General features: G+C 34.9%; 4 protein-coding genes across 5 annotated transcripts in view; 3 read left to right on the top strand and 1 right to left on the bottom strand.

The window, feature by feature from the left end:
- The first annotated feature begins 65,678 nt into the window (after nt 1-65,678).
- LOC136024985 (uncharacterized) lies at nt 65,679-70,017 on the top strand. 2 transcript variants are annotated; one of them, XM_065700595.1, is made up of 3 exons: nt 65,679-66,669; nt 68,026-68,103; nt 69,110-70,017. In XM_065700595.1, the coding sequence occupies exons 1-3, from the start codon at nt 66,558-66,560 to the stop codon at nt 69,622-69,624; spliced, it is 705 nt and encodes a 234-aa protein (XP_065556667.1). In that variant the 5' UTR covers nt 65,679-66,557; the 3' UTR covers nt 69,625-70,017. The 2 variants fall into 2 exon arrangements, with proteins under 2 accessions (XP_065556667.1, XP_065556668.1); XM_065700596.1 differs by lacking the exon at nt 65,679-66,669 and adding an exon at nt 66,734-66,774.
- Nucleotides 70,018-70,096: 79 nt separating this feature from the next.
- On the bottom strand, nt 70,097-73,908 carry LOC136024984 (uncharacterized). Its single transcript, XM_065700593.1, has 2 exons — nt 73,718-73,908; nt 70,097-71,453 (listed from the first exon to the last, which is right to left on the bottom strand). The coding sequence occupies exon 2, from the start codon at nt 71,446-71,448 to the stop codon at nt 70,210-70,212; it is 1,239 nt and encodes a 412-aa protein (XP_065556665.1). The 5' UTR covers nt 71,449-71,453; nt 73,718-73,908; the 3' UTR covers nt 70,097-70,209.
- A 105-nt stretch (nt 73,909-74,013) lies between these two features.
- Nucleotides 74,014-119,182, top strand: LOC136025488 (uncharacterized). The gene is made up of 4 exons (XM_065701520.1): nt 74,014-74,093; nt 94,214-94,391; nt 113,748-113,947; nt 118,942-119,182. The coding sequence occupies exons 2-4, from the start codon at nt 94,239-94,241 to the stop codon at nt 119,180-119,182; spliced, it is 594 nt and encodes a 197-aa protein (XP_065557592.1). The 5' UTR covers nt 74,014-74,093; nt 94,214-94,238.
- Nucleotides 119,183-123,868: 4,686 nt separating this feature from the next.
- The window catches only part of LOC136025487 (uncharacterized), a 61,283-nt gene continuing 40,972 nt past the window's right edge, over nt 123,869-144,179 (top strand). The window contains exons 1-4 of the mRNA XM_065701519.1: nt 123,869-124,391; nt 128,379-128,554; nt 134,650-134,757; nt 136,119-136,275. Of these exons, the coding sequence (XP_065557591.1) occupies nt 123,869-124,391; nt 128,379-128,554; nt 134,650-134,757; nt 136,119-136,275 (964 nt within the window). The remainder of the gene's footprint in view (nt 124,392-128,378; nt 128,555-134,649; nt 134,758-136,118; nt 136,276-144,179) is intronic.

Below are 144,179 nucleotides of genomic sequence, written 5' to 3'. Positions count from 1 at the left end.
AACCAGACAGACAGACCGGACAGACAAACCAAACAGACAAGACAAACAGACCAACGAACAGACATACAGAGAGACACAGAGACAAACCACAGAGACCACACCAGACAGACAAGACGGACCAGACAGACCGGACAGAAAGACCGGACAGACGGACAGATTGTCAGACAGACCAGACGGACCAGACAGACAGACAGACAGACAAACAGACAGACATACAGGACAAAGAAAAAGACAGACAGGCCAGACATAAAGGACAGACAAAAAGACAGACAGACCGACAGACAGAAGGACAGACCAGACAGACAGACACACAGACCATATAGACAAAAAACAGACCAGGCAGACTGGACCAGACAGACAAAACACACAGACAGACAATTAGACAGACAGACAGACTGGAAAAATAGAAAAACAGATCAGACAGACAGACAGACACACAAGACAGGCAGACAGAAAGATCAGACAATCAGACATACAGACCAGACATACAAACCAGACAGACGGACAGACGGACAGAAAGACAGACAGACCAGACAGACCAAACAAACATAACAAAGAGACAGACAGACAGACAGAAAGACAAGCCAGACAGACAGACCAGACAAACAGACCAGACAGACCGGACAAAACAGACAAAACTGACCAGACAGACAGACAGACAGACCAGAAAGACAGACGGACAGACCAGTCCAACAGACAGACCGGAACAGAGAGACAAAACATACGAGACAAACAGACAGATTGTCAGACAGACCAGACGGACAGGACAGACAGACAAACATACAGAAAGACAGAAAGATAGACCATACAGACAGACCAGATAGACCAGACAGACCGGACCAGACAGAAAAAACATATCATACAGACAGACAGACAGACGGACAGACAGACAGACAGACCAGACACACCAGACAGACAGACAGATTGACTGACAGGCCAGAAAGACCAGACAGACAGACAAACAGAGAGACAGACAGAGAGACAAGAAAGACAGATCAGACAGAAAGACAGACAGACCAGACATAAAGGACAAACATAAAGACAGAAAGACATACAGACAGACAGACCAGTCAGCCAAAACAGATAGACAAACAGACAAGACAGACAGAAAGATAACACAGACAGACATACAGACCAGACATACAAACCAGACAGACAGACAGACGGACAGAGAGACAGACAGACCGAGTGACTAGACAGACAGACAGAGAGACTAGACAAACAGACAGACAGACCAGATAGACCAGACAGACAGATGAGACTGACTGGACCAGATAGACAAAACATATCAGACAGACAGACAGACGGAAAGACAGACAGACAAACCATACAGACAGACAAATTGACAGACAGGCCAGAAAGACCAGACAGACAGACAAACAGATAGACAGACAGACAGACACGAAAGACAAATCAGACAGAAAGACAGACAGACCAGACATACAGGACAGACAGAAAGACAGACAGACATACAGACAGACAGACCAGTCAGCCAAATCAGACAGACAAACAGACAAGACAGACAGAAAGATAACACAGACAGACATAAAGTCCAGACATACAAACCAGACAGACAGACAGACGGACAGAAAGAAAGAAAGACAGAGAGACCAGACAAACAGACAGAGAGACCAGACAAACAGACAGAGAGAAACAAAGACAGAAAGACAGACATATAGGACAGACAGAAAGAAAGACATATAGGAAAGACAGAAAGACAGACATACAGACAAACAGACAGAAAGAAAGACCAGACACACAGACGGATAAACAGACCAGACAGACCGGACCAAACAGACAAAAGAGACCAGACAGATAGACTGATAGACAGACAGACAGACAAGAAAGACAGAAAGACAGATCAGACAGACAAACAGACAAATCAGACATAAAAACCAGACAGACAGACGGACAGAAAGACAGACAGACAGACAGACCAGACAGACCAGACAAACAGACCAAACAGACAGAAATAAAAACAGACAGACAAGACAGGTAGGAGAGACAGACAGACAGACATTCAGAAAGACAGACCAGACAGATCAGACAGACAAACCAGACAGATAGACAGATTTACGAAGTTACAGTATTCAACGTTTATGTGTGCATTAAATGTTTTTGATAACAATGGGGAATATAGAACAACCCACTGGTTATCTACTTCGATGGTGGTGCCGTTACGCTTCTTTATTATTGCTGTTTTACCGCCATCTTCAGTAGATCTTCTTCTATATTGTGGGTAACCATCATTGCTAGTAATTGTGTTGGATACTAAAAGTCGAGGATATTGCTTTGTGCACCTTCCTTTGGCCAGGAAGGTGAATTTTCGTTCAGTGCACCGCAAGGTCCATGTATCATATTTTTTACAATAATATCATATAACCCCTTATCCACATTTTCATCAGATATTTTAGCGAAAATCCCATCATCAATTTCGTTCGAAGTAATTTTATAATGTAGCCAGATTAGTATATGTGCGGGTGGCAAACCTTGATTTTGCCATTCCACTGAGTACATCCAGCATCGCACTGACCCAAACACTTCAAGTTTTTTCCATGTAGTTTATCAGTGATTTAAACTTTTGCCGGAAGACACGGGTCGTATTGTCATGTCCTTGAACCACCGATTATCCTTGAAGTAAAAGCTGCTGTATCTCGTCCCAAGATTGATTACATGTAAATGTAATAAATAAATCTTGACGACCATAGAGACGAACATACGCAATAGCATCTTGAGGATATTCATGCATATGACGGGGACTGCAAGCATATGACGAAGTTAAAATTGTTAATCTTCCAACGTGTGTGGTATTACCGTCATTTACAACTACATCTCGCAAATGAATGTATTGTTCAGAGCGAAGCTTGGTCTGATTCAGGCGGATACATAGCAAACGTACTGATTCAATTTTAGCATACATATCAACGACATATTGGTGAAACAATTGACGGCATTTTAAAATATAATTGTCTTCATCCTGCCGAATCATTAGTCGATAGGAATAATAGTGCATTGCACTGCATTTCTTATTCATTTCTTTGTTAGTGGTTGGATTCATAAATTTAATATTTAAGTGATAGCCGTCGGCTCCATCCCAAAAAATGTTAGGATATTGTAGGGCATCGTAGCATCGATGAATTTAAGCAATTCTTAACAACTGAGCGTTTCGCTTCTGAAGAATAATATATCGAGGTAAAAACTGATCACCGACCATAACGATTGCCACTTCGTCGATAGTTGGAGCATTGTATCTACGCACATGTTTTCCAGGAGGCGTTATGTCAGCGGAAATAACAATTTTATGCGTATCAGTAGGCATCAAATCAATGGCTGTTTTGAACAGACGCAATAAATTATTATTTTCATGGAAAAGATGTTGCAATTGGGAAACGATTGTTCTTTCAACGTTGGGAGAAATTTCGCAACGTGCATTCAATTCAGAATTTCAATCACTGATGAAGTACAATTGTAAAAATTTATGATTCTCGCCTGAGAATGGTAGAAGGGACCCTACTCTATGATAAATTTGCCCTTTTACTTTGAAAGTAGACATAAATTGATCTGGATTTTTGATTTGGGCTCCAAACGATGTCATTTGGAAACATGAGTTATATTATCTGATTTGTGATAAAAACGCTTAGATTCTCACGTAGTTCCAGTAAGCAAAGTCTTCAATGATTCTGGTGGTGCAGCCAATAGAGGAAGTTTAACTTTTCCCGAGGCGCAACACATTTCCATTGTTTCACCAAGGAATTTCAAGGCCTTGCAATAGGGACAAATTTTAGACATAGTCCCGGTTTGAACACATCTACTCAAACTATAATCATCGATTGGGCTGTACCTGAATGCCAGGCGATAACTTTCAGGTTGCTCCGAATCCTCGGCTCGCTTTCTTTTCTTACTTTCTCTATAAGCAGCAAGCCTGATTTCTTGTTGTTCTTGTGATTCCTCGGCACGTCTTCTTTTTTCACTTTCTCTTTTAGTAGCAAGTCTGGTTTCATGTTGCTCTGGTAGTTCCTCGCATTGCGTTCTTTTTTCACTTTCTCTTTTAGCAGCAAGTCTGGTTTTGCGTTGCTCTGGTAGTTCCTCGGCACGCCTTCTTTTTTCACTTTCTCTTTTAGCAGTAAGTCTGGTTTCGCGTTGCTCTAGTAGTTCCTCGGCATGCTTTCTGTTCTTTCTTTCTCTATCAGCCTCAAGTCTGTTTTCTTGCTGTTCTTGTGATTCCTCGGCACGCTTTCTTTTCTTACTTTCTCTATCTGCAGCAACTTTTTTGGCATAGAATCTTTGAGCATCTTCCTCGGCTGATGCCATTGTAAGTTCATCAATTATTTTACACTTAAACATTAATAGATTTTTCCGTGAACGAATGTCTGAAATACCTTTAATGACGTAACTGTCATAACAAACATGACGACAACTAACTTCATGACGTCAGTCGACAGACCCACACACACACACACAACTTATTTTTATATAGATATATATAAACATATATATATATATATATATATATATATATATATATATATTATATATATATATATATATATATATATATATATATATATATATATATATATATATATATATATATATATATATATATATATATATATATATATATATAAATATATATATATATATATATATATATATATATATATATATATATATATATATATATATATATGTATATATATATATATATATATATATAATTACTTCGTATATGAAAGGGGCTGCCTCCTCATCAATGCCCCGCTCTGTAACCTAAAGTTTTTTACTGTTTTAAAAAGAAGAGTTGAGAGAAAGAGTCAAACTTTAGCGTAAAGAGCTAAATTTTCATATACGAAGTAATTTCTGTTCGTTTTAAGTTTTAATGTCGCTCCTTACTTTCAGTTGAAAAAACTTTTTATTTATTTAATATTAGGAAGATAAGACATAATTGTTGATTTTACCAGAACTCTGGGTCCACATAATCCTTAAAATCTTGATTTTTTGATTGTTTCCCCTACAATTAAGCATAAAATTGTTTCCATAAGACGTTACCGTAAGATTTTCCTATGGAATATTCTATTTTTCTGAGTTGTAGCCCCTCATCCCTTCATTCACCCCACATCGCTCATCTCATCATTCCGTTTCCCCTCACAAAAAAAATCCTGAGTAGGTTCTGTTCCATAAACATTACATATTTCAAAGAAATCTTTATAATTCATCACTTAATGATAATTTCCAAAACAATGGAAAAATGGTTTCTTAGATAGTAAAGGCTTTCAAACACAACCTTTTTCCAAAGTTAGAAAAGAAGTTTAGTGGATTGTATATCAGTATTTTTTAACATTCACACTAGCCTGACGAGAATGATTAAAAATGGCAAAGATATGATGGCTAAATTTTTTCTACTAATAATCGATTACTTTCTACTTTCTACTTTTTAATTTATATTTTTATTTATCCTTTTTTTAATTTATCATTTCATTCTGTTATATCAGTCACTGAGATTTTTAATACTCCCAAAGCACTAAATATTTCTAGGATAAGAGGAAAAAAACTTTAATCGACTGCTTTGACTTTCTTAGTTTATGTTTCAACATTTTTGAACACGAAAATATTAACTCATTTTGTTGTCTAATCAAGCAGCGGTAACACCGCTGCTTGATAGTCCTTAACTGTTCAATATTGAGTAGCCTTAGAGACTATAAGCGTGTATTGTTGTCTTTAACATTTTTTAAGTGTTTACCAGTTATTCTTGCTGCTTTATTTTGTTGAATTTAGGCACGCTTGTAATTAATATAAAAGTTGCTGCTCCAAACTAAACATCCGTATGATATATACGGGTAGATTATTGCAAAAATATATCGTGCAAAGAGTACATTCCGGCAAAATATGCTTCACTCTTCTGAGGATGCCAACTCTACGTGCAGTTTTGGAAGAGATAATGTCACTATGACGCTTCCACGATAGATTTAAATCAAGATGGAAGCTATGGTACCACAGGGATTTAACTTGTGTAACGGGGTTTTCACCTAATATGACTTTACTACTTACATCAGCAGAATCACCCACTCTACAGAATACCAGTAAGAACGTTTTCTTTTCATTCACGCACAGCAAACTTAACTTACAAACACCTCAAATCTTTTGAGAGCATCAAAAACTTTTTCCTTTAAATCATCGACAGATTTTACAAATACTGTTATCACATGTCTTCCGCAAGAGAAGTAATACATGCATCCTGCTGATAAAAGTGAATCATGTCCTCGTAAAGTAGATAAAGTGAAGGGCCCAACACAGCACCCTGAAATACCCACACTTCACAGGAAAAACAATGACACTCCATCACTTAAACGACTTTAAGGGACCTACCGTAAAGATAGCTCTCAAAACATCTTAGAAAAATTTAATCCATTTCTCTAACACTCTAATTTAATCCACACTCTAAAAATCTATTTAGTCCAAGACTTTTCATTTGATGAAGCAGTACTTGGTAGTCAATCGTGGCAAACGCTTTTCTAATGTCAATGAAAAAGATATAGGTACGTTACCCGAGTTTAATTCATAGTTAACACTTTACACCAGGTTTCGTAAGGTGTGCGGCGTGGAATGACTCTTACGAAACCCAAACGGTGTCTGACACAAAAACTTATTCATCTGAAGGAAATTATTGAGCCGTTTATATACCACTTTATCCAGTACCTTTGAAAAGATGGGTAGAATTGATATAGATCAATTCTGGTGAATTCTATTTGACTTTTGTCAAATGGAATGACCTTCGCCTTCTTAAACTGCACCTGAAAACTTCCCTTTTCTAGGAAAAGATTGGTAATAAAAACTAGACAGGGAAAAATATATCATAAATCACTGTAAGATCTCTAAGGGACAAACCATCAACACCGGCAGAATTAAACTTCAGTGACTTCATAACTTTACACACTTTGTAATTCTTGCACGGCTGAAATTCCATATTTAAAGTTTCACAAAGTTTAATCTGAAAATTTTGCCACATAATTAATCAGTGAGAAGGCTAACATTTAATTTTTACGATTATTCTCTAAATTTTCCTAAACGATCGTAAAATATGGGGGTGCACTAGAATAAAAAGCTTACCTTAGTATTTTTTCATTAGGATGTAATATGTCTTACTCTCTACTGAAAATATAGATCAAACAGTTCGTGGTAACGAACTGTAGTAAGGAGTGACCTGGCTCAATAGTAACCAAAAGTCTAACAAATGGAATTTTGGTACCAATAGCTACATCAAAAGAATCGCATTTTAATGCTGATTTTAAATATATAACTTTTAGGGGGTGTTTTATTTTCTAAAATTACGCAAATTTTCTCAGGTTCGTAATTTTTGATGGGTAAGACTAAACTTGATGAAACGAACGGCTCTTTACGCTAAAGTTTTTTTACTGTTTTAAATTGTAGAGTTAAGAGAAAGAGTCAAACTTTAGCGTAAAGAGGGGGGCGTTGAGAAGGAAAAGCCCCTTTCAAATACAAAGTAATTTCTGTTCGCTTTTAGTTTTAATGTCGCTCCTTACTTTCATTTAAAAAACTTTTTTTTATTTAATCAAGATAGAGGTGATCCATTCAAGATAGAGGTGATACACACTATGTTACCTTTAGAGGCATAGTTTTGGATTATCAACTTTTCTGTTTAAAACTTCCCTTCGGAAATTTTGTCGGATTTAATGTCGGGCTACTCGTTGTAAGACATTCAATTACTTATCAAATATTCCGTTTCGTCTCTTAAATAGGCACAGAACTTAGAATTTGCTAAACTTGGTTATGGAGGTGCAGAATTCAGAATTGGCGGTCGAACGGCTGCTATTTTTAATTTCTGTAATCATCGATTGTGCACAATAAGGTGGGGGGAAATTAGGCATGGAAGATATATTGTCCTTTGTCAGTCTACACTTGTGCGTAAGCTATTATTCATTCTTGTTTGAATAAATCATAGTCATAATTCAAATCATGTCAATTATGTGATATTAATAATGTGATTTTATTAACCATATGATTAATTCAAGAAGAAAATCTTTTGAGCCAACATAGATAGATAGATCAACCAAGACTAAAAAAAATATTAGAACATATCGAAAATAAAATAAAAGTTTAGTTAGTATGATAAAAAGTATATCATCCAGTTTATGGTATGCACTCACTTTCTGGACAATATTTCTTTTATATTTAATAAAAAAACAGTAAAACCGGGCATTTTAAACTTTCATGAATCGGCTGAAATGTCAATTCTTAGAAGTTTCATTAAACAAGTTCAACTACTTTCTATATACATATAAGAAGATTTTCCAGAAAGCGATGTTTTACCCTAATATAAAACATAAAAATATAAATAGAGCACACGTCACTCATAGCTTGGCCTATACCAGTATTTAGAAAATGGTTAATTTTTTTCTTAGGAAATATATCCGTGAGAATAGAAGTTACGATTTTATCAAGTGTTTTGGCTCTAAATGCTAAAAAAAAGGATAGGTGGTTGCTATACAAAATGGGCTGGTTTCTAAAAGTTGGTACTATGGCTATATATTGTCCTACAAAGCATACACTCAAGTTATCTAATACTAAAATTTCCAATTTAGTTAGTAGAAGTCCAATTAATACCGGCAGTGGCAACTTCAGGACAAAATCCCTAATTTTCAGCTATGAAAGCAATTGTTAAATGTTCATACTATACGGCTGTTCTCACTCAACAGCTAGTATCTGCTAATTTAAAGGTTTTGAGAAAAGTGCAAAACAATGCAGTTTTTTGTTGGTTTACCTTTGGAACAGATGAAGTAGATAAAAACACAGAATTTCTTTAATGGACTTCCAAAGTCCTTTTCCTTTCTGTCTTTGCCATTTCGTTTTCTGATGGACGTAGGTGGTAATTTAAAGTTTTGGCAAAATTCTTTTTTTATCATTAGAACCCTTTCTCCCTCTAAGTAAACTTCACTGGCATCTCGGTTTCTAGTCCTCACAAGAGAGAATAGGCTACGTTTTTTTTATTTTGTGCCTTCCGTTTGTCAGCCTTTACTGCTAGTTGTTAGTGATTTTTCAATGGGCTTGCATTTCTTTCTTTAAAGACCATTGCTCGAAATGTGTTAGTTCAAGAAGCCCAAGAAGATCCATATAATGAGTTCCCAGACACAATGAGAGTTGGGAGTTAAGAACCTGGAGGTTCAGCCAGGCAGGCTTCCTGCTCTTGCTAAATAAGTGACATTTAAAGAATATTCAACATTATATTTTTTGTGCTAGGCAAGAAGGTGCTCCGATTTATTTGTAAGTAAGTTAATGGGAAAACACTGGGTAATGTTTCTTTGGGATGTTTTAGAGCATTGGGGAAGGCTTTGGGCAGATTCCCGGGGAACTTTTTTGTTGCAACTATATAATAGAAAAAGAAGAGAATTAAGTTAGACAAAGAAGTCAACTAGACGAGGAAAAGATTTAACAGTATCAATTGTATTAAAGCCTGCTACCCCCCCCCCCCGCCATTCCCCACCCATGAATGGTGGTGAAGGTGGCTTTACTTAGTACATGATGTATGCATTGATGTAATTTGAGTTCATCCATAATAAAAGTGAGTTACATTCTGCGGTTTTCTGTTATACTCAGGCCTTATCAATACTAATGAAATGAAATGAATGAATAACTTGGAAAATAGCTATTTACAAATTTTGTTGAGGGGTGGAGGGGGTGGGTTTCCCATTTTTATATATTATATGCAGTTCATATATCTTTTGAGGGGTGGAGGGGGTTGTTTTTCCCTTGTGTATGTTATATGCAGTTCATATATAACAAGAATGGGATATATTCTGCACTTTTTCTATTTCAATACTTGTTAAACAAAATGAAACAATAGCTTTGAAGAAATAGCTATTTTTGAATATAGATCAGGGGTGGTAGGTTGCCTTTGATATTGCAGGTAAGTTGAAAAAAACATCGTGGTGATGCAAAGTTCTAAGACAAAGAGTAAAAACTGATCAGAGATGGTGCTTTAATATGTGTTTAGTGAGCCAATTTATAGTGATTGTCATGAATATTTTGAAGAAGTAGTATATATCGGCCCATTGAACTTTTCCTATCCCACAGATTACGAATTCTGCAGTAAAAAAAATACACACACACAAAAGAGGCCAATAAATTGTCAATACACGTACACAGCTGTTGTGTGATTCAAAAGGTGTTACATGGCATCTGTTTTTAAACTTAGAATCAGAGCCCAATCCCTCAAATACATTAAGTTCACCACCTGCATGCTCCCTTATCATTATTCAGCTCCGTAAATTTTAAATAATTTTGCGATGCCATTTAAAAATAGTTTTAAAATTTATTTTTTGAATGGTTAACAGGTGTTTTGTTTTCGGTTTTTGTTTATGGAGTGATTTAGCTACTTTAACTTTTGATTTTATATATCTACTAGCTGTTGGGGTGGCGCTTCGCGCCAACCCAACACCTAGTTGGTGGGGCCGCTTCGCACCCCCCCAAGCCCCCCCCCCCCGCGCGCGCAGGTCGTTAAGCGCCATATTAGTTACGCGCCCTTGTAGTTGTGTCCCTATGTCCCACCTGTGAATATGGATATATATATATATATATATATATATATATATATATATATATATATATATATATATATATATATATATATATATATATATATATATATATATATATATATATATATATATTTCCCATGGACCATTATATGTTGCATTTTGAAGAGTCGATAAACTTGATAATCTATTTATATGCACAGACAATGGGACAGCAAAGAATGTTGTATATTCGCAAGTTTTACTTAGTTAAAAACACATATATATATATATATATATATATATATATATATATATATATATATATATATATATATATATATATATATATATATATATATATATAAATAAGTTGTCTGTCTGTGGATCAGGTGACGTCATGTTTCTGTGTCGGCTGACGTCATGAAATTAGTTGTCAGGTGACGTCATGTTTCTGTGTCGGCTGACGTCATGAAATTAGTTGTCGTCATTTTTGCTTTGACGGTGACGTCATTCAAGTTATATAAGACATATGTTGACGTAGAAATCTATTAATGTTTAAGTTTACAATGACTGATGATGATGCTCAAAGAGTCTATGCCAAAAAACTTGCTGCTGATAGTTCCTCGGCACGCTTTCTTTTCTGACTTTCTCTATCAGCAGCAAGTTTTTTGGCATAGACTCTTTGAGCATCTTCATCAGTCATTGTAAACTTAAACATTAATAGATTTCTACGTGAATATATGTCTTATATAACTTGAATGACGTCACCGTCAAAGCAAAAATGACGGCAACTAATTTCATGACTTAATTTCAGAACTTAATTTCTGTGTTGACTGACGTCATGAAATTAGTTGTCGTCATTTTTGTTATGACGATGCTTAGTATATTGTAAAACACATTAATTTGGTTAATAATATACCATTTAAAACACCAAAATGAACATGCTGGAGTAGTCACTCGGTGAGAGAGGGTGTCAGAACGGAGAATGAAGGTCCCAGGTTCAAATCCTGGTTAGGCTAAAAAAGGTAAAAATCTAAAAACTAAAAAAAAAACTGAAAAAACTAAAAAAGGCAAAAACTACAAAAAAAACTAAAAACTAATAACAAAAAATTAAGAATAAAAATAAAAAAAAATAAAAAAGATAAAAACTAAAAAAAAGTAAAACGAAAAAACGAAAAAAACTAAAAAAGCTAAAAAAAGGTAAAAACCAATAAAAAAATGAAAAGAAAAAAAGGAATAAAACTAAAAAAATTTTCATCTAAAAAACTAAAAAAAACTAAAAAAGGTAAAAACTTAAAGAACTAAAAAGAAAAAAAAACTAAAAAAAGGAAAAAAACTGAAAAATAAAGGAGAAAAAGAAAACTAAAAAAAATATAAATAAAAATAAAAAAACTAAAAAGATAAAACTTCAAAAAAAACTAAAAAGAAATAAGAAAAAAACTAAAAAACCTAAAAAAAGGTCAAAACCAATAAAAAAAAAACTAAAAGGAAAAAAGGGAAAAAATTAAAAATTTATTTCATCATATACCAATTCAAAAACGAATGTATACCGGGATGACGACCGGGACACAGGGAATATAAATGACACAACTACAACGGGGACGCCGGGGGGCACAGGGGGATATAAATGACGACCGGGACACCGGGACACAAGGAATATAAATGACGCCCGGGACACTCAAAGAGAAATCAGAGACTGGGACACCGGGACACAAATGACGACCGGGACACAGGGAATATAAATGACGACCGGGACACAGGGACATAACTACAAAGGGGACGCCGGGGTGCACAGGGGGATATATAAATGACGATGGCGACTCAGGGAATGGTCGATTAGCAATCACCATCAACAAAGCTCAAGGGCAATCATTAGAATCATGAGGTATAGATCTGAATACGGATTGTTTTCCCATTGACCATTATATGTTGCATGTTCAAGAGTCGGTAAACCTGACAATCTATTTATATGCACAGACAATGGGACAGCAAAGAATGTTGTATATTCGCAAGTTTTACATAGTTAAAAACATATATATATATATATATATATATATATATATATATATATATATATATATATATATATATATATATATATATCTATCTATATTCACAGGTGGGACATAGGGACACAACTACAATGGCGCGTAACTAATATGGCGCGTAACGACTTACGCGCGCGGGGGGGCTTGGGGGGGGGCGCGAAGCGCCCCCACCAACTAGGTGTTGGGGTGGCGCGAAGCGCCACCCCAACAGCTAGTATATATATATAAATAAGTTGTCTGTGGATGTTTCTGTCAGGTGACGTCATGTTTGTGTGTTGACTGACGTCATGAAGTTAGTTGTCGTCATTTTTGTTATGACGGTGACGTCATTAAAGATATTTATATCTATTAATGTTTAACTTTAAAATGACTGATGAACTTACAATGGCAACAGCCGAGGAAGATGCTCAAAGAGTCTATGCCAAAAAACTTGCTGCTGATAGAGAAAGTCAGAAGAGAAAGCGTGCCGAGGAATCAAAAGAACAGCAAGGAAACAGACTTGAGTCGGATAGAGAAAGAAAGAACAGAAAGCGTGCCGAGGAACTACCAGAGTAACACGAAAGCAGACTTGCTGCTAAAAGAGAAAGTGAAAAAAGAAGGCGTGCCGAGGTACTACCAGAGCACCATGAAACCAGACTTGCTGCTAAAAGAGAAAGTGAAAAAAGAAGGCGTGCCGAGGAATCACAAGAACAGCAAGAAATCAGGCTTGCTGCTGATAGAGAAAGTATGAAAAAAAAGCGTGCCGAGGAATCAGAGCAACCTGAAAGTTATCGCCTGGCATTCAGGTACAGCCCAGTCGATGATTATAGCTTGAGTAGATGTGTTCAAATCGGGACAATGTCTAAAATTTGTTCCTATTGCAAGGCCTTGAAATTCAATGGTGAAACAATGGGAATGTGTTGCGCCTCAGGAAAAGTTAAACTTCCTCTATTGGCTGCACCACCAGAGCCATTGAAGACTTTCCTTACTGGAACTACGTCAGAATCTAATCGTTTTTTGTCACAAATCAGAAAATACAACTCATGTTTCCAAATGAAGTCGTTTGGAGCCCAAATCGAAAATCCAGATCAATTTATGTTTATTTTCAAAGTAAAAGGGCAAATTTATCACAACTACCTGCAGATTTCTGTAATTTAGTGACGTCCAAAAATGAATTGATTGAAAAAATATTTCCGAATATTCTAAAAAATTATAAAAATAATAAATGGCTAAGTGAAAGAACGATTCTCGCACCCAAAAATATAGACGTCCACGAAATCAACAATATTGTTTTGACCAAGATTCAAGACCAGGCAGTCCTTTACAAGTCAGTCGACACAGTTTTGGAACCAAATGAAGCGGTTAATTATCCATCTGAATTTTTAAATTCCGTGGATCTTTCAGGGTTTCCACCACACGTGCTTCAACTAAAAATAGGCGTACCAATAATACTTTTACGAAATATCAACCCACCAAAGCTTTGCAATGGCACGCGACTTGCCGTAAAAAAAACAATGGAAAACCTAATAGAGGCCACAATCTTGACAGGGCCTTTTGAGCGTGATGCTGTTCTTATTCATCGCATTCCCATGATTCCAACGGATCTGCCTTTTCAATTTAAAAGATTGCAATTCCCAATTCGATTAGCATTTGCAATCACCATTAACAAAGCTCAAGGTCAATCATTAGAAAAATGTGGTATAGATCTTAATACTGATTGTTTTTCCCAAGGACAATTGTACGTTGCATGTTCGAGGGTCGGTAAACCTGACAATTAGTATAGCTGTTTGTGTCTCGCAATATTTATTCTAAGAGATCTGTTGTGTTAGGACTGATCTGGTAAATTAAAATGTGTGAAAGGCTTTCTTTAACATCTCCATTAGTTCTAAAAAGTACATTTAGGTATATTAATGTGGTTCAAGTCACCTTCAGGGGTCTGTAATAAGTGTACCACTAAATTCATTTTGTGATAAATTTGTCAAGATATTTGAAGCTGAAACATTACGATTATTTATTGTCCAATCACCGCTTACGTTGAAACGAGCTAAAGGAACACATAAGTTCCAGTTTCGTACTTGCTTCTGAAACTCTTTAGAGAGCAAATAATGATGTCTCCTAACAGGTCAATTAAATTCATTTGGAATTTGTTGATATACAATAATGCAATTCAACCAAGCAGGCATTAGTCCCCAAGTAAATCATGTTTGTTGGCTACTTTGCCTGTGGGATAATGGAGGACTCCGTAGTGAATCCATAGATAGATGAGAGGTATGAATGATTTGTAAATAACATTCACATAGTTTACGTCATCTTTTCAGGTTTTTCATAGGTTTTACATCAACGTTTGTTCGCATTGCAGATTGCAATGGTATTGTTCTTCTAACCTATTTATTTTCTATGTCTGTTTTTTATGCAAGTTCATGTTTTAGTCGTTTTCACTCTCATTGTCTTCTGACAGGTCATGACATCTTCATTGTCATTTTTTTAACTTTCTGATACTCACTTTAGTGTGTCTTCTAACCCTAACTTTGTTCTTCACTTTCATTTTTGATACGTTTTGATTACCACTGCTGCTTGTAAGTCTTGCTGCTGATTATCTTCCAACTTCATATTTCTTTGTTTTCATTGTTGTTTATCTTATAACCACACATGACTCTATTTTTCATTCTCATTTTGATCCGTTCTGAACTTCATGGTCACATGTCTTGTAACCGTATATTTTTTTTGTATTTCACTTTCATTTTTGAGTCGTTGTGATTCTCAGTGCCATTTATCACTCAATATCACTCAATACCACTCATATTTCTATGTTATTCAGTTTCGTTTTTAAACTGTTCTAATTGTAAGTTTCAGTAATATCCTAAGTACATATTTCTTGTATCTTTATTTTCGCATTACCTTTGCTTCACATCAATGTTCAATGTTAAATCAGTGTTCATTATCATATACATCTACATTTCTTAGGCTGTTTTCTTGATGTTGTTTCATTTCATGGTTCATTTTGATAAGTTAGAGCGTACGTTCCTGTTGTCTTTTATTCTTTTTTATATTCATTGTCTGCTTACATTAATTTACTTTTATGTCCCCTAGATATTATGAAACTACTCAAAATACCTTTGTAATTCATATTACCGATTTGGGGCACATGAATTCACTTATTTCTACTTTTTTTCTGAAAATTCTTCTTAAACAGTTTTAAAGTCTATTTTCCTTTCATCTTTACTTTCAATCAACACAATTGATAAGCTATTCTGAGATTTATTGTCCACAATTGCCCTGATTTATTGTTGATATCGAATAGTTTTCCTTATTGGTTTAGCCTGGAAAATCATCTTTCTCCAGAAGAAAGCTTATTAGAATTTTTAAAAAAATTTCCAAATTTGCAAAATCAATTGTTCATTATTTTCGTGGTAACATAGGACCCTTTTCAAACACAGGGCCCGATTGGGCCAAATCGCTTCTTTCGTCCTTTTTCTAGCCCTTACCTTATGACTTAAAACTAGTCGATAATTGAGCTATCGCTTTGTTTTGGATTAAATATCTGAGAGGGTATATGCAATGGGCCATCCCTAATTGTTATTGAATTATATAGCCTAACAATGTCATTAAGAAAAAAGGGAAAAAGGAGTTTTTTTGTATCTATGACTTAATGCGAAATTGTAAGATGTATAAAACCGAACAACTAAAGAAAAAGGTATGGGAAAATGTCTGAGGTAATCATGGACAAAATGAAGCCCAACAAAATATGTGATTAGGAAACAAGCAATTTCGTTAGAAATAACTTTATTATGTAGCCAGATTAGTATATGTGCGTGTGGCAAAGCTCGTTTTTGCCATTCTACTGAGTACATCCAGCATCGCACTGACCCAAACACTTCAAGTTTTACTATGTAGTTTATCAGTGATTTCAACTTTTGCCGGAAGACACGGGCCGTAATGTCATGTCTATGAACCGCCGATTGTCCTTGAAGTAAAAGCTGCTGTACCTTGTCCCAAGATTGATTACATGTAAATGTAATAAATAAATCTGGACGACCATAGAGACGAACATACGCAATAGCATCTTGAGCATATTTATGCATATGACGGGGACTGCCAGCATATGACGAAGGTAAAATCGTTAATCTTCCAATGTTTTTGGTATTACTGTCATTTACAACTGCATCTCGCAAATGAATGTATTGTTCAGTGCGGAGCTTGGTCTGATTCAGGTGGATAGATAGCAAACGTTCTGATTCAATTTTTGCATACATATCAACGACATATTGGTGAAACAATTGACGGCATTTGAAAATAAAATTCTCTTCATCCTGCCAAATCATTAGTCTATAGGAATAATAATGCATTGCACTGCATTTCTTATTCATTTCTTTGTTAGTGGCAGGATTCATCAATTTAATATTAAAGTGATAGCCGTCGGCTCAATCCCAAAAAATGATAGGATATTGAAGGGCATCGTAGCATCGATGAGTTTTAGCAATTCTTACCTACTGAGCGTTTCGCTTATGAAGAATAATATCTCGAGGTAAAAACTGATCACCGACCATAACGATTGCCACTTCGTCGATAGTTGGAGCATTGTATCTACGCAAATATTGGCCAGGAGGCGTTTTGTCAGCGGAAATAACAATTTTATGCGTATCAGTAGGCATCAAATCGATGGCTGTTATGAACAGACGCACTAAAATATTATTTTCGTGGAAAAGATGTTGCAATTGGGAAACCATTGTCCTTTCAACGTTGAGAGAAATTTCGCAACGTGCATTCAATTCAGAATTTCTATCACTGATGAAGTACAATTGTACAAATTTATGATTCTTGCCTGAAAATGGTAGAAGGGACCCTGCTTTATGATAAATTCGCCCTTTTACTTTGAAAGTAGGCGTAAATTGATCTTTTTTTTATTTGGGCACCAAACGACGTCATTTGGAAACATGAGTTATATTTTCTGATCTGTGATAAAAAACGCTTAGATTCTGACGTAGTTCCAATAAGTAAAGTTTTCAATGGCTTTGGTTATGCAGCCGATAGAGGAAGTTTAACTTTTCCTGAGGCTCAACACATTCCCATTGTTTCACCATTGAATTTCAAGGCCTTGCAATAGGGACAAATTTTAGACATAGTCTCGATTTGAACACATCTACTATAATCAGGGACTGGGCTGTACCTGAATGTCAGGCGATAATTTTCAGGTTGCTCTTGTGAATCCTCGGCACGCCTTCTTTTCTTACTTTCTCTATCAGCCGCAAGCCTGTTTTCTTGCTGTTCTTGTGATTCCTCGGCACGCCTTCTTTTTTTACTTTCACTTTCAGAAGCAAGTCTGGTTTCGCGTTGCTCTGGTAGTTCCTCGACACGCCTTCGTTGACGTAAATTGCACATTCTTAATCTGGCCCTATCTCTTTGAAACGCAAGCCTGGTTTTGCTTTTTGGTAACATTCTATCTTTTTCAATGTTTTTCAATTTGTCAGTGTTCATTCTAACATTGACTGTTAGAAAAAATTTTTTGTGCCAAGCATTCTAACACTCAACAATTTATAATAAACCTCAAATTGTAAATATCTGTGATAAGGTTTTCCAATTACTTTAATATATTGTCAAAATATATAGAAATATTTATGCAATTTCCAGTTTCTACATTTTTAGTTTCAGTTTGCTTTTCAGTTTAGTTTCATATTTATATATAAATAGGATATAATCTGGCGTAACGGACAGACAACTTATTTTTATATATATATATAGATTGTGGTAAAAAATATGATACATGGACTTTGCGGTGCACTGAACAAAAAGTCACCATGCACGGCCAAAGGAAGGTGCACAAAGCAATATCCTCGACTTTTAGTACCCAACACAATTACTGGCAATGATGGTTACCCATAATAAATAGAAGAAGATCTACTGAAGATGGTGGTAAGATAGCAATAATAAGGAACCATAACGGTACCACCATCGAAGTAGATAGCCAGTGGGTTGTTGCATATACCCCTTTAGTATCAAAAACATTTAATGCACACATAAACGTTTAATATTGTATCTCCGTGAAGACAATCAAATACATACGTAAATACGTCAACAATAGCAGTGACATGGCAGTTTTGGCTTGCAGTCCGAAATCAGTGATATCGATGAAATCGTACAATATCAGGCTGGAAGATACATAAGCAGTAATGAAGCCGTTTGGCAAATTCTTTCAATTCCGATACAAGAACAAAGTCCAGCTGTTGTTCACTTAGTGGTACATTTACAGAATGGTCAACATATTTATTTTTCGGAGTCCAACGTGCAACAAAGAGCCCTGAACTCACCGAATACAACGTTAACTGCTATCTTTTCGTTATGCCAAAATGATTCTTTTGCAAAAAAACTGCTTTATACTGAAGTGCCTTCGTATTGCACGTGGAATACTAAAAATAAATCGTTTTAACGTCAAAAACAAGGTAAGTCAGTCGTAGGCCAACCTACCATCTTCAAAAATACTACGATAGGAAGACTTTACACCATTCACCCCAATCAACATGAATGCTTCTTTTTACACCTGCTTTTGGTGAATGTACCCGGTCTGACGTCCTTTGAGTTTTTTAGAACTGTAAACGGTACTTTACATGACACTTACCGTAGTGCAAGCCAAGCTCTGAATTTATTGGAGAATGACCAACACTGCGATAACTGCATCAATGACCCGGGCGAAACGTCAACTCCAAGTCAAATTCGTGCATTGTTTTGAATCATACTTACAACTTGCTCTCCTTCAGCTCCTACAGAGTTATGGGAGAAATTTAAATCGAAAGTATCCGAAGATATACTCCATCGAAAACGGTTAGAGACGTCAAATATGACTTTTGATTTTACATCAGAAATTTATAACTACATTTTTGTTATTATTAAAGATTTGTGCTTTTGTACGGCAGGATTTGGGAATGCCTTCACCTAATCGTACCGCTGCTGTTTCGAAATGTGTAGAATTGGATCCTGAACAAAGTTACAACACGAGTGATCTGTTGTCGTATGTACAAAATAATATTTCTAAGTTAACGTCTGAGAAAAAAGTCATTTATGATACGATAATGCATTGTGTCGATAACAACGTTGGAAGAATCTTCTTTTTGGATGCACCAGGTGGCACTGGCTAAACGTTTGTGATAAAACTGATTCTCGCATCAATTTGATCAAAAGATGATATAGCGTTGGCGATTGCGTCGTCTGGAATAGCTGCAACGTTGCCGCCTGGTGGAAGAACTACTCATTCTGCTTTGAAATTGCCTCTGAATTTGCATTCTACAGAAACTCCCACATGCAATATTTCCAAATCATCTGGGATGGGTAGAGTATTGCAGCAATGCAAACTTATTATTTGGAACGAGTGCACAATGGCACAAAAAGAATCGCTTAAGGCTCTGCAGCAATCATCGCGAGATTTGAGAGGAAATTCGAAACCCTTTGGCAGCATATTAATATTGCTTGCTGGAGATTTCAGGCAAACATTACCTATAATACCTGGATCAACCCCTGCAGACGAAATGAATGCTTGCCTGAAAAATTCTAATTTATGGGCACACGTAAAGACATTAAAATTAACTACAAATATGCGTGTCCGATTGCAAAACGATGACTCTGGTCAAACATTTTCAGATCAATTGCTGGCAATTGGAAACGGAAAGCTCTCAGTAGACTCAATCTCAACTACCTGCTTAATTCTTTCATTTAGTGACGTCCAAAAATGAATTGGTTGAAAAAGTATTTACGAATATTCTAACCAATTATAAAAATCATAAATGGCTAAATGAACGCACGATTATGGCAGCCAAGAATATAGACATCCACGAAATCAACAATATTTTTTACCTAGATTTTACCTAGATTCGAGACCAGGCAGTCCTTTACAAGTCACTCAACACACTTCTGGAACCAAATGAAGTGGTTAATTATCCATCTGAATTCTTGAATTCCCTGGATATCCCAGGGTTTCCACCAAACGTGCTAAAAATAGGCATACCAATAATATTGTTACGAAATAGATGATGGGGTGGCATGAATCGCCACCCCAGCAGCTATTTTTTGTATATATAGATTTAGTAACAGACGGACAATCAAATTATTTATATGTAAATAGATGACTTTCAAACTGTAGAATATCATAAACTTTTGACTGAAAAAAAGAATAAACTTTGACTGAAGAAAACATAAACTTGTGACTGAAGAAAGCATAAGCTGTGACTGAAGAAAACATAAATTGTGACTAAAGAAAACACAAACTGTGACTGAAGAAAACATAAATTGTGAGTGAAGAGAACATAAATTGTGACTTAAAAACATAAACCGTGGCAGTAAAACTAAAGATAACATAGACTGTTATTGAAGAATAGATAATCTGTGACTAAAGAAAATTTAAACTGTGACTGAAGAAAACATAAGCTTTGACTGAAGAAAATATAAACTGTGACTGAAAAAATATAGACTGTGTCTCTCGAACTGAAGATAAAAAAAACTCTTACCAAAGAATATATAAACTGTGATTGAAGAAAAAACAGACTGTGACTGAAGAATACATAATCTATGACTAAAGAAAACTTAAACTCTGACTGAAAAATACTGTGAACTGTGACTACAGAAAGTATAGATTTTGAAATTGCGTCATTAAAGCCTCTGAATAAAATGGACTTGGAATGAACCATTCACCAAATAACCAGTAGCAAAAGATTTTGCAATTGGAAACGATAGTCCTTTCAACGCCGGGAGAAATTCCGCTAAGTACATTCAATTCAGCATTGCTGTTACTGATGAAGTGCAGTTACAAAAATTTGTGATGCTCACCCGAGAATGGTATAAGTGAGCCTCCTCTGTAAGAAATTAGCCCTTTTACTTTGAAAGTAGGCATAAAATGACCTTGATCTTCAATTTTGGCACCAAACGATGTCATTTGGAAACATGAGTTATATTTGCTGATGTTTGATAAAAAAAACAATTCGACTAAGGTGTATTTCCAGTAGGCAAAGTATTCAATGGCTCTGGTCGTGCAACCTGTAGAAAAAGTACAACTTTTTCTGATGATAAAAATATTCCTATTGTTTTGCAATTAAATTTCAATGTCTTACAATAGGGACAAATTTCAGATATAGTCCCGATTTGAACATCTTGACTCAAGCTAAAATCATTGGAAGGGCAGTACTATAATCCCAGACGATTATACAAACGTTGCTTTTGTAATACATCGACACGCTTTCTTTTCCTAATAACTCTGTCAGCCGCATGCCTGGTTTCACGTTCTCTAGTGGTCCCTCAACGCGTTTGTTTATCTAAAGCCGAAAGCCTGGTTTTTTGTTGCTCTGTTAATTCCTCGATGGCTTATTTTTTACTATCTCTTTCAGCTGTAACAATGTATTACAATGACATTGTCAAAATTATTAAAAAAATTGAAGATCTTCATGCGTGGAAAGGTTTACATTAAATTGCTTAAAGAGCAAGTAACTGGTTATTGCATAAATATTTGAATATTTTGACAAGGGATTCCAAAAATTCAAAAATCTTAAAAAAGAAAATCAAAAGGTTGAAGGTGAATAAAAATAGGATTTATTCAATAGTCAAATATTTATGATAAGACCCCAATATGAAAAGACATTAAACTGCGTAAAGAGAAAAATACCGGTCCAGCTTTACTGTCTTTCTTTACTGGAATACCTTGTAAGACTAATCCAACAAGGGCATCTAAAGTAAATAACATTGGAAAGAGTCTCAAGTAATGAAAATTCAAAATGAAAAAGAAAGACGAATTGGGTTAAAAGATAACTTACAGTGGAGTCGAAATGTGACAAAATGAAAAATGATAGTAATGATAATTGGGTTTTGAATTTTGACATTGATATGGTCAGCAATGTTTACCATGTCCTTGTTAAAAAAAAAGTTTATGTAATATATGTTTCATAATGACAAAGGCCAGGAAATAGTAGACAGTCAACAATATATAACAACTCTAAGCAATAATATAGCTATGAATAACAACATTAGAGTTTGCAAGGACATTAGCCAGGAACCTTTTTCTGCATCAGCCTCTTTCAGATAACAAAGGTTCGAATGACAAAAGACAAGCAAGGGTAAAAGTTAACTTTCAACATTTATAAGTGTTTCAAGCAATGATATGCCTACAAATAGTTATTTTAGAGTTTATACGAACTTTAGCCAAGAACCTGATACTGCATCTGTCTCGTCCGAGAATAAAGGAATAATTTCTTTTTGTCTGGTACTAGATAGTTTACTAACAAAAACAATCAGACTACACAACTACAAACCTTATAGTTTATTTTAATTGTCATAGAATAGGCTCAAATTGAATCAGGAAAGCAGTGTCATCTTCATGATTTTATGAAAACTTTGAAAACACCTGCATCTATGAATGCCTCAGTGTAATTAAACTCAATTAGAAGCATTTTTCTAAAAACAAAACTTCTATTAGATATACAGTTTTTATCTTCTTCTGTTTATTTTTTGCCAGTAACATGCACCTTATTAAAAATACTGAAAAGTGTCAAATACTCATACAACAGGCACTCAAAGAATACAACAAGGTAGATTTTCTCAGGCTCGTAGCTCCGATGAGCGAGACCAAACCTTATTAAACTTACATATTCAAAATCAGCATTAGAATTTAATTCTTTTCATATGTTTTTTGAGTATTTGACACTTGTCAGTATTTTTAATAAGGGGCAAGTTACTGGCGAAAAAATAAACAGAAGAAGATACAAAGTTCGCTCCTAACTATTGGTATCAAAATTTTCTTTTTCCAGAGTTTTGGTTAAGAGAACATAAACTGTTATTAAAGAAAACATAAACTGTGACTGAAGAAGACATAAACTTTGAAGAAGAAAACATGAACCGTGACTGAAGAAAATGAACTATGACTGAAGAAAACATAAACTCTAACTAAAGAATACATACACTATGACTGAAGAAAATAAAGATTGTTACTAAGGGAATCTTCAACTGTGACTAAAAAATTATAAACTGTGACTGAAGAAAATGATAGCTCTGACCGAAAAAAAATTAACTTTGACTGTAGTAAACATAAACTGTGACTGAAGAAAATATAAAATGTGACGAAACATGAACTTCGACTGAAGAAAAAATACACTTTGAGTGAAGGAAACATAAACTATGACTATCAAACTGAAGAAAACATGAACTTGTGAATGAAGAATGCATAATCTCTGACTAAAGAAAGCTACAACTGTGAATGAAGAAAACATAAACTCTGATTGAAGAAAACAAGAACTTTGATTGTAGGAAACATAAACTGTGACTGAAGAAAATAAAGGTTATGCACTCCTATACATTCTAGCATATTGTGTTGATCCTGCTTGTCTTCTGTTTACAATAACATTTTCAATAATGTTTGCTGTCTTACCATCAGGTGAATATCATGGCAACTTATTTGCCATTTGTTAACCAATCACCGTATTGGTTTTAACTAGGTTGTTATAGTTACAAAATTGCAAAAGCCTATAGCAATTACTGTTTTCTTTTCCTACACCAAAAATACCTAGGCTACGATACCATGTGTCCCTATTTCTACTTACCTGGCCTCAGGATTAGCAGTTTTGGCCTCAGGATAAGCAGTGATACCGGATACCAGTACAGGACGGAACCAACATCTCTTCTACACTGAACATATCTTCTACAACAAGTCTACACTGAAGCGCTTAAGCTGGTTTAGAACCTGACAGCAAGAAGTCTATGGGATCTCCATTAAGTTGGAGGGTTTGTGCAATCCTTGGTCCATCTTGGTCACAAATTGGTTTTCAGCACTTGGCGAAGCTCTTCTATCAATAAGAGTCGAAATCTTGCACAGACAGTCCCAAGCCTATAACCTCCGACTCATTATATTGTGACTAAAAAAAACATAAACTCTGACTGAAGAAAGCATAAACTGTGACTAAAAAACACAAATTATGACTGTCAAACTAAAGAAAACATAAAGTGTGACTGAAGAATATGTAAACTGTGACTGAAGAAAACAAAGTCTGTGACAGAAGAATATATAATCTGTGACTAAAAAAAAAACTTAAAGCTATAACTGAAGAAAACATAAATTGTGACTCTAATCTGTTGTCATAATATTTCCAAATATTTATGCAATTCCCAGTTTTTACATTTTAGTTTGTTTTCTTTTTCTCCTATATTTTTCAGACGTCATATGCAAACCCGCAAAAGAAATACATACAATTTTTATATATATATATACTATTTAGTTTTTTCAGTTTTTTTTTAGTTTTTAGTTTTTTACCTTTTTTAGCCTAACCAGGATTTGAACCTGGGACCTTCATTCTTCGTTCTGACACCCTCTCTCACCGAGTGACTACTCCAGCATGTTCATTTTGGTGTTTTAAATGGTATATTATTAACCATTACGTCACCTGATCCACAGACAGACAGACAGACAACTTATTTTTATATATATAGATATATATATATATATATATATATATATATATATATATATATATATATATATATATATATATATATATACATATCTATCTATATATATAAAAATAAGTTGTCTGTGTATCTGTGTGTTGAGTGACGTCATGTCATCAGGTCGCCATGTCGTCATTATGACGATGACGTCATTATAGGTATTTAAGACATTCGTTCACGGAAATATGCTTAATATTAAACAGGCTTGCGGCTGATAGAGAAAGTAAGAAGAGAAAGCGTGCCGAGGAATCACAAGAGCAACGCGAAACCAGACTTGCTGCTAAAAGAGAGTGATAAAAGAAGGCGTGTCGAGGAATCACAAGAACAGCAAGAAAACAGGCTTGCGCCTGATAGAGAAAGTAAGAAAACAAAGCGTGCCGAGGAATCACAAGAGCAACCTGAAAATTATCGCCTGGCATTCAGTTACAGCCCAGTCGATGATTATAGCTTGAGTAGATGTGTTCAAATCGGGACTATGTCTAAAATGTGTCCCTATTGCAAGGCCTTGAAATTCAATGGTGAAACAATGGGAATGTGTTGCGCTTCAGGAAAGTGGCAATTGTTATGGTGGGTGATTAGTTTTTACCTCGAGATATTATTCTTTATAAGCGAAACGCTCAGTTGGTAAGAACTAATGAAAATCATCCATGCTACGATGCCGTACAATATCCCATCATTTTTTGGGATGAAGCCAACGGCTATCACTTTAATAATAAATTGATAGATCCATCCACTAATAAACAAATGGATAAGAAATGCAGCGCAATGAATTATTATTACTATAGACTAATGATTCGTTACAATGAAGATAATTATATTTTAAAATGCCGTCAATTGTTTCATCAATCCATCATTGATATGTATGCAAAGATTGAATCAGAACGTTTGCTATTTATCCGTCTGAATCAGACCAAACTGCTCTCAGAACAAACCATTCATTTGCGAGATACCGTTGTAAATGACATTAATACCACTAACGTTGGAAGATTAACGATTTTATCTTCGTAATATGCTGGCAGTCCCCGTCATATGCATGAATCTGCTCAAGATGCTATTGCGTATGTTCGTCTCAATGGTTGTCCAGATTTATTTAATACATTTACATGTAATCAATATTGGGACGAGATACAGCAGCTATTGTCCTTTACTTCAAGGACAATCGGCGGTTCATAGACATGACATTACGGCCCGTGTCTTCCAGCAAAAGTTAAAATCACTTATAAACTACATAGTAAAACTTAAAGTGTTTGGGTAAGTGCGATGCTGGATAAACTCGTTGAATGGCAAAAAGAGGATTGCCACACACATATATACTAATCTGGCTGCATGATTAAATTACTTCAAATGAAATTGATGATGTGGTTTCCACTGAAATACCTGATGAAAATGTCGATAAGGGCTTATGTGGTGTTGTGGTAAAAAATATGATACATGGACCTTGCGGTGTACTGAACAAAAAATCACCATGCATGGCCAAAGGAAGGTGCACAAAGCAATATCCTCAACTTTTAGTACCTAACACAATTACTAGCAATGATGGTCACCCACAATATAGAAGAATATCTACTGAAGATGGCGGTAAAACAGCAATAATAAATAAGTGTTGAATATTGTAACTCCGTGAAGGCAATCAAATACATATGTAAATACGCCAACAAAGGCAGTGACATAGCAGTTTTTGGCTCGCAGTCCGAAATCAGTGATATTGATGAAATCGTACAATATCAGGCTGGAAGATACATAAGCAGTAACGAAGGTGTTTGGCGAATTTTTTCATTTCCAATACATTAACGAAGTCCAGCTGTTGTTCGCTTAATGGTACAGTTACAGAATGATCAACGTGTTTATTTCGGAATCCAGCGTGCAACAAAGAGCCCTGAAACCACCAGATACAACCTTAAATCCTCTCTTTTCGTTATCCAAAATGGTTCTTTTGCAAAAAAACTGCTGTATACTGAAGTGCCTTCGTATTACACGGGGAATACTAAGAATAAATCATTTGAACGTCGAAAACAGGGTAAGTCAGTCGAAGGCCGACCTACCATCTTTTAAGATACCACGATAGGAAGCCTCTACACCATTCACCCAGATAAACATGAATGCTTCTTTCTACGCCTGCTTTTGGTGAATGTACCCGGTCCGACGTCCTTTTAAAACAGATACTTAAAAGTTTGAGGTATATTATAAATTGTTGAGCTTTAGCAAGCTTGGCACGTGAAGATTTTTCAAACTGTCAATGTTATAGAATGCTACCACAAAGCAAAACCAGGCTTGCGGTTCTAAGAGAAAGGGCCAGATTAGGAATATGCAATTTACGTCAACGAAGGTGTCTCGAGGAACTACCAGAGCAACGCGAAAACCAGACTTACTGCTGAAAGAGAAAGTAAAAACAGAAGGCGTTGCGAGGAATCACAAGAGCAACGTGAAAACACGCTTGCGGCTTCAAGAGATAGTGTCGGATTAGGAATGTGCAATTTACGTCAACGAAGGCGTGTCGAGGAGCTACCAGAGCAACGCGAAACCAGACTTGCTGCTAAAACAGAAAGTGAAAAAAGAAGGCTTGTCAAGGAATCACAAGAGCAACGTGAAAACAGGCTTGCAGCTTCAAGATATAATGCCAAAAGAAAGCGTGCCAAGGAGTCACAAGAGCAACGTGAAAATTATCGCATGGCATTCTGGTACAGCCCAGTCAATGTTTATAGTAGATGTGTTCAAATCGGGACAATGTCTAAAATGTATCCCTACTGCAAGGCCTTGAAATTTAATGGTGAAACAATGGGAATGTGTTGCGCTTCAGGAAAAGTTAAACTTCCTCTATTGGCTGCACCACCAGAGCCATTGAAGACTTTGGTCACTGGAATTACGTCAGAATCTAAGCGCTTTTTATCAAACATTAGAAAATATAACTCATTTTTCCAAATGACGTCGTTTGGTGCCCAAATCGAAAATGCAGATCAATTTATGCCTACTTTCAAAGTAAAAGGGCAAATTTATCATAGAGTACGGTCCCTTCTACCATTCTCAGGCGAGAATCATAAATTTTTACACTTGTACTTCATCAGTGATAGAAATTCTGAATTGAATACACGTTGCGAAATTTCTCCCAACATTGAAAGAACAATCGTTTCCCAATTGCAACACCTTTTTTTACGAAAATAATAATTTAGTGCGTCTGTTCAAAACAGCCATCTATTTGATGCCAACTGATACGAATAAAATTATTATTTCCGCTGACAAAACGCCTCCTTGCCAACATGTGCGTAGATACAATGCTCCAACTATCGACGAAGTTGCAATCGTTATGGTCGGTGATTAGTTTTTACCTCGAGATATTATTCTTCATAAGCGAAACGCTCAGTTGGTAAGAATTGATGAAACTCATCGATGCTACGATGCCTTGCATTATCCTATCATTTTTTGGGATGGAGCCGACGGCTATCACTTTAATATTAAATTGATGAATCCAGCCACTAACAAAGAAATCAATAATAAATGCAGTGCAATGTATTATTATTCTTATAGACTAATGATTTGGCAGGATGAAGACAATTAAATTTTAAAATGCTGTCAATCGTTTCACCAATACGTCGTTGATATGTATGCAAAAATTGAATCAGAACTTTTGCTATATATCCGTCTGAATCAGACCAAGCTCCGTTGTGAACAATACATTCATTTGGAGAGGCAGTTGTAAATGACGGTAATACCACAAACGTTGGAAGATTAATGATTTTACCTTCGTCATATGCTGGCAGTGTCCGTCATATGCATGAATATAATCAAGATGCTATTGCGTATGTTCGTCTCTATGGTCGTCCAGATTTATTTATTACATTTACATGTAATCAATCTTGGGATGAGATACAGCAGGTTTTATTTCAAGGACAATCGGCAGTTCATAGACATGACATTACGGCCCGTGTCTTCCGGCAAAAGTTGAAATCACTGATAAACTACATAGTAAAACTTGAAGTGTTTAGGTCAGTGCGATGCTGGATGTACTCAGTGGAATGGAAAAAACGAGGTTTGCCACACGCACATATACTAATCTGGCTACATTATAAAATTACTTCTAACAAAATTGATGATGTGATTTCCGCTGAAATACCTGATGAAAATGTCGACAAGGGGTTATATTATATTGTTGTAAAAATATGATACATAGACCTTGCGGTTCACTGAACGAAAAATAACCATGCATGGCCAAAGGAAGGTGCACAAAGCAATATGGCAATGATGGTTACCCACAATATAGAAGAAGATATACTGAAGATGGCGGTAAAACAGCAATAATAAAGAAGCGTAATGGTAGCACCATCGATATAGATAACCAGTGGGTTGTTCCATATTCCTCATTATTATCAAAAACATTTATAATCAAAAACATATATTATCGTTTTCCTTTTTAGTATTTTACCCTTTTAAATTTTTTTTCTCAGTTTTTTTTTTCTTTTTAGGTTATTTTATTTTTTTACTGTTTTTTTCTTTTTTAGTTTTTCCTTATTGTTTATTTATTTATTTATTTTTTTACTTTTTCTCTTTTTTTTCATTTTTAGTTTTTTCTTTCATTTTCTTCTTTTTTTCATACGTCATATGCAAACCCTCAAATATACATAAAAACAAACATACTTTACTTTTTTTTTCCTTTTTTAGTTTTGTAGCTTTTATAGTTTTTAACCTTTTTAATTTTTTTCTTTTTTTACCTTTTTTAATTTTTTTCTTTTTTTAGTTTTTTTCTTTTTAGGTTTTTCTTTTTTTAGTTTTTTCTTTTTTAAATAATTTTTTTGTTTTTTTCTTTTTTTTAGTTTTAGTTTTTTTCTTTTTTAGTTTTTTTTGTAGCTTTTTTAGTTTTTTAGCTTTTTTTCTTTTTAGTTTTTAACTTATTTTTTTATTTTTATAGTTTCTTTTTTATTTTTTTTTATTTTTTAGTTTTTCTTTTTTTATTTTTTTATTTTTTGTATTTTAATTTTTTTTAGTTTTTACTTCTTTTAGTTTTTCTTTTTTTAGTTTTATCTTTTTTTTCTTCTTTAGTTTTTTTTCTTTCTTTTTCAGACTAATTTGAAAACCCTCAAACATACAAAAAAAACAAGTTATAATTTTAATTTTTTCAGTTTTTTTTTAGTTTATTAGGTTTTTTAATTTTTGTAGCTTTTTTTTCTTAGATTTATTATTAGATATTATTTTTAATAATATTATTTAACACTAATATTAGAAAATATTATTAATAAGTAATACATAAAATTATTCTGCAAACTGCATAAATATTTTTGTTGTCTGAACAATAATTCAAACTAGAAAAACTCATTGAAAAATTTAAAGTTTTTGTTTGTTTTAAGTATTATCTTATTTAGTCTACTGACATTGCAAAATATTACTACTTCTAAACATACAAAATGGCGCTTCTATTCAATATTAATATTGGTGGGTTGGAAAAATTTATAAATTGGTCAATGGAAAGGCTAGGCCATATATGAAAAGGACTAAATATGGAAAACGTATAAGGTTTTTTTTTAAGAAAAACACTCATTTATGTTTGGATTGTGAGAAACATCTTAGCGGATGGTGAAGTGCAAGAAATCAAAGAGATAGTTAAAATAGCAAAATTTTTCAGGTGGATTCAGGGCTCTTTGTTGCACGTTGGTTTCCGAGAAATAAACACGTTGACCATTCTGTAAATGTACCGCTAAGTGAACAACAGCTGGACTACGTTTATGTATCGGAAATGAAAGAATTCGCCAAACAGCTTCATTACTGCTTATGTATCTTCCAGCCTGATATTGTACGATTTCGTCGATATCTTTGATTTCGGGCTGCAAGACAACAACCGCCATGTCACTGCCTTTGTTGCGGTATTTACATATGTATTTGATTGCCTTTACGGAGTTACAGTATTCAACGTTTATGTGTGCATTAAATGTTTTTGATAATAATGGGGAATATGGAACAACCCACTGGTTATCTACTTTGATGGTGGTACCGTTACGCTTTTTTATTATTGCTGTTTTACCGCCATCTTCAGTAGATCTTCTTCTATATTGTGGGTAACCATCATTGCCAGTAATTGTGTTGGATACTAAAAGTCGAGGATATTGCTTTGTGCACCTTCCTTTGTCCATGCATGGTGAATTTTCGTTCAGTGCACCGCAAGGTCCATGTATCATATTTTTTACAATAATATCATGTAACCCCTTATCGACATTTTCATAAGGTATTTCAGCGGAAATCACATCATCAATTTCGTTCGAAGAAATTTTTTTTATGTAGCCAGATTAGTATATGTGCGTGTGGCAAACCTCGTTTTGCCATTCCACTGAGTACATCCTGCATCGCACTGACCCAAACACTTCAAGTTTTACTATGTAGTTTATCAGTGATTTCAACTTTTGCCGGAAGACACGGGCCGTAAGGTCATGTCTATGAACCGCCGATTGTCCTTGAAGTAAAAGTTGCAGTATCTCGTCCCAAGATTGATTACATGTAAATGTAATAAATAAATCTGGACGACCATAAAGACGAACATACGCAATAGCATCTTGAGCATATTCATGCATATGATTAGGACTGCCAGCATATGACGAAGGTAAAATTGTTAATCTTTCAACGTTTGTGGTATTACCGTCATTTATAACTGCATCTCGCAAATGAATGTATTGTTCAGAGCGGAGCTTGGTCTAATTCAGGCGGATATATAGCAAACGTTCTGATTCAATTTTAGCATACATATCAACGACGAATTGGTGAAACAATTCACGGCATTTTAAAATATAATTTTCTTCATCCTGCCGAATCATTAGTCTATAGGAATAATAATGCATTGCACTGCATTTCTTATTCATTTCTTTGTTAGTGGCTGGATTCATCAATTTAATATTAAAGTGATAGCCGTCGGCTCCATCCCAAAAAATGATAGGATATTGTAGGGCATCGTAGCATCGATGAGTTTCAGCAATTCTTAACAACTGAGCGTTTCGCTTATGAAGAATAATATCTCGAGGTAAAGACTGATCACCGACCATAACGATTGCCACTTCGTCGATAGTTGGAGCATTGTATCTACGCACATGTTGGCCAGGAGGTGTTTTGTCAGCGGAAATAACAATTTTATGCGTATCAGTAGGCATCAAATCGATGGCTGTTTTGAACAGTCGCACTAAATTATTATTTTCGTGGAAAAGAGGTTGCAATTGGGAAACGATTGTCCTTTCAACGTTGGGAGAAATTTCGCAACGTGCATTCAATTCAGAATTTCTATCACTGATGAAGTACAATTGTAAAAATTTATGATTCTCGCCTGAGAATTGTAGAAGGGACCCTGCTCTATGATAAATTTGCCCTTTTACTTTGAAAGTAGACATAAATTGATCTAGATTTTCGATTTGGGCTCCAAACGACGTCATTTGGAAATATGAGTTGTATTTTCTGATTTGTGACAAAAAACGCTTAGATTCTGACGTAGTTCCAGTAAGGAAAGTCTTCAATTTTTCCTGAGGCGCAACACATTCCCATTGTTTCACCATTGAATTTCAAGGCCTTGCAATAGGGACAAATTTTAGACATTGTCCCGATTTGAACACATCTACTCAAGCTATAATCATCAACTGGGCTATACCTGAATGCCAGGCGATAACTTTCAGGTTGCTCTGATTCCTCGGCACGCTTTCTTTTCTTACTTTCTCTATCAGCAGCAAGCCTGATTTCTTGCTGTTCTTGTGATTCCTCGGCACGCCTTCTTTTTTCACTTTCTCTTTTAGCAGCAAGTCTGGTTTCATGGTGCTCTGGTCGTTCCTCGGCACGCCTTCTTTTTTCACTTTCTCTTTTAGCAGCAATTCTACTTTCGCGTTGCTCTGGTAGTTCCTCGGCACGCTTTCTGTTCTTTCTTTCTCTATCAGCCTCAAGCCTGTTTCCTTGCTGTTCCTTTGATTCCTCGGCACGCTTTCTTTTCTGACTTTCTCTATCAGCAGCAATTTTTTTTGGCATAGACTCTTTGAGCAGCTTCCTCGGCTGTTGCCATTGTAAGTTCATCAGTCATTTTAAAGTTAAACATTAATATATATATATATATATATATATATATATATATATATATATATATATATATATATATATATATACATATATATATATATATATAAATATATATATATATATATATCGCATTGTCATTTAACCATTAGCATAGCTGTTTGTGTCTCGCAATATTTCTTCTACGAGATCTGTTGTCTTAGTACTGATCTAATAAATGAAAATGTGTGAAAGGCTTTCTTTAACATCTCCATTAGTTCTAAAAAGTACATTTGACCATATGAACATGGTTCAAATCACCTTCAGGGGTCTGTAATGGGTGTACCGTAAAATTGATTTTGTGATAAATTTATCAAGCTATTTTGAAGCTGAAACATTACGATTATTTATGGTCCAATCACCGCTTACGTTGAAAGGAGCTAAAGGAACAAACAAGTTCCAGTTTCGTACTTGCCTGTGAAACTCTTCAGAAAGCAAATGATGATGTTGCCTAACAGGCCAAACAAATTCATTTGGAATTTACTGATTTACAACAATGCAATTCAACCAAGCAGGCATTAGCCCCCAAGTAAATAATGTTTGTTGACTACTTTGCCTGTGGGATAATGGAGGACTCCGTAATGAATCAATACAGAGTTGAGAGGTATGAATGATTTTTAAATAACATTCGCGTAGTTTATGTCATCTTTTTAGGTTTTTAATAGGTTTTACACCAACGTTTGTTTGCATCGCAGATTGCAATGGTGTCGTTCTTCTAGCCTATTTATTTTCTATATATCTGTTTTCTTCTGCACGTTCATGTTTTACTCGTTTTCATTCTCACTGTCTTCTGACAACACAGTTCTTTGATCTTCATTGTCATTTTTACACTTTCTGATACTCACTTTAGTATGTCTGCTAACCCTAGCTTTGTTCTTCACTTTCATTTTTGACACGTTTTGATTACCACTGTTGCTTGTAATTCTTGCTGCTGATTATCTTCCACCTTCATATTTCTTTGTTTTAATTGTTGTTTATGTTATAACCACACATGACTCTATTTTTCATTTTCATTTCGATCCGTTCCAAACCTCATGTTCACATGTCTCCGCATATTTTTTTGTTTTTCACTTTCATTTTTGAGTCTTCGTGATTCTCACTGCCAATTATCGCTCAACTACATCTTTCTATGTTATTCAGTTTCGTTTTTAAACTGTTCTAATTGTCAGTTTCGCTAATGTCCTAAGTACATATTTTTCTTATCTTTATTTTCGTTTATCATTGCTTCACATGAATGTTCAATGTTAAATCAGTGTTCATTATCATGTACATTTACATTTCTTAGGTCGCTTTCTTGATGTTGTTTCATTTCATGGTCCAGTTTGTTCAGTTAGAGCGTACGCTCTTGTCCTCTTTTATTCTTTTTTGTATTCATTTTCGGCTTACAATAATTTACTTTTATGTCCCCTAGATATTATGAAACCACTCAAAATGCCTTTGTAATTTGCATTACTGATTAGGGGCAGATGGATTCTCATATTTCTACTTTGTTCTCAAAATTCTTCTTCAACAGTTTTAAAGCCTATTTTCCTTTCGTCTTTACTTTCAATCAACACAATTGCTAAGCTATTCTCTGATTTATTGTCCACAATTGTCCTGATTCATTGTTGATATCGGATAGTTTTTCTTATTGGTTTTAGCCTGGAAAATGATCTCTATCCAGAAGAAAGCTTATTGGAATTTTTAAGAAAATTTCTAAATGTGGAAAATTAATTGTTCATTATTGTGGCAGCATAGGACCTTTATCAAACACAGGACCCGATTGGGCCAAATCGTTTCAATCTTTCTTTTTCTAGCCCTTACCTTATGACTTAAAAGTAGTCGATAATTAAGCTATTGCTTTGTTTTGGTTTAAATATCTGAGAGGGTATATGCAATGGTACATCCCTAATTGCTACTGAATTATATGGCCTAACAACGTCATTAAGAAGAAATATAATTACTGGGGAAACGCTCAAAAGGAGTCTTTTTCGTATCTATGACTTAATGCGAAATTGTAAGATGTATAAAACCGAACAACTAAAGCAAAAGGTATGAAAAAATTTCTGAGGTAATCATGGAAAAAACGGAACCCAACAACATCTGTCATTAGGAAACAAGGCATTGAACAGACAACAGTGAGAGTCACATCAAATGCGAATGAAAATGTTGTACAACAAAATCTGCGGTATGAAGACAAATTAAAATGGAATTAAGAAGCGCGTTATTTTAGTGATTATTAAGGAAAAATAGGAAGGTTGAATGGAATTCACACAAAAATTTCTTATTTCAATTAAAATTGCTGTAAATGATTCCGAAAATCTAAAGCAGAATGCGTAGAACACGTGATAGTGGGAATCACATTAGATTTCAAACAAATAGTTTTTTTTAGCAAAATCTGCGGTTATAGCGTGGAAAAAAACAGGTTTCCCTGGCTTCATGCAAAATTTAATAAGATGATGAATGAATCCAAACAGCGAAGAGAAAATGGCATGGGAAAATATCTGAGGTAATAATAAACGAAAATGAACTACGAAATATATAGTTAGAATATATGTAATGCTTATATCATTTTTAAACAAAATTTGTGGTTATAAGAAAAGCAATAACTAGAATCACAATGGTTTACAAGAGAAAACAACTCCAAGGAAGAAGAAATTGAAATCACGCCAGAGTTTCTTAAATCTACTCAAATTTAGGATTTGCCACCTCATTACTTAAAACTAAAGAATAAGACAACATTTAAGCTAGTTTTAAAATTGGGAATATGATATATACAATCGTGCCAAGTGCCAGGGCCCAAGCAAAACATGGTGTCCGAATATGTATACAAGGAAATCCCGAAACTCAAAAGAATCGCGCACCATGAAGCTAATGAAGTGACAAAAAGTGAACGATCCTTTAATACAATCGGTTCATCAAACTTTTCTTTAGCGCAAAAGAAATGAGATCAACGGGACTACAATCCCTTTCATGTAAAGGCTAATTTCTGCTCACCCTTAGTTCGAATAGTACTTTTTGTTTTCGTCTGCAAAAGCTTATAGTCAAATTTAGTTCACACAGAATTCTTGGATTCTAATAGCAATGGTCGGGCCATAGAATTGCATGTATCTGCTCTATAGATAATAATTGTCAAATTGGGCTTATTTTATCTGTATTTTGAAGAATATTGAATGTTAAGTTTCAACTCATTTAGTCATCGTTACAAAAATAAGGAGTCTTAGGGGATACTGCTTGAGACAGGGAGTACTCCACAAGTGGCTTCATTTCGAGGATCTTTGCATTTGTGATAAGAAGAAAAGCTTTCATTTATGGTTAAAGTTTAAAGATGGGCCACTCAGGAATTTGATTTATGAGAATTTGAGCAAAAATGAGCTGACTTTTAAGAAAAAACAAACTGGTTCTTAAGAAGAGAAAAATTGGCTTTTATGCAACGAAAGCAGGATATACGCATTAAAGATGGGATATAACAACAGTTTTTTGAGTGTATATTCTGCAAGAAGATGTAGTTTCAGGTACAAAAAAATTTCAGATCACTTTTATAACTAACAGAATTATATTTGTGGAAGTACATAGGTGACAGTAATATCTTTTATATCGAACAACTAGTTTTACTTCTGAATCCGGAATTATTACTACAGAGTGACTCGAACTTCAATCTTCCGTCTCAGCTGGAGCATTCTGTAGCCGCTATACCGTAGCAACTGTTACTAGATGAGTATTTTTATGGGTGGTGATATTAAATATCTGGACGTTACCAACGCAGTCCCAGGGTTAAATGTCATAAGTTATGAAATTTGAACATTGAAAATTACACTTTATTTTCAGAAAAGCATGAAATATTCACCATTGGATGTGAATTATCTTAGGCGTTTGTTCATCTATTTTTTTGAAAATTATAAACATTATTGAATATAAATATGATTAAGAAAATCGACAAACGATCAAGACAAAGTGATTGAGAGGATTCAAGAGTCGAAAAATAATATCTCAAAGTTAGATAAAGTCCTTGAAATAGTCGAAGCAACTAAAAATGATATTTTAAAAATAAAAATAGAAATCGTTGACATTAAATATGGTTTGGAGTCCCTAAAATCTCGCGTTGAAGATTTAATAATTAGCAAGAGCCTCCGAAGGAAATTAATTATCTAGTATCAAGCAGGAAATATCGGCATTATGAAACCAGACTGAAAAGGAGTCTGGTTTGGGTGAATTACCATCTACATTCCTTGTGTTAGGAAACATAAATAAAAGAAGGAATATTATTATATGAAATATAAAAATTAAATCTAAATCAAGGGGTAAAGACAATGTTGATACCTTAGTTTTCCACCTTGGAATTAATATCCAATTTGAACTACTTGAGTTTACAGATCGATTTATAAAAATCCAACTTCAGGATGATAAGGAAAAATTCTGTATGCTTCAGGAAAATAAGAAATTTTGTGAAAACCCGTTCGGAAGAGTAGCCGGATGTGAATCCCCTTATATCTATATAACAGATGATGTAACAAAAGAAGTTCGTGACACTCGCAATTCTCTCAGCATTAAACTAAAAGAATTTAGAGTAAAGGGAATTAGTGCTGGTATCCTCCAGCGATCCTACCTGTATTATACTTAATTTTTAATCTAGAAAAAGTAAGGCTTAAGTGGTATATAGGCCTGTAAGTGAGATGCATGTATGAAAAATAGATTGAAAAAGTCGCTTAGTAATTTTTAGTGGATTTATAGTTTATCATGAGTATTTGCGATTTGTTTTCTGGATTTATGACTGTAAACGGGATATGATCTTGCTCATGTATCCGTGTTAAATTGTGCTTTCCGTCATATGATGATGCGAATAATGGCTGAAACAAAAAAGAAGGCAAAAAGAGATTATGTTCTTCTTTTTCTTTTTTGTTGTTGTTGTTCTTATTTCTATTTTATTCTTCTTTGTTCTTATTTTCGAAATATTCGTCTGTTTCTCTACCTTTTTACTTTTCTTTCCTCTTTTTGTATTTACATCGGCTCACTGAGATTGGATATGACATTATTATTGAATTTGGATTATGGATGATTTAAGTATTTTACAAATGGCGGTAGGTTGGAGGAATTGGAAAAATATCCTCTTGATATAAATTAAAAAATTTTAAATTTTGTGACAAGATCAAGATTTGTCAGCTCCTTACATTGCACATAAAAATTAATATTTATGTATTCATGATCTTCTACCTTTGAATAATCATATGAAACAAATGTCATTTTGGAATTGTAGAGGACTAAATAGCAGCCTAAATTTTTTGCATGATTTTTCATAAATATCTTCAACAGATGTGTTAGAAATTTTTGAAACATTTCTTGATGAAAATAGTACATTTTAACATGATGAAAATTATCGATTTTTCGGTGTTGGTTGCAAACAGACTAGGAGGGGAGGAGTAGGCATTTTTATACGAGATGACTTTCCATCTTCTTTACGTAATGATTTTATGATTTGGAATGTTGAGATGCTATTTGAGAGATGTGTTGTAGAAGGGAATGATGGAAGAAATACATGTTTGGTAATTGTAGTACATCAGCCACCATCGTCTAGTATTAAAGAGTTTTTAAGACAATATGAGCCATTGTTAGATGCTCTAACCCAACGACACCATCCATTTTACGTAATAGGATATTTTAATATTGGTATAATGCGTCAATATGCTTTGACATCTAATAAGGGATTCGAATTTTCAAACATTTTATTTTTGCATGGTTTGTTACCTACTTGCTTACTGTCGTCAAGAATTTCTAATAACCATTCAACTCTTATTGATAACATTTTCACATCGGAAAATTTCTTTTATACATATATTATTTTAAATGAAACGTCTGATCATTGTGTTGTTGTTTCTGACTTCTTTGGATCAGTAATGGAGCATGAAAACAGATCAAATAAAAGTTATAAGAGGGTAATTAACCATAAAAAAATAAACGGGATGAAAATAAAATAAGATATATAGATTGGAGTGATTGAAGACCCGAATCAGTCAATTATTTTGTTTTATAGTAAGTTTAACCAAATATTTGACCGAGTTTGTCCTTTCGTATTGAGAAAAAGTCAGGACTTACCTCGTAAGCCATGGATTACTCAAAGCTTGTTAAATAGTATAAAGGAAAAAAATTGATTATATAAGGTGAAGATACAGTATCCAAATGAAATTAATATTTAAAACTTTAAAAAATATGAAAATATCGGTTAACTTTTGTTCTCAGAGACGCAAAAGCAAAATATTACCAAAAGAAATTTTGTGAATGTGATTCACCGTGGAAACATGGAAAATAATAAATGAAAGAATAAATAATGTAAAAACAAGAAATATTCTATCCCACATTACAACTAATGAAGGAGTTAAAATAACGGATGAATATGGTAATGGATAACGAATAACGTAATGGCAGAAGCATTTGTTAACCATTTTAGGAAAATTAGACGTGATCTGGTGGATCAAATTTCTGCTGAAACACCTAATCATAGAAAACATATTCTAAATAAAGTAGGTACGACTATATTTATGTACCCTATCCATTTCTTGGAATTTCAAAGAGCTGTTACTAGTTTGAAAAATGGATTGTCGATAGGATATAACGGTATGTCGACTTCTTTGTTTGAAGAATTAGCTGAAGTACTTTGTCAGCCGCTTTTATTTATTTTTAATTCTTATATGGAATTTTTTTTTTCAGTTTATCTTGAAGTAGCTAAGGTTTTATCTTTATTTAAAAAAGGCGATAAACATAATCCAGATAATTATAGGCCTATTACTATTTTTTCACTTTTTTCTAAAGTTTTTGAAAAAATTATATAGAGTAGATTTACTTCATTTCTCGTAAAGAATAGTTTTTTTCTCCCAATCAGTTTCGTTTCTTGCGTGGTAGGTCGACAAAGCAAGCAGTAGCTGCTTTACATAATTTCTTATCAGATGCTATGGATGATAGATATTTGGCGGCAACTATATTTTTTGACATTAAAAAAGCTTTTGATGCCATACAACATGGAATTCTTTTTGATAAGTTGGAACACATAGGATTTCGTGGAATAGCTCTTAATTTAGTGAGATCTTATTTATTAGAAAGAAGTTTTAAAGTACAAGTTGGTGAGTAGTCATCTTATATTTTTCCTTTAGAAAACATAGGTGTTCCACAAGGGTCTGTATTGGGGCCGTTACTTTTTTATATACATAAATGACCTTCCAAACTGTATGCCTTTGGATAATGAATTACCAATACTGTTTGCAGATGACACACAGCAATTAGTTTGAAGGTGGGCAACGAGGAGGGCGTACGAGCGGCCGTTGAAACTGTTGCTTTTAATATAAATTCTTGGTTTCAGGCTAATCGACTAATACTTAACCTAGAGAAGTCAAAATTCGTCGTTTTTGGGAAAAGTTTGAGAGTAGTGAAGCACGTGTCATTTAAAACTATTAGTATTGAAACTTCCTCCATGAAAAGAGTGAATGTACATCATATTCATCAGTACATCATGAAAAGATGTACTCCGTTTGAGGTGTAATTACTTCTTTTTTTCTCTCTATTGTTAAAGGAGACAAAATGAGTTGCATCCCTGTCTGCTTTGTATAAGATTTATGTATATCGTTTCTTGCTTGAGTAAGTCAAGTGAAGTGAAATTTGTAAAATATGTACTTGGCTTATCTTGATTTGAATGTATAATAAACTCTACCCAATAAACTCTTGGAACGATTTTGGCAGTAAATTTCGTAAGAGGTGAAAATAATTTACCCCAAATTAATAAAAATTTGCTGGAAAATTTGTTTTTTAATACGATTAAAGCAAAAACGTAAATGCTGGGAGAACCAAAAAAAGAATTTTTTTGTATGTATGATGTCATCCGAAGTTATACAAGATGATGAATGAACCTGAACCACTAAAAAAAAGTCATGGAAAAATGTCTGACAATGATGAACGATGATGAAGCACAACGAGTAATGCTGTTAGAAGACATGTGACAACAAGCATCTCAATGAATCATAAATGAAATTGATAGACAGCAAAATCTGCGTTTGGAAGATAAAAGACAGGAAGGATAACATCTAATCGTGAACATTTTTTGCAGAAATGACGTCACTTCCATATCCATTTAAAGAGCAACTCACTCCATTTTTTCCGAGGGATAGTCTTGATGATTGTAGCATGTATGAGGCATGTCAAATTATTCTCGATGAGGAATGACTCTGAAGAATTAAAACAAATGGCATGGAACTCGCGATAGTTAAAATCACGTTAAATTGCATCAAAAAAATTTTTCACGGCAAAATAAAAGGCTTTTTGAATGAAAATGATATAAAGCATGAATGAAAATGAACAAAAAAATTTGCGGTTAGAACACAATTGACAGTGAGAGTCGCAACAAAGTGGTAACGAAATATGCGGTTAGAAGGGAAGCAGCAGCAAGAATTATGATGAATCCATGCAGAGTACAAATCCTATAAAATGTATGAATCCATGAATCATAATTAGGAAGGATGAATTGAATGCATGCCAGAGTTTCTTAATTCAATTGAAATTAATGATTTGTTTACTCATGACTTAAAACTGAAAAATAACTGAAGATAATTAAAAAGAAGTTAATTATCTTAATATATAATTTGAAAATGTAATATATCTGCAGTTACCGGTTACGCCTACCGCGTGCTGAGTGCCATGTCATCCGCGAAGGCGTAGCTATTATGCTTAACAGAATGGTTTTCTCAAGATTTTGATGTGACAACTTTGGAAAAAAATGGACGTTTGTGGGGGGCTAGTTGCCCTCCAATGCTTTTGGTCACTTATGTTAAGCTTTTTTGTTGCATTAGAACTTAAAGAAATCAAAAATCTTGTCTAAAATACGATGTCTAGATAAACATAAAAACTAGATAAACATAAAAACTGTTGGTTTTTTAGTCTTATGATATTAATGTTGGATTTGTATACCTTTTTGCATGAACATTTTCATGCTATGATCTGTGAAATATGACAGACACGGAAGTACTCACAAATAGAAGCATCCTAGATGAGCTACATCATTACGTGTTTTTTTCGACCAATTACAAGCAAATGACTGATTGTAATTGGCCTTGTATATGCCAATAATAGTAAATTTAAGGTTTGTTTGCATTTGCTTCAATGTCTGGTTATGTCAAAAATAGACTTCTAATGAGCCTCGTTGTCCAATATATACCAAATTCTCCTGTTTGTTTTTTTTTAAATCTTGCATTGGAATAAATGTTGCCCGGATAAATGAATATTCAAGCACTGAAAGACATAACTATTTCTTCAGATTTCCTGACCAAATAGTCACCAGTAAACTTCAGTTGGTGTAATGGAGCCTCCATCTACATATATTGCTTCTTCAATATAAACCAAACACCGTTGAATTTCGATATCATTTATTGAAGTGCGATTATCTTTGTAGATGTAATTGTATAAATACGTTGCCTGACTCTTCCTGCAAACATATTCAACATTGATGTGGCATTGGATTTTTGTTTTAGTAAACAAGCATTATATGGTGCCACATGACGATTATATCGTGCCACTCGGCCATAATCGCTAATAATCCTCGGCAATAATGAAAGGTTATGTTAAAATTCTTCTTGATTGTTTCAGTCCAATTTGAGTTATAACAACGAAGATACTTAGGTTACCCTCAACCGCTACAGATGTAATTGATCTCTACTGCATTGAAAACCCCAAGTGACGCTCAAATTTTCAGTCTTATTATATGTACAGTAGGCACTTAGATTTAACTCTGGAAGGTGGTAGGTAAGGGTCTCCACACAATGGTAAATATTTTATAAACTGACAATATTATTAAACCCCATATGTGTATACCATCGAATTTCAAAATCGTTGACTGTTACATTTTCATCTGTTGTTCATCGTGATTCATGATAATCGAATCCATAGTCCAATGGGAATTAATTATCTAATTTCAGCTGAAATTCCAAAACTTGTGACACTGTATTTGAAAATTTAATGTTAAATTGGATTATTCATAATCCATGCACAGTGGAGTTTAATCCAGACGCCAGATGATTGATTAATAAAGATGAAAAACTACACTACACTCCGGTTTTCCAATGCAATCCAAAGAAATTGTATTTCTAGCAGATGATGAACAAGCAAAGCATCGCTGCCATTTTGACCCCAGATTGAACCAAAATAATCAAGAAAAGTTTTCACATTACCTTGCAGTGTTCCAAAAGACAAAGATAATTACAGAGTCACACAATAAGATCGTCATGTCACACACCACATATAATAATTATTTACTTAAAAACTTTTCAATGCGGTATCACTGTTGAAATTGTTGGCAAAATAGGTCCGGTAAAATATTTCTATAAATACGTCTAGAAAGGACATGATTACACTTCGATAATTGTTGTAGGAAATCAACAGAGTAAGATATACAATGATGGTAACACCAACGGTGAAGTTCACTGCATTACAGCAACAGAACCCTGCTGGTGATTATTTGGGTAACGATATCCAATTTTGTTTTCTTCGGGCCAAATTTCTTCTTGGTTTCGGAGACCCTTTGGCCCAAATACTTTAGAATCCAAGTTTCAAACCAATAAAATAAAAATTAAATGGCAGTTTTTAGACACCATTTTCAGGGGCACTTCCCCCAGCTAATCTTTTTTAAATTAGAATACCCTCGCCCAAGGCTTTTCTAGGGATAAATTTCAAACCCATCGGAGACAAAATTTGTTCGGCCTATCTTTGGGCCACCTTACACCCTCCCGCTCTCCAATAAAATAGAATGAGATCCCCTTGGTCCATGAAATATTGACTGGTAATTTAAAGTTCATCAGGAAATAAAAATTTGGTTTGTTTTTGAGCTCAATTTTTGGTGTGCCGACGTTCCAACCTGAGAAAAAAATGGATTTTACATGCGGAGGCCTTGTAAAAAAAAATTGTTTACGATTTTAATTATTGGGTATACCAAACTTTGCTTCTATAAATTTATTTTTTTGTGAATTGGGTCCCCTTGTCCCAATGATGAACAGCTGCAACTTTTGAAACATTAGAAAAACTGAAAAGTTCACTGGTATTTTTTTTCTTGGAACCTGCTTTCAGTATAATTAAAGTATTTTTTTAATATCTATTTTGTTTGACATTTGGGTTCCTTGGCTCAAGAACTTACAGATACTAGTTCAAACTTGATAGAGGAAAAACATAAGCCCTTTTTCAAGATATATTTTTGGAGGGTTCATTTCCCCTATCTAAGTTTTTTTGCATAATATGGCACCCCAAGGAATTGCGGATGTAGTTTTCAAATCCTTCGTTAATAAAAATTGTGTACCCTTTATTGGGCCTCATATTCGGCAAATCAATATTTTGTTTATTTTGTTTGTGCATTAGGCTAAATCCTCTTAGCTTGAGAACTTACATATGGTTTTCAAGTACAAGAAAATTTTAATCAAACAGTTCGTGGTAACAAACTGTAGTAAGGAGCGACCCGGCTCAATAGTAACCGAGACTCTAAAAAACAGCATCAAAAAAATTGTATTTTAATGCTGATTTTAAATATATAAATTTCATCAAGTTTAGTCTTACCCATCAAAACTTAAGAAACTGAGAAAATTTGCCTTATTTTAGAAAATAGGGGGAAACACCCCCTAAAAGTCATAGAATCTCAACAAAAATCAGATCGTCAGATTTGGCGTATCAGAAAATCCCACTGTAAAAGTTTCAAGCTCCTATCTACAGAAATGTGGGATTTTGTATTTTTTGCCAGAAGACAGATCACGGATTCTTGTTTATTTGTTTGTTCATTTCTTGTTTTTTCCCAAGGGTGATCGTATCGACTCAGTGGTCCTAGAATGTTGCAAATCATTCTAATGAAAATTAAAATTTCTACTGCCCTTTTTAAGTGACCAAAAAAATTGGAGGGCATCTAGTCCCCCTCCCACGCATATTTTTTTCCCAAAGTCACCGGAACAAAATTTGAACTAACTATTCTGTTCAACTTGGTCGAAACCCTAATAACTATGTCTTTGGGGACAACTTAATTTTCCAGAGTTCCCGGGGGAGGTGCTGTAAGTTACAAACGGTGACCATTGTTTACAAATATTAATGGTTATTACGAAGTGAAGAGACGTTTTCAGGGGGACTTTTTCGCACTGGGTTGGGGGTGGGTCGAAGAGAGGGTATTACGTTGGAGGATCTTTCCATGGATTAAATTTATCATGAGGGAAGAGAAGTTCCATGAAGAGAGTGCAGGATTTTCTAGTATTATTATTAAAAAAAAATAATGAGAAAATAAATAGAAAAATTTTGATGGAAGCAATGAGTAGCATTAAAACTTAAAACGAAAATAAAATATTACGTTTATAAGGGGGCTCGTCTCCTCCACAATAAAATGCTCTTTACGCTAAAATATTTTTAGTAATTTTGACTATTTTTTCTACAGCCTTTGCATATCAGGGGTCTTTCTTAAAGATTTGGGGTAAAATTCAAGCTTAGTGTAAAGAGCGAGGTATTTACGAGGGGGCAAACCCCTCATATATGTAATAAAAATACAAAAATATAGAAGTTCGTTACGTTAGTAAATTCGGAAGTTATGTGTATTTTTTACTAATAAAAACGTTCGTAAGAAATTTAAGGTTCTAGCTTTCTTGCTTTTGTTTCAACAAACCTGCTCTCTTCTTTTTCTTATCTCCGAAGTGCGAGCAACAATAATTTCCGCAAGTAAAATTTTTTTTTTCTCAGGTTGGGACGTCGGCACGCCAAAAATTTAGCTCGTAAACGAACCAAAGTTTTTTTTTATTTCCTGATGAGCTTCAAATTTTCAGGGAACGTTTCATGGACCTAAGGGATCTCACATAATTTTATTGGAGAGAGGGAGGGTGTAAGGTGGCCCAAAGATAGAGTGATCAAATTTTGTCTCTGATAGGTTTGAAGTTTACACCTAGAAAACTTTTGGGCGAGGGTATTCTAATGTGCCCCTGAAAACAGTGTATGAAAAACTACCAATGAATTTTTATTCAATCGGTTTGAAACTTAGGTGCTTAAGCATATAGGCCAAGGGGTCTCCAAAGCAAAAAAGAAATTTTACCCGAAGAAAGCAAAATTGGATATCGTTGCCAAATAATCACCAACGGAGTTCAGTTGTTGTGATGCAGCGACCTTTAACATAGGTATTAGCATCATTGTAAATCTTACTCCGATTTTCCACAATTTCTAATGCTAGGATTTTCTAATATACTGAATCTGATGGTGTGATTTTCATTAAGATCACTTGAAGCTTTAAGGGGGGGGGACCTCCACCTATTTCAAAAATTAGGCAAATTTTCTCCGGCTAGCAACTTTTGATGGCTTAATGTTAATAAACTTTATATATTTTGAATCAGCATAAAAATTTGATTCTTTTGATGTGTCTATTGTCATGAAAACTTTGTTTTTTAATGTTTCGGTTACTATTTAGCCACAACGATCCTTACTTGCAGTTCTTTACTACAAACTGTTTGATAACTTTTAAGACTAATTATATCAGTTGCCAAATTTTCTAGGTAATTACATATTGCTAACAAAATCACCAGACGTTACAATATTACTTGACCTAATAGTTTTTCATCAAAATTGTCTCTTATTGAAATACAAAACAAGCGTCTTATAAGTTAGTCTGTCAAACTAAAATCCGAACCCTAAAAATTTTCTCCTTGTCTTTTACTAGTAACTTCACCAAATCTTATCAGAAAACTGCTTAAGAAGGACAACACTTTAAAGTCTAAACGATCAAAAATCAAGAAAGCATTTGTATTTCGCTGTTATCTTTCCTGCAGATTGTTGCTGACAGTTGCATTTCAGCTGATTTAGTCAGTGCTGTCAACAGCTGTACAATTGTACCATTTTGTCATATCACATTTCACCTCTGAAACTACATTCTGGTACAATCAAAAACTTCCTGGTACATTTTACAAAATGTGTTACTATGTGGTACATTAAGATTTGACTTGACGTCAGGACACAGTGGGTGGAGGGAATTTTTTGTTCCCTTCTAAAGTTTTAAAATTTACTTTACACATTTATTTAACTGCCTGTTGTTTTACTTGTCCAATGGGATTTCTACTTATCGGGGTTTAACCCCTTAAAGATAACAACAAATACTTATCTGGCCACGTGTCACTTGAAATGGCACGAATAACTACGAGAATAACAACATTTTTCACATGTAAAATACATGGCTCTCAAATTGACAAATTTTGTGTCAAAATGACACAATTTGATGTTGCGTGACACAATGACACATTCAGACGAAATGATGACACAATCGACGAAAATGACACATTTTTCAATAAAAATGACGCAATCGACAAAAATTACATAATTTTGTCATCCTAGTCTTGATTTTTAAATGGTAATAAGAGAAAAGTGAAATTTCAATTTTCTACCTCCAAGCTACAAATTAATGGAAGGGAATATCGCTGCCTAACGGTGGCAGTAGTACATAAACAGTGCAGAATACAGGACAGAAGCCATCACCGTATTTAAAATTTAAACCACGCGAAACAAACAGCCATAGGCGGAAATTTCAAATCAAAATGCACGCTGAATACTTCTTGATTGAATATTTGATGTAGCCAACTGGTAGGTACTTAATAGTAAAATTAAACAGCATGCAGTTTACCAGAGCTGTGTGCATAAGCAGCAACTCCCCTTTTTAGGAGTACAGGAGGGGTATCCAACCTCGGACAAGATTACAAATTTCCAGAGATGTCTTTCCTTCAGAACAATCCATCTGGCCTAAAAAGGCACCAAAAAATATGACAAAAATACTAGATTGAAGCTGGTTGAATGGCTTACACATTGAGTTAACAAAAAGCTTAGCCAATAAAGCCGATTATGTATAGAGCCGATTACGATTACGACATCATACGAAAAGTCTATTTTCAATTTGCTGTCGGAATTGATTGTCCCTAAAACTTTTATAAATGTAAACTTGCCTCGTTGGCCGCCCAGACACAAATTCATAGTGTATAACATTAAATTAATCGAATGTTTCTATTTCTTTCATGACGTCACAAAAAGGTCATGATCCCAAGATAATAGGATAAGGTTAAGTTTACTCCTTTTTGAACTGATTTGGAAAAGATTACATATTCAAAACTCTAAATAAAGATTTGACAATTAAATATGATACCACTTGTAGCAAAAAAAATTGACACATTTCGTGAAACATTATGGAATCTGAGATGACACAAAAAGCACACTTTCGGAAAAATATGACACACTCCTTAAAAAAAATTTGGCAGCCGTGGTAAAATAGCCTATATTATTGCTTTAATGCTATGTGAAGTTCTGACAAGGAAGAGGCTGGGGCTTCGGGCCTGTTTCTAATTTTACAGGCAAATGCACATTCAGCAATTATTTCAAAGCTGGGTAACCTAATACAATTTGTGGCCAGAAGTTTAATTGTAAGATTGCAAATTGTGGTTGTCATTTACCCTTTTTTAGTCATTCCATTCAAGATGCTTTGGATATTTTTTATTGTGTTAGATTGTCTTAATGCTCTGAAAAGGGAAACATATTTCAATTGCATAGGATAGGAAAATTTCAGTAGACTAATCAATTTAAAGTCCTAAATTAGCCAGGGAAGTGTTTTTTTTTTCACAAAAAAATCACCACCTTCTTTGAACTCCAATTATATAGCCCTGTTTTTGAACCCCTTGAGCCCATATCCAGTTCCTGATTGCCATTTAGACTAAATTTCACTTTTTCTGTAACTCATTTCTTGTCAATATTACTAAGGGGTCATAGTTAAGCACTAGAGAAGTCATAGTTAAATAACATGTGCTTATGTATATATAGCTTTTTGCTACTTATTCTTCTCTGGGTATATAATGCTTGATGTGGTATAAGCCAAGAAAAGGACCTGTAGACCTATAGAAGAAGACCTGTTAAAAAAAGGTGATTCTTTGTAATTTACATAATAATTATATCTAACACATTCTAAATGTAGCCCTGCTCTACTTTAGCCCGAACCCTCTAATATGGAAATCTATAGCTGAAATTATATATTTTCTATTGATTCTGCCAATCTATCCATCAACCATAGTACCTGTTAATTGAAGCAACTGTGGCAAAACAAGAACTGGAAAAACAAGTAAAAGGTGGCAGAAAACATTGGAAATATATAATTTGGGCTATAAATTTGCAAAATAGGCATGTAAGGGGTAATTTTTTTGTTGTTCATATTTTGTCTTACAAATAAAGTGAATATACCACTTGACGCCTTTTTGTATGTTCTAAACAAATATAATAATTGCTTATTTTCCTATATCAAATTTAGGCACTTTTTGACCTTACTTAACCTAACAAATTTTGGCAGTGAAAAACATACATTATTTTGTCAAAAATGACCAAAACCAGATCCTTTAATTGAAAATTTGGCATCAAAGAAGAAGAAAAACAGCATGATATTGTAAAATTTATTAATCCAACTTAATTGTGGAAAATCAGTGCTCATAGATTATACAACATTTAAAAAATGGATTAATAATGAAACAGTAAGTTTGAGACCAATTTTTTAAGCTTTTTTATACCCAAAAACTATTTGGGTATATTTTGGTCATTTTCAAATGCTCAAAAAGTGCTTAAATTTGAACTTGCAATTAGAGCACTTATTATGTTTGTAAAGAACATAAAAAAGGCATCAAGGGGTATGTTCAATTTATTTGTAATACAAAAATATGAACAACAAAAAATTTACCAATTATTAGTATAGCTGCATGATTTTCCCCTGGGTATGTAAGCTAAAGGCCTTTTTTCGCGTCAACCAAAGAGACTGTTTGAGCTCAACCACTCGGTGTGGTTGAGCTCAACCGCTGTTTTTGCGTGAAACAGTGACAAACCAGGTTGTCATGAAAAGTGATTTTGCGTGAAACAATTGACTGGTTGAACTCTAATTTAACCAGAACTGTCATTGTTTTTAACTGTAGGGTTCTACTATTCATAATTGTTGGTTGACCTTTTCAGGCGTAGATTTCGAAAAGAAGAATTTGTAGGCTATAAATAAGTCTATATAAAATAAGAATTATAAGCTGACAAATATAATTCTAGCCACGCAAAAGTAAGGTTTAATTTTGTTTTTTTCGTATTAGGGCTATTTGGATAAATGTTGGGTTATATCCTGCAATTTGATTCCCATAGGCCTTAAGACAGGAAGTCAAGAGTTTGAATATGCTTTTGAAAACTTATGTAGATACTTGGAAATCTTTGTTTCATCCTTGTGATGCCCTAGGCTTGACCTTAGCTTGGTAATTTGGCTTCAGAGATAAAACCTTGATGAAGCAAGACCCTAGTGGTTATAAAGCATTGTTAATCCAATTACTATTCTTACTAGATGCTTCAAGATGTGTTGCATCTTTGTCAGAACTCTTTACATTTCAGCCTTACCCTATAGGGCCATGGATAAATTTTCAGGTCAAACTCTAGTTTGGCTACTGTTTGCTATCTTAGAAATGGGTTAAGTCAGGAAAATAGAACTTCCAGTATTGAATCCAAAGCAAAAAATACGTAAAATTCTAGTTTAGCTAATTTTCATTATCTTGGAAAGGGAATAGGTTACAAGAATGAAACTCAGTAGGCTAATTAATCCAGGGTCAAAAACACTCTGGGAAGGTACTGCCAGGCTTCTATGTCAACCCTTTTCTGATTTCTAAGTCTTAGATAATTGCTTACTCAAAAGGTCTATACCTATACTATTGAAATTTTGACAAAACAAGATTTACCTTAATTTTTTATTATCAGTTTCTTTTACTCTGGCTTTAGCTCTTAAAATACAATTCCTTTTATTTGAGTAGCATTTTAAGCCATATCAATATTTTTTTTCAAAATTTAGGAAATGTCTTTGCATATCTTTAAAACCTTATAAAGTGGATTGAGGAAAGCTGTGAAACAGTTTCTTTGTACTCCATGTAAGCAGACCTTCCCAGAACATACTTTAGCCTTTAGACCCATCCCTGAAGGCTTTTTTTTCAATCTCACCCCCTGGTGCTCTTTTACACATTGTATAAATTGTGAAGAAATGCCTGCCCCCTTGCTAAAAGTCTTAGAAGTATCTTATATCAAAATACACCTGATACAGTTTAATTTTTTAGAGATGACACAGAATAGCATTAAAGCTGAGTATTTACTTTGCAAGAAATGTGTCCCTTCTGTTGTAAAGCATTTTGGATAGTCACTAATCTAACCATGGGCGGATTGCTGTTGCAAATGGTTTTGCATAAAATGGTTTGGAAAACAAATAGCAAATGTAAATTTGCTTTTTTATCATTATTTAAGACTAGAATATCACAAAGCTATGCAATCACATTGCTTGTTGTATCTTAAGTAAATACAATCCCTGATGGAGTTTTGTTGATACCTGTCTTAAAATTAATTTGTCTAAATAAAATATATTGTTTATGGGACAGTAGAGAAAATGGCAGCAACCATGAATTGAGTTTTTTTCAATATTTCTTTTTTCAAATAATAGTTCTCTGGTCACATTTGTGTTCCTTGCTAAGTTGTTGGCACTCTGGTTTGGGAATCCTTTGTCCAAGGGGTACAGGTTTAATTCCTGGCATTGCTAGTGTATTTGGTTTTTACCAGCTAAGTATTCACCATGCTAGTTTGCATCTTAAGTAAAGCAATCCCTACTGGAGCTTTGTTGACACCTGCCTTACAATAACTTGTCTAAGTAAAATACAATGTGCATTGAAGATTAGTGAAAATGGCTGTAAATCCATCTTGGTTTTTTTTTCAATATTTTTTTTTTAATAGTAGTTCTACTCTGGTCGTAATAATGTTCTTGGCTAAGTGGAAAGCACTCTTAGTAAGAAATCCTTTGTCCATGGGGTACAGGTTTGATTCCTAGTATTGCCTGTTTATTTGTTTTAAATGGGGGTCAGTGATGTTAGACAGATCTAAACCAGCTCTAAATAGGCAAATGGAGAAATATGCAAAAGGTAAGCAGGGAGGGTGTACAAAAGCACAAGGTTTCTGGCCCCCAGCCCTTAATTGCAATTCTTGGCCAAAGGGTCACAAAGTGGAAATTAGCACTGCCAGTTTAGACCTTGATGTGTCACTGCTGCCATACTTACTTACTTGCATATTGGTGTTGAGTTGCCCACATTTTATCTTCATTACTATCTAAAATCATTTAGACATTTAGCAAACTGTCTCAAAGCACAATTAGTATTGAATAGTTTTTGGGCCTTACTGACTTTCCCTTTATAGCAAAGGTTTATTGTTGTGTATAATGTAGATATTTTAAAGTAATCAATCATTAAGAAGTCCCTTTTAGTTTTATCAAGTTTTTGAGTAATAAACCTTTTTAATTACCTTAAAATATTTATTCAGGTCCTTTACTATTGGCTGCCCTTTATATTACAATAATGATTGAAATATATTGTGGTAACTAAAAATTTGGATAATCCAACCTATTTTACCATCTTAAGGTTGTTTACAAAGGTGTATGAAATATTTAAGTACTGACTTAGCTACAGAAAACTTCTAGATATAATAAAATGTAAGCAAGATGGCTCTTACTTTGACCATATCTATGGAAGCACTAATGAGAGAGTGGGTCATTTGATGCATTTGTAGGATTGAGTGAGATGAGAAATGAAGTGTAGATTTGATGAGAGATGGCTGGTGAATGTGATGAGGGATGAATGTTTTGCAAGATTTTAAAATTTTGGACAATTTCTCATGTTGACAGTAGAGTGCAGAAGTAAAATTTTGTAATTTTTTTTCTTTGTTTCTGTTATGTTAGACAATGTTGAATATTCTAAAGTGAAGTTTCTTTTTTGTTTGGAATTGTGATGGCCCTAGGGCTTTAGTGCAATACAAATTACTAATGTTTATTCACTTTCTTTAAACAAACACAAGGTCTATGTCTCCTAGCTTTAACAAAGTCTAATGTAATTTTAAGACCAGGGATTTCAAAGTAGGTCAAATGAACTTCTGGTAAAAATGAGCAATTTATGAAACATCTAGATTAAAAAAAAGTCTCTTAGACAACAAAGAAGACAATTGAATAAAGAAAAGTACCTTATATCATAATTGTTGTGCACCCTTAAGATAGAAATGAACAAAGCTTCAATTAAGATTCTGTTTTGTTTAAACAGACAGAAGGGACAAACCTCCAAGCTTTGACAAATACAATCTCACTTTGTGGCTCCTATCTTTTCAAAGGGGACTTTCTTTGGATTTTTTCTATCCAACTAAAACTGAAAAGGACAGCATGATATACAAGTGACCTTCCAATTACCCTACATAGCAAGAGAAAATCATTAAGTTAGGCTATGCTTTATCTCAATCCCCCTCCCAATGTGCAGAAATATGGCTCAAATTTCATATTTTCAATGCATTTAACCTCCTGTCACCTGTTTTTCTAGTTATTGTTTGTCACATTTGTTTAATTTACAGCTACATGGGATGAAGTTAGAGAGACAGATTGACAAAACAAATGAAAAATAGGAAATTTCAGCAATACATTTTTATATTGGGAGGATTGAGGGGTAAAGTAGAGCAAAGTTGAATATAAAATGTGTTACCAGCTATTATTCTAAAAATTATGAAGCATGATTTTTTTTTTATTATGTTTCTTTCTCTTCAGGTCCTTCTCTAGGGCTTTACCAAATCAAACATTCTATGCCCAGAAAAATTAGCAACAAGGTATAGTCTATATACAAAGGCTTATGTTATTTAACTATGAATATGGAATTTATATGGCAATCAGGAACTGGATACAGGCTAAAGCAAGTAAAAAAGAAAGAAAAAACTTCCCTAGTTAGCTCAGGAGACTTTTAATAGATTACTCTTCAGATAATTGCCTATGATAGATAATTTAAATATTTACCCCTGTACAGTAGGGCGTTAAAACAATCTATCACAATGTAAGATACAGTATATTTAGATATGATGCTGATTTACAAATTCCAGGATTCTTTGTTGTAGTTTTCATAATTTTGTTGATAAAGTTTTATATATTCATCATATTTTATTTTATGTCACTAACATTAGCCAAACTAAACTTCTCAATAGAACTTGGATGTGGTGGCTATAATGCACAAGTACTGCAAAATCTTACAACACATTATATGTTATGGTAACTGTTCAGTGAGAAAAAAACTATTTTCCTAGTTTAGCTTAATTTGTTATATTTTTGTTCTTATCAGAAATATTTTGTTAATTTTAGGCAGCTGTCCCCCCTCAAAAAATTCTTAAACATTTGCTGGTTTATACTTAACTAGTATTCTACTGAAAACAAAAATTAATATATTTTGTATTGAAGAAATATAATGCCCTTTGGATTTTTTTTTTATTAAGATTAAGCAGTTTGCTATTTTCTTTTGTTAGGCTAAGCCTGTAATAGTGCTTTATTGTGAAGAGTCAAAATTTGTAGGGATTGCAAAGGCTAGCCTGAACAATATGTTATTACAAATTATTAGGTTAAACTTCTGTTTGGTAAAATTCTAGTTTAGATAAATTTGTATTATCTTGAAAAAGGTTTAGGTTAGGAAAATGAAACTTTTAGGGATGGGTCTAGAGACTAAACTATATCATGGGAAAGTATTTTGGAGCATCTAACTCTACTCTTTCTCTCTCTTAAAAATGTTTGCCTTAAATTACCTTAAATCACATTGTCTAATGAAATAAGGATTAAATCCTGTAGAATTGCTGGTTAGTGATGATGACAGTTGGAAATCTCAATATTTGGTCCACACCCTTAAAAATGCTTGTGTTATAAAAGTGAAACCCTTGCAAAATAAATCTTCTACTTAAATGACAAGAAAAAAGCGTTTTTAGTGTCATAACTTTGCTCAATTTCAATTTATGAAGTTTCCAAGATTTGGAAACTTTCAGGATATACATTTCCCTATATTTAAATACAAAATACTGATATGGCTTAAAATTCTACTCAAATAACAAGAATTGCATTTTCAGAGCTAAAACCAGAGAAACAGAAACTGCTTGCTGAAAATTAAGGTAAGATGTCGTTTTACCAAAATTTTAATAGTTACAGACCAGACCAGTATGCAAAATTCCCAGATTTAAAAACAGAAGAGGGTTATCACATAAGCTTAGCAATAGCTTCTCAGAGTATGTTTTTAGCTATGGAGTAATCACTGAAAGTTTCATTCACCTAACATAACCCCATTCAAAGATAGCAAAAAGTAGCTAAACTGGAATTTGACTGGAAATTTAATCTATAGCCTGGTAGGCTAGTAGAATTCCAAATCAAAACAAAAAGAAGTCAAACTAGAATTTTATCCTCTGTTTAGGGTAGCTCAACAAAGCTAAAGTCTTATCATTTAGGACTTTTTTATAGATAATTTTGCTTTTACAGTATGAATACAACATTTTCCAATATATAACCTGAACAATTTAACCAAGGATTCCACTAATTCAGACCCTTCCTATCTCTTCAAATATACCAGAGAGTATGCTAGATCATTTTTCAATTCTCTCTGATCTCAAACTAATGTGAAATATGTCAAATCCGGAGGAAATTAAGCCAGTGCTAAATCATTTAATTATAATAGAATGACACTCTTAACACTATACGGATGTTTTATGTTTGAAATTTTTTGCCCAAACCAACAAGTAAAAAAAGTGTTTTCGCGAACCAGTTTTGTTTGAGCTCAACCATATGTAATTTTTTTCCGTTTTTGCGTTAAACATACAAGCTGGTTAAACCAAAGCTGTCATTGGTTTAACCAGCTGGTTGACGCGAAAAAAGGCCTTAAGTGGAAGGTCACTTATACTTGATCCCGTCCCTACTGTTTTTACTTGGTTGAAAAAAATCCAAAGAAAGTTCACATTGAAAAGGAAAGAGACCAAAAGTGAGATTGAATTTGTCATAGCTTGGAGGTTTGCCCCTTCAGTCTGTTTAAAGAAAACAGATTCATAATTGAAGCTTTGTTCATTTCAATCTTAGGGATGATCTACATTTGTGACACTTCATTAAATGGTTGTAAAGGGATACTTTTATTTATTTGTCTTGTTTGTTTTCTACATGATTTTTTTAATCTTTAAATTGATATACATTTCTTACAAATTGATTAGTCATACCACAGTTCCATTTGCAAGTTTTGACCTACTTTGTAACCCTGGTCTCAAAACTGCATGTAAATTTATTGAAGCTAGGAAACATAGAACTCCTCTCTGTTTAAAAGAAAATGGATGGACATAAGTAGGTTTTAATACACTAAAGTCCTAGAGCCATGGCAATTAAAACAAAACAATGAAGATTAACTTTTAAATGCTTGACATTACATAAATATAACATTCACAAAGAAAAACCATTCACAAAATTTTACTTTTGTTCTCAGTTGCCAGCCTGAGCAATTGTCCTAAGTTTTTAAACCTTGCAAAACATTCACCAGCCACCTCTTATGACCTACACTCTTGTCTGTACAATTTGCCCATGGTTGGCTTAAAATATCTCTAACATGCTTTAAATGGAAGGAATTTTAAAAACAATAATAGCCTACTGATCAGCAAGAAGAATGTCATAATCAAGAATCTCAAGAATCTTTGTCATGTTCATGTCAAAATAAACAACATTAAAATGTATCAGATGTATTTTGATATAAGATGCCTCAAAGACATTTAGTTAAATATATGAAATGAAGGGCCAGACATTCCTTTTCAATTTATACAACATTTAAAAAGAACAACAATTCAATTTTTTCACACAAAAAAAGCTTGATTAAAAAAAATTAATATATTTTTAACAGAAAGCAGGTGACATCAATGAAATAAAACAAAGCAACAGATCCTGGAGAATTAGCCATATATTTCACTTACAAGAAGGTTGCATAAAAGAGTATTCCTAAATTTAGAAAAACTCAGTGTTATGACTCAATATGTTATGACTCAGTGTAAAGTTCTACTCAATTAACAGGAATTGCCTTTTCAGAACTAAGGCCAGAGAAAAAGAAACTGATAACCAAAAATTAAGGTAAAATGTTGTTTTGTTGAATTTTCAATAGATATAGACCTATCATATAGGCAAATTTCAGAGCCATCTATACCCCTAGCTTCCTATTGCACTTCCTGGCTAAAGGACCACCTGGTCCTTTACTGGCCTACTGACTTAGCCATAGAAGCTTTCTTTTAAACCAATTAGATATAAGTACAAAGGAAGAAATGCCAGTAAGCGAGTCCTTCTTTTTCAATAAATTGTTGATGTATAGATAAGAGTGTGGGTCATGAGAGATGGCTGGTGAATGTAATGAGGGTGAATGTTTTGCCAGGTTTAAAAATTTAATGCAATTCCTCAGGTTAGCAGCTGAGCAAATTTCAATGAATTGTTGATGTATAAATAAGAGTGTGGGTCATGAGAGATGGCTGGTGAATGTAATGAGGGTGAATTTTTTGCAAGGTTTAAAAATTTTATGCAATTGCTCAGGTTAGCAACTGAGCAAAAAATTAAAATTTTGTCAATGGTTTTTCTTTGGGGCTGTTATACTTGTGTAATATCAAGTATTTTAAAGTTAATATTTATTGTTTCGTTTTAACTGCCATGACCCTAGGACTTTAGTGTAATAAAACCTACTTATGTCTATCCATTTTTTTAAAGAGACAGGAGTTCTATGTTTCCTAGCTTGAATAAATTTATATGCAATTTCAAGACCAGGGGGTACAAAGTAGATAAAAACTTGCAAATAGAACTGTGGTATGACTATTTAATTTGTAAGAAATGTAAATCAATTTAAAGGTTAAAAAACAATCATATGGTAAACAAACAAGACAAATAAATAAATAGAAAAATCCCTTTACAACCATTTAATGAAGTGTCACAAATGTAGGTCACCCTTAAGATTGAAATGAACAAAGCTTCAATTATGAATCTGATTTCTTTGTACAGACTGAAGGGGCAAACCTCCAAGCTTTGACTAATTCAATCTCACTTTTGGGCTCTTTCCTTTTCAATGGGAACTTTCTTTGGATTTTTTCCAACCAAGTAAAAACAGTAGGGATAGCATCAGGTATAAGAGACCTTCCACTTAGCAAACATACCAAGGAGAAAACCATGGAGCTCTACACTAACAATTGATGAATTTTTTGTTGATCATATTTTTTACTTACAAATAAGTAGTGAGCATACTACTTGATGCCTCTTTTTATGTTCTTTACAAATATAATAATTGCTTCAATTGCAAATTCAAATTTCAGCACTTTTTGAGCTCTTGAAAATAACCAAAATATTTCTAGTTTTTGGGTAGAAAAAAAGCTTAAAACATTGTTTTGTTTTTCAAAAAAAAACTTTTTTTTTAAGTTTGATGAAGTTTTTTCACACTTTATCACACAGAAGTGTGATGAAGCTAGCATCACTATGCCAACTTATGTTATTAAACTTCCAACTGAAGTTCCAGTGTTGCCGGCTGTGGCCTATTCACAATTAGCCTCAAAAGTTTCCAAAGTTCATCAGCTTGTTCAAACTGTGTCATCGAAGTTGGAGAATTATAGCATTAATTACCCTCAGTTACCAGAACCTGTAGGCTCTAATGCCAGTTAACCACTATTGTTGTCTCTCAAGTGTCGTCTCATTTATCGGATCCTATTAAAATGAAAGACGCTATTGATAAAATCAGTGGCAATGAACTTGTTTCCAGTATTCGCCCTGTTCATGATAAGTGGTACGTAATATTGACAGATCTGCTGCCGAAGACTTCCGTGCATTTGTTCCCGTCATTGTCGTCGGTACGTCAACCAAAGAAATTTCTAAGAAATATTTGGCCATTATAAGAGGTGTTCCAGAGGATTATGCGATTCAGTCTTTCACAAACTGTAGCGGTATTGTTGCTGCCAAAAGACTGGGCTCTTCGAAAACAGTTAAGCGTGATTTTGTGGATTCTTTTGCTAAAGCTGCTTATTTAAAAGACGGTGTACGAATTGGTTTTGAATTCTTTAGACTGAGCGAGTTTAAGGAAATTCCAAAGTGTTGTTTTAAGTGCCGATCGCCCCATCACTTCCAGTATTCTTGTCCCAGTCCTGCGCCCAAATGTGCTCGTTGTGCCGACCCTCATATTAGTAAGACAGAAAATCCATGCAATGCATCACCAAAATGTGCCAATTGCAATGGTGAACACGTGTCCTTTAGCATGTTATGCTCCGTTCTCCGTGGTCTTGCAAGTCAACAAACTTCGAAATGACTTTACAAATTTCAATCATATTGCACAATATCAATGGCACAAAAAATGAAGATACTAGTATTGACGATGTGTACGAGAACTTTGACGTTATCTACCTGCAAGAAACCTTGTTAACTGCCTCTAGCAGAAATTTCCTTCATCAAAGCTCTATTCATTCGGTTTTTACTTCTGATGCAGTTACCACGCGTGGCCACCCTTCTGGAGGTCTGGCCTGTATTTTTTTTTAAGTATTGATCTTTCAAACCCATCCCTTTTTTATTTGGATAAGAATATTCTTGCTGTTAGAGTAAATAGTACTGTGTTTGCTAATGTTTATTTTCCATATAAAAATAATACAGTGGAGTCAATGAATAGATTTTCTAGTACATGCAAGTCTTTAGAGTCCGTGATGAATCGTATCAAGGAAAATAAACTTGATTTTAAAGTTCTTGGTGACTTTAATACGGATTTGGATGAACAAAGTTATCGATCCCGAGAAATATTGGAGTGCATGCCCCCTTACGTGATTCTGAAGAAAAATTTATCATACTCCTACATCCATCGATCTGGTAGTGTTTCTAATATTGATCATATAATCAGATCGTCACAGCTAGAATGATCGATTATTCATGTTGATATTGAGACTGATGACATTGACCATCTATCGCTTTCATTTACTACTAAATTGAAACGTAACCTTTGCAATGTTGCCCCTATTGGGAATTCTAAATGGTTTAAATGTAGTAATTGGAAAAGAGCCGATATTGCTTTACATATATTGTCTATCTACATTGCTTAATTGTATTCGTGTGCCTTATCATCTACTCCAATTGTAAGTATAGGGTAGTAAGCGTGATCTTGATAGATATTATGATGATATAATTAGATGTATGAAAGAAGCTGAAAAATTGCGGTTCCTGAAGAGCGTATTCGTATAAAAACGCGGAAATCTATATGGGCTGCCGATCCTGAATTAAAGAATTATAAAAATAAGGTAAAACTTTGGCTTCGACTTCGGGTTGATTGTGGTAGACCTACAACGGGGTCCGTTGCGGATATAAAGCAGAAAACAAAGACTGATTATAAAAAGTTCCTTAAATCCATTCGTTATAAAGGTATAGATTTGCCAGCCTCTAAAAAGGATTGGTCTAAATTGATCAATTCTGAGAAGCTGGATAAAAGTCATCTTTATAATAGTGATTCGATTTCTAGTTCAGCTTGGTATGTTTACTATTCGGGAATTTTTTCCAAATTTAATTTTTTCGTGCAATCAAATTATTCTCGGTTACTTTCTAAAATTCTTCCGCCTTCGCTTCATCAAGGCCATATTATTCCAGTATCAATAACTGCTGTTGAAAATGCAATTAAGCAATTGAAATCTTCATCCATTGATATTGATGGTATTAGTGTAAATAATATAAATCCAAAGTGTGTTGTTCTTTTGTTTCATTTGCGGTTGTTGTTCCAAATGTGTTTAACATCTTCTCTCATTCCAGATAGCTTTCTTTGTGGAACTGTCACCTCAATTCTAAAGCGGGGAAAACTCCCTTCTCAATGTTCATTTTATCGCCCTATAACCACTACGTGTAACTTGAGTAAAATCCTTGAATATATTTTAACTCCTCATTTAAATGAAAATATAAATTTCGGATCGAATCAATTCGGGTTTCAGTCTGGTATTGGTTGTCAAAATGCACACCGTGTTCTTTCTTCCGCCCTTAAGAATAGCATGGCTGAGGGGTCGCCACTTTATATATGTACTTTGGATCTTTCTAAAGCTTTTGACAACGTAGTTCACAGTCAAGCTTTTTTTCCCTTTTTAATAATGGTGTAAATCTTTCAGTTATTTTTCTTCTTCGTTTTTGGTATGAGAATTCTTTCCTCCGAATTAATAAATCTGGATCTCCGTTTGTCCGTTTATGTAGGGGTGTCAAACAGGGAGGGGTTTTATCACCTAGTATTTTCAAAATGTGTATTTCTGGTATTTTAGATGAAATTAGATCAAATAATTTTATTGGACTCTCAGATGTTTCTTATCTTGCTTATGCAGATTATCTTTTACTTTTGTGTAAAAATAGGCAAGGTCTCTCGTTTATGGTCTCAAAAGTTTCACGTCTATTTTCTAAAATTTATCTTTCTCTTAATGTTGAGAAATGTGAATTTTTAGTTTTTAATGGTCCGAATTTTTCTAATGCTCCCTTAGCTTGTCGCGGTTTTTCTATACCCTTTGTTTCCGCCTTTCGGTGGTTGGGTATTACTGTTTCGAATTCAATTTCTTGCCTATGGCGGTGCACTGTTCGTGATGTTCAAAAGAAAATTCAAATGGCCTATTCCAAGATAGTTGCTAATCGAGGGAAGTATAATAGACATGCACTGGGTAGGCTATATGCTACATTCTGTGATCATTCTGTCCTTTATCTTTCTGGTCTTTATTCCCTTCTAAGGTTAAAAGATGTTAATCCGATTTGGACTTTTTATTTCAGATATTGTAAATTTTTACTTTATCTTCCCCTTTGCAATAGGAAGATAATTCGCAAGTATGATGTCCCTGATATGAGTGCAAAGGTGGCCCTTATGCATGGAAAGTTGTCGGAATCAGCTTTTTATCGTTTATCGCCTCATCATCCTTTGGTCCGTCTGTTCGGTTAATCTCGTTGTAGTGTAGTGTTTTTGTATTTGTAGTGTAATTTATTTGCAGTGTATTTCATTTTTTTTTCTTTTTGTTACTCCACAAGTGCCATAACTTGTTATGATGTGGGTTATAAATAAATTATTATTATTATTATTATTGGTCTCAAACTTATTGTTTGTTTATTATTATTAATCCATTTTCTAAATGTTATATAATCCACAATTATTGATTTTCCACAATTACGCTGGATTAACAAATTTTACAATGTTATGCTGTTTTCTTCTTCCTTGACATCAAATTTTTGGTAAAATTCTGATTTGGTGACTTCTTGCTATCTTGGAAAGGGGTTAGGTCAGGAAAATGAAACTTTAGGGATGGGTCTACCAGCTGAAGTATATCCTGGGAAGGTATTTTAAAGTACCAACCTCCATTCCTACTCCCTCTAGAGGACCCTGAAATTCACCTACATGACAGGCCTATACCTATTGAGATTTTGACAAAACAACATTTTACCTTAATTTTAAGTTACCAGTTGTTTTTTCTCTGCCTTTAGTTCTGAAAATCTAATTCCTGTTATTTGTGTAGAATTCTGACCCATATCAATGTTGTTGTTTTTTTTAATTTAGGAAATGTATTTGCATATATTTAAAACCTTATAAACTTGGATTGAAGCTGAAAACAATTTTGTTGTACTTCACTCAAGTAGAAGATCTATTTTGCAAGATTTCACTTTTATAGCACACATTTAAAATGTCATCAAAGGTCAGAACCCTCTAGAGGTAGTGGAGGTAGGTACTTCAAAATGCCTTCCCGGGACACACTTTAGGCTGTAGAACCATCTTTGAAAGTTTTATTCTCCTAACCTAATCCCTTTCTAAGATAGCAAGAAGTCACTAAACTAAAATTTTACCCAAATTTTCAACTAAAGTATGTGTTTTTGGTCATTTATTACAAAATAATGTACTATGTTTTTCAGGGCCAAAATTTGCTTGGTTAGGTCAAAAAGTTCTTAAATTTGAATTTGTAATAGAAGCAATTATTATATTTGTAAAGAACTTGCAAAAAGGCATCAAGTGGTATATTCACTTTATTGGTAAGTCAGTTATATGAATTGCCATAATTTTACTGATAATTTAGCCTAGGCCTATCACTTGACAATACTTGTAAAGGTTATAGGCTGAACAGTTTAAATTATATTCAAGTATTCCCTTTCAAACTTGTCTAGTAAATGTTCAGTTTTGTCACAAGCTGTCTAAACTGGAATCTATGCTGCAAATCAGCATAGTTTCCAGTTTAGAGCACATAGAAATGCTAATTCTAGAAGTGTGTCCTTTTTTCTAGCTTTTTAAAATCCATTTTTTAGCTTTCTAAAATCCCCCTTGAACAAACTAAAATGTGTAAAGTGGGCAGGGTTTTGAAGCCAAGCAAAATGTTGGGGTTGTACAATAGGAATGAAATTATATTTTAAATACTATTTCCAGTCATTACTGGTAATTTCTGGTCATTTCTCACTGGTTATTTGTAAGTCAAAAATATGAACAACAAAAATATTAACCCCCAACTTGGCTAATTTGCAAATATATAGCTCAAATTATATATTTTCAATGTATTCTGCAACCTGTTACTTGTTTTTCTAGTTCTTGTTTTGCCATAGTTGCTTCAATTAACAAGTACTAGGGTTGAGGGATAAATTGGCAGAATCAATAGGAAAAATGTAATTTCCATGAACGCCAAATTGACACAATTTGTGTCAAAATGACACAATTTCATGTTGCATGACACAATGACACATTTGGACAAAATGATGACACAATCAACGAAAATGACACATTTTTCAATAAAAAATTACACAATCGACAAAAATGACACGTTTTTCAAAAAAGTTACACATTAAAAAAAAAATGACATATTTTTGTCATCCTAGTCTTGATTTTTAAATGGTAATACAAGAAAAGTAAAATTTCAATTTTCTACCACAAGAAAAGCTACAAATTAATGGAAGGGAATAGCGCTGCCTAACGGTGGCAGTAGTACACAAACAGTGCAGAATACAGGACAAAAGCCATCACCGTATTTAAAATTTGAACCACGCAAAAAAACAGCCATAGGCGGAAATTTCAAATCAAAATGCACGCTGAATACTTTTTGATTGAGTATTTGATGTAGCCAACTGGAACGTACTTAATAGTAAAAATTAAACAGCATGCAGTTTACCAGAGCTGTGTGCATAAGCAGCAACTCCCATTTTTAGGAGTACAGGAGGGGTATCCAACCTCGGGCAAGATTACAAATTTCCAGAGATGTCTTTCCTTCAGAATAATCCATCTGGCCTAAAAAGGCACCAAAAAATATGACAAAAATACTAGATGGCTTACATATTGAGTTAATAAAAAGCTTAGCAAATAAAGCCAATTGCGTATAGAGCCGATTACAATTACTACGTCATATGAAAAGTATATTTTCAATTTGCTGTCGGAATTGATTGTCCCTAAAACTTTTATAAATGTAAACTTGCCTTGTTGGCCGCCAAGACACAAATTCATAGAGTATAACATTAATTTAATCGAATGTTTCTATTTCTTTCATGACGTCAGAAAAAGGTCATGATCCCAAGATAATAGGATAAGGTTAAGTTTACTCCTTTTTGAACTGATTACATATTCAAAACTCTAAATAAAGATTTGACAATTAAATATGATACCACTTGTAGCAAAAAAATATGACATATTTTGTGACACATTATGGAATCTGAGATGACACAAAAAGCACATTTTCGGAAAAAATATGACACACTCCTTAAAAAAAATTATGCAGCCGTGGTAATTTCACCTATAGATTTCTATATTAGGAGGGTTGGGGCTAAAGTAGAGTAGGGCTGCATGTAGAATGTGTTAGTTATAATTATTATGTAAATTATAAAGAATCACCTTTTTTAACAGGTTTTCTTCTATTGCCCTATAGCCTAGGTCCTTCTCTTGCCTTATACCACATCAAATATTGTATACCCAGAGACAAATAAGTAGCAGCAAGCTATGTAGACATTAGCATATATTGTTTAAGTGACTTCTCTAGTGCTTAACTATGACCCCTCAGTAATATTGACAAGAAATGAGTAAGAGACAAAATGAAATTTAGGCTAAATAGTAATCAGGAACTGGATACAGGCTCAAGGGGCCAAAAACAGGGCTGGGTAAATTTATAGCAAACAGTGTAAGTGGCTTTAGTATAAAATGAATATACCACTTGATGCCTTTTTTATGCTCTTTATGAATATAATAATCGCTTCTACCAGAAGTTCAGATTTAAGCACTTTTTAACCTAACCTAAACTCACCTTGTTATAAATAATCTTATCTCTGAGAAAATGTAGCATTATTTTATCAATGGAAAAGATGGCGATGGGAAAACGTAGTATTATTAGTTTCGTCTGACACGCGGTCAGACATGTATTTGTTGTTATCTTTTAGGGGTTAAACTGGGATAAGTGGAAATGCAATCGGACAAGTAAAAGAACACGGGTACATAACAATGAAACAGAGCTGTGTTTCTCTTGTCTCCGCCGACCCACGCGCGGACTACTTTGGAGATAAATATCGTTTTTCTTTGTCCGCTAGATCTCTGAAGTCGTTTTTGTTGCTTCTACTTACCTAAGTCGTCCGCTGGCGTGCTAAATTTTTATCCGCTGTGAATGGGGCCGACGTCCGTCGGATCAATAGAAAGAAGCACTGAATTCAAAACTTCTGAAAGGTGAAAATTGAAGTAAAGAGGAAAAGTAAAGAGTAAAGAAAGGAAAAGAGGTAGGGACTTAAACAAGACTTTAAAAACAAAACCTCCAAATAGTTCCATTTTTTATTTCTCACAGTTGCAGTGAGTTATTAGTAGTAATGTTGTGTATCTCATTAAGATGTTATGAAAGGGATATTTAGAAAGTATCTTGTTTGCTTTGTTTATGTCATTTAGACTATGATGAGTGTGGCTTCAAATGTTATCTAGACCTATCACTCTTTCTATTTGTTAGCTTTTTCTGAATGTTAACAATATCAGTTTTAAGCTTTAACTATTTCATAATAGGTGTTTAAGAGATGTATGTATCAGGAACATTACACATTTAATGAAGGTATTTAGAAAATTTCTGATGCTTTGCAGCAGAGAATACTGATTTCAATTCATTTTTTTTTGCACTATAACAGAACTCTTTGGAGAATTCTTGAGAGAAATCTTTGATCTGCTACTGGGTTATAAGTTTTTTTTACTGGGGGATAATTTTTTCCATGTCATCAAATAAGTATATATTTGGAACTGCTTCAACAATATTGGAAAAAACAAAAACAGTTTCAATACAATATGGCAAAAGTTATGCAAGTTTGGTATGAATCTAACCTCAGAAGTTTGACACTGATTTTCAATATGCAGCACATTATATTGCACAACGTGATTGTTGAGCCTCCTTTGTGAGGCTCAACTTATTGGCTAAATTACATAATACTCCATGACCTTGATATGCTATTTTTTCCTTAATATGAACTCAAAATGTTAAAAAAAAACAAGGGTCTTTTGAAAATGGTTTTGAATTCCAAGGGTCTTTTGAAATTGATCATTTAAACAAAAGAAAAATTTACATTTTAATATGTAAAATCTAGGATATCAAAATCTTAGTTTCTCAAATATCATGGCATGCATAGCATAAACAAGTCCCATATCTGTTTTAGATGGACCTTCCAACATGGATCCAATGTTCGGAATGTAGCAAGATGTTCCAATCCGAGAGTGAGTTTGCTGGACATTCCTGTCAATGGACAGTTAGCCTTTATGCAGAACCAGGTAAATTCTACAACTGTCGTGCTAGAATCAAATCTTCATGTGACTTGAGAGCTGTTTGGTGATTGAAAAAACAATAAGGCATGAATTTGAAGAAACTAAGAAAAAGTATAAGCTTAAAATAATTGCTCAAAATTAATAGAGAAAGGAAAATCCCAACCTTCCTATCCTGCCTACTGGTAATAGGCCAGCACTTGGATCAACATTTTTGAGGTAGCCATTTTGTTCAGCATACTTGAAAGGCCAAACACTTTAAGTTACAAAATTTTGCAGGTAGGGGGGAGGCATATTTTCTGCAGATGGGATCTTCCACAGGGAGGGAAGTTTGCAGGGAGTGAATTTTACACTGAGGGAATTTGCCAGAATTCCTGTACAAAATTCGCCATGTCTTGCTTTCCCTTTGTCTTCTCAATTTAATGCATTGAGATGTTAAGGGCAATTGTCCAGTGTAAATTTTTACCAGGATTGAATTGTCTAGAAAATAAATCTGTAGAGAGGAGAGATTTTCCCATGAAGGTGTAGCCAGATTTCCTGGCATTTATTAAAAAACGATCAGAAAATAGATAAACAAAATAAAGTTTTTCTACTGAAAGTAAGGAGCAACTTTAAATATTAAGAGAAACAGCAATTACTACATATATGACAGGGTTGTTCATTCTCAACAGCTCGTCCTTAATGCTTAAGTTTGAATTATGTCCCAATTCTTTAAAAACAACTCCTGAAACACTATGTGTGTTTGTTAAATAAGAACAATAAGAAGCTTTTTTTTAAAGTACTAAAAACTTTAGCATAAAGAGCCAGGTGCTGAGGAAGAGCAACCACCTTATATACATAATCATTTCTGTCCGTTTTAAGCTTTTGATGTTGCTCCTTACTTTCATTTGTATAAAGTTGTTTTTTATAAATTTGTATAAAATTTTTTATATATGTTTTTTATAATATTATTATAATTTTATAATGTATTTTGAATTCCAAGCTCATTTATTCGGAATAAATAAGTTCCAGAAGTGGCATGACTCAATTTTTTTATGCATTATTCTTTGCAAGACTCATGGACAAAATGGAACATTTTTATAGGTTGATATAAAACAGCTTTACGACAAAAGATAAAAGTAGACAAAAAAAAACTAAAATTTAACCCAGTTTATACACCTTATAAGCGTCTGGCTAAAGGTGCTGCACCTTAATAATTTGGACAAAATTTCTGGGATCATTGACAAATTGTATAACTGGTATTACTTTTAAGCTTCTTCTTCTTTGAACCTGAAGGCTACCTTTCTGCTCTAAAATTATAACCCTTAACTTCTAAAGGCTTCCAATTCTGACAGTCCTTAAATATTTAGTATAATCCATTTTTAGGCCCTGAAGACCCCTGTATTGTTGTTGAAGATCCTGGTACAAAGGAAAACGTGATTCCTGGAAGCTCTTGCAAACCTGGTAAATCTTAAGATTATTTCACCACAATTAAGGGAATGGGATGTTCATACAGTTTATTTTCCAGAGAAAGGGGCTGGGAAAATTCAAGAAAAAAGCAGTCTAGGCTTTAAAATTTATTAGAATATGAAAAAAGGGACTGTATTGCTTATATACATTGGGAAAGAGAAAACAACTCTTTTTTTTATTAAACCTAGGGGTATTTGCTCACCCAAGGTTTTTTAGGGGGTTCAAGCTTCCATCACAAATGACTTTTTTGAAATCCTAGCGATTAAAAGCACCAAATACTGACATATTCGTCATAGTTATATTGTGCTATAGAGCTTTATAGAGTCTATCTTTTAAAATAGAATCCATTCAAAAAAGAGCATTGAAAATAATACTTGGACCAGTATACACCACTTACAAAAATGGGCTGGAACAACATAAATTTTTTTTTTAGAGACTTATAATTTTTTTCACAAACTTATTATGCGAATTGGCTGTAAATGCCTGAACTCTAAGATCATTCAGTCATACTACCTGAATGCAAAAACTCCTCAACTGATAAGAAGGACACATGACTAAACAGACAGAATGCTAATAAATTAGAGCTGACCCAATATCCATTTTAAGCTAATGAAAGATATAATGTCATTTGTCCTTTATTTTATTGAACATTGCAATTCTTATATTTTTTTTATTTGTATTCAGTTTTAATTTTTAATGAGATTTGATGAGTTTTATGACATTTAAGGCTTGTTTTTTTAATATGTATATTATACTTTATTATATCATTCCTACAAAGAGACATTTATATGTCTTGAAACGGTTTTGTAGCCTACTCATGCTAGTACAGGCTATTTTTTATTTACTTGCCCTTGAAACCTCAACATTTTGAATATTATACTGTGCCTAATTAATCTGGAGTATTTCAAGTTAATGATGTGCAAGCATTTTGTCCACAAAGCTAACTTTCACATTTTACAATACAACTTAACTTTTTTACAATTAAAACTTTTTTTTTTAGGCATTTGGTTTGGACGAAAAACAGAGGATGACAGGGCTGCAACAATTCAGCTTCTGAGCATAATAAAAAGCTCGGAAATGCTCCCAAAATTCAAAGGAAAAGGCTTTGTTGACAGTTCTACCTGGAAAGTTGTTGCTGGACTTGTAAGTGAAAAATATGACCTTGGGTCTAACCCCTGCAGGAAGGTTCAAGACCGTTATAATTATTTGCTAAAAAACTACCGAGCTTGGAAAGACAATTCCACAAAGACAGGTGCTCGCTCTCTAAAGAAACCTGATTTTTTTGACGAAATTGATGACATAAAGAGGGATGATCACAGCGTGTCTCCTAAGTTAGTGCTCGATTCGACCAAACGAGCTGACCTAAAAAAAATGAGAGAGCAATTGGGAGAGCCAAGAGAATCAGCTGGAGAAGGTTCTAGTATGCAGGAGGAAGGTGGAGATGAAGAAGAATGGAGTCACTCGGCTGAGCATAAAGGCCAAAAGTTTCAGACTAAAGGACAGCCCCCCCCTTAAAAAAAAAGAAAAGCGGTCAGGAATCAAAGATGCATTACAGTTACTTGAAGTGACCACAGTTCTTATGCAAGAGGACAGTGAAAAGGCTAACAAATACAGGAAAGATATGAAAGACCTATATGAAAAAGACATATACATGAGGCAGGAGGCATCAAACCGTCTTCTAACAGTATTTGAAAGCTATGTAGATATAATGAAAGACAGAAAGCAGAAAAGACGTCGGTCCCGAAGTCCATCAAATTAAACTTGTGCAATATTGATGTCTCATTTACTTGAAGTTTTTACCTATACTTTGTTTTTTATTACCTATATTTTTACCTATACTTTTATTTTTTCTGGTACAATGAGAAGTCAATATGCCTTTATCCTAAGTTTTATGAATAAAAACTCTGAAATTTCATGTTTGATTTAACTAGCTCATTTGTTTTCAACCTTTAATCTTTAAGCTATTTTAAAACCCAATGAATAAGTAGAACAATTTAGATTTCTTTTTGTTTACTGATCAATGACAAAAATTGTATTTTTACACTCATAGAGTGTAAAAATACACTCTATAGTCTTGGTAGGATGTAGGATAGGAATGTGTCATAGATTTTCCATGAGAGAAGCACGTTTCTGCTCTGCAAATCTGATGTTGGTCCTTGAAAATGTATCATTGCAGTAACCATCAGTGTTCACTGTCAAAGGTGTAGTGTCTTCACTAAATTGCCATTCTTCAACAAGGTCACCATCCATAAGACATAGGTTGTGTAGGACACAACAGGCCATTATTACATAGGGCATGAACTCTAGGCTTACATTTAAATGTTGCAACACCCGCCAGCGACCTTTGAGCAAGCCAAACGCATGCTCTACTGCAATACGTGCAGCTGAGTGTCTATAATTGAAGTGTTTTTGTTGTTGCGTAAGCCTTCCACTGTCACGATACGGTGTTATCAGCCATGGTAACAATGGATAGGCAGAGTCACCCAGAATGTACAATTCCCTATTGGGGAACCTGCTGATAGGATTTGATGAAGTGTCTTCATACAGCCCAGAGTTTCTGAAGACTCTAGCATCATGTACACTCCCTGGATAACCAACAAAAACATCAATAAATAATTTGTCACTAGAAACCACTGCTTGTAGTATCATAGAGGTCCAGCACTTTCTATTTGTATAGCTATGTCTGTGTTTTTCTGGGCAAGAGATCTCAATGTGGCAGCCATCAATGGCACCTACAGCTCCAGGAAATCCCTTGTTGAAAAAACCTTGCTCACTTGATCTTAAATGTTCATCAGACTTTGGCCATGTAATGAATTTATGCTTAATTGCTGTCAAGAACATGCAGAATTTGTGTACACATTTAAAAACAGTTGACTTGGCAACACCAAATAAGATTCCACCAACTCTCATTGAATCAGGGTTTGCCAAGTACCACAATGCAATGAGGATAGCAGTCCCCATTCTGACAATCTCAGTTCCAGATTGTGGAAAAGTAAATTCACCCTCCTCAGCATTCACTGCTGCTTTTTCCCTAGGGTAGAAAAGTTCCATTAGGTCTTCTTTTGATCTCATCACCTTTAACAGAGCATTGTATGTTTGTCTTTCAAGCCTGAAATTTTCTTTGAATGTTTTATCTGACATTTGGTTGACAACACTGACAAAGTCATCAACTTTTGTGTGAGCTTCATTCAAACATTCTACAGCTATTTCTGCTGCAGCTACAATATCTGCTAGAGAATGAACTCTGATATCTTCAAAAACTTCACTTGGAACAGGGCTGTTAAGAAGGCTGAACATTTCATAGACTATATGCAAAGGTAGAACTTCTTGGTCTTCCATTGGGCCTGCAAGAAAGCAACAATATTATCTTTTTTTAAGCCAATGTAATATATGCTGAAAGGGAGGTCATTCTCAAATTTATATAGGCTAATATATATGATATACACTAGAATTACAGCCATCATTATGATGGAAACCTTATAACAAAGAAATGAATTGTTTAAAATTGTAATTTTTAGTTAAGAGCTATTTGTAGATTTGTGAGTCTCAGATTTTCAACAAGAGTCAAATATTGCTTTCAAGAACTCCTAGGTAGCAGATTCCATGATTTACAGAAGTTGGCAACAATGCAGGTATCTATACAGTAACGAAAGTTCATTATAAAGATGGAACATAGTTACTAGCACCACAAAAGGGGGAGAGTGAGATCTGAGAGGAACTAGAATTCTGGTGACAATAAACCTCCTATCACATGATATGTAAAACCATGCAGTATTTCCTACAGAGTTGATTAGATAACCCAATCATATGTATCTGCATGCAGATTAAAAAATAATCCTAATTTTTTTAGTTTGAAAAGCAGATAGATCAAATAATTCTCTCACAGCATTGACTTCATTATCTGCAGCTATAAGTACTAAAATCTGATGTAGAATAGAGAATTGTTTCAAAGATGTCTTGTTTTCCACATTGGTAGTCTTTTTCTCTTGCACAAATTGATGTGCCAAACTGTGCAGTTTCTTGAAAATGCAGTGTTTTATCCATCATGTAATGGCACCATGCAAGTTTCCTGCATTCATCATTGCCATATATTGCCAATGACATGTAGAAGTTTGTAATTATCATTTGATTTGAGTGAATAGGCAGGCAAGGAAAAGTTTACCATCTCTGGAGCCTTGAGACTATAAATTATAAGTATTCAATGGAAAAGACAGAAACTTGCATTGCTTTTTAGGTTACCTATGCTATGTTGTTGGCAAACCATGGAAAAATGCAGAATTGCCCCCTGGACCCCAGAAGGAGGCTTTAAAGTAGCTTAGGTCATACTACATAATATTGTTTGTTCTGAACCATCACATTTTTTTTCTAGAATTTTATACCTTCCATGGAGACTTGTGACTCCTTTTTACCATTAACATTCTTGTGTGGGCTCATTATGCTTGCTAGATAAATAATAGCCAAAAGTACACCTATGATGGAAATGAATATTTAGATAGTGTTGAGCTAAAAATCATATAGTATGTTTATTTCCTAGCTACTGCACTATTCACCTCCAGTACTAATTAGGGGCATACTTCCAGAAGGGTTGAATAATGCAATAGTCCAGTTAAGAACAAACATGTCCCTAGAGACAGAGTTTGAACAGCAAATATAGTGGTAGGTTTCAATCTGGTATAACTCATTAGTTCTCATTATTTGACAGATATGATTAGATATCTTCATAGGTGAATACATGACTGTCCATATTATTGACTTACCAATAAAGTGAACATACCTCCTGATGACTTTTTTATGCTCTTTATGAATATAATAATTGCTTATATTGCAAATCTAAATTTAAGCACTTTTTGACCTAATCTAACCCAACCTAAAATAACCTTAATATAAATAATCTTGGCACTGAGAAAATTTAGTATTATTCTGTTGAAAATAACCAAGAAAACAGTGCTGAAAAAAAGTAGCATTATTTTGTCAGAAAACAACCAATAACTCATATTTTAATTGAAAATTCATCATTTTTAAAAGCTTGAAAAGTGCTTAAATGTGAATTATGCAATAGAAGGAAGTTGCAAAAAAAGGTATTGAGTGGTATCTTCACTTTATTGGTAAGCCAATAATATGGACAGTCATATATTTACCTCTTCATCTGTTGTCCACAACACAGAAGAACTTATTTCTCACAGTGCATTATTTAGTCTGTTGAGTTATAAAGGTGCAGATTTGATGCCCAATAGAGGTAGCATATGGAATAACTAATGCCTCAATAGGACAAAATTACATTCACTTTAGCCTAGCCTACTGGGAAGTACAACTACACCTGTCCTTTATAGGCAGCTCTCCTGCACCTCTACTTGTGATATTTATATTTAGATAGAATGGACAGCAAATATAGTGGTATGCTTAAATCTTGTATATCTTGGTTTTCATTATTTGACAGAGATTATTAGTTATGTTCATCTGTTGTCAACTGTCAAAGGCTGGTCAAAAAAGCAGGAGAGCTCACCACAACAAAGAGCAATTTATTTCTCACAGTGCATTATTTAGTCTGTTGAGTTATAAAGGTGCAGCTTTGATGCCCATTAGAAGTAGAACATAAAATAACTTATACCTCACACTATAGGCTATTATATTCAGTTTAGCCTAGGCTGCTTGGTAGTACAGCTACACCTTTCTAAATCTTTCAAAGTTTATTAAATCTTTCAACGTTTTCTTGGATTTGAATAGTCTGCTTAGTCCGTCGCTTCTTCACGTTTTTCTTAGCACTGCCAACTGATGTACGCTATTGTACTCTCCGCTGCAAGAAAAACGACTTTTTGGATCTCCGCAATAGGTCAGTCATCCGTGCGGACTTTAAGAGAAACACAGCTCAGGTAGGGGCATAAAAAAAATTCGAAATTCAAATCTAACAAAACGTGACATTGATGGTTTACCGCGTGGCGTTTATCTAATCAATGGTAGCCACTGAGCCTAGACAATTGAGCAAGGTATGCATACAACAAAACACATGAACTTCATGCCATGACGCACTGGAGCAAATTATCCCCGTATGAAGGAGCATTAAGCTTAGTAATACACAAATCCTCAAGGCTTGAATTATGGGATGCCTAGAAAAATTTGTTCGAATCTCAACTGTAAATATTCTTTTTCAATTGGATTATAACATTCCCTTGAAACATGACATGGTGCCCCAACATTATAAATATGAGTGTAATATTGTGGTGCCTCAATATTGTTGGGTTGCAATATCTAAGAACAAGAGTTTGTGTTTGACTGGATAGGTTACAAAAAATCAAATGCAAAGCACAAAGCCTTGACACAGGCACTTTGTTTTAATTCAAATAGTTCCTATGTCTCTAATTTTGGTTCTTGTTAATTAAGAAATTTCCTTCTAACACTTACAAAGCCCCACTTTGTTCTGTATGTTTGAGGATGGATCCTATCTTGTAAGTTCAATCAGTCATCACATAACTTTTTGTTGGAGATCTTGTGGAAGGGACCATACCATATACTTAACTTAGCAGTAGAAATAGTACCTAGGCTAGGCAAATCAGGATTTTGCAGGGAAAGTCATGGTCAAAACCAGGTGTCAGTTCTAGCTCATCTGAGATATTCATTTGCACTTTCAAAGTCTCAAATATGATTTGTAGTCCACTTAGGCTGAAGCAAGATTTGGGTAATTTATTTTTTCTGCCTATGAACTTGTTGGATGCAGTATGAAGAATTTGAACCTTTTATGTTTACTAAGCTGAAGAGTTATGTTATTTTTGCATTGGGTGTGATTATAAAATATATGCTAACCTTCTCTTTGGTATTGGGGAGTCCACTGGCATAAAACAACAATATCAAAGAGTTGATTAAAAATATAGAACCCTTTGACTCTGTTGGCCTACTAGGCTACAGTCAATAAATACATTGAAATAATTATGCTTACATGGTAATAAAAGAACATTGTTACTCTTGATTTTTCCTTTTTTTAGATAGCACCAATCAAATTCTGTTTTGGGAGTATGCCAGTCAACCACAAATCCCTGATTTTTGGATACCATTATGTCAAACTCTGAGTATATCTGACATTTGACATAGCCTATGCACAAAGCTGGATACCCTATGCCAAATGCTGGATAGCTGTTGGTACCCTAACCCTGAACTACCTCACTACAGATGAATTATGATTTGTGAAATTCTGACCATCTCTCAAATCATGAATAGTTTATTGGGTCACAGTATCCAGCATTTGTCATACACAATAGATATACCCAGCATTTGACACAGGCTTTCCCCAAATTGGGAGTTAGTGACTCCCCCCTCACAAAACCTCATCCCAAGACAAATTTCCTTGCTATTTTCAATTGAAATGCCACCTTGAACATAATCAATGTTATTTGGGTTATATTAACTCCATTTTTCAGTTTTTGTGTAAGCAATTAGTTATATTGTAAAATTGGATCTGAATAGCCATATGCATCAGTAACAACAATCAGTATAGGCTCAAGGTGGTATCTTTGTTTTTCTTACTAACGTTTGGCAGAAGTCAGCCTGTTTGGCTTTATTCCTGAATGAACATTCTGAGTATAATAAAAAGAAGCGATTGTGAAATATTCTTTTGATTTTTGTTTGTTTTAGATGAGCAAATAACAGCCTTCTATTAACTGCTTTTTCAAGCCTGTTGAGAAACATCTACCTTAAACCAAACTGCAAATGTTAGTAAGGATCAGCCTCTCATTCCTAAAGGCCCTATTTCTCAGCCCTCTTGCAACAGACAAGAAACTGAAAGTTCTGAGAACAGAATTCCAGAAATGATTAGAAAAATAAAAAATATATTGATCAACAATAGTGATACCACTGAAGAAGACAAAAGCTCATATATTTCAAAAAATATTAGAGGCCAATCTTCCCATCTTGCTATGAGGAGGGTGTTAGTGACTCAGAGGTGAGGCAGTCTGTAAGTCTTGACATAGAAAGAGAAACAGAATGTCACCCAAAGACCTCAATTGTAGATGCTGTTGCTGATAGTCTTGCATCACTCCCAAAGACAAAGAATCATTAGTTGCTTAGGAATTGGTTGCAGAAGCTCAATGTTAAAAAGCTTCCATAGCAAAGAAGAGTGCCAGAAGTAAGAAATTAGACAAGAGAACTGCAATGTTGGGACCCAGCTAAATACCCACCCTGCTTGCTGTCTGTGGTTATTGCATAGTGCTTATTTATTGCTTGCTTTTGCTTATTGCTTTATTTTTTTTATAGGTGCTTGGGTTTCCAATTAAACTTAAATAGAAGAATTGTTCATGGTGTCAGAACAATGGACCCATCTACACCCTCTCCATTCATCAACTGGAACCAGCCTAACTTGAAAGATGCCTGGACAAGGTTCTCCAAGCATGTGGAGTTAATGTTCAGTGGCCCCTTGAATGGAAAATCTAATACAGTGAAGTGCTCCTACCTCCTCATATGGGTAGGAGAGAAGGGCAGAGACATTTTTAGTACCTTTGTTGTTCCGGATTCCAGTGAAAACAATCCAACTGAGTACCTAAGACTGTTCAAAAACCATGTTGAGCCCTCTTCCAATCCCATCTTCGAACGCTTCAAGTTCCACAGGCGGAACCAGAAAGAGTTTGAAACCATTGAACAATACATTACTGATCTCAAGCTAATTGCACAGAATTGCAGCTACAGCCAGCAAGATGAGATGGTGAGAGATCAACTCATTTTTGGGCTGAAGAATGATAGGCTCAGAGAAAGACTTCTTGCTGAAAGTTGGAGCCTAACTTTGGACAGAGCTGTCCTGATATGCAGAACATTCCAGGAAACCCAAGCACAACTACAAACCATGCATGATGAAGCAAAGCAGACTCTCAAACAGGAAGTTGATGTAGTTAGTAGGAGAGTAACTGATAGCAGAGCAAACAAAGATTGCTATTTCTGTGGTGGCCCATACAGTAATGAACACAGATGCCCTGCAAAAGGAAAAAAAAATGTTCGAAATGTGGTAGATTAAACCACTTTGCCCGTGCATGTAGGAGCAAATCAGTCCATAATATCCAGCATGATCGACTGATGGTTGTTGAAGACTGTGTGGCAACCTCAGAATTTTTCATAGACTCCATAGACAGTGCTGCTGAGAGCAGCACGATTGCTACCATCAGACTAGTTGAACAAAACACTTGTGTGAACTTCAAAATCGACACTGGCGCTGAAGTCAACGTGCTACCGTCACAAATCTATAGCATGCTAAACCCACAGCCATCTACGCTTCACACCTTTGATATACTTACTTCCTATTGTGATGGCAAACTCAAAGTACTAGGAACCTGCAACCTGAAACTCCAAAGAAAAGACAACCAAGATCCAGAGGTCCACAAATTCTACATCGTCAGTACCGCTAAACAACCTCTCTTGTGCAAGAACTCAAGCGTCTCACTAGGCCTGATCAAATTCTTGAATGAGGTTACCAAGAAGCCAGATCAAACTGTCGACAGAATCCTTTCTGAGTACGAGGACGTTTTCCAAGGGATTGGAAAACTAGAAGGTAAATGCCACATTTACTTGAAGAAGAATTGTCAGCCTACAGTACAGCCACCAAAAAGGATCCCTATATCCATGCAGGATCGATTCAAAGCAGAGTTTAGCCGTCTCGAAACCCTTGGCGTTATTGAGAAAGTATCAAAACCGACGGAATGGGTTAATTCAACAGTCATTGTTGAGAAGCCCGACGGAAGTCTCCGTTTGTGCCTGGACCCTAGAAACCTGAACAAATGCATCAAGAGACCGCACTACCCAATACCAACATTTGACGATGTTGCCATAAAATGCGCCAATTCCAAGAAATTCTTTAAGCTTGATGCACGCCATGGCTATTGGAGCATGGAACTCGACGATGAGTCAGCTAATCTAACTGCCTTTAACACAGCATTTGGAAGGTTTCGCTTCCGGCGATATCCCTTTGGTCTGAATTGCGCCCAGGACGACTTCCAAAGAAAGATAGAGGAACTATTTGCTGAGCTTATCGATACGGCTGGTCTGGGCCTCCTTATCGACAACATTGTTGTCCATGGAGCAACAGACAAGGAGCACAACAGCAACCTGGAGAAAACTTTACAAGTCGCGCGTGAAAAAGGTGTTCGTTTCAACAGAGAAAAATGCATCTTTGGCAAGACAGAAATTCCATACTTTGGGCACATATTGACCTCGGAAGGTATCAAACCAGACCCAAATAAAAATTTTGCCATTCGCCAAATGCCCAAGCCTAAGGGACCTGAAGAGTTACAATCGCTGCTGGGTATGGTCAACTACCTTGACAAATATATCCCGAATATGTCAACATTGAACCACCCACTCAGAACTCTTTTAAAAGAGCACAGAACTGACGGCAGTTTCCAGTGGACCTCAGAGCACAACAAAGCGTTCGCCAATGTCAAGAACAGCATTTGCGAAAACCTAAAATACTTCAACCCAACTTCTGAGGATGTCGTACTGAAAGTTGACGCGTCGCAGCATGGCCTTGGAGCTACATTAACGTGCGACGGTGGAATCTGTGCCTTTGCATCAAGATCGCTTTCATCAGCCGAGCAAAAATACTCACAGATTGAAAAAGAAGCACTGGCCATTGCCTTCGCATGCAAGCATTTCCACCAATGTGTGTATGGACGGCCAGTCAAGGTTCTCTCCGATCACAAACCACTTGAATCCATCCTATCTCGAGGCATTTCAGTTGCGCCTCCACGACTGCAACGTCTGATGCTACAGATCCAGCCGTACAACTTGTCAGTTGAACATGTGCCCGGAACAAGCATCCCTGTGGCCGATGCTCTTTCACGCCTCCCACTCCCTGAGACGGACGCAGAATTCGAACGAGAGACAGAAGTCTTTGTTCACACCCTATTCAAGAACGTACCGATGAGTGACAGTCGACTGTTGTGCATTAAATCATCAACCGAATCCGACCCCGAACTATCCTCTCTAACCAGCACCATCATCACTGGATGGCCAGAAACCAGATCCAGCTGTTCTGAGAAAATTCAGAAATACTGGAACACCCGTCATGAGCTATCGATAGCCAACGGTATTGTTCTAAAAGGAGACAAAATCGTCATCCCGGTGACAATGCGCAGAGAGATCCTGCAACAACTACACCACTCACACATGGGAATGGAGAAAACGAAACAACGGGCCAGATCAATCGTCTACTGGCCTGGTATCAACAGAAACATCGAAGAAATGATCAGCCAATGTATCACTTGTGGCCGCTTACAAATGCAACCTTGGAAGCACCCTCTGATCAACACGGAGCTACCTGAATACCCCTGGGAACGTATCGGAGCTGACATTTTCTCGTTCAGGGGGGAGGAACATCTGATCATAGTCGATTACTATAGCCGCTATTTTGAAGTGGACAAACTCACCAACATGACCTCCAAAGCAGTCATCCAAAAGATGAAGCCACATTTCGCACGTTTCGGCATTCCCAGAATGTTAATGACCGACAATGGCCCACAGTTTTCTTCAGCCGAGTTCAGTACATTTGCAAAAGAGTGGGGAATCAAACACATTACTTCCAGCCCCCACCATCCGCAATCTAACGGTTTAGCAGAAAAAAACTGTACAAACAGCGAAACGGATTATTGAAAAATCCTACCAGAGTGGAACTGAGCCATACCTTGCATTCCTTGAATATCGGAATACACCAGTTGATAACCTGGCATCCCCTGCTCAACTACTTATGAGCAGACAGTTGAGGTCCATGCTGCCAGCTCACCCCAAGCTGTACAAACCAAAACTTGTCCCATCAGTACAGTTTAAGGAAGCTAGATACTACCATCAAAACCTGCAAAAAAAGTATTTCGATCGTGGAACAGAAGATACGTGCAGCCTACAACCTCGGCAACCTGTCTGGATCAAGGTGGTCCCAGGAAAAGAATGGGAACCAGGAAGAGTCCTGTCAGCAGCTGATGCCCCCAGATCATACCACGTCGAAACAGAAGCTGGGGACATATACCGTAGAAATGCGAAAGATACTATCCCACGCTCTGAGCCTGTTTCGGGAAACCACCAAAGGATGGATCTACCCGATAGTCGCGAGAAAGCGGGATCGATGTCACCTACAACTCTCCCGCCTCAGGGGAAGGTACAAAGCTCACCAGCTTCGAGATCTGCAAACCCTGGCGTTGGTAAAAAGCTCTCCAAAGCTAGCAGCCCACCAGCTACTGAATCCGAACTCCTGCCGATTGTCCGCCATGTGCCCCAGACACTTGGAACAGAACGCCCTGCTGAATCTCCTCGCAGATCTGCGCGCGATCGCAAGGCCCCTCAGAAGTTCCGCGACTACGAGCTCAACTTGTGAAGAAGGGAGATGCAATATTGGGACCCAGCTAAATACCCATCCCGCTTGCTGCTTGTGGTTATTGCATAGTGCTTATTTATTGCTTGCTTTTGCTTATTGCTTTTTTTTTTTATAGGTGCTTGGGTTTCCAATTAAACCTTAAATAGAAGAATTGTTCAAGAACATTGACATCTAACTGGAATATTGACCCCAAGGGTAAATTTTACATCAGTAAAGGTCCCACAGGAAAGCCATGCTGTATTTTGTGTAACATTGACTTGTCAGGCAGTAGCTTCCATATTAGGTGCCATTTGAGGAATCCCGCACATTTGAAAAAAGTGTTGTTGACTCTTTGTGTAGTTTGCATAGACCAGTTTAATACCAATGTTCTGGAAGCAAACAAGGTCAGACCTTTGCATAGCCAGAAAATCAGACAGGTGGAATTAATTTTAAGTGGATTTGTGGCGCACCATAACTTACCAATCAGCATCATGAAGGAGGTACCTGAAATCTTGAAGACAGCTTTTCCTGACTCTGAAATTACAAAGGGAGTTCAGTGTGGTCACACAAAAACCACACACGTGATTAATTCAATAATTGAAGAAGCTGCATTTGATTACTTGTGTTGCCTCATGACAAAAAAACTGTTTTCTATAATAATTGATAAGAGCATTGATGTGAGTAATTTTAAAAGCCTAGTGGTTGTAGTTTGTCATGTCAATGAAGTGAAGGGAGATCAGAGTGGTGGATGGAAGAAAGTTTTGAAAGACTCATTCTTGAACCTGATTGAAGAACGGCAGTGCACTGCTGGAGATCTACACACAGCATTAACAAACCTTCTGTTTAATGGCTGTTAAATTGCAGTGCCAAAGCACAATCTGATTGGCTTTGTATCAGACAATGCATCTGTCATGATGGGAGGACAAGGTGGTGTGTAAACAAAGCTTTTGCTTGACTTACCAAAGCTATTTGTCCTTGGGTGCACATGCCATTCATTCCATATGTGTAATAGTGCAGCAAGTCAGAAACGACCTGAAGACATCAAAGAATTCTGTCAGGACATCTATAATTACATTAGCAGAAGCCCCCAAATTTCTGGAGAAGTCATTGAAATGCAAAATTCATTGAGCTTGATGAGCCTAAAATTCTGCACCATGTCACAACTAGGTGGCTTTTTCTGGAGGGCTGGAGGGAGAGGAAAAATTGAAAAAATGAGGTGTTTTTAACTTACAAATGGGTGATCGGATCTTAATGAAATTTATATTTAGAAAAACCTCGTGTTTCAAAGCTCTTATTTTAAATCCTGACCGTATTCGGTGATATTGGGGGGAGTTGTAGGGGGAAACAGGAAATCTTAGAAAACACTCAGAGTGGAGAGATCAGGATGAAACTTAGTTGGAAGAATAAGCACAAGTCCTAGATACGTGATTGACACAACCGGACTGAATCCGCTTTTTTTTTTTGGGGGGGGCTGTTAATTCAGAAAAATTAGAAAAATTGAGGTATTTTTAACTTACTAACGGGCGACCAGATCTTAATGAAATTTTATATTTAGAAGGAATTCATGTCTCAGAGCTCTTATGCTTAATCCCAACGAGATCTGGTGACTTTGGGGGGAGTTGGAGGGGAAAACCAGAAATCTTGGAAAACGCTTAGAGCCGAGAGATCGGGATGAAACTTGTTGGATAGAATAAGCAAATATCATAGATAAGTGATTGATGTAACTGGACTGGAAAAGCTCTCTTTTGGGGAGTTGGAAAGTTCCAGTGCATTGTTGAGTTCGTTGCTTCTGGAAGTGCTAGGACGATGAAAATTGGTAGGCATGTCCGGGATCTGCAAAAGTTGACTTGATAAAGTCGTTTTCCCCGGTTTGACCATCTAATTGATGGTGTTGATGGTTTCCTTCTTCGAGCTCTTAAAGTGATTCTAGGATATATTCTTCCCTGTCTTGTTTTTCTCGTTAATCTTTCCCTGGAAAAGGGCAGCTTCTCAATTTTTTTAATTTTTCCGAATTAACACCCCCTCCAACTCCCCCAAAGAGAGCGAGTCCATTTCGGTTATGTCAATCACGTATCTAGGACGTGTACTTATTCTTCCCACCAAGTTTCATCCTGATCACTCCACTCTAGGCGTTTTCCAAGATTTCGACCCCCCCCAAAATCCCCCCAACGACACTGGATCCGGTTGGGATTTAAAACATGAGATCTGAGTTACAAGGTCCTTCTAATACGAATTTTCATCCGATGAAATTCAAGATCCGATCACTCCTTCGTAAGTTAAAAATATCTCATTTTTTCCAATTTTTCAGAATTAACCCTCCCCCCAACTCCCCAAAAAGGAGTGAATTCGTTCTGTTTGTGTCAATCACGTATCTAGGACTTATGCTTATTTTTCCCACTAAGTTTCATACCGATCCCTCCACTCTAAGCATTTTCCAAGATTTTAGGTTTCCCCCTCCAATATCACCCGATCTGGTCGGAATTTAAAGTAAGAGCTCTGAGACATGATATCCTTCTAAATATCAAATTTAATTAAGATCCTATCTAATTTTTCCTTACAAAATAATTTTTCTCTGGGAATGGAATATTTGGTTGAAGGTTGGCTTAAGTTTGACTTATTTTGAAAAAGGGTTACTTCCAGGCTTTTGGCAAGCCATGTGTGGAAGCAAATATAGGCCCTACTAAACTGAAGGAAAACTCGACTTTTTTAAAACTTGAAACCCCCTCCTCCTCGCCCTGTTTTTGATAAGGCTTGTTATATCAGAGCTCAATATGAGCCCGGATCCTAGACATCTTTGGTCTAGCTTTCATTTGGATCCGTTGCTTTATTCGAAAGTTATACTGAATTAAACCAAAAGCTTCACTGAGATCCATCAATCTCTCACAAGCTACACTGAATCAAATGAAAAACTCAACTTTTAATTAAGCTTGGGTCTCCATCCCAGAACTCAATGCATACCATACTCTTGGGCATCTTTATTCAATTTTCATCGAAATTCATCTCCTAATGCAAGTTACAGTGAATTAAATGAAAAATTCGATTTTTTTTAACACTTAAAGCCCCATCGCCCTAATTAAGCTCGATTTTAATTCAAATAATTCAATTTCAATACAAATCTGACTGGCGGTTCTCCCGCTATACTCGATTGCACAGGCGGGTGGACAGACAGACAGATCTCAAAATCTATCTTGATGGATATTTTCCACTATCCAAATAGGTGATGATACCTGGATGATAATATGCAATTGTTTTCCTTTTTTTGGGGCCAATTAGCCAACATTGCTACCTAAGACGTTGCAAAATCCGTCCGTCCGTCTGTCTGTCTGTCCGTCCGTCTGTGTAATCACGTATAGGAGGAGAAACACTGGTTGGATTTGGATGAAAATTTTGATGGCCAGATTTGGTGCCAAGGATCATGAGACACATCTAGTTGAAAGATGAAGACCCTAGCTGAAATAAAACAGGGGGGAGAGGGCTTTTTGTGTGTTAAAATAGTTTTTTGTTTTATTCAGAGTAACTTGCGACTGAAGTGATGGATCTGAATGAAAATTGAACCAAAGAGGCCTAAATCATGACACATATCAAGTTTTGAGATAAAGACCCTAGCTCAAATTTAACAAGGGGGAGTGGGTTTTAATTCCTGAAAAATTTAAGTTTTCTGTTTAATTTAGTATAACTTGCAAATGGAGTAACGGATCCGAATGAAAACTAGACCAAAGATGCCTAAGATCAGGGCTCATATCAAGTTCTGGTATCACAAACCCTATCTCAAATAGGGCGAGGGGGAGGGAGTTTCAAGTTTTAAGAAAGTTGAGTTTTCCTTTAATTTAGTAGGGCCTATAACTTATGAATGGAGTGACAAATCTGAAGTCAGATTCGTCTGAATACCTAAATTTGCTGGAACGAATTTGACAAAATACTACTGCATTGGATCCAGCTAGAATTCCCTAAACTTTTTTATTGCAGACAGCATTTAGATGGGCAAAGATTCATAGCTTCAGTAGTTTTACCAATAATATGGTCCTGAAGATGATGGTATGGTAGAAATCTGGTTCAGTTGACGAGATGACAAAGCCTAAACACTAATGTCGGAAATATAAGCCAAAATGGACTACAGTATGCAACATTTAGCCCAAAACAAGGGATTTTAGCTCACTTTCGACCAGTGAACTGTGAAATAATTTCAATTTTCTTTGTTATATAACTTTTAAACAAAAATTAAACCAGATGTTTTCTTGTACATTGCCAAAGCACAGACACACAAAAGCTATATCCGAGTTTGCTCTAAATCTAAAGGTGATGTTTTCTTGTACATTGCCAAAGAACACACACACACACAAAATTTTCGTGTCAAAGGTAAAGTATTTGAAAAACAAGAACATTAAAAGTATCTTAAGTAATAAGTATTTCGTTATCTTACTTAACTATCAAGTAATAAGTACACCCTAGAGTTCGTACTTAAGTACAAGTACAAGTAATGGACAATTTTACTTAAGTAGTACTTCAAGTAAAAGTACTTCAAGTAAGTAATAGCACTGATATATATATATATATATATATATATATATATATATATATATATATATATATATATATATATATATATATATATATATATATATCGTTTGCCTTACTCGTTTGCTTTAGTTTATCGCCTTACTCGTTTGCTTTAGTTTCTTGTTCTTTCTGTTTTGTGTAGTGTTTGTTTTGTTTCTTTTATTGATACTCCGCTTTGATTTTTTTGTAGCGGGTCAAAAATAAATTATTACATATATATATATATATATATATATATATATATATATATATATATATATATATATATATATAAACAGTATCTATCTATATATATATATATATATATATATATATATATATATATATATATATATATATATATATATATAAAGTTATAGTTTCAACATTTACTGAACATGCTGAATACCAGCACAATTTGCCATGTACTATGCTATATTTGACTCTCCCACATTTGATTACATTTTGATATATATATATATATATATATATATATATATATATATATATATATATATATATATATATATATATAAAATGATTTTGCACTGATGTCCAAATAATTCCAAATAAGTTTTACCATACAACTGTTTAACCAAATAAATAGGCTTATGTTAGTAGTAATCAAAATGTGGGAGAGTCAAATATAGCATAGTACATGGCAAATTGTGCTGGTATTCAGCATGTTCAGTAAATGTTGAAACTTTGGTTGATTTGACAGTTGTTAAAATAAATTATTACACATATATATATATATATATATATATATATATATATATATATATATATATATATATATATATATATATATATATATATATATATATATATATATATCAAATGATTTTGCACTGATGTCCAAATAATTCCAAATAAATTTTACCATACAACTGTTTAACCAAATAAATTGGCTGAAGTTAGTAGTAATCAAAATGTGGGAGAGTCAAATATAGCATAGTACATGGCAAATTGTGCTGGTATTCAGCATGTTCAGTAAATGTTGAAACTATAACTTATATATATATATATATATATATATATATATATATATATATATAGATAGATACTGTTATATATATATATATATATATATATATATATATATATATATATATATATATATATATATAAAATGATTTTGCACTGATGTCCAAATAATTCCAAATAAGTTTTACCATACAACTGTTTAACCAAATAAATAGGCTGAAGTTAGTAGTAATCAAAATGTGGGAGAGTCAAATATAGCATAGTACATGGCAAATTGTGCTGGTATTCAGCATGTTCAGTAAATGTTGAAACTTTGGTTGATTTGACAGTTGTTAAAATAAATTATTACATATATATATATATATATATATATATATATATATATATATATATATATATATATATATATATATATATATATATATATATATATATATATATATATATATATATATATATATATATATATAAAATGATTTTGCACTGATGTCCAAATAATTCCAAATAAATTTTACCATACAACTGTTTAACCAAATAAATAGGCTGAAGTTAGTAGTAATCAAAATGTGGGAGAGTCAAATATAGCATAGTACATGGCAAATTGTGCTGGTATTCAGCATGTTCAGTAAATGTTGAAACTATAACTTTATATATATATATATATATATATATATATATATATATATATATATATATATATATATATATATATATATATATAGATAGATACTGTTTATATATATATATATATATATATATATATATATATATATATATATATATATATATATATATATATATATATATAAAATGATTTTGCACTGATGTCCAAATAATTCCAAATAAGTTTTACCATACAACTGTTTAACCAAATAAATAGGCTGAAGTTAGTAGTAATCAAAATGTGGGAGAGTCAAATATAGCATAGTACATGGCAAATTGTGCTGGTATTCAGCATGTTCAGTAAATGTTGAAACTTCGGTTGATTTGACAGTTGTTTTTTTTTCTGAAGGATGTCTGAGAGTTTTTTCTTGTAGAAAGCCGCTTGGTTGAGGGAGTTTTTTTGTTTTGTTTACTTAGCTTGCTTTTTGGATTGAGAGCACTTATTTTGCTGAGTACTGGGGAAGTTCAAGCTTAAAAATAAGTAGTTGAAGAAAAAAGATAATATGGGTCATTTTTATGGTTGTTGATGCACATTTGATCCACAAAAAAAAGATTATTTCTTCTATAGAGTTTTTCCGAAATCCCTCTCTTGTACTAATGGCTTTATTACTCTCAAACAAAATGCTAAAGGTGATGATTATAGGTCATTTACATTAATAGAACTAGACTCTGGTCAGTTGTGACTGACAGCTGTCCCAGCTGGAACTTCCCAGATTTCCTGTTCAGAGCTAATAAGTGCAAAATTTTTGAAAGAAGCTGTCTATAAAGCTGAAATACTTCTTTGCATGAAGTGTCGTGTATCAGATTTTCCTTGCCGCATTTGCGATGGCACCAGTGGTTTGTTCAAAGTGATGTTTCCTTGTGATGTTTCAGAAAATTCACATTGAGCTCTTCCAATTTCAAATATCTAGTTAATGAGGGGCTGTACCCGTATTTCTAGAATGAATCACTGAAACCCATCAAGGACTCTGATTATTACGTATTAGAATACGACGAATATTTCAATCCGTAAAGAGCTTCACATATGCATAAGGTACTTCCCTCGTCAGCAAGACAAGGTCGTTAGCAGACATCTGGAAACCTCTTTTAGTAGAGAAGCAACAAGTGAAAAGTTGAAAGAGGATTTACTTAAGGCGGTGAATAAGGCTGGTCTTCAGCTGCAACAGATGAGCACGTGAACAGAAAAAATTCAAGTTGATTGATTAACTGAAAAACCAAGATGCAGGAAAGGCTCTCTTGGACATGGGCACAAGCAACCTGCCGGTCGTGAATAACGTATATGACAAAGGCCTGCAGGTTCTCGGTGATCATATTGCAGGCAGAGTCATTCAAGAGTATTACTTTTTTCACGAATGGCCCTTAAGATGCAGAGATTTTTAGTCCGGTCAAAAAGATGAGTCAGTACCCCAGCACAAGCTCGTGAAGCACGTTCCAACATATGGCTAACCCTTGTATAAGCGGCAGAAAGACTGAATTCCGTGCGAACCTATTTTCTTGATTTTGACCCAAGGGAAGATCATCCTTAGTAAGTAGCGCTCAGTATAAAAAGATAGTCTCTTTGGTTAAGTCGGAGCTGGAAGTCGCTAAGCTGCACTTTGTTGTCTTTAGTGCTGCCCCATATCAAGATCTTTGTTCCTATTTTGAGAAGGACTAGCATCTAGTTCATACTTTAGATTTGAAGCTGCGGGACCTTGTTACCTGTGTTCTCTCCCATGTGTTGAACTCACAGCAGCACCAAGCTACCTGAGGCCAACCCAGCTACGCAAACTCTTCCTTCACCCTAATCTATTCAAATCCTACCTTTTACAGCCTCCAAAGTCCCATGAAGTTCCCATTTCCTTTAAATCTTTGTTTACATCATCCTCCTACCCTGACCGCGTTCGACATGCTTTCTGTTTAGCCGTAGACGGTTGGCCGAAAATGACAATCTTGGGTTATCTGTTATCCTTCATCCGCAAAAAGTTCCCAAACAATCCCAACCTTTCGTTCATTATAACCCTAGAAAGTGGGAATGAACAAAACTTTTTGCATACCCTTCTGTTTAAAATACGATCAGTCATCGGGCTACCCAAAAAAATCCTTAGACAATTTCTCTAGGAAACATCTAGCATATATTCTTCTGTTTTTTGGATCGCCCAGGCTTCAGAACCATATTTGATCACTGTCACCACTGTAGCTTTCAATATTGTAGTCTTGGTTCACAGAATAATTTTCCTATTTTCCCAGCTTTTTTCAACTGTGAAAAAAACACCCTGAACCTTGGCTTTTGTACTTTAAATGTCCTCGCTGTTCCCACCGTCTTCATGTATCATAACCCTAGCAACTTAGTATTCCCATGTTAATTTTCAGACCTATACTAACAACCCTGACTTCTTAAAACCTCTAATAGTTCATTCAATTTACTCACTCTTTCATCCAGGATTCTTAAATCATCAGCATCATTGTAAGTCTAGGGAAGTATTTCTTCCTCGTTTTATTCCCTATTCTCCCTTTAACTTAACTGTTTTCCATAGGTTGCTAAAAATTATGCACTGTTTCCATCCTTATGAGGTTAAATATTAAGCAAGAGGTCGTTAAGACTGGGAATTTCAGGTAAGTAAGCTTATGTGTCTTTGGGGCAACATGGTTAGCCTTCCTGATTAGGCATCCCTTAGGCACCAGGCGCGTTCCAAGGTGATGGATAGGGGAAAGTCTTGGAGATATAATACCTCAGTAATACTCAGCACGGAGGATATAAATTAGTGCACAGGAGAAAGGAGACCCCTGAGATGGTGATGCACAGGGCCCACTGGCGTGTGGACATGTCCCGGCAGACGCCAAGCCTCCTCTCATCAATGAGAACAACTGCAAAGGGTGGATGAGGTCGTACACGAGTCAACGGCCCCTGCTCGAGATAGAGAGCAACAGCTTGCCGCCGTCTTTAAATCTATCTGAGTGTCTTTTCTTCTCAGATGTCGTTCTCAAATTATATAATGATTAATACAAGAAAACATACAAGACCCAATGTTACCGTGTTGGAGGTTTTACCCGAAGACCGTGCAATACCATCTACCGCGTCCGGGGTAGCCGACGAACCAGATACCGCGTCCGGGATAGCTGATAATGTGACAACCGACTCCGCTGGGAAGATTACTGATGACCTGACGATTGGCTACGCCACAACTGCAATTTCCAACGTAACAAATCCTGAATCGGATCTTCCGCCCCTTTTTACCCCTAAGAAAACATTGGCAAGAATAACTCGAACCGAAAGGACCCGGCTAAGGAAGAAAAGAAGGATCTACTTGTACGAGAAATCAACAGGTATAAGTGGGATATCATTGGTATGCCAGAAACCCATCTTCCAGTAACTGGTGTTGAATGATTGGAGACACAACACTACTTTTGTCTGGTCTTAGCAATGGATTTCATCGCCAAAGAGTAGGATTTATTTTTTTGAAGCAAGAAAAGAAACCACTTATCTCCTCAACTCCAGTCTCCAAACTTTTCGTTGCTATCTGGCTGAAAGGTTCGACTACGAACCTGGGCATCATCCCTGTTTATTTGCCAGATTCTTCCCGTAGTGATAAAGACTCAGAGTAATTTTACAGCCAACTCCAAAGCCTCACAGACTCCATTCCAAAATTCTCATCACAACAGACTCCAAAATTCTCATCATTGGAGACTTTAATGCAGTAGAGGGTGGAAATTCCGACGGTAATAAAGACGTCAGGGGAAATTTTGGTCATGGTATCAGAAAAAGAAGAGGTGAGCACCTTCTGGAATACTCGAATACTTCTGGAATAGTGGCACTCGTCCCGAAACGCGCAAAATCTAGCGTGCTAGACACAGTCGTTCTTGCAGGAGGAGACTTTGACAGCGATTGCATGTTTCCGCCTCTGTCTGAAGTCGGCAACAAAACTCCAGAAAAAGGTCCGAGATTCCGTACTGAGCTTCTGAAAGACGGGTCAAATCGCAACCTTTACCGGATGAATCTTGATTTGACTCTCAAAACTCTATTAGAAAATTCTTCAGTGATTCCGAGGAAATGAATTTAGACACCCTAGTCGACATGAGTACCAAGATCTTCATACAGACAGTCGAGACAGTCCTTGGAAGAACTAATGACTCTGAAAACTTATGGATCACTGAAAAGATCATTCAACTGTTTAAAGAGGTAAGATCCAGAAAACAGAGACATTTTTAAGCATCTTAAGCGACAAACAGAAAAAATGATCAAACGCGTTATAACCACGTACATTCATTATAAATGTGACCAATGCAAGCTTGAATTCTGAAAAGGTAATACCCCTGCCGTGTACAAAAAAATTCGAGAGCTATTTAGGTGAAAAACTACACTTATAAATGTAACCCTGGACAAGAACGGGACTCCCATTAATGACGCAAAAAGAATAAGAGAGAGGTGGAAATAACATTTTCATGAAAACCTAAAGCCCCCAATTAATCCTGAACCTGCCGTTCTTAGGAATTTAACCATCCCCCTATTAGAACCAAGCCCACCACCACTCATAAGCGAGGTTGAAGCTGCCTAGAAGTCACCCAAATCAAATAAATCACCTGGACCAGATAGATTGCAAGCAAAATTCCTGAAAGTCGACTCAGAAGTCGTAACAGACCTCTATCACAGAATTGCCACAGCTGCTGGGCACACGAAATATTTCCCGAAAACGTTCGGTTCCGCTACCATAATTCCTCTCCATGAGAATGGGTCCAAATCCGAATATCACAATTACCAACCAATCAGCCTGACAAGCCAACCTGTCAAAGTTATGACCAAGATACTACTAGACAGAATAAAAGCATAAACCAGTCACATAATCCCTTAGTATCAGGTAGATTTTCGAGTAAACCGCTCAACGATTGACCAGATTTTGTCATCCGTCAAGTGATGGAAAAATACCTTGAATACTCTTAATTGACTTCAAACAAGCTTTAATCTTAATTTGGAGAGAAGGACTTTTGCATATGTTACTGCATTACGGCATCCCGTCAAATATCGTATTACTCATTTATAGCATGTGTGAGTGGTTCAGAAGCCAAGTACAAACATTTGAGGAAACGGCAGAAGAATTCCAAACTTCTGTTGGTATTTTGCATGAATTTATCCTCTTTCCTCACATGGTTAATTGCTTCTACCACCGTAAAATGCCGCATATTGAAGTAACCAATGGGGCAATAACAGAAGGGATCGTAATTGAAAGGCACCCTCTTGGTCACCCTTCAGAGTGCTGGAAGGAGAACTTCTTCAACTGCTACCTCCCTGGTCTTCTCAGATTGGCACTAAACATAGAGCAGTATAGGAGACAAATACATTCGCTCATGAGGAGAGAGGCCCCGAGACGACCACCAAGACCAGATGGGACTTAAGTCAAGTAAGTGAAGATGTGAGTAATCTAACATTAATCCAATTTTATATGGTCTTTTTTCCGTAAAAGATTCTGTAAAAAAAAAAAAAAAATACAGTATGAGAAAAAAGTATATGGAAACTAATTTTGAAAGCACTAGGAACATCGTTGCGACTTAAGAGGGTCCAGAACTTGTTATTTTACTGTACCAACGCCATCTAAAAATTGCATGTGTCCATGTTTGTCTATTGGACGAATTTGAGAAGATCATTACAGACTAATGACCTGTTAATAATCATAAAAATGCTACAAGAATGCTACCAGTATGTTCAATGTGCCATGACCCGTTTTCGTTTTTTACCAAAGATTTAAATAAGACACTTTTGAGTAATTGCACGAGGCTTTCCCCTAGTGGCTTTTCTGTAATATATGGAGGTTCCTCCTCCTGTAATTCTCCTGTTTATGCGGTTTGTCTAGGGACGTCAATTTCAAATAATCTGGATTTTCAAACCCTATAGTCAAAGCCCAAATCCATTTAGTGGCTTTTTGCGAAAAACTATTTAATATTCCTACTTAATATGAGATATTGAAATGAAAAAAAAAGTGAACGAAAGAACGTGAGCTTGAATGAGCGTGACTATGAGAACGTCCGAGAGAACGTGGATTTACCAACCTGAAACTTAATCTTTGTTTTTCAGCTTTGCTCAGTAAAACTTGTAAATCTTATTTCCTTCGATTTCAGATGCAGTATTTAGGGAGAGGGAGAGAGCAAGATGGTCCTTACTTTTGCCCGATGTGTGGAAGTATGAATGAGAGTGTGGGTCATGTGATGTATGAGTTTGAAGAACTGAGGGAGTTTGGAGATGAAAAATATGGAAAATGTTTGATGAGAGATGGCTGGTGAAATTAATGAGACATGATAACATAACATGGTTATGTTATGTTTATTTAATAACAGTTACTTAAAAATAAATTTCCTTTTTATTATGTTATTACCATTTTCCTAGGGCTTTTGGTGCAAATAATCATTGCAAGATTTTTTGCTAAAATTTAGTGCTTATACTAAGTTCAGTCACAATGGTAAAACGATCTTCCTGCCTCCCAAAAAAGTTGATTGGAGCAGAAAACGCTGCTTTTAATCCTTTTTTCTTTTTTAGCAATAAAGAAGCCCAGCTGACTGCTTTTTTTCCTGTTTCCTTATGCACACATCCAATTATTCTTTAGTTTATCAGGGATTTCTACTGTAGACGCTGTTTTGGTTTCAGAAATTCCTTCCGCATAGTTTTGAAAAAATCGAACGTCTTTTTCGTGACCATTGTACAGAATCATGGACCATTTACCATTGTATTTTACTAGCCACCTCCACTTAGAGGGTATTTACTTCTCTTGGAAATACTTTTGCTCCCATCATTTTTAGTTCTACGTTAACACTCAAGGACAATAAATCACATGAAATTCCCAATTTTATTACTATTAAGGACCTGAAGTTTAACACTCATATTATAGATATCGTTAAACAAAACAATGTACTTTCCTTTTCTTTAAAATTTGAATAAATCAAATTCTGTAGGATATGTTCTTTCGATTTCTACGCGTCCTTTATTATTGGAATACGCCTGTATGATGTAGGGTCTTTTGAACACACTTAATTAATGCGTTCTGATTGGCTTCCTTTGGTTACGCACAAAGAGCTTAAAACTCCTATTTTATTAAAAACTATAGGCACTATAAGCCACCACAGCTAGTATCCCTGCTGATTTATTGACTGTCACAACCCTATTAAACACGACAGTTCTTGCTTATCCACCCAAAAATGAAGAAGAAGAAAGAAATCACCTATCTTTGTCCTTACTTTAAGGAAGTGGTGAAGCATGACCTCCTTTGAAATAGAACGAAATAGAATCAAAAAATACTTTCTCTTTTTGCCGTCACATACTCACATACAGTGCTTTATTATCATATGTAAGCTAAACCTTCAACATGTGTTTAATTTTTTTTTTATACATATTATGAAGTAAGAATTATTTCCTTATCACGTCTCCTTTTCAATATGCCAAACTCTTGGCTAATACCAATTACTGTAAAATATTGTCAATTCAAAAAAAAAAACAAAACAGAAATACCTAGTCATATAAGAAATAAAAAGATATAGAAAAAGAAAATTGAAATTAAATTGATTTCAAAGTGATTACTTATAGCCTTTGGTTTTTGATTCTGTTTCGTCTAGTGCTATTTCTTTTCATGTGGATTTTATTTACAGTTGTAATTTCACTCCAACCAGAAATATGCAAGAGGACATAAGCCAGCCAAATCTGACAATTGGTTTAGATTCATTAGAGAGAAAGTTTGGAGATGTTTGTGGAAGGCTTGAAGCAGGATTTGCCAAATTTGCCTGCTCGGACTCACCACCACAATGGTTTTTGAAATACATAGAAGCAGTGAGTCATCAATCTATCGTTTTCTCTATCCCCACTTAAGTCGTTAGCTTTCGTAATTATTTTCGAGGATGATTTTTAAAGATTCATTTACAACTAAATTTATTTTGATTATTTTGATTATAAGTCATAACATTATTTATTTAAAGAGTAATAGGATAATAGTCCTTTGTCAGCTAAAAAATTTCTCGGTCTGACTGCTTGGGAATGCGTCATTTATGAGTTTTTGGATGAGGGTATCACGAGGGTTTCTTTGAGGGCCACTAATCATTTCCATTTTTCTCATTTAGAAAGTTTTACACTAAGAAATGGATTGACAATTTCTTGTGAAGACACAGAATTTTTCTTGGATATAGAGGGTAATATATTATAATATCATGTTGAAAAAAAAGACTAAATATTAATCAGACAAGTTGCAACGGATGCTGTAAAAGATGTAATATCTTATAGATCAAACGATAAACGATTCAAATTGAAAATTAAATAAAACAAACTAGTTTTTTTAACTGAAAGTAAGGAGCAACATTAAAACATAAAACGAACAGAAATTACTCCGTATATAAAATGGGTTGTCCCCTCCGCAATCCCTCGCTCTTTAAGCTAAAGTTTTTAATTTTTTTAAAATGTAGAATTGTGGCAAAGAGTCAAACTTTAGCGTAAAGAGCGAGGGATTGCGGAGGGGACAACCCATTTTATATACGGAGTAATTTCTGTTCGTTTTAAGTTTTAATGTCGCTCCTTACTTTTAGTTAAAAAAACTATTTTTTTATATTTAATTTCTGAACGTTTTTGAATTAATGCATGTTTGATTTTGGCTCTCTGTACATAGATTATTAAAATGAAATTTGCATATTAATTCTTTTTTTGGCTAAATGGCTTTCCCTTAGTTTTGATCAGACGATTTTGAGAAATAAGGGGTGGGGAAGGAGGCCTAGTTGCCCTCCAATTTTTCAGTTACTTAAAAAGGCAACTAGAACTTTTTATTTTTAACAAACGTTATTATTAGTAAAAAAATATACCTAACTTACGAATTAACTTACGTAACAAACTTTTATATTCTTATATTTTTGATTATATATATGAGGGGGTTTGTCCCATTGTTAATACCTCGCTCTCCGCACTAAATCTTAAGTTTTGTCCCAATTCTTTAAGAATGACCCCTGAATCAGAAAGGCCGTAGAATAAATAGTTAAAATTACTAAAAATACTTTAGCATAAAGAGCGAAGTATTTATCTTCTCCTAAATACCTTGCTCTTTATGCTAAAGTATTTTTAGAACCCCTCATATGCGTAATAATCTCTTTTCGCTTTAAGTTTTAATGCTACCCCTTACTTTCAATTGAAAAAACTTTTTCATGTTTATATTTTCATTGTTTTTGTTTAATAGTAATGCTAGAAAATCCTGCGCCGTTTTCATTGAATTTCTCTTCCTTCATGAAATATTCCTCCTAGGAAAGATCCTCCCACATAGCCCCCTCCCCTCAACCCCACATCCAAACCAAAAAAATCCCCCTGAAAACGTCGGTACACTTCCCAATAACCATTAATGTATGTAAACATTGGTCAAAGTTTGTAACTTGCAGCCCCTCCCCCAGTGACTGTGGGGGAGTAAGTCATCCCCAAAGACATAGTTATTATGGTTTTCGACTATGTGAAACAAAATTGCAATCTCAAAATTTTGATCCGTTGACTTTGTGGAAAAAATGAGCGTGGGAGGGGGCCTAGGTGCCCTCCAATTTTTTTGGTCACTTAAAAAGTGACCATTTAAAAAGAAAAAAGTGAAAAGTTAAAAAGTCACTTAAAAAGTGAGCAATTAAAAATTTGTACCGATGAATTAATAAAATTAAAAAGAGAAAATGAAGATTCAATGTGTCGGATTGTGAAATTGAAAGCCGCCAAGTTAGAAAATAATATCATCATATAGAATGCAGTTTGTGAGGATATTGATAACGCTAAAGCTTTATTCACAGAAGTTGTTTGCCATGGATTAGAATTGCCTGATGTAAATTTTACATTCTCGCAATATGACAGAAATCGTAAATTCTTAAAGGTGACACTAAATAAAAAAGACGACAAGTTTTCTATTATAAAAAAAAGGCATTTCATGGAAATAATGGCAACTTAGTGATTTGTGATGATGTGCCAGCCGAAATTCGTAAAATACGTAAGCCGATTTTAGCGAAACGGGAAAAATTGCGGAAGATTCCTAGATATGAGGCATGGATATCAAAGGGGATTCAAACAAACTAAATATTCATTTAGTGATAGCATACCAGAGGTTGACGACTTTCCGAACGCCCAAGGACATGTATATCATAGTTTTCCAAGTGATGTTTCAGTGAAATAAAATCATGTCGCCTAATAGTAAAGCGCCCTGTTAGTATGTTTTAAAATATACAAGTAGGAAGCGTTTAATCATGTTTTGTCTCGTATTTATTTGTATTTTAGTTATCTTCTCACTAATTTTTGTTGCTCCATATATTTATTACGATTCTTTCTCTTTAGTTATCTATTTTTTTATGTTTTTTTTCAACTGCTTGATCTGAAGCAAACAGGGGTCTTTATGAATAGCGGTAGAATATTGACAGAATTTGTCTTAGAATGAAGACATTTCTCTTTTCTGTTTTTAGTTGTTTCCGTGTGAGTTACCTTTTATTTCTGTTTGTTGGGCGTATGGGTCGTGGTGTGGTTATTTTTGACATGGTGGTAATATTTACTAATGGATAGAGATAGTGATGGAATTCCATCATCAAGGTTAAAAGAATTTGAGCGAGATTCTCTTTTGTTTCATTCAGTTTTCCAGAACATTGTAGCTAGTGATAATGAGGAGAATAGAAGCATATTAGATACACCAGAAAATCAATATTTATTTTTGAATGGATTGTCAAAGAAAAATTCTAGAACAAGGAGGATATCGTTTTGGAATTGCCGGGGCTGGAGGACTGCAAGGGATACAATTGATACTTTTGTATCGACATTAGATATGGACATATTTGGTTTATGCGAAACTTTTTTAGATGAGTTTTCAATTGAAAGTATTCATGTTGATGGTTATCAATTGTTTCATGTTGGAAGGAGTATGCAAAAGAAAGTTGGCCTTGGTGTTTTAATTAAAAGTTGCATACCAGCCCGTGCAAGACTAGACTTTTTGCCGATGAATATTGTAATGTTATTTGAATCTTGTGTTTTTGAATGTTTTTTTCCAAATAATGAGAAGATTCTAATCGCAGTTATTTACAGTAGTCCGTCAGCTAGTCAGAGGGAGTTTAGGAATTGTTTTGAAAAATTCATGGATAAATTAGCTAGTCTTAATACTTCTTATCTAGTTACGGGAGGTTTTAATATTGACTTAATGAACCTTGTTTCTGCTGATCAGAATAGACTGGATAGTAACACTTCGAAGTTTTTGGAATGTCCACTATCTCATGGATTATATTCTGTAATATAGATGTCTTGTACCATCCAGAATAACTGATACGTCATATTCACTAATTGATAATATTTTTTCACCTGAAAGTGTTGTTAGTACATATGTTATTCCTGATGATTCATCTGATCACTGCATACTTATGGCTGATTTTTTGCGATATTTCCCTTCTAATGAAAAGAAGTCAACAAAGCGAAGAGACTTTGGGGAAATTTTTTTGTTAAAATTAAAAGAAGCACTCGGTGATGTAGGGTGGAGTTCAGTAATTGATGGAATGTATCCAGATCAATCCTTAGATAACTTTTATAATATATTGACTGAGAAGCTTGATAAATTTGCCCGTATAGAAATCTGAAAGGAAAGAGGCTGAATTTGCTGAATTCCATAAGATTATCAAAAATATAAACATGGTAATTCAGTGTGACATGATGAATTATCAACAAATTTGTTAAAGAGTATTGCCGGAGTTATTTTTGAACCACTTTTCCACATTTTCAATTTGAGTATCAATTCAGGTATATTTCCTAGTAGATGGAAAATCACCCGAGTAATTCCGTTGTATAAACAAGGCGATAAATCTGATGTAAGTAGGTATTGTCCAGTTGCAATTTTATCGCCAATATCTAAAGTGTTTGAAAAAATTTTAAAAGAAAGGATTTCTAGCTATTTAGATAAAATAAATTTCTTTACCAAATATCAATTTGGATTTAGGGCAAACCGTTCGACAGAACAAGCAGTTACAGCTCTTTTATTAGAAATAAATGATTGTTTAGATGATAATTTCCATGTGGCTACTGTTTTCTATGATATAAAAAAGCATTTGAAACTTTAAACCATGAAATTCTTCTTGACAAAATGATAAATTCCGGCATAAGAGGGAAAGGATTGCAAATTATTAAATCATACCTATGCGGACGCAAAATCACAGTAAATGTTGGTGGAAAAATGACTAATTTAAAAAGTCTTATTGATATTGGTGTCCCCCAAGGCTCAGTATTAGGTCCACTCTTATTTATGATTTATATTAATGATCTTCCCCGAGGTTTGCATGAGAATATTAGCCATGCTGGTCTTTGCAGATGATACAGCTATAACAGTTAAAGCTAGGGATTCACCGACATTGACCGAAAATCTGACTATAAGTATTACCTCAGTTAATCGATGGTTTGTTTCTAATAATCTAGTACCGAATTTTAAGAAAACTAATTTTATGGTTTTTGGTCGTTCAAAACGTTCCACTCGAGAGATTTCTTGGTGATTCTTTGGTGATCAAAAAATTTTTAGGGTCCAATCATATCGTTATTTAGGAGTTTTTCTTGATCCCCTTTTGTCATTTCATAATCATATTGAGTATTTAAGATTAAAACTTGCTCAAAATATTGGGTCGATGTATCGTGTGAAGAATAATTTTCCTTTTACCATTTTAAAAATAATTTACCACTCTCTAATTACTTCTTATTTGAATTACTGCTCAGTTGTATATCTTAATACATTTTGGAAGCATATAAAACCCTTACAGGTACTACAAAGTAGTGCAATAAGAATACTTGGAAATTTCTTACATTGACCCTCAAAACTTGAAAATGTTTCAGAAACTAAAACATTATTCCTCTTCTTAAATTTGTTGGATTTAAATGATATACGAACATTAAATACTTCCATATGACATTTTCAAATCCAAAATTCTAAAAATTGTCTCTGTGACAAATCTCTGTTAATTTTACTTCCTCCTTCGGATTGTCGGAGGTCCAAGATGTACCGAATTCCTTTTATAAGTTCTGAAAGGTCATGGTTTTTGATTAGATACCAAATACCCTTCATTGCTAACAATTATAAGCTGAATGATAAAATTCTGTTAGATCCATCGCAAAAATCTCAGAAAAATTTCAGCTAAATTTAAAAAAGCAAATATTAAAGATTGTTTGCTAAAATTTTGATTATTTACCATCGATGATGGAAAATTAAATTATTTGATCTTCTTATTTGTGTGTTTGTTTTTGGGTCCCTGTGTCTGGGATGGCTTCCCACGCTCCTCCTGCCCGATATTTATTTATTTACTTGTCTTTTATGATTTTTTTTCTATTTTGTTTGTCTTGTACCGTATTATATTTTGAAATCATTATTGCGATGAGATGTTAATGTTTTTTCTTGTGTTTTTGCACTATCCCAGCCTTACGAGCTCTGCTCTCTGTTGGGTTCAAGTTCCTTTTATTATCAATATCCATCCATTTATAAACAAAAATATCCCAACGGGCTCAATGGCCCTTTATTTGGGAAAAAAACAACAAAACAAAAAATTAATATCTATTAACTACATTCACACTTAAAATATATTTAGAGTCTACTCACCAATCTTCACCCGAGTACAACCGGTCTCCGCAACACCTACTTAAAAAAAAAAAAAAAAAAAATATACATTGAGGATCCGACACTCACCCTACCCAAATCTAAATAATTAATTTCAATCTAAATAATTAATTAAATAAATTAAATCTTGATAACTAAACAATATAAATAACTGATCAATATTATAATTTAATTTTTTTTTAAATTAAAAAATTCTTCAACCGTTTCTTGAAGGAGCCTATGGTACAGGACCGTCGAATCCTAACAGGAATGGAATTCCAGGCACGTCCGACAGCAACTATCAGACCAAAGTCCGAGTGCACTGCAGGGGTGGATGGCACTAGCACATCATCCCTGTTTCTAGTTTCATAAGGACTGACATTTTGAACAATTTCAAGAAGCCCGGAAAAACTTGATGGAAGGTCTCAACGGAAATACTGAAATGCAATGAAAGAGAGGTGTAATGTATGAATGTATTTAATCTTCAGAAGTTCAACACAAATATGGAGGTAGACTGAAGGAATTTTGCTGCTTTCAGTTGGAGATTATGTAAAGGTGTAAGTACAGATGGAAATGTTGACATCCACACTGACGAGCAGTAGCATAAATAAGGGTAAATAAGAGAGAAGTGTAATAGAAGAAGGATAGAGAAAGGAAAGACTCGCTTCAGCTTCCGAATAATTCCGAGGCCTCGAGAAACCTTTAATCTCATTGATTCAATATGCCGTTTGAAAGATAGATTTTCATCCAGAAGTATCCCAAGGAATCGAATAAACCGGTCAGCTGGGTGGGATATGGATCCCTTAGATGTTTTAAGCTCTGTCACTGTAGGGCAGCTTTTGCCTATGTGGGAGAATATAAGAAGAAACGATTTTTTTACATTCAAAGCTAACAAATTTGCATCAAACCAACGATATATGTTTTCTGTCATCAATTGCAGATTGAGGATAAGAGATGATTCATCAGGTGCTGCTGCCCCCAGGGTGGTGTCGTCGGCGAATGCAAAGAGTTCTTCATGTTGACCAGGCGTATCCAAGGCTCCAACCACAGCATATCCTTTCTGGCACAAATGACAACAGAAATCAGATCGTGGGCAGCTAAATAGTCGGTAGAGGTCGTTGACATATATGAGGAAAAGGGATGGCCCAAGAACTGAGCCTTGTAGTACTCCATATTCAACTGGAACATGCTCATCAGAAGCTTCAACTGCAATGGATCGGCCAGTTAGGAATTAAGAAAACCAGGACAGAGCTTCTCCACGAACGCCTTGATGCGACAACTTACCAATAAGTATCTCGTGTGTGAGGCTGTCAAAAGCTTTCTTCACATCAAGGAATATTGCCGCTGGGATAAGGCTGAAGTCTAAAGACTTTCGTATAAAATGAAGAAGCATATTACATGTGTGTTCTGTTGAGCACTTCTCCCGAAACCAAATTGGTGCCGATGAAAAAACTTCTACGCGTCTAGGAAACTCAGCAAACGCTTTAGCATAGCCTTTTCAAATATTTTAGAAAAAACAGACAGAAGAGATATAGGCCTATAGTTCCCCGGGTCCTCCCGGTCACCTCCTTTAAATAGTGCTATCACTCGTGCCAACTTGAGACGCTGAGGGAATATTCCGAGCTTGAATGACTGGTTAACCAAGTGGCACAGTGGTGTAATAATTGAGGGAAGAATCTATTTAATTAATTTGGCAGGAATTTGGTCGAATCCAGATGAAGAATTTTTCAATGACGAAATTATTATTATCAGTTCCTGCTCCGTAACTGACTCAAGAACCATCGACTTTGAATAGGAAGGACCGAGGAACTGCTTCCAAGATCTAGAACTTGAAGAAGGAACCACACCTAACGCCGTTGTTTTCCCAATCTCAGCAAAAACTTTAGTCATCTGATGTCGCACTTGGTCTTCATCCAAGAAAAGCTGATTCTGAACATTAAGTGAATTAGGGAGCTTTCTAGGTCTTGCCGATGGTTGCGTAACTTCCTTAATTACATCCCAAGTTTTCTTAATATTTTTGCCGCAATCCACAAACCTTCGTGAAAAATATGTAATTTTAGCTTTTCGAATCAGAGTTTTAAGCATCTTCCGGTATAGTTTAAAAGCCTCTAATTTAGCATCACGTGGTCTATTCCTATACTCTTTCCAAAGGTTCTGTCTCCTCTTTATTGACTTCAGTATTCCAGCTGTAGTCCATGGGGCTATGGGTGTTCATCTCTTAGAAAGACTTGGTTGGGGTGTTCGGCAATGGTGGATAAATTTCTCCTTTACTGTTTCATAAAAAAAAAATCAATTACCTTATTATAATTTTCTAAGCTTACCCTCTCAGGTATTGTAAACTCCCATGACCTAGTGAATAAATCATCTTTGAACTTTTCGAAGTTTGCTAGTGTATATCGGAATCTTGGTTTATTATCAGGGGCTTTTCGGCGGGCAAGCCGGGGTGGGGGGGGGGGGGGGTGGTGGTGGAAGTAAAACTCCTACTGGGAAATGATCCGATGTATCTGATAGTAGCACTTCATTTTTACAGAATGTATAGATGAGAACACATTGTCAATTAAGGTTGCAGATTGGTTCAAAATTCGTGTAGGGATATTTATACAGGGAGTTAACCCGGACGAGATTACTAGTGCCAGTATATCACAAGCCTGACTCGATGACATATCCATCATGTCAACGTTAAAATCACCCATTAAAATTATTTCTGACTTTTCAGACAATACTTTCCCAAGAACATTCTCTAATATTTCCATAAATTGTTTCATTGATCCGCTTGGAGATCTGCATATTTCGCCAATTGTTATCTTTTCTTTGGAGCTAGTAGCTAATTATGTGAACAGAGATTCAAATACCCGTTCAACGTTTATAGACAGATCATCTCTTCTTACAATTAAATAAAAAAACAATTTTTTTTAACGGAAAGTAAGGAGCGATATTAAAACTTAAAACGAACAGAAATTACTTCGTATATGAAAGGAGATGCTTCCTCATCAACGCCTCGCTCTTTACGCTAAAGTTTAACTCTTTTTCTTAACTCTACTTTTTAAAACAGTAAAAAACTTTAGCGTAAAGAGCGGGGCGTTGATGAGGAAGCATCTCCTTTCATATACAAAGTAATTTCTGTTCGTTTTAAGTTTTAATGTCGCTCCTTACTTTCCGTAAAAAATACTTGTTTTTTTTATTTAATTTCTGAACATTTTTGAATCAATGCATGTTGTGATTTTGACTCTCCGCAGATGAATAATTAAAACGAAATTTGCATTTTTTTTTTTACTAAATGGCTTTCTCATAGTTTTGATCGAATGATTTTGAGGAAAAAAGTAACGGGGGAGAAGGCCTAGTTGCCCTTCGATTTTTGGTTACTTAAAAAGACGATTAGAACTTTTAAATTTTTTTACGAATGTTTTTATTAGTAAAAGATATACGTAACTTAGAAATTAGCTTGCGTAGCGAACTTCTGTATTCTCATGGTTTTATTACGTATACAAAGGGATTCACCCCCTCGTCAGAACCTCACTCTTTACATTAAAGCTTAAATGTTGTTCCATTTTCTTAAGAATGACCCCTGAATCACAAAAGCCGTAGTTGAATAAATAGTTGAAATTACTAAAAATACTTTAGCTTTAAAAAAAGCGAGGTATTAGGAGGAGGGGAGCTCATCATATGCGTAATAATTTCTGTTTGTTTTAAACTTTAATGCTTCTCCTTACTTTCAGTTGAAAAAACTTTTTCATATTTATTTTTTCATTGTATTTTTTTAAATAATGTCAGATAATTCTGCGCTCCCTTCATGAAAATTTTCTTCACCCCCGACAAATTCCTCCAAGGAAAGTTCCACCAACATATCTCCCTCTTCTCAAATCCTCCCCCCAACCTAAAAATCCCTCTGAAAACGTCTGTACACTTCCAAATAACCATTACTATATGTAAGCACTGGTCAAAGTTTGTAACTTGTGGCCCCTCCCACGGGGACTGTGGGGGAGTAAGTCGTCCCCAAAGACATAGTTATGAGGTATTTTGACTACGCTGAATAAAATTGCTATCTCAGAATTTTGATCTGGTGAATTTGGGAAAATAATTAGCGTGGGAGGGGGCCTAGGTGCCCTCCAATTTTTTTGGTCACTTAAAAAGGGCACTAGAACTTTTCATTTTCTTTATAATGATTCCTCTCGCAAGGTTCTAGGACCACTGGATCGATAAGATCACCCCTGGAAAAAAACAAAACAAAAAAAACAAACAAACAAATAAACACGCATCCGTGATCTGCCTTCTGGCAAAAAATACAAAATTCCACATTTTTGTTGATAAGAGCTTGAAACTTCGACAATAGGGTTCTCTGATATGCTGAATCTGATGGTGTGATTTTCGTTAAGATTCTATGACTTTTAGGGGGTTGTTTTCCCCTATTTTCTAAAATAAGGCAAATTTTCTCAGGCTCGTAACTTTTAATGAGTAACACTAAACTTGATGAAAATTATATATTTAAAATCAGCATTAAAATGCAATTCTTTTGATGTAGCTATTGATATTAAAATTCCATTTTTTTGAATTTTGGTTACTATTGAGCCGGGTCGCTCCTTACTACAGTTCGTTACCACGAACTGTTTGAAAATTTTGTCCCAATTCTATAAGAATGACCTCTGAATCACAAAGGCCGTAGAATAAATAGTTGAAATTACTAAAAATACTTTAGCGTAAAGAGTGAGGTATAACAAGGAGGTAAACCCCTCGTATGCTTAATAATTTTTGTTCGTTTTAAATTTTAATGCTGCTCCTTACTTTCAGTAGAAAAAAATTTTCATATTTATATTTTCATTTTTTTTTTTCAAATAATGCTAGAAAATCCTGCGCCCCTTTCATTGAAATTCTCTTCCCCCATGAGAAGTTCCTCCATTGAAACATCCTCCCGCGTAACCCCCCCTCAACTCTCCCCCCTAAACCAAAAAAATCCCCTTGTAAACGTCTGCACACTTCCCAGTAACGATTACTGTATGTAAACACAGGTCAAAGTTTGTAACCTGTAGCCCCTCCCACGGGGACTGCGGGGGAGTAAGTCGTCCCTAAAGACATAGTTATTAGGTTTTTTGAATATGGTGAATAAAATGGCTAACTCAGAATTTTGATCCGGTGACTTTTGGAAAAAAATGACCGTGGGAGGGGGCCCAGGTGCCCTCCAATTTTTTGTGTCACTTAAAAAGGGCACTAGAACTTTTAATTCCCGTTAGAATGAGCCCTCTTTTGACATTCTAGGACCACTTAGTTGATACGATCACCCCTGGGGAAAAAAACAAACAAACAAACAAATAAACACGCATCCGTGATCTGTCTTCTGGCAAAAAATGCGAAATTCCAAATTTTTGTAGATAGGAGCTTGAAACTTCTACAATTAGGTTCTCTGATACGCTGAATCTGATGGTGTGATTTTTGTTAAGATTGTATGACTTTTAGGGCATGTTTCCCCCTATTTTCGAAAATAAGGCAAATTTTCTCAGGCTCCTAACTTTTGATGAGTATAACTGATCTTGATGAAACTTACATATTTAAAATCAGCATTAAAATGCGATTCTTTTGATGTGACTATTGGAATCAAAATTCAATTTTTTAGTGTTTCGGTTACTATTGAGCCGGATCGCTCCTTACTACAGTTCGTTACCACGAACTGTTTGACTGCCGGATTACTCAATACATAAAATCCTAGCCCCCCCTTTTTGCTATCTTTCTATTTAGAAATATTGAATTATATCCAGGAATATTCGTAATTAGCTGGTTCTTTTCATTTAGAAAAGTTTCACATAAGCCAATAATTCCTGGGCGAGAATCCCTACATATAAGCTGTATATCATCCAGGGAAGAATTCAGCCCTTGAGCATTCAAATGCACAACCCGGAGGACATCCTCCCACCGAACTCCAACATCCCATAACCCAAACTCCTCCACAAAATCACTATCAATAATATTTTCTAAATTTTCATCAAAATTCATATTCGGTGTTCTTCCTATCGGATTATTCAAAATTTCATTAAACTTTACTCTACGACTTTTATATTCATCTAATTTCCTTCTCGTGAGATTAGCGTCAGTCCTCGATGAAAACTCAATTTCATATATTACTACTTACCAATATAGGTGATGAATAGAGACCACGCTGTAGTCGAGTGAACACGGGTGGCGTAGACATCCTAATGACAGCAAATTCATAAGGCGAAGGCACGAACTTGGAGTTTTTGCTCTGGAACGGAAAAACATTTACAAGTAAAAAAGTAAAAAAAAACTAGTAAATATCATGGAAAGAGAGAAATGGAAATATAATAAAAAAAATAAAAAAAACATAGATACGCACATTACACAAGAAAGCAGGAAAGGAGTAAATAATATAGTAAATAGATAAAAGGAAAAATAAGACAATAACTAAAAAAAACACACAGATACGGACGTTGCAAAAAAAGAGCAGCAAAATCGCATCGCCTCACTTTACTGAGGCGAAATTACTCGATAGTTTATGTCACGCGTCAGAAGCACCATCACTAATAACTGCGGATAAAACCAAGGCGAGGGGGTCATGGCCTGCATCACTGAACTTAACCCAGTTTGAGCTAGAAGTTTTTTTGTTTCTAGCCATTGTTTTGTACCCTGTTGCATGGCTGAAGTTTGAGATACTTTTTCAGCGGTTATTTTGGAATTTCGAAGCTTGTAAGCCGTACTCAAAAGCTCTTTCCGACGCTTTGCAAGTTCAGATGGTAGGTCATTACTGATGCTCTTTCCTGTGCCTTTTAGGCTACCAACACAAGCCATGATACTATCTTTATGCCTAAGATTCAGAACAGAGACAAAAATAGGGTCCGAAACGGGGCGAGAGTTCGAGCGGGAAGGGTACTTGGTCTTGTTTCTAATTCTGTACATTGCCGTGAATTTTATATCCTTCGAGTTTCGTACTGGGACTGTCTCTTCAATTTTTTCACTATCCTTATTAGGAATTCCGTGGATCAGCAGATTTTTGTGTACGTACAATTCCGTACTCAAAAACAGATCTTTAACCGCTATAATTGCATTTTTCAAATCAGAATTCTCTTGTTTCAGAGCTGAATTCTCTTTACGAAGGTTTTCGACCATTTGCTTTAAGTCATCCATACGCTCGTCGAAATGCTTTTTTGTGACCGACATCGTTAATTATGCAGTAAAAATTCGCCTCCGTAAATCAAATTAGCAAAATGACATTTCAAAGGGACTTACAGGCATGGGCCCCTTTCTTCATATAAAAATCTAAGGGGCCCCGTAACAAACAGCGCAAAAATTGTGAAAAATCCAGATGCTGTTATTAAACTCTCACAGTCACAAGCTAGGTCTTGCCTTGATGAATCCTAGATCGCTACAGATCCAATAGCCGGTTCGTAAGTTAAAAATGCCTCATTTTTCCTAATTTTTCCAATTAACCATCCTTCCAGTCCCCCCTCCCCCTGGTGGTCGAATCGGGAGAGCGACTATTTATAAGCTGATCTGGTCTGGTCCCTACTACGCCTGCCAACTTTCAGCGATCGCTATATTGATCACGTATCTAGTTTTGGATCTTCTTCATGTAAAAATTGGGATGATCTTGGATTCGAACCTGAGACCTCTCGCACTCTAATAGAAAATCATACCCCTAGACCAGCAATCCACACTTAAAAAGAACAATCATTTGTTTTATCGGCAAATGAAGTTCTTCTGAACTATCTCGTTTGCTCGTTCCCCCTCCCCCCAGGTGGTTGAATCAAGGAAGAGACTATTTCTGATTTAATTAAGTCTAACAACTTTTGGGAAGTGCCCGAATCAGCGAAACTGGGACCGGCAAACAGACAGACAGACCGACGGACAGTAATTGCGATCGCTATATGTCACTGGGTAAAAACCAAGTGCCATACCAACACGTCTTCTTGAACTTTGAAAGAAGTTGAAAATGACTTAGAAAATTCGTTTGTTCTGTGTATTATCGCATACTATTGTTTTTGTATAATGACTTCCCTCGCCTCCCAAATCTGCTGCTTATGCCCATCCATGCCAAATCACCCTCTTTGTTCCCTATTATTTTTCTGAGATCTTCACTGAGTGAAACTAATTGACCAGAGAATCATTTGCTTAATCGGTCCATGTTATTTCCTTTTATCACATTTATTGCTGTTTCTATTCAAAGGAACAAGTTTAAGAGTCTATAAGTTTAAGAGTTTAAGAGTATATTTTAGGAACGAGAATTATTTTTAAACGAGTAAAGATTAAAATTTGATATTGAGTAGCGAAAAAGCAATCTAGTGGATAGCTTCTCTTACCTAGTTTGTATCAAACAGTTCATGGTAACAAAGTATAGTAAGGAGCAACCCGGCTCAATAATAACCGAAACTCTAAAGTACGGAATTTCGATGCTAATAGATACAAAAGAAAAATCAGATGTTAATGCTGATTTTAGATATATAAGTTTCATCAAATGTAGTTTTACCCATCAAAAGTTAAGAGCCTGAGAAAATTTACCTTATTTTTAAAAATAAGAGGAAACACCCCCTAAAAGTCATATAACCTTAACGAAAATCACACCATTGCATTCAGCATAACGGAAAAACCAACTGTAGAAGTTTCAAGCTCCTATCTACAAATATGTGGTATTTCTTATTTTTTGCCAGGAGACTGATCAGGGAAGCGTGTTTAATTGCTTTTTTTCTCACCAGGGGTGATTGTATGGAATCAGTGATCCTAGAATGTCGCAAGAGGGATCATTCTAACAGAAATTAAAAGTTCTAGTGCCATATTAAGTGACCAAAATATTGGAGGACACCTAGAACCCCTCCTACGCTCTTTTTCTTTCTATAGTCATTGAATAAAAATTTTGATAGCCATTTTTTTCAACATGGTCGAAGACCCTAATAACTATGTCTTTGGGGATGACTTAGTTCCTCACAGTCCCTGGGGGAGGGGCTGCAAGTTATGAACTCTGACCAGTGTTTAAATATAGTAATGGTTATTGGGAAGTTTACAGACTTTTTCAAGGGATTTTTTTGCTAGGAAGGGGGTGAGGGGAGACGTTACATGGGAAGATCTTTCCATGGAGAAATTAATCATGGGGGAAGAGAATTTCCATGAAGAGGGTGCAGGATTCTCTAGGATTATTTAAAACAAACAAGAGCTAAGAGTATATTAGGCACTTGTGACGAGAGATCGGATCCGGTCCGGTTATGTCAATCATGCATCTAGAACTTGGGCTTATTCTCGAACTCGCCGAAGCACTGGAAATCCCTTTAACTCCCTCAAAGAAATCGGATCTGGTCTGGTTATGTCAATCACGTAAATGGAACTTGTTCTTATTTCCCCCATCAATTTTCATCCAAATCTCTACACTATAAGCGTTTTTCAAGATTTCCAGTTTTCAGGATTTTCGTTTCCCCCTCCATCCCCCATTGTTTCCGGATCCGATCCGAATTAAAAATGGAGCATTTGAGACATGATATCTTTCTATATATCATGTTTCATTAAGATTTGATCATCTATTCGGGAGATAAACATACCTGAATTTTCACGATTCAGATCTAGTTTCGGATCTTCTTCATGTAAAAATTGGAACGGCCCAGTATTCAAACCATAAATCTCTCGAACTTTAAGCAAGAATCATACTTCTAGACCAAAAAGCCAAACTAACAACAATCATTTGTTAGCAAAACCGGGACCGACAGACAGGCAGAAATTGTGATCTCTATATGTCATGCGGTAAATACCAAGTGCCATAAAAACAATAAAAAATACATATGAAAAGTTTTTTTTAACTAAAAGTAAGGAGCAGCATTAAAACAATCATTGGTTTTATCGGCGAATAAAATTCTTGTCAACTATATTGTTCACTCGCTCCCCCCCTCAGATAGTCAAATTGGGGAAGCGACTATTTTTAATTTAGTCTGCTTTGATCCCTGATATGTCAGGCACCTTTCATCGTCCTGAATCATCTGGAAGTGTTCGAACTAGCAAAACCAGGACTGACAGACAGACAGAAATTGCGATCGCTATATATCATTTGGTAAATACCAAGTGCCATAAAAACAATGAAAAACTAAATATAAAAAAGTTTGTTCAACTAAAAGTAAAGAGCAGCATTAAAACTTAAAACGAACAGAAATTATTACGCATATGAGGGGCTCATCAACTCTTAAAAACCTTGCTCTTTACGCTAAAGTATTTTTAGTAATGTCAATTTTTTTCTACGGCCTTTTTGATTCAGGGGTAATTCTTAAAGAATTAGGACAAAATTTAAGCTTTACTGTAAAGAGTGAGGTATTAACGAGGGGCAAACCCCTCATATACGTAATAATAATAAACGAATATAGAAGTTCGTTACTTAAGTCAATTTGTAAATTACTAATGTTTTTTTTAACTAATAAGAACGTTTAAAAAAAAATAGTTATAGAAAATTAAGTTTAAAAATATTTAGAAAATTAAAAAATTATAGAAAATTACGTTTAAAATATTTAAACGTTAATAATTTATTATTACAAAATAATTAACATGCACATTTCATTTTAATCATTCATGTGCGGAGAGCCAAAATAAAAACATGCCTGAATACAAAAATATTCAAAAAAAAAAAAATATATTTTTTAATTGAAAGTAAGGAGCCACATTAAAAATTAAAATGAACAGAAATTACTCCGTATGTGACAGGGGATCTTCCCTCCTCAACGTTCCGCTTTTTACGCTAAAGTTTTTATTGTTTTAAAAAATATACTTATGAAAAAGAGTCAAACTTTACCGTACAGAGAGGGGTGTTGAGGAGGGCACAGTCCCTTTAATTTACGGAGTAATTTCTGTTCGTTCTAAGTTTTAATAGAGCTCCTTTACTTTCAGTTTTAAAAAAAATATTTTTTATTTAATTATTAGTAAAGACGGTGGGTGCAATGAGGATGTTAAATTAGAATAACCCAGGCCGAGGGTGCTTTTTCACAGTTGAAAAAGGTTTGGAAGAATAAGCAAATAAGTCTTCAAACTAGAGTCTGCTAGGTATTTCCCAAAGAAGCTGCCTACGAATTCTTTTGGAAACCCGACTGTATCTCATACAGTATATTGTACGAAAAGTGTGCTTCTCGTTTTCTAGGGCCTTATTGAGAGTAAGATTGAGCCTGGCACGTTCTACGGATAAAGGAAGACAGATCGCCAAAAACTGCATTTTTTTTGGCTGACTGGGGATGGCCAAACGAAAAGCAGGTCGCCCCCAGTTGGGGTTAAAGGATGTCACAAGGAAAGATTTAAGGGAAGTGTGAAGCACATGGGAATTTTTAAAGAGGGGGGCTTTCAATAGATTGGGATGGAGGAAGACCGTATGCTGCTGCGTTGGCCCCAGGTGGCTTGGTGCTGCAGTGAGTCGCTGTTAATAGTAGTAATACTTAGTTTCGTATCAGAGATAGAGATATTCAGATTTATGAAACTTACATCATTAGAAAGCGTTTTTTTTTTGTTTTTTTTTTAACGAAGCAGAATTTTCTTTTCAAATATCAGTAAAGGGCATTCCCTAAAAGTATTCTAGTGTACCTGCTTGGAAAATATTAAAATCATCTCAAAAGAAGTCTCACGGAATAATTTGACAGCTTTGGAAGTTTTCTGTGGTGCTAACTGCTTTGATTGAAATCCTTGCGGACAAGGGATGTACATGAATTATGTTGTACCTGCATTAACTAGACAGCATACGGCTTAGCGATCAGTAAGAGATTATGGGTTTACTTTGCCTTGAACTACCCTGTCGTTAGCTTTTCCAACTGTTGGCACAACTAAGGCCTCCTATCAATTTTTAACAAAATGGCTTCGGAAGCTCCCTTTGATGCTGGAAATTCTTTTAAGGGCTCCTATGTCTTTGAAACTTTCAGCCAACATCAAGACTCTCAAAATGCCATTTTTGGTGCTAAACGTCCGTTGTATGAAAAATATATTGTGAGTAAAGCCGGGCATGTCCTAAATATTCTCAAAGATAAAATCAATAATATACTCCTGGGTATTCTTATGTATGTAACGACGTTTTGCACATCCCATCTGAAATATTCAGTGAGATATGAGGTAAAACTTACATTTAGAATCTTGTTTTAATGAAAACTGACGTTGAAAACGCATAAAAGCATTAGTTTGTGTTCATTTTTTTTTTACATTTTTATGACTCAGACAAACATTTCAGCGGTGGGATATTAGAACCCCTAACTCCCTCTCTCTTCTTATTGCGGCCAATGTTGTTGATAATCATTTTTAGACAAATTAAAAATGAAAATTTACAGGTAATCTAAGGGCTTCAGAAATTAGCACCATATTTATAAATTCGCCGTACTATTGGCAAAAATAACAGGATTTCTAGGATTTATATTATGGCAGCTGTTATATTATACCTATCAATATAGACTAATATTAAAGGATATTCCATGCATCAAATATTAGTATTAGTATCTATAGATAGCTCAAAATTAAGTTTGTTTCAAGTGTCAACGTCAGTGTGGTTCAATCCATTAGGAAAACCTTGTTTTTAAAACTAATATCACAAAGGTTGTTTGATATTAGTAATAATTTAATGGAATAAAACGTTATTAGCTATAAACTTAAGAAAATTTCAGACTATACATTCTAAATTCACAAGTATTTTAGAACTTTATGCTAATTGAACTATATGCTCAACGTCTTATCGTGTGTACTAGGGTATGGACTGTGTTTTTAGGTTCTTTTAATTATGTAATGAATCAAACTGGCTTTTAAAAATACGGTTTAGTGTTCGCTACCCTATATTTTTTTGGGAGGGGAGGAGGGATATTTTTTTCTATTTCTATACTTTTTGTATATCTTTTGTTTTGGGTATTGGTTTTTTTTTGGCATACTTTTCGGGTATATGTTTTTCTATTTTTATTTTATTTTGAAGCATCAATAATCTATATTTCTAAGGATTTTCTGGTTGAACATACCATTGATATTCAACACCAAAATATTACCAAGCAAAAAATATGATTTGAACAGGGGCTTCAAGCTAATACCGACAAATCTTGTCTGCTAGTGGTTAAAATTGTGAATTTACTTTCTATTAAATTAGCTATAAATGAATATTTTGTATTATTGACATATTGTACCATTCTTTTAAAAAGTATTTAATGCTGGTTAAAATGTTGCAAATATTTTGTGTCCATTATTTGAAGCGCGTTGTATAAGGCTGACGCCAATCTCGTGAGCTCGTGAAATCCATGTCTTTGGCCATTTTTACTTCATCAGAGCGTATCAGGTCTAAATGGGAAACTTTCTGAATTATTCAGATCCAGTCGCCAACATGATTGTTGGTTAGTTGGTTTGCTGGTTGTTGGTTAGTTGGGTGTACTGGGGCTAGAATATTGGTTCTTTAGTCTATTTTTGACCGATTTCTTGAATACATGAAGTAACAGGAATTGACATGCAAACAAGAAGGAGGGTTCTTCCGGCTACACCTTCGTTAGTTTTGTTGTTTATGTTAATTTGTTAACTTCGCTTTCTTAATGAACTTCTCTTTCTTAGGGAACTTCTCTTTCTTGAAATAAAATCCTTCATACTTTCACCATTTTCTTATTTTATTCTATTTTTAACAGAACAAACTTCGTCCAACCTTTGAAAATCAGATGCCTCACTCCAGTGATCTCTTCAACCATGATATAGCAGCCGAGTCATATAAACAGCAAAGTTTTAAATTTGAGCCTTCAGAGCAGCAAGCTAAAGAGACGCTCTTGCAGAGAGTTTTGACTGAGCTAGAAGTAACAAAAGGTGAACTTATGAAGCTGCAAATTCAAAGGTATAGCCATGTATTTGCACTTATTATCTATGAGTAACTATGGATCCAAATTTGTGACTTTCTAGGGGGATTTATGATTTTAAACGGATTATCACCTAAAAGCGGTTTGCCGACAATAACAATTTCTGTCGAAAATGAGTTACAAACGCTATCCTGTGTAAAAAAAAAATAGTTCGAATAGTTTAATTGAAATTGATGCAAGACGTCTCTGACTGTCGCCATTTTGCAGTTCTCCTTTGCCGAATCGCATATTCTTTAAATCGGTTTTGCTGAATCACATGCAGCCTTAAGTCTTAGCTGTAAGTCTTAATTACTCAATAAAATGCCATTAGAGACATAATTTTACTTAAAGTAAATAACTATAATTTACTCTGGTTACCGGGGATTTAGCCAAACTCCCTTTCTGCTACATGTCACTACTTGCCCTGTAATTGACACCCTTATGATCAATTGACAGGAAACCAAAATCCAAAAAATAGCCCATTGTTTGTCTGGAAGTTCTATGTCAAACAGTTCGTTTTAACAAGCTGTAAATAAGGAGCGGTGTGGCTCAATAGTAACCGAAACTCTAAAAAACGGAATTTTGACATCAATAAACATATTACAATAATTGACTTATTATGCTGATTCCAAATATATAAGGTTCATGAAGTTTAGTTTTACTCATCAAAAGCTAAGAGCCTGAGAAAAGGTGCCTGATTTTCGAAAAAGGGGGAAACAAACCTTACAATTTAAGGAATCGTAGTGAGAATCAAGCGTATCCGAGAACTCCATTGTAGAAGTTTTAAGCTCCCATGTCCAAAAATATGGAGCTTTGTATTTTTTATCGGTACGATCACGAATGAATGTATGGTGTGTTTTTTTATTTTTCCCCGTGGGCGATCACATCGAGCCAATAATCCTAGAATATTGGGAGAGGGCTCATTTGAACAGGAATAAAAATTTCTAGTTCTTTTTTTAAGCAGCCAAAAAGATTGGAGGGCAGCTAGTCCTCCTCTGATGTCCATTTTTTCCCAAAGTCTTTTGATCAAAATTTGTTATATAGCCATTTTGTCAGCCATATTTTGTATTTAGCCATAGTCAAAAGATGTAATAGCTATGTTCTTGAGGATGACTTTACACCCCACAGCCCTCGGGAGAATGGGTAAAAGCAATGAACTTTACACATATTGTTACACTGTTTACATTTTACGACCAATTGTTTACATAGTGGTTATTGAAAAGCATACAGATACTTTTTGGGAAGGGGGGTTACATGGGAGTATCTTTCCAATGAAGAAATTGTTGGGTGAAGGGTTTTTTATGGTGGGGAAGCTGGATTTAACGACATTATTTTTGAAAGCGATCACAAAGTAATTAAAACACAAGTTGTTTTTAGCTGAAAGTAAGGAGCAACATTCATATTAAACGACCAGAAATTATTAGGAACATAATGGAGGTCACCCCCTTTTCAATTTCTCACTATTTAAGCTAAATTTTGACCCCCTGTCCAAATATTTAAGAATAACTCATGAAACACAAGGGTCGTTTAATTAGAGTAATAAGAAGATTTCCTTAGAAAGTTCGGAAAAACTTTCTGTTAAAAAAAACTTTTTTTCTTTATTTAATTAGAGAAAAGGTTGGTCTATCTTTCAAGAAAATTCAGAAAATAAAATTATGAGTAATTAAATCCAATGAACAAAGAACAACAAAGACAGGAAACAACTCAATGAAGAACAAACAAACGAGACTGTGACCAGTAGAGAGAAAAGATAAAAACTAAAACGACGCGAATATTTCTCCTGTATGTAAACGAGGCATCTTCATCACAGAAGAAGCAAAGATGAATACTAAAATGAACTAAAAAAAATATAACCACCACCAATATTAATAAAATTCAAATCTTGCAACTGATCCTCATAGGTAACGGAAGCTGATAGAGTTGGTTCAATGAGAACATCAAAGCAACCGGATAAAAAAGTATAAACATGGAAATGAAGCTAGTTATTTTGTTGCGAAACAATCCTTTCGTTTTTGTTGCGAAATAATCCTTTTGTTAACTATCATTGAAGCAATTCTTCTTGGCCTGGTAAGGTAATCTCGTCCCAAGGTGATTTTTTAAAATCTTAATTCCCTTGTTAACTATCGTTTCATTCTTCAAAAAAATGTTATAAACTGGGTCAATATTTAAATTTCATGTATCCCTATTTATTGAACGGTTAGCAAACATATGTTTTTTTATTTCAATATTCTCTCTCGCTTACTGAGAAAAACTTCTATTATTAGAAATAGCCATGGCCTCATCAAATTGTACAAAATTGTTGGGTTGAAAGAAGATATTTTCTGCCAAAGCCAAAACAAAGGTTTCAGGAGGCTTGCTCAATTGTAGAGTTTTTTTTTTCTATTGAGTTGCGATGCTCAATAAATCTTTACAAAAGTGCTGGTGAGTTCTACCAATATAAAACTTCCCATAAGAAAACCTGTATACAGAAAGCCTTAATACTTAGCCATTATATACAGAAAGCCTACGCACAATGATAGATGTGTGAATATTCATTCGTGCCACCTTTTTTCAGTGCCAATATAAAACTTCACATGAGAAAGCCTGTATACAGAAAGCCTTAATACAGAGCCATTATATACATAAACCCTACGCACAGGCTTTCTTATATAAAACTTCATAAAAGAAAGCCTGTATACAGAAAGCTCTAATACAGTGCCATTATATACATAAAGCATACGCACAATGATAGATGTGTGAATTTTGATTCGTGCCACCTTTCTTTGGTGAAACGACGGTTTGTGATTTCACTAGTGAATAGAGCTTTCAGATTTTGTTCCCAGGAATTTCTGGATTCTGAATTATTGTATTTAGAGGATATTTTAATTTGTAATAGTTACCCAGTTAAATTTGTAAATAAAATAATAGAAAACATACGCATTGAAAATAATGGTAAAGGAATTTGAGTTTCACAGTCTTCAGAATTAAAGGTGTCAAAAAGTTTCATTTCTTTGCCATATGTACTGGGTTTGGGAGGGAACCTTAAACGAATTGAACAGAAATATAACAAAAGCCCATGTGTCCAATCAGTGACATCATTCAGTAGTTTCCGTAATTCTGGGAAGGATCTAACTCTGGGAAATTTAGTAAGTGGGGTGTATAGGATTCCTTGCTCTTGTTGGAAGTCTTATATTGGTAGAACGCACCAGTAATTTGTTGAAAGATTTATTGAGCATCGCAATTCAATAGAAAACAAACTTTACAATTGACCAAGCATTCTGAATCCTTTGTTTCGGCTTTGGCAGAACGTATCTTCTTTCACCCTAACAATTGTGTACAATTTGATGACGCCACGGCTATTTCTAATGATAGAAGTTTTCTCAGTGGGCGAGAGAGACTATTTAAATAAAAAAAAATCTATGTTTGCTAGTCTTTCAATAAATAGGGATACAGAAAATTTAAATATTGACCAAATTTATAATACTCTTTTGAAAAATGAACTAATAGTTAGTAGAGGAATTAAGACTTTCCAAAATCATCAGGGGACGATATTATCTACCAGACCAAGAAGAACTGATTCAATGATAGCTAACAAAAGGATTATTTCACAACAAAATAATTAACTTCATTTCCATGTTTATACTTTTTTATCCAGTTGCTTTGGTGTTCTCATTGAACCAAATTTATTAGCTTCTATGACCAATGAGGATCAGTTGTGATAATTGTATTTTAATAACATTGGTGGTGGTTTTATTATTTTTTTATTTTTTTTATTTTAGTTTTTATCTTTGTTTCTTGTGTACTGAAGACGCCTCGTTTTCATACCCTCTTTACATAGTCTAGCACCCTGAACTTGTAAAACCTCTGAAAGTTCATCCATTTTGCTCAAACAGCATAATCTAAGTTCAGGAGAGTTTTTTCTCCCCATTTGATTCCGTTATCTTTCATTGCCTTTCTTGTGTTCCTTAAGACTAAGTCCATCGAAATGATCCATATAAAGGGGGATAGAACACAACGCTGCTTAACTCCTGATTTAATACAAAACCAGCGGCTAACCTCATTTCCTACCTTAACCGCAGCAGTGTTACTCTCGTAAATGGCGTCGTCATTAAGACAAAAATGGAGGAAGTAAATTTGGCTGTATTGATTCGCGATAACGAGTTTTTTATAAGACAAAAAAAATAGCTTTTTTTTATAAATGACCCTTGACATGCAATATTTAAACAAACATTTACAGTAATATTGTAAAACGCCTGAAATTCTAACATAATAACATTTTACTGAAATATTAGTTCAATAAATTGTGCATTAAGACAGTCATACTTTCAAAGGTATTTACAGGATGGAGGTCAAAGTGACTTCAAACCTATGTGAAACCAAAAGCTATGTAGATTTTCACCAAAATGGATAAAATCTGTCCCTTCACTTCAAATTTCATAATATAATGCCATTAAAAACGGGTCGTAAATAACTATGGCTAGTCAAACATTTTTATTGGATACTCAAGTTTTGCAGAAAATGTAAGTTACAGTCCAACATGTTACTCGTAAGCGGATTACGTAGGCTTTTTCTTAACTAATGTTACAAGGAATACCCAATAATAAAATTACATCTGCTAAAAAACGGACAGAAATTGAGTTTACAGTATTTTCCAAAGAAGGCAAATTTAATGAAGACTAAAGAGTCCTAATCCAAGCAAAAATAAGGCCTTAAAATAATTGAAACTTAAAACAGCATTAATAAAAGTCACTTCAAACAGCATTTAATGACATGATTGCTGAAAATTGAACAATTTAAGATTTTATTTCACTGTAATTTTTATTTTTAAACGTTTTAATCATGAAACAAAACATTTGTGATGTAATTTATTTTCAGTGGCTACACATGGTTAATGCTCGAGTGTTTTTTTCGTCTAGTTCAGATGTTTTTTTTTGTCTTCTGCTTAAATCCTCAATTTACTTACGACTGTAAAATAATGATGAAATAAGAACTTTTATAGCCCTCCATCTTTCAGTTCCAAACACACGGAAGAAATTTCAAAGCTGAAGGAAAAATATTGTGACTTACAGCAAGTTTTAGAAGAAAAAGAAACAATTTCAATGAAGCTTTCTCCGGAAAGGTCTCCGGAAAAAAAAGAGGGTGCTGCAGAACAAGTGGCAGAAGTTGAAAATTCTTCGAAAGAAGACTTAAAACCAGTGCAGGATCATTTATATGCCACGACTAAAGACAAAGATTCTATTCTGTCAAGTAAGTAGGCTTGTTTCTTATCCACTTGAAAAATTTTAGTGCAATGTGTTATAGATTATGTTAATTTAAACAAAAATCATATGAAATGATATTGGCTTATAAGAAAAATTTATAATTGTGAAAGCCGAAAAAATTCCTATCAGCTATCCTATATAATACCAAATGCTATAAATACAAATAATGCCAAATGCCGTTAAAAATAATGCCAAGAGGCGGAAAATATTGTGTAGAAAATTGTGGCACCTTTATGTCGACCAGAGAAAAATCTAGATTATTCCATACAAATATATTCTTTGAATTTAATTTATTGAATAGTAACAAGACGAGGCATCATTAACTGTACTCTTAAAAACGATCAGAGTCAACACTGATTCAGAATTTTTTATTTTTTTACTTGCTTAATCCACGTGTCTGTTTATGTATATATATACATGTATATATATATATATATATATATATATATATATATATATATATATATATATATATACATATATATATATATATATATATATATATATATATATATATATATATATATATATATATATATATATACATATATGTATATATATATATATATATATATATATATATATATATATATATATATATATATATGTATATATGTATATATATATATAAATATATATATATATATATATATATATATATATATATATATATATATATATATATATATATATATATATATATATATATATAATATATATATATATATATATATATATATATATATATATATATATATATATATATATATATATATATATATATATATATATATATAACCTAGTTGGTGGGGCGCTTCACACACCCCCCCCCCAAGCCCCCCCGTGCGCGTAAGTCGTTACGTGCCATATTAGTTACGCGCCATTTTAGTTGTGTCCCTGCATATAAATAGATTGTCAGGTTTACTGACTCTTGAACATGCAACATATAATTGTCCATGGGAAAAACAATCCGTATTCAGATCTATACCTCATTATTTTAATGATGTGTCCCTGTGTCCCGGTCGTCATTTATATTCCCTGTGTCCCGGTCGTCATTTGTGTCCCGGTGTCCCAGTTTGTAATTTCTCTTTGAGTGTCCCGGTCTTCATTTATATTCCCTGTGTCCCGGTGTCCCGGTCGTCATTAGTGTCCCGGTGTCCCGGTCTGTAATTTCTATTCGAACAATCCCTGTGTCCCGGTCGTCATATCCCGCCTGTGCCCCTGGCGTCCCCGTTGTAGTTGTGTCCCTGTGTCCCGGTCGACATTTATATTCCCTGTGTCCCGGTCGTGATTTGTGTCCGGGTGTCCCAGTCTTTAATTTCTCTTTGAGGTTCCCGGTCGTCATTTATATTCCCTGTGTCCCGGTCGTCATTTGTGTCCCGGTGTCCCGGTATTTAATTTCATCAGTTGGCAAACATGACGTCAGTCGACAAACAACTTCATGACGCATACAGCTCAATCCTTATAATGACGTCAGTCGACAAACATGACGTCAGTCGACACACAAACATGACGTCACTCGACACACACACACACAGACAATTTATTTTTATATATATAGAAGATATATATATATATATATATATATATATATATATATATATATATAATTTTAATGAATATTTGTGTTCAAACAGTTCGTGGTAACGAACAGTAGTAAGGAGCGACCCGGCTCAATAGTAACCGATACCAATATGTTACATCAAATAGTTACATGATACCAATTACTGATACCAATTACTGATACCAATAGTTACATCAAAAGAATTGCATTTTAATGCTGATTTTAAATATATAGTTTCATAAAGATCAGTTATACCCATCAAAACTGACGAGCCTGAGAAAATTTGCCTCATTTAAGAAAATAGGGGGTAATACCCCCTAAAAGTCATACAATCTTAACGAAAATCACACCATCAGTGTGAAGGGGACAACCCATTTCATATACGGAGTAATTTCTGTTCGTTTTAAGTTTTAATGTCGCTCCTTACTTTCAGTTAAAAATTTTTTTTTATTTATTTAATCTACATCCAGGGACCGTCCTTAGCTGAGCGCATATAAAAATGAAGTAAGATTTAGAATAAGATAATATCATGAAAAACTAAAATTAAAAAAGTAGAAAGAATGCAAAAATCATTACATCCTGAAAGTTCAAGCAGGAATGAAGAGAGTAAAACATGCAAGGAGGAAAATTGTTCTAGTAAATACAAATCTAAAGTAAGAGCGGTTTCAGGCCTCATATTATGGGAGGTTGGGGAACGTATATTATAGAATTGAAAAAATATACAAAAAACGTCACATGCCAGAAAAATAATTGTAAATTAATGTTTGTCCCGAAATACTAGGTGCGAGGGAAGCTGAAGCTGGTTCCCCAAGTTTAACTTTGGAGACGAGACATGTGCCTTACTAAATTAAAAGAAACTTTGAAGGAGTTATAAGAAACTTAAGCAGTATTCGCGGGTAGAGGGACCTGTAGTATATTAAATTTTGAAAGTATCAAGTTGGAACTTCAAGGAAGCATTTTGAAGCCTAGAGGATTTAAAATTATGACTAGGGGACAGGGGGGATGGGCAAGTGAATGAAATGACACTGTTTGCGTTTGTCATCTATATACCGTGTCAGCAGTGTTGGGAACAGATTGGGAGAAGGCTGGGAACGGCTTGGGAGAAGGAATCGAAACTTTCAGATGCAATTGAACAAAGGAGAAGGCAAGGAAAATAACAATTTAGTGTTGGAGAAGAGGTGGTAAACTCTTATTTTCTCCAATCATGTTAAAAAGTACATTTTCGAGCGATGAGACTCTACGGAACTTAAGAATGGTGTAAGGTATTGATCCATAGCCCTCATTTGCGTCTCCCCACAGCACCTTCTAAAAAATTTGATAAAAATTTAGAGATATAAATATGGTCAAAACAGACGAATCTTTAGCAAATATCAAGTAGACTTTATTTTTTGACTTGTGGGCTAGGGCAGAGGTAAATTGGACGCATTATGTGTATCACAAGAGTCAAAATACTATGTTTGTTAGATCTTGATAACAGCATGGCATTTGGAGTTCAAATTGACAGGTTGTCTTTTTATTAGAGGTCATATTTAAAATATTTTTATTAAAGGTTGTATTTTAGCTCTTTTTAGTAGAGGTCATATTTTAACTCTCTTTAATAGATTGTCTCAAAATACTTGTGTCGAAAAAAACACAAAAAAAACACAAGCAGTCACAACAAAATGGAACGTAAATTTTTTTATAATAAATGAGGTATTGATCAATATTTGTCATTATTGAACTTTGTCACAGTATGGAGGTTAGGATTGTCCTAGAAAAGCCACTCAGTGACCGTGAGACAGTGAGAAGTCTATTGTAAAGCTTTTATTAAAGTTTGTTGCTCAAATTTATTGTTATTCTAAAATCTTGACTGGATATTTTATTTTTTTCTAAAATTTAAATAGCTTGGTACAACCTTCATTATTCAGTAGAAAAAAAAAACCAGTAAATTTTCCAGCTTGGTCCGTGAAATTCCCGAGACTATCACTCCACCGAGAATTGGGCTTTCCTCTTGTATATATATATATATATATATATATATATATATATATATATATATATATATATATATATATATATATATATATATATATATATATATATATATATATATATATATATATATACTTGTACAAGTTAATACTTGTATAATTTTGATTTTGAAGTAAATCTAGGTCATATTGTATATTTTGTTTCATGAAGAAAATTTGCAATAATTAAATGCTGTATTTTTATTGTTGTTGTTGTTGTTCCATGTGCATGCTGGGACCTCCTCTTCATCGTTTGTAAAACCAATAATACTTGAAGAAGGGCAAATTCAAAAGATGGTATTCTTTTCTGGCATCAAGTTTTGCTAAGTATTTACTTCTCCATGTTAAAAAATAGAAAATAAGAATCGGACGAATATCAATGAATGCAAGTACTGGTCCACTAGCTTTAGATGTACTTTCAAAACATCCATTTATGTAGATATGTCATGTCTAATCTTTGTAGACAAGACAAAAAATTCTATAAAGCAGATTTTTGACAACTTTTTTCTCATTTTTTTGTTGATCTTTGTAAATTGGAATAATTATTTTCAAGCTACCTGCATTGTTGTATTCCACAAGCATAATAAACAAATAGAAATTAATTTAAAAATAACGATTTTTTTCTCATGAAAGTAAAGACAATTGATATTTAAATGCAAACAGAAATTATCATATAAAATGAAATGGGATATCTCGAACCCTCTGCTCTTTTTAATTAAACTAGGTTTTTGTTTTTGCTTTAAGAATCAATGCTCTGAATGCTTTTTATATATATAAAAAAAGTAAAAACTTTTAAAATGTAAAAACGTCAGTATCAATTAAGAGTTCAAAGTGTCAACATCTAAATTGGATATTGCATGGACATTATTAATTCAGTAAGTTTTATGTGAAGAAACTCAAAATTGCGCAATAGGGATTATAGTGACGCATAATCCTTACTATACTTATTGACCTACACTGTGACGAAAATAACGAATTCAGTTACTTTGAAAAGGATTATTTTGAAACTAATTTAATCGGATGTCAGCTGTTTGACAGCATGGTGAGTAATAAACTGATTTGATTTTGGACTTTGGCTAATTGTCCATATTTGTTGGTTATCACATTATGACGGAATATGTACATTCGTCGGTGTTGAATTTCGTGCAATCAAATCTTAAAAAAGGAGTAAGTGATGAAGTTATTGCTAACCATGCTGTTGGTTTTTTCGATGAGAAGTCTATTATGGCGGCTAAAATTGAACTTTGGTCTCATGTTTACGAGGGTGAACGTGTGCAAAGACGCCAAGGCGATCAAGCTAATTACCGTCACATTAAGGACATGATGGAAATCTTCCGGAAATGCGACAGCGAAAATTTGTCTTTGCCTACATACGTGATTATTTTACCTACCGAGGTTCCTGTTATTCCTGCTGTGGCTTATTCTAGCTTTGCCTCAAAGCTTGTAAGCATTGATTCAGAACTTAAGCAAATTCGTGAGAAGATTTCGTCGTATGATCTTAAATTCCCCCCTCTTAGCAGCCCTGGCGCTCAGTCATTGAATCCCGATCTGACGACCGTTGTTATTTCTAAAGTCCCAACAGAATTAGATAATCCTGCCAAGCGTCGCGAAATAATAGACTCTATTCCAGGTCATGAATGTATTCATAGCATTAAGCCCTCTGGCGATAAGCTGGTGGTACGAATTGACAAGATTGCTGCAAGGAACTTTTGCAATGCCGTTCCAACTGTAATGAGAGATTGTGACGTCAAAGTAAAAGAAACGAAATATATTGGAATCATTAAAGGTATACCGACCAATTTTGATGAGGGAATGTTAATTGATTGCAACAATATTACTCATGCGAAACGAATAGGCAATTCTTTGGCTGTTAGAGTGTTTTTTGAAAACGCTGTTGCGCTCGCTAATGCACTTCGACTTGGTATAAAGATTGGGTATGAGATATATCGAGTTTACGAATACCAACGCCCACCCAAATGCTGTTATAATTGCCAATCACCAAATCACTTAAAATCAAATTGTGATAAAGAAAAATGCTGCTCCCGTTGTGCAGGGCAACATGAATCCTCGCCTGATTCTCCGTGCCAGGCTACACCAAAATGTGCGAACTGTCAAGGCAATCATGTGTCATTCTCAATGAAATGCCGAATTCTTCGTGAACTTCTGTCGAAACGATCGTCCTATACTAGAAAATGAGTGCTAAGACTAACTTCACTATATGTTCGTTCAATATTAACGGTACTAAGGATAAAGACGTTTCTTTAGATCAGAAATTAGAAAATTTTGATGTTTTATTCCTCCAGGAGCATCTCCTACCTTTAGTGAGCTTAAACTCCCTACAGAGAAGTAACGAACACTCAGTTTTTTCTAAAAGTGCACGCAAAACCTCTGGCAAACCATCAGGTGGCCTAGCATGTTTAATAAAAAAAACGCTGTTTTCACCACCCCCTTTATGTTATCACGAGAGTGATTGTTATATTGCTATTCGTCTTGCCAACCTTGTCCTCTTTAATGTTTATCTCCCCTGCGACCAGAAATCCCTCCGAAGTTTAACTAAATTTACGAAATCTTGCGCATTAATAAAAAGTCTTTTGAATGGCATTGAGAGTTATGGACTGGATTGGTTATTAATTGGTGATATGAACTGTAATATTAATTCTTCATCAGTGCGGACTGAGCTTCTTTTAGATTTCCTACCAAATAGTTACAAAATTTTGGAGAAAGATGCCTCCCATTCCTATATCCATAATAGTGGCTAACTTTCGGACATTGACCATTGTATCGTTTCTTCTGGTCTCATCTCCGGCGAAGTCCATGTTGATCAGGATGAGCGTGATTACGACCATCTCCCCCTATCCCTCACTGTTACCCTTAATGCTACTGCTGAGAAGAACCTTCGTCCCAATTCTAGAAAATGGATTTCTAAAAGAGAATGGAACAAAGCTGACTGGCCTCTTTATTTTTTTACGCTTGTTAGCCTTCTATCAACGATTAAAGTCCCTTTTAATCTATTGTGTTAGCGTTGGGTCCCCACAAGCCAGAATTCAGCTTAATATTTATTATAGCCACATTGTATCGTGCTTAAAGAGGTCTGAAGAGGTAGCTGTTCCCCTATGTCGCTTTAGAGCACAAACAAGAAGTTCAATTTGGAAGAATGACCCAGAGCTCAAAACAATAAAAAACAGGGCTAAATTGTGGCTAAAAATTTGGATAGCTTGCGGCCGCCCTTTAAGGGGTAATGTTTTCGATATTAAACAAAGAACAAAGCTTGATTTTAAACGCTATCTTCGAAAAATTAGGTACAATGGTGCCGAATTTCCTAAGTCTCCTAGCCAGTGGAAAAAAGTGATTAATGTTGCGAAGTTTGATAGATCGCCTACGGCCGACCGAATCCCTAATGTATCATGGATCAATCATTATAGTAACATTTTCGATACAGTGATATATGCAGTTCATTTCCGTTTTACCAAGCTCTGTTCTAATCTGTTGCCTAAGAAAATCATTCAAGGTCATGTACCTCCCGTTAGTGTTGACTGTGTCAAAAGAAGTGTAGAGAGACTTAAATCGAAATCTTATGATATAGACGGCATCAGTGCTTTTCACCTCAACACCGATTCGGAGGAATTAGTTTATCACTTGCAGTTACCTTTTCAGATGTGTTTATGCTCTTCTTTAGTCCCTGATTCTTTTTTAGTTGGTAACATTACGTCAATTTTGGAACGTGGTAAGGACCCAACTAGTTGCGCTTCGTATAGGCTTATTACGGTTGCTTGTACTTTAAGTAAAGTATTTGAATATGTTTTGCTCCCTGATCTCCTGTCTAATGTAGATTATATGTCTAATCAGTTTGGCTTCAAGCCGTATATAGGATGCCAACACGCTCATCGTGCTATAGTTTCGCTATTACTTGAAGCACATAAAATGGTTTTGAGGTTCATTTTTGTGCACTTGATGTTTCAAAAGCTTTTGATTCAATATGCCATAGCCAACTTTGGTATTCTTTACTCCAACTTGGTGCAAATGTGTCTACTATATCAACTCTTCGTTTTTGGTATGCTAATTCATATGTTCGACTCAAGTCAGGTGACACCTACGTTGGTAATATCCCCATCCGTTCTGGTCTTAGGCAAGGAGGAGTCTTATCCCCTTATCTTTTTAATGCTTGTCTTTATTCTGTTTTGCCACGTATTAATCCATCATGTGTTTTAGGCCTAACTAATCTTTCGTATATTGCATATGCAGATGATTTACTTTTGATCAGCCGCACTAAATCTAGCCTAATTAAGTCGACCCAGCTTGTTTCTAAGTCTTTTGAGGAAATCGGCCTCAAACTTAATGCTGAAAAATGTGAATATTTAGTTTTTAATGCTAAGCATCAAATTAGTGATCTTAGTTGTGGTTATTTTTCAGTTAAGCTCGTTTCTTCGATTCGGTGGCTTGGTATTAGTATTTGTTCATCTTTATCGGCTTTTCGATCTTGTGGGCTCAATGATATTAAAAGTAAACTTAAAAAAGGGTACGCGAAAATTGTCCCGAACCGAGGCAGATTTTCACGAAAGGCTTTATCCAGACTTTATTCTACATATTGCGATCATTCTATATTGTTTCTTTCCGGTTTGCGCCCGTTGTTTAATAATCAAGATTTGCAGGGTATAAGAGTTCTGTATTTTCGTTATTGTAAATATTTATTGTATCTGCCGCGTTCTTATAGAAATCAGAAGATTATCAGAAAGTTTTGTGCCACTGATATTATTTTTGTTTATAAAAAACTCTATGCTAGATTAGGTGCTGAGGCCTGTCAACGCTTGGGCCCTTACCACCCTTTGATTAGACTGTATTAATTGTATTGTTTGTGTTATTTTGTTTTTCTTTCCTTAATGTTTTTACTCCGCTTAATTTGTCAAAACAAGCGGGTAACAAATAAATTATTATTATTATTAATTATTATTGCAAACTAGTCGAATCTGGTGCACATTATAATGCTTTGCTTGCGGTGTTCTTATATCTTGGATATTTTTGTCTGTGTTAAGATTTAATATCCCTCATTACTTTCATTGAAAGTGTTGAAAATCCTATTAAAGTGTGTTAAATACTGGGCATTTGAACTTGAAGCTGTGGACAGGAACTGAGGGGGTTGAATATAGTGACGGGGAGTCAGGAAAGATTTACATTGAATGGTTGGCATCAAAATTTATCAATCAGTAAAACCGATTGAGAAATTGGTCTGTCGGATCATGCTGATCAGCCTGAATGAGTGAAAAAAATATTATCAGCACAATGAATGGTTTACTTGAGTGGAGTTAAACGTAGAACGCTTTTGATAGTCAGTGGAACACAGCATTTGTCTGTTAACCCTTTTTTGTAACGTAATTGTTGTCATTTATCAATGTAAATTTAAAAATTTGTATTGGAGGGTGGGCATTAAACTATTTCCAACTAAAGGTGACCAGAAGACATCACTCAATAGAAAAATTCTGTCAAACTCTTACAGAATATTAAAGAACTTCATTTATAAGAGAAAGAATTAAAAGAACCCTTTTGGTCTTTGCTGTTGTATCTTCTGTTCTATGCTTTATTTTGTTTGTCATTGAAGAGTTACCTTTCAATAAAATTTCAGATGCTGAATATATAAGTAGGGAGCGCATTGTTTTACCAACAGCGCCTAAAGCATCAAGAAGATCATACATAGACGAGTCTCTAATTCCCAGAAATGGTCCATATTGTGCACGTGTGGCCAATCTCCCGTATGATATTGACGAACCGGACATAGACCGCTTCTTCAAGGGGCTGAAGGTATGTTCACATTCTTTCAAGTCCATTTTAATGTTGCTGTTACAGTAAATATTTTTCAGTTTTCTGCAATTCAAAGAAAAAAGAATGTATATGGCAGAATTTTTTTTCATTTATGGACTAATTATTGGGTAGGCCTGTTGGGTCCTTACCCATCAGCTAGGGATTGACGTCCCTGATCTTTGCCGAGCCAAAGGAACTGACTGGGACGTCATAAAAGCTAGTTACCCCCTGCTAACAAAGTCTGATAAAGAAACGTCAATGGTAAGTCTTTGATCCAAACCTCCAAACTTTTATGACAGGTCATTCAAGCACCAAGACCAGATTTTTGAATGCGAGAACTTCCTTTGACATTATCCTTGAAAGGTTAGGACCATTACAGCACTGTCAAAAACAGAAAAAGTCCTCCGTGAATGCCAGAAATTTAAGCTTGACTTTGTCGTTGCAATAGAAGCAAGATGGAAAAATCACAGTGAGAATAAAATCAGCAGTAACCATACAATGTACTAAGTCTTAGTTGTTTTGCTACAATGTAGCGAAACAACATAAAGTTCCTTTGTCAGAGTTTTAGTAATATTGGCAAAGGGTTCCAATGTCTTGGTAGACAGTTTTATGTGTATAGGCTCACAGAAAAGGTCTGTACAAGAATCTTTCATGAAAAATTTGCTTCAAACCACGCCAACTTTCTGTTGATCGTGTGCAATGCACCCACAAATGATATGGATGACGCTACTAAAAATGAGCTGTGCATACACGTTCAGTATTATACTCAATCTCTCTCTACGATGCCACACATTTTACAGGATGTCTTATTTCAAAGGCTAATTAAAACAGATGCTACTACCCTGGCAGGATGGGACGCTGCAGCCTAGTAAAGGACAACACGGCATAAAGTAACCAAAAATTAAAAAAAAACACGTTTCAGTAGAAACTGGCTAAAGAGTATTGTTATTTGTAGCAATTCAGGAATGGTAACTACTATCTCAATTAGTCTTAATATTAAAAGTTATTCTTAAGAGAAATTCAAGAGAAATTCGAAAAATTACTGGAAACCCCCTAAAAATGGTTTCGGATCGAAACAAAAGGTATGTTATTTTCGCCATGGCAGAAAACCCTATACAAGAAACTTACAGTCCCCTGACTTGAACAACAATGCATTGAAGGTAAACGGTGCTCGACTTGTCAAACTCACCATGGGGTACAATTTGCTAATCAGAATTACCTCTTTCAACATAAAAAACTTTCATCAATACTTGTAAATCCCTAGATGGTATTAGCGAAATCAAATTTACTATCTTGCGATTTGCTGGAGATGGTGAAAGAGTCTAAGAGGTGTTTGAACTTTCAGAAGTGCTGTGGTTAGTTTTGGCTACGAACTAGTAGTCAGTACACTTTAATTGAAACTGAATTCGAATAATCGAAATAGAAGATAGAAGAGGCCAAATGACAAGGGTGTTCGATGTTTGCTTGGTATAAAACTGTCAAATGAATTAGGAACCCTCAATAGCCGTCGTAGAGGCTCCAAAGAAGCCTGGAAAATTTTTTCAAAAAACTACGCAAATCTAGCCGGAAAGACTCTTGGTGTTAGAAAACTCACTAAGCACTAGTGGATATCCATACAAAAACCCATTTAAAATTGTAAGAGACTGATGTCAAACCCTCCTTTGACAAATGGTCTATCAATGTTGACCAAGAGCATGGGTACGATTAAGCCGACAGAAATGTAATGTGCCATATTTGACGGACGGTAATATATGAATGATCAGAGTAGACAAGACAAAGAAGCAATGATCCCCAAAAGACAGACAAGCCGTGTGTCGTCTTATCAAATAAATATTAGACTGATCATTGTTGTAAGGAAGTCCCACAAAACATGAAGGAGGGAGGCTCCTAACAGAAGCGAAGAAAAATTACAATGATTCGCTCATTATTTTGAAACTCAATGCATTGTTACGCGCCTATATACACCATATCAATTTCTCTTCAATCTCTGAATCATTTACGACGAGCTCGCTGTCGAATAGGTGTTCCCAGCTCCTAAAAAATAAAAAAATAGGAATGGCCCTTGGTACAGACCACTTTTCGGTGGAAATGATCAAGTCCAGCCTGCGATAAACCTTGACGAACCAGGAGCGTGAAGAAACATATGGCTATCTTTCTTCACGCCGCTGTGACGGGCGAGAAGTTACTCCTGAAAAGAGGAAATAGAATCTGTGGCAAAACTCTTCAAGAAAGGATATGTTCAAGAATTTAGCAGTTACAAAGGGATCAATCTTACCTCAAATCCAGCGAAGCTTTTCTTGACTACAATGCTAGAAATTCTCGAACCTGACCTTGATTCCTAATTGCATGAAGAATATTATGAATTTTGGCCAAAATGATCGTGTGTCTAACTTATGTTTTTTATACATGCTGGTGGATAAATCTAACGAAAGGAGACAATGCTTCTAGAGATTTCTTGTGGACCTAGAAAAAGTATTTGATTCAGAATAATGTCAGATCCTATGGTAAGTCTTGCGCTGTATGACGACATTCCTGGTAAGCAAAGATATATTTAATCCCTAAATGTAACATCCAACTTGCCTGTTCCCCATCAATACATAGCTTACAATTAGAAAACAAAGACAGGTTTTTTCTAAAAAGCCAGGTTTGACTGTATCCCTTGAGGCAATAGTTACATTGCGTTGAAGATATTCGTAATTAGAACTTTAGGCATAGATTTTGATATTATTTCAGATTATCACACATGATCCTCTCTGCTGGAGCTTTTCATATTAAAATGTTTACTTTCTCATATATTCACCAGCTCGAGATTTTTTTTTCATGGTGAAAAAATTTATTTTGGGACATTACCTTACCATGACCTTAGTTCCTCCTGTGCCACCAGAGGCACCCGAGGCATCCATAAAGATCCACCAAAAATCCCTCATATGCACTGCTGCTCAGACGTCGTCAAATTGGGGTTGGACTGTCGAATTGATAAACTTCAGGTTCCACTGGTATGTACGGCGAAGTGTATTTTTTGGCTTTCCTTTGCCTAGGGTTCCCTCTGGTTGCCACTCAAGGACCGTTCTGGGGAGTCTATCTTTTGCCATACGGATAACGTGTCCCATTAGCACCATCTCCGTTGTAGTATGATATCTGTTACCAGGGGTTGATGTTTGATAGAGTGAACTGCCTGGTTAGTAATGTGGTCCCTCCAGTTAATATTCAGTATCCTGCAAAGACAGTTATTCTCGGAAGCGAGAATCCTCTTTTATTGCTGTTGATTCAGTTTCCAGCATTCACAGCTATCAAGGAGGGCAGAGAGGACGTTACTGTTAAACAGCCTCAATTTCAGTTTCAGGGAGTATTTTTTCGATTACCAAACTTACTTTAGTCGAGTACAAGCTCCACTGTCTTGTCCAATTCTAGACTGTGCCTCCTTTTCGCTTGATCCAGTTCATTCGACTGTACTTCCGAGGCATCTGAATTACACTACTGGCTCTGCTGAATTGTCCCCGCACTTTATGCTAAGTGGTGATTCGCTCGTTGCCATGCTTCTTGTCTTGTCCGTACCAATTTTCAGTCCCAAAAGACTTGCTTTTTCTCGTATGACATCGAGAAGCTTCTAGAGCCTTTCCTTGTTTGTCTCAAGCAGTTTGATGTCGTTGGCGAAATCAAGATGTACTATTAGTTTATTGTCTCATAAATGGATCCCAAACTCTCTGCAGTCTTGGAATGTACAATCGATAACAAGGCCAAAAGGCAGGGGGGAGAGGACACTCCCCTGTTTGACCCTAGACATGATACTGAAGTATCTTGTATTTCATTCATGAGTCCGAACACGGTACTCCGTGTTTTTGTGTAGTGCCAAGATCAGGGATACCAGTTTAGCTGGAATGCCGTAGTGTCGGAGGATTTTTAACTGTGACTCTCGGACATAATTTTGGGACATATTTTTCCACAATTTCCAAGGTATCAAAAACTGCAATGTCTAATCGATAGTGAAGAAATGAGGCCTAAGTATTATTCCTGCAAAATTTTCGCAGGGAAGTCGACCAAAGCCTATTGTACATCAAGTTAACCGGCACCATAAATCACGTTTATTTTCGTCATGGTTTCGTTATATCAAACTTGCGTCATTTTGTACGGTGAGGCTAATTGAATCCTGAAGAAGTGTTTTATTTTATTTTATTTTTTACATTTTGTGACACATACTTCAGACATTTATTAAGGGGGATGTTGAAAGTAAAGATAATCATCTTATAGTGTCTAAGGTTAATCTATTATGTCAGACAACACAATGCTGGAATTATCCCAGTCAAAGATAGGAATGGGTCCGCTACTAGTGATAAGGAAAGAGTTAGAGAGCAGAACATTTTGAGATTGTGCTAAACCGTGATAAAGCTACAGAAAATGATACAGAAAAGAATGAAAAAGTTTGTTACACTTTAGACGTGAAGGAAGATTTATTTTGAGAGAAAGAATTAGAGACAGATTTAAAAGGATTACAATATAATAAGGCCTCAGGTGCTGACAGTTTCGTAAATAAGTCTTTTAGATGTGGTGGCTGTGAAGATAGAGATAAATTACCATTTATTATGAATATGATTTTTGGAAAAAGGTAAGTGCCTAGCGATTTTAGATAAAAACTAATGAAATTCCTCTGTAAGAGAAGTGATAAAAGTGAATGAGGTAATTATAAAGGTATTAGCTTGCTTTCTGTAGGAAGTAAATTACTTCGTATTTACAGTAGGGATTCTTAGTAATAGCGTGATTATAGGAAGGGAAGAAGATGTGGTGATCAAAAATACTCAGTCTTAGATTAATAATTGGTAAGTGCCTGATTTATCAGATACATTTAGTCCTTGGTTTTATAGATTCTTAGAAAATGTCTGTTTTTAGCTGATAGAAGAGCTTTAGCGAAAATCTTATTCTTGTTTTGTATCCCAGATTATATCCAGATTGTATCCAGATACATTATATTGATTAGGGCTATGTATGAGAACAACATTTCTGTGGTTACGGTAGGAAATGAGTTTAGCAGCTTGCTTCCTGTTGAATCAGGATTTGAGCAAGGAAACTCATTATAAGGAAAATTATATAAATATATCATTTATATAATTAAAGCAAAATTTACTTGATTTAGTTGTGTTTTTTTTTATGGATTTTGTTCCAAGGAACACGATGAAGGGTATAGGAGAGTATGAAATTTAACTTTGTAAAAGATTGGACAGGAACCTGACATAAATGTAAAAACTGTTCCTGTAGGGAATGGGCCAACTCTAAGGTAAGCGACCAAAATAGTGCAAAAGCAAGAATTGAGATTGCGTAAGCATTTTACTGGTTAACTAGAATATATGGTTAGACCTAAGCTTCTGAGCAACCAGAGAGACATATGCTCTCCCAGTCATGATGGGAAAATTTCTCAAGAAATATCCAAGCTGCCTACATATTCTTGTAATTTGGTTAACCAAGGTGTGTTAGGCGGTCCTGTTCATGTGTTTCTAAGAGTAACATCAGTTGGGCTCACTTCTGGGGGTTAAAAACGAGGCTCTGGGTTCAACTTTGATTGGACACAATACCAACACGATTAAAATCATCTAATAAGATGCGGTAATGTTCTTCACATTCTATGCTAGGTTTGAAATGTATTCAAGATGTTCAAGTTGTTGCTGGCATAATTGGCTGAAGACATCATTATATTTGATTACACTGTGATTTTACAACGCTATTATTGAACAAAAATGTAGAGGTCGAATTACGGCAAGCTGTAGAAAATAGAGGAAGGTAAAAAAAATCTTAATATTTCTCCATGGGATGACATCAGACCCTGTCTGTAATATACCTCGTTTCAAAGCGCTATTCCTTAGTATTTGATGGCTGTCTCATGTGTCAAACACCGTGGATAATTACTCCTACCGCATTGTTTGAGTGAGCCTTACACTTTGTTCGTTTGCTTGCATCTAATCATCTCTTTTTGAAAAATAATTGGTTACAACGAAGACTTTGGAGGGCTTTGTACCTTCTTAAAACACATAGATTTAAAGTTCATTATTAGGGCAGTATTTGCATTGCTTGAATGCTTCAATTTTTTACATCTTTTCATTTTTTAGATAAAAAATATAAAAATGCCTAGGGATGGCAATCGCATTAAAGGCTATGCTTTTGTGGAATTTGAAGACAAGCTACAATTAATAGAAGCCCTTGACAACAATGATTTGGTAAGCATTTGCTTAATTTGCTTGATTTAGTTGTGTTTCTTTAATTCTTCACGGAGATTCGCTTCACCAAACTGATATAAAAGTGTTTGAATACTACATAAAATGTATATTTCTTTAAATCTAGCACAAATTATTTCAATTCATGGCTGGCATCCTACTTTGGCCTAAATTCTAGAAACAAAAAGAATAATTAGCATACGTGCACGTGGAATGGGTCCCCCTTTCCTGGAATGGTTGTAAAGACCCTTCTTCCTAAAAATGTAGAAAAAACCCTAGCCTGAAAATTAAATATTATCAAAGTTAAACCATTCCTCCTCTCCCTAGTAAAACCGGCACTTTCTGCCTCTCCGTTGTATGAATAAGAGGTTTTTGTACCTATGGCTATTATTCGTTCTAACAAGAATCAGTCTTTTCTGCCTAGAATGCTTAACATAAAGACATCAATATAAGAGCTCCTGTAAGCTCAAAGCTCTCAGTTTTAAAGGAAATTGTATGTAGTTCATGTTTGGTTTTATATTTGGAAATACTATGCTCCTAGTGTCGGAAAATTGAAACTACTATAGGACTTGTCAATAGACCAGGCGCTCATCTCTAATTAGAAGTTGTATTTGTTATCCCTCTACATTTATTTTAGCATTATAGATTAGGTTCGACTAGTGTAAAAAACAAGGAAAAGCTTATGACAAATACATAAGGATGGCCTTGGGTTACCCAGGGGAAATACTCATGAATATTTTTGGGACTTTCTACCTCTTCCACACACTGATAGTGTGTAGATTAGATACACACGTCTTGATTGACTTTAAAAGATGTTCAATCTCTAGCCTGTCAAATTATCCGTCTTCATTTCTTGATATAATTCTGTCGTTCTTATCTTAAACTCTTGTCTGAAATATGCTGATAATAATCAAAATATGACCCCCCCCCCTTCCCCTAGAATGGCCGTTAAGACTTCATACAGAGACGCAGCGCATTTCATAAACACATTGCGAACTGTCGTAAAAATTCATTGAAAAGTGTCTTTATAGTAATTTGTGTCATTTCTATTAATCTTGCCAACGCTGAAGAAGCTATTTCCTTCCTTGATTTTTATTTGTGTGCTTTTTAGTTGTTTCTGGTATTGCTGTTCCTTTGTCTTGTATATGGAAGCATGTTCCATGGAATATTCAATTTTAAGGTTCTTTTAATGAGCTTAGATTCAATTTTATTATCAAAATGCGTATAGAGGCACGGTGTGTGCTCAGACCATTCAAATATTAACTCGGAAAAAAGCATGTAAATGTATAACAAATCAAAGCATGTTTTGAACATAAAATACATCTGTTATTATATTATAGAAGATGAAATGTTTTTTATTTCAGCGAATTAAAGGTCGAAAAATTAAAGTTGAGCTGAAGCTAAATGAAGATTGTAATCATAAGAGACGTCATAAATGGGATTTTGAGTGCCAAGAAGACAGGACATTAGGCAATTGGAGGTCTGCTGGAGCTGAACTGCCACCACCGCCACCCGTTAGAGGTAACGTTTAATTATTGAATGCTCCTACCTTTTTATTGAATGCTTTTATTTGTGCAGAGGTAAACAAGTTGTTGTGTAATTGGTCTTTCTTGAATAATTTTGATAAGAGACATACGAATGCATAGCTTAGTCTTAAGCTGTTAAATGATATATACATTTCTTTTAAATTCTTCGTTGGCAACAAGATATTAGGGCTAAATTCTTACACAATTCTAAAAATTCCATCACTATTTTGTTTACAGTAATCAGGAAAGTTATATTTTCAGGAGTTACGTGGTGATATTTTTTTTACTCATTTTCAGCTGATTTTTCATACACGTTCTTTGTTATTAAACTTGGCACCCGTTAAGTGTTAAAACAGCATACCTGCATTAAACATCTTTTACAATAAAATTGAGTTCCCGGGTTTTCCTCATTTTTTAAGACGTATATGGTTGTGCACGTTTCCACTTAACCAATCAAAAGAACTAGAATTAGTTTTTAGCATAATGGGTACTTTAAACTAGATTTCTAGTGATTACAAAAATAGAAACACAACTGGCAAGTTTTTTATAGTGATAGTTGAACTTTCCTTTTGTTATCATTTTCAAATCCTTGAATAAGAAACCAGTCTCAATGTACAATTTAAAGCTTATTCTAATTTCAAATGCTTGCAAACACAATGCTGATTTTGTTGGCTTTTTCCCTCTTCTTTAACAGCAAAATAGCTAACAATTTTTTCTTAACACAAATAAAACTATTCCAATTAAATAGATTTAAGTATATGGCGCTGCAGTATTTATAAGTAAGCAAAAAAAGTATGCAAGTGTGACAGCACTAGACCCTTAAGGTTAAAACCGTCGGTGCTGATCTCTGTTTCATGGCCCTTCAGCCAAGAAGTACAATGTGGGGTTGGGGGCAGACTGTTTTGTATTTATGTACACCTTTCTTGCTTACCTGTCACAGATTTCTCCAGGTACCCATTAAGAGCTGGGTCGACTCTGGCTGAGCTTTTAGAGTCACGCCACTCACCCCGCCCCAACCAAATTCATGGCCACTGAATTTTGGAATATCGGCTTTTATATTATCACTGAATTTTCCAACTCGTTGAATTCAGCATTTTGTGCTTTAAATTGGAATGGCCTATATATATATATATATATATATATATATATATATATATATATATATATATATATACTAGCTGTTGGGGTGGCGCTTTGTGCCAACCCAACACCTAGATGAAGGGGGCGCTTCGCGCCCAAACCAACCCCCCCCCCATACCCCCCCGCGCGGTTAAGTCGTTACGCGCCATTGTAGTTGTGTCCCTGTGTCCCACCTGTGAATATAGATAGATATATATGTTTTTAACTACGTAGAACTTGCGAATATAGAACATTCTTTGCTGTCCCATTGTCTGTGCATATAAATAGATTGTCAGGCTTACCGACTCTTGAACATGCAACATATAATTGTCCATGAGAAAAACAATCCATATTCAGATCTATTCCTCAGGATTCTAATGATTGCCCTTGAGCTTTGTTGATGGTGATTGCTAATCGAACATTCCGTGTCCCCGTCGTCATTTATATATCCTCCTCTGCCCCCCGGCGTCCCCGTTATAGTTGTGTCCCTGTGTCCCGGTCGTCATTTATATTCCCTGTGTCCTGGTCGTCATTTGTGTCCCGGTGTCCCAGTCTGTAATTTCTCTTTGAGTGTCCCGGTGTCCCGGTCGTCATTTTTGTCCCTGTGTCCCGGTCTGTATATACATTCGTTTTTGAATTGGTCTTTTTTTAGTTTTTAGTTTTTTACCTTTTTTTAGTTTTTTTTTAGTTATACCTCATGATTCTAATTATTCCGTTGAGCTTTGTTGATGGTGATTGCTAATCGAACATTCCCTGTGTCCCCGTCGTCATTTATATATCCCCATGTGCCCCCCGGCGTCCCCGTTGTAGTTGTGTCCCTGTATCCCGGTCGTCATTTATATTGTCTTTGTCCCGGTCATTTGTGTCCCGGTCGTCATTTATATTCCCTGTGTCCCGGTATCCCGGTCTGTATATACTTTCGTTTTTGAATTGGTATATGATGAAATAAATTTTTGGTTTTTTTCCTTTTTTTCTTTTTATTTTTTTTTGTTTTTACCTTTTTTTAGTTTTTTTTAGTTTTTTTTCTTTTTAGTTTTTCTTTGTAGTTTTTACCTTTTTAGTTTTCTTTCTTTTAATTTTTCAGGTTTTTTCATTTTTTTAGTTTTTTTTCTGTTTTAGTTTTTTTAGTTTTTTTTCTTTTTTAGTTTTTTTTTAGTTTTTTAGCTTTTTTAGTTTTTTTATTAGTTTTTAGTTTGTTTTTTTTTAGTTTTTTTTGTAGTTTTTACCTTTTTTTTGTTTTTAGTTTTTTAGCTTTTTTTAGTTTTTTTTTAGTTATTTAGCTTTTTTAGTTTTTTTAGTTTTTTCTTTTTAGTTTTTTGTTGTTGTTTCTCAGCTACTTCGGGCTTGAATACATTCGTTTTTGAATTGATATATGATGAAATAATTCAGACGTCATGTGCGGACAGACAGACAGACAGACAACTTATTTATATATATATATATATATATATATATATATATATATATATATATATATATATATATATATATATATATATATATATATATATATATATATATATATATATATATATATATATATACATATATATATTCCATACTCTTGGTACAGCTTATCCTTTTGGGCTGAATATCGTGTAGCAAAATATGGAGACATATCTCTTGTTGTTGTTAAATGTATTGATGGTTTTATGGACCATCCTTGTTTTACTTGTTCTACTAAACGTAGAAAACGATCGAGAGGACATACGAAAAATAATAGAAAAAATGAAATAGATTTATATATGTTTTCTTATTATCCAAGAGGAATTTAATCAAACTTTTCTGGATTAAGAATTAAGCTCTTGAATATAATTTTAAAGTAAATATATATTATATATATATATATATATATATATATATATATATATATATATATATATATATATATATATATATATAATGACACTGTTTGCGTTTGGGTCATCTATATACCGTGTCAGCAGTGTTGGGAACAGATTGGGAGAAGGTTGGGATCGGCTTGGGAGAAGGAATCGAAACTTTCAGATGCAATTGAACAAAGGAGAAGGCAAGGAAAATAACCATTTAGTGTTGGAGAAGAGGTGGTAAACTCTTATTTTCTCCAATCATGTTAAAAAGTACATTTTCGGGCTATGAGACTCTACGGAACTTAAGAATTGTGTAAGGTTAAGTATTGATCCATAGCCCTCATTTGCCCCTCCCCACAGCACTTTCCATAAAATCTGATAAAAATTTAGAGATATAAATATGGTCAAAACAGACGAATCTTTAGCAAATATCAAGTAGACTTTATTTTTTGACTTGTGGGCTAGGGCAGAGGTAAATTGGACGCATTATGTGTATCCCAAGAGTCAAAATACTATGTTTGTTAGATCTTGATACCAGCATGGTGTTTGGAGTTCAAATTGACAGGTTGTCTTTTTATTAGAGGTCATATTTTAAATATTTGTATTAGAGTTTGTATTTTAGCTCTCTTTAGTAGAGGTCATATTTTAACTCTCTTTAATAGATTGTCTCAAAATAATTGTGTCGAAAAAAAACACAAAAAAACACAAGCAGTCACAACAAAATGGAACGTAAATTTTTTTATAATAAATGAGGTATTGATCAATATTTGTCATTATTGAACTTTGTCACAGTATGGAGGTTAGGATTGTCCTAGAAAAGCCACTCAGTGACAGTGAGACAGTGAGAAATCTATTGTAAAGCTTTTATTAAAGTTTGCTGTTCAAATTTATTGTTATTCTAAAATCTTGACTGGATATTTTATTTTTTTCTAAAATTTAAATACCTAGGTACAACCTTCATTATTCAGTAGAAAAAAAAACAGTAAATTTTCCAGCTTGGTCCGTGAGATTCCCGAGACTATCACTCCACCGAAAATTGGGCTTCCCTCTTGTATATATATATATATATATATATATATATATATATATATATATATATATATATATATATATATATATATATATAATACTCGTATAATTTTGATTTTGAAGTAAATCTAGGTCATATTGTATATTTAGTTTTATGAAAAAAATTTGCAATAATTAAATGCTGTATTTTTGTTGTTGTTATTGTTATTCCATGTGCATGCTGGGACCTCCTCTTCATCGTTTGTAAAACCAATAATATTTGAAGAAGGGCAAATTCAAAAGATGGTATTCTTTTCTCGCATCAATTTTTGCTAAGTATTTACTTCTCCATGTTAAAAAATAGAAAATAAGAATTGGATGAATATCAATGAATGTAAGTACTGGTCCACTAGCTTTAGATGTACTTTCAAAACATCCATTTACGTAGATATGTCATGTCTGATCTTTGTAGACAAGACAAAAAATTCTCTAAAGCACATTTTTGACAACTTTTTTCTCATTTTTTTGTTGATCTTTGTAAATTGGAATAATTATTTTCAAGCTACCTGCATTGTTGTATTCCACAGGCATAATAAACAAATAGAAATTAATTAAAAAATAGCGATTTTTTTTCTAATGAAAGTAAAGACAATTGATATTTAAATGCAAACAGAAATGATCATATAAAATGAAATGGGATATGGTCCCCCTCTCGAACCCTCTGCTCTTTTTAATTAAACTATGTTTTTGTTTTTGCTTTAAGAATCAATGCTCTGAATGCTTTATATATATATATATATATATATAAAAAATGTAAAAATGTTTAAGATTGCGAACTAGTCGAATCTGGTGCACATTAGAATGCTTTGCTTGCAGTTCTCTTATATCTTGGATATTTTTGTCTGTTTTAAGATTTAATGTCCCTCTTTACTTTCATTTTGGAAAATTATTTCATTATTTTCCAAAAAATAACATCTATTATGAAAGTGTTGAAAATCCTATTAAAGTGTGTTCAATACTGGGCATTTGAACTTGAAGCTGTGGACAGGAACTGAGGGGGTTGAATATAGTGATGGGCAGTCAGGAAAGATTTACATTGAATGATTGGCGTCAAAATTTTTCAATCTGTAACACCGATTGAGAAATTGGTCTGTCGGATCAGGCTGATCAGCCTGAATGAGTGAAAAAAAAAAATTATCAGCACAATGAATGGTTTCCTTGAGTGGAGTTAAACATAAAACGCTTTTGCTAGTCAGTGGAACACATCATTGATCTGTTGACCCTTTTTTGTAATGTAATTGTTGTCATTTATCAATGTAAATTTAAAAATTTGTATTGGAGGGTGTGCATTAAACTATTTCCATTTAAAGGTGACCAGAAGACATCACTCAATAGAAAAATTCTGTCAAATTCTTATAGAATACTAGCTGTTGGGGTGGCGCTTCGCGCCACCCCAACACCTAGTTGGTGGGGCGCTTCGCGCCCCCCCCCCAGGCCTCCCTACGCGCGTAATTCGTTACGCGCCATATTAGTTACGCGCCATTGTAGTTGTGTCCCTATGTCCCACCTGTGAATATAGATAGATTTATATATGTGTTTCAAACTACGTAAAAATTGCGAATATATAACATTCTTGGCTTTCCCATTGTCTGTGCATATACAAAGCCGTATCTACTAATAATGACGTCATATGCAAACGCTCTTTTTACAAACAAACAAAAATGCATACACACAACTCGATTTTATATAGATAGATAGATAGATAGATACAATACAAATTAACTGCGTAAAACTTGCGAATATACAACATTCTTCGCTGTCCAATTGTCGCTGCATATAAATAGATTGTCAGGTTTAACGACCCTCGAACATGCAACGTACAATTGTCCATGGGAAAAACAATCAGTATTAAGATCTATACCACATTTTTCTAATGATTGACCTTGAGCTTTGTTAATGGTGATTGCAAATGCTAATCGAATTGGGAATTGCAATCTGTTAAATTGAAAAGGCAGATCCGTTGGAATCATGGGAATGCGAGGAATAAGAACAGCCTCACCCTCAAAAGGCCCTGTCAAGATTGTGGCCTCTATTAGGTTTTCCATTGTTTTTTTTACGGCAAGTCGCGTGCCATTGCAAAGCTTTGGTGGGTTGATATTTCTTAAAAGTATTATTGGTATGCCTATTTTTAGTTGTAGCACGTGTGGTGGAAACCCTGAAAGATCCACGGAATTTAAAAATTCAGATGGATAATTAACCGCTTCATTCGGTTCCAAAACTGTGTCGACTGACTTGTAAAGGACTGCCTGGTCTCGAATCTTGGTCAAAACAATATTGTTGATTTCGTGGACGTCTATATTTTTGGGTGCGAGAATCGCTCTTTCACTTTGCCATTTATTATTTTTATAAGTTTTTAGAATATTCGGAAATACTTTTTCAATCAATTCATTTTTGGACGTCACTAAATTACAGAAATCAGCAGGTAGTTGTATACGTCCTGAAATTGAGTCTACTTGGAGCTTTCCGTTTCCAATTGCCAGCAATTGATCTGAAAATGTTTGACCTGAGTCATCGTTTTGCAATCGGACACACATATTTGTAGTTAATTTTAATGTTTTTACGTGAGCCCATAAATTAGAATTTTTCAGACAAGCATTCATTTCGTCTGCAGGAGTTGATCTAGGTATTATAGGTAATGTTTGCCTGAAATCTCCCGCAAGCAATATTAATGTGCTGCCAAAGGGTTTCGACTTCCCTCGCAAATCTTTCAAGCATTGATCCAGAGCCTCGAGCGATTTTTTGTGTGCCATTGTGCACTCATCCCAAATAATAAGTTTGCATTGCTGCAATACTTTACCCATCCCAGATGATTTGGAAATATTGCACGTGGGAGTTTCTGTAGAATGCAAATTCAGAGGCAATTTCAAAGTGGAATGAGCAGTTCTTCCACCAGGCAGCAATGTTGCGGCTATTCCGGACGACGCAATTGCCAACGCTATATCATTTTTTGATCGAATTGATGCCAGAATCAGTTTTATCACAAACGTTTTACCAGTACCTCCTGGCGCATCCAAAAAGAAAATTTCTCCAATGTTGTTATCGACACAATGCATTATCGTATCATAAATGTCTTTTTGTTCTGACGTTAACTTGGAAATGTTATTTTGTACATACGACAATAGATCACTCGTACTGTAACTTTGTTCACGATCCAATTCTACACATGTCGAAACAGCAGCGATACGGTTAGGTGAAGGCATTCCCAAATCCTGAAGAGGTTTGTTTGCCATACGTACGCACAAATCTTCTATAATAACTAAAGTGTAGTTATAAATTTCTGATGTAAAATCAAAAGTTATATCTGACGTCTCTAACTGTTTTCGATGGAGTATATCTTCGGACATTTTTGACTTATATTTTTCTCATAACTCTGTAGGAGCTGATGGAGAGCAAGTTGTTAAAATGATGCCAAACAATGCACGAATTTGACTTGGGGTTGAAGTTTCGCACGCGTCATTGATGCAGTTATCCTAGTGTTGGTCATTCTCCAGTAAATTCAGAGCTTGGCATGCACTACGGTAAGTGTCATGTATAGTTCCGTTTACAGTTCACAAATACTCAAAGGATGTCGGACCGGGCACATTCACCAAAAGCAGGCGTAGAAAGAAGCATTCATGTTGATTGGGGTGAACGGTGTAGAGTCTTCCTATCGTGGTATCTTAGAAGATGGTAGGTTGGCCGTCGACTGACTTACCCTGTTTTCGACGTTCAAATACTTTATTTTTAGTATTCCACGTGTAATACGAAGGCACTTCAGTATACAGCAGTTTTTTTTGCAAAAGAATCATTTTTGCAAAGCGAAAAGAAAGCGGTTAACTTTGTATCCGGTGGATTCAGGGCTCTTTGTTGCACGTTGGTTTCCGAGAAATAAACACGTTGACCA

The sequence above is a fragment of the Artemia franciscana genome, chromosome 3 (assembly GCF_032884065.1).
Source record: "Artemia franciscana chromosome 3, ASM3288406v1, whole genome shotgun sequence".
Lineage (NCBI taxonomy): Eukaryota > Metazoa > Arthropoda > Branchiopoda > Anostraca > Artemiidae > Artemia > Artemia franciscana.
Note: the sequence above shows the minus strand (reverse complement) of the source record. Positions and strands in the feature narration are given on the sequence as shown.

Coding starts and splice junctions, on each gene's coding strand:
- LOC136024985 (XM_065700595.1), top strand. CDS start 66,558: ATGGACCTTCCAACATGGATCCAATGTTCGGAATGTAGCAAGATGTTC. Junction 66,670..68,025: donor TAGCCTTTATGCAGAACCAG/GTAAATTCTACA, acceptor ATCCATTTTTAG/GCCCTGAAGACCCCTGTATT. Junction 68,104..69,109: donor TGGAAGCTCTTGCAAACCTG/GTAAATCTTAAG, acceptor TTTTTTTTTTAG/GCATTTGGTTTGGACGAAAA.
- LOC136024984 (XM_065700593.1), bottom strand. CDS start 71,448: ATGGAAGACCAAGAAGTTCTACCTTTGCATATAGTCTATGAAATGTTC.
- LOC136025488 (XM_065701520.1), top strand. CDS start 94,239: ATGCAAGAGGACATAAGCCAGCCAAATCTGACAATTGGTTTAGATTCA. Junction 94,392..113,747: donor TTTTGAAATACATAGAAGCA/GTGAGTCATCAA, acceptor TATTTTTAACAG/AACAAACTTCGTCCAACCTT. Junction 113,948..118,941: donor ATGAAGCTGCAAATTCAAAG/GTATAGCCATGT, acceptor TCCATCTTTCAG/TTCCAAACACACGGAAGAAA.